This window comes from Notechis scutatus, chromosome 3 (assembly GCF_049901735.1).
Source record: "Notechis scutatus isolate UNSWTSFEM ecotype Mainland chromosome 3, rNotScu1.2, whole genome shotgun sequence".
Classification (NCBI taxonomy): domain Eukaryota; kingdom Metazoa; phylum Chordata; class Lepidosauria; order Squamata; family Elapidae; genus Notechis; species Notechis scutatus.
The window spans coordinates 41,753,153-41,897,331 of record NC_142011.1 but is presented as its reverse complement, the minus strand read 5'-3'; the positions used below and the strand labels follow the sequence as shown (position 1 = coordinate 41,897,331).

The 144,179-nt window shown below is 38.0% G+C and overlaps 1 protein-coding gene across 3 annotated transcripts; it reads left to right on the top strand.

Moving 5' to 3' along the window:
• The first annotated feature begins 56,133 nt into the window (after nt 1-56,133).
• On the top strand, nt 56,134-143,573 carry RAP1A (RAP1A, member of RAS oncogene family). Of its 3 annotated transcripts, none has more exons than XM_026675180.2 (9): nt 56,134-56,340; nt 109,432-109,502; nt 121,079-121,162; nt 126,962-127,030; nt 128,666-128,722; nt 129,608-129,748; nt 137,115-137,258; nt 141,021-141,136; nt 142,851-143,573. In XM_026675180.2, exons 3-8 carry the CDS (start codon nt 121,106-121,108, stop codon nt 141,105-141,107), a joined length of 555 nt encoding a protein of 184 aa, XP_026530965.1. In that variant the 5' UTR covers nt 56,134-56,340; nt 109,432-109,502; nt 121,079-121,105; the 3' UTR covers nt 141,108-141,136; nt 142,851-143,573. The 3 variants fall into 3 exon arrangements, with proteins under 3 accessions (XP_026530965.1, XP_026530966.1, XP_087815714.1); XM_087959588.1 differs by having other exon boundaries at nt 56,332-56,681; XM_026675181.2 differs by lacking the exon at nt 109,432-109,502.
• Nucleotides 143,574-144,179: the final 606 nt, after the last annotated feature.

The following is a 144,179-nucleotide window of genomic DNA, read 5'->3' as shown; positions in this document are numbered from 1 at the left end:
CATTATTCTGAAATGGTGACTACAAGATCAATCTTCCCATTAGATGGAAGTTAAGATATAGTCTGACACTGAATTGTTTTATTAGGATTGTATTTTTATTGGCAATGATGGGAAGAGGAATAGGTAGGTTTTTCTGCTTTATGTATCCTACAGTAAGTTGGTTCATTTTGGACAAAGTATCTTGGGCTAAGATTTTGCAAAGGAACAAGAACTTGGGAAAGATTCCATGGATGAAAATCCTAAAGGGAAAAACAACTCAAGAATCTTGAGAAATTCTAAAAAGTATGATCATAGAAGCCCAGACCAGCACAATACCACTGAGAAAGAAAAAAAAGAAATCCAAGAAGAAACCAGCATGGATACACAAAGATCTCTCTGGCAAATTGAAAGAAAAAAAGGACAAGTACAAAAAATGGAAAGAAGGACATACAAGGCAGAATATCAGCAGATAGCCAGAATCTGAAAAGACGAAGTCAGGATAGCAAAGGCTCAGAATGAACAAAGACTTGCAACAAAAGTCAAAGATAATAAAAAAAGTTTCTTCCAACATATAAATAACAAGAAAAAAATCAAGGAAACAGTCGGTCCACTAAAGAGAGAAGATGGCAAGGAAGTAACAGGCAACAGAGAGAAAGCAGAACTGCTTAACTCATTCTTGGCATCTTTCTTCACGCAAAAAGAAACTATAGCTCAACCCACCAAAAACATAACTGTAAAAGACAGACCAGAAATAAAAGTTAAAATAAGCAAAAAAAAAAAAAAAAAAATAGTAAGAGAACATCTGTCTGATCTTGATGAAAACAAATCACTGGGGCCTGATGGATTACATCCCAGAGTTTTAAAGGAGCTGGCAGAGGTAATCTCAGAACCACTGCACCATATCTTTCAAAAATCCTGGAGCACCGGGGAACTACCAGAGGACTGGAAAAGAGATGATGTGGTTCCCATCTTCAAAAAAGGGGGAAAAAACAGACCCAGGAAACTATAGACCAATCAGCCTAACATCAATACCCGGGAAGATACTGGAAAAGATAATAAAAAAACAGATCTGCCAACATCTAGAAACAAGTAAAGTAATAACTAGCAGTCAGCATGGGTTTGTTAAAAACAGATCATGCCAAACCAATCTTATTTCATTCTTCAACACAGTGACTAAATTAGTAGGCCAGCAAAATACCGTGGACATAATATATTTAGATTTCAGCAAGGCATTTGACAAAGTAGACCACAACCTACTTCTTTGTTAGCTAGAAAAAAGTGGAATAGATAGCACCACCACTAGATGGACTCGCAACTGGCTGGCAAACCGTACTCAACAAGTAGTCCTTAATGGGTCTAAGTCTACATGGAGGGAAGTAAGCAGTGGGGTGCCACAAGGTTCCATCTTAGGCCCAGTACTCTTCAATATCTTCATTAATGACTTAGATGAAGGAATAGAAGGGGAACTTACCAAATTTGCAGTTGATACTAAGCTGGCAGGAATAGCTAACACCCAAGAAGATAGACTCAAAATCCAGATAGATCTTGACAGACTAGAACACTGGGCCATATCTAACAAAATGAAATTCAGTGTAGAAAAAAGTAAAGTCCTACACTTAGGCAAAAAAAACCAAAAGTACACATATAGACTGGGTGAAACCAGGCTCAATAGCAGTAACTGTGAGAGGGATCTTGATGTCTTAGTGGACAACCAGCTAAATATGAGACAGCGGTGTGCAGCAGCAGCCAAAAAAGCTAATGCAATCCTAAATTGTATTAACAGAGGGATACAATCAAGATCAAGGGAAGTACTAATACCACTCTATAAAGCCTTAGTAAGACCACACCTACAGTACTGCATCCAGCTTTGTTCACCACATTATAAAAAAAGATATTGTGACTCTAGAAAAAGTACAGAGAAGAGCAACCAGGATGATTAGGAGACTGGAGGCTAAAACATACAATGAACAGTTACAGGAACTGGGCTTGGCTAGTCTAGTAAAGAGAAGGACCAGGGAGGACATGATAGCGGTCTTCCAATATTTGAGGGGCTGCCACAGAGAGGAAGGGGTCAAGCTATTTTCTAAAGTGCCTGTAGGCCAGAAAAGGAATAATGGATGGAAACTGAACAAGGAGAGATTTAACCTGGAAATAAGGAGAAACTTTCTGACAGAACAATCAACCAATGGAACAGCTTTCCCTCGGAAGTTGTGGGAGTGCCATCACTTGAGACTTTCAAGAACAGATTGGACTGCCATTTGTCAGAAATGGTGTAGGGTCTCTCTATCTGTTAATCTGATAAAGAACTATACATACTTACCATAGTAACTAAGAATCCCCATGAATCTGTCTCCTATATTGCTGAAATTCTGCCTCCTTAAAAGTTATCACTGCCTTCACTTCTGCCACTTTTTTATCAGCTCCTTCATATCTCAGGATAAGATTGATATTCCTCAATTCTTTTTTTTTTTTAAACCTTTTCCATAGCTTACCCAGTAGATGCTTCTGGTCTCACACAAATTATTACTGACAGAAATCTGACTGGACGCTAGATTGTGCATGTCCTTCCTCCCTCATGTAACATCTCAGAGTTCCTTGAGAATTGCATCTCTGTCAGTTTGTAATTTCGAGTTATTTCAGGTAGCATTTTTTGTTGTTTGTATCTCAGTTCATTCAATCAGCACCATCAAACTCAAAACATCCTTTGCATTATTATTACATGTCATTTGTTTCAATGAAGTTAGTCATGTTAAGAAAAAAAAAAGTAAAGAAGACCCTGTGGATTTTACTTTGCTAGTCATTGCTAGCTATAAAGGATGGTACTGATCTCTGCTTCAAGGCCATTAAGCAAGTACTGTCCAAAGACATTTCTGCAGTCATGTGGCCAACATCATGGAGTGCTGTTACCTTTCCACTGAAGTGGCACCTATTTATCTACTCACAATTTGCATGTTTTAGAACTGCTAGGTGGACACGAGCTGGGGCAAAGATGGGAGCTCACCTCATTGTATGGTGCTTAGGTCTTAAACCTGGGCTGCTGACTTTCCAGCCAACAAGCCCAGCATATTAACCACTGAACCACTGCACCACTCCTGTTTTAAGAAAAGAGTTACCCAAAATAAATTATTCTGAAGGGAAAGGGATACTCAGGGCTGATTCTTTGAAAAGACTGACATTCAGCAACAGTCATGACATATATCATAATTGATTACAGTTCTATTTCAATGGCATTTAAACATGACTAATTCTGGCCTTGAGCCAGTTCTACTTTCCAGAAATGTTTACATAATTCCTTCCAAGACTGATAAAATATATTGGAACTGAAAGTTTCTGGTTATTGTGGACTCCTCAAGTGTAGATTAAACATATATTCTCCACTCATTGATGAGCAGGTAGTATTACAGCTTGTATTTAACAACAATAGGGTGATAGAAATTCATTCTCAATCTTTGCCTATATTACTGAACTCAGCTTTAGAAACTAGCAGACATATATTCTGCTAGTCATGTGTGTAATACCTTTTTCAGTCTAATTTTGACTCATTGACTAGCTGACTTGTCATTATATTCAAAGATGCTTTTTCTTCACCCTGCAAAATCACCAGACATACACGTGATTCAAATGTTAAGTAGAAGCAACCAGATCTATTGATATACTTTACATTGTTGGCTATCAGAGGAAGTTTTAAGTATGCAAATAGTGAAAGGGACAGGTAGGTGCAAGTCCACCAAAGCTGAGCTAACAAACCCACTGAGCACTTTGATGCAGTTGTTTTATCTCAAACTACTTCACATGGGAGCTGTTGTTAAAAATGGAAAGAGGGAGGATTATACTATAGGATAGTGTTTCTCAACCTTGGCACCTTTAAGCTGCGTGGACTACAATTCCCAAGCCAGCTCCTAGAATTCTGGGAGTTGAAGTCCACACAGCTTAAGTTGCTAAGGTTGAGAAACACTGCTATAGGTATACAGAACTAAGAAATACTGTAGGAAATGGTGCAATTGATGAAGGGGTTACTCTGGCAAAAAGTTAGGATTAGGGTATGAGGTTCAGTAATGCAGCTCTGATCTTAGAACCAGCTGGTCTGTGTTTGCTCTTGACCATTCCCCAGTTACAGCAATTCATTCTTAATCCCACTCCAGAACAATTCACTCATTCTAACAAGCACAAAAGATGATCAAGTAGGAAGATTTGCCACATTAACCATTTGGTCATTAGTAATAGTGATTCATTCAGACCTGTTGTAATTCACTACATGTTTCATAGCCTCTACATTTGGAAGGCACCAAATGCGTCAGCAAAATATTGATCGTATCTATGAGAATAGAGCTCTGTATATGAAATCAAAACAACACAGATAAAAATAATAATGTTCTCCTTGAAAATAGTACATATATGTTAAGATCATATCATGGAAGAAAGTCAGAAATATTATACATATATTACTGCAATGCTGGTAGTTTTACTGGAAGTTTGGCAAGGAGGATCTGGATGCCTCTTTTCTTTAGGTGCATGGGAACTTTATCTCTAACAGTTGAGTACATATTACAGAATTAAACAAGTATTTATTTTAGACCCTGTAGGATTATATTTCAGTCAGAGTTTGTTTTATCCTGTCCTTGGAGGGGGGTTCTTGTATAGAATAGAATGATGTTTCTCATTGTTAATTCAAAAGACTTGAGAAACAGATGCTTCTTAACTTTGAGATGGTCTCATTGTCTACGGATATAAACTAATACTCCTTAACCTTGATGGTCTCATCCTTGGCAGATACCCATAACCTTGAAACAATTGGTCTCATTCCTGGCTGGACAAGGCAATGCACTCCAAGAAAAAATAAATTCATCCTCCTTGTCCTTAATGAAATCCAGTGAGATGTGGCCATCAAAAATCTCAATCATGCTATTTAAGAGCTATTTAAGCTGTCAAAACCCACCATGGGGTGGAACTTCAGTGTAGGTCTAACTAGAAGAATGCTTCATGTTTTCTGGCTTTAAGAGGTCCATTTTGCTATAAGATCCTTAGGTGTCATGATTGTCAGAAAGGGCATGACATCTTTCTTTCTTTGTCTTATTGTATTCTTGAATATTTTTTTAAATTGCTGCCTCATGTTCTGTTACTTTCCTATCTTGTATTGGAATAAAACCTTATGTACTCATTCTATGTGGCCATTGCTTCCAAAACCCAAAGAACCAATGATATCACCCTCCTGGGCTGAGGACAGAGCAATACAAGACCTGACTAAAACATGTTATGGCCGGTGTTAGATCGGAAGTGGATCGGTTCAAAGGAGACGCGAGACCATTCTAGTGAGTTCAGCTCTTTATTGGGAATAGGAACAGTCTGAAGAATACAAGCCGCGGCAGCCCTTCATATAGGGCTGGCTCACGGCTCGGTGGCCAATGGCAGCGCTTTGAATCTCCCGCGATCGGCACAGCCAATCACGGTAGATTCTTAGCGCTCCAATCACGGCCGGGGCTTCAACCAATCAGGTCGCTGTCCGTCTGGACCAATCAGTTTGCGAGGGTTTGGAGTATGCTAATACAGCACACCCCTCCCCTCTTGGTTTCGTCTGTCGGTGCGTCGTGACGTAGTTGCGCAGGTAGGCGGGGCTTCGTACCTGTCTAGTTGACCTGCGCGGCTCAGTTCTTGTTTGGTTGTCGACCGGTTCGGAGACCTTCTCTGTCGCTCTGGTTCCCAGGGATGGAACCGCCTGGAAGGTCGGGCTGGGCCTTTCTTGGTAGCTCCCTCCTGGTCTACCTGGGCTGGTTGAGCTGCCGCCTCTGTTGTTCCCACCGGATTTTTCCGGGCTGGTTGAACTGGCCTGGCTGCTCCTTCCTGGTGATGATTCCGGGGTTGCCTGTTCTCTTGGTTCTGCATTTACTGGTGAGTAGGACTGGTTTATTTACGGGTTATTTGTTCTGGGTGGGGGCTGTTCAGCTTGCGCTAGGGGTGTCCCTTTTTCTTTAACGCTTGCCGTTTCCCCCCCTCTAGTTTCTTGCTCGGTTGTATGGTTGTTGACTATTCTGGACCTCAGTTGGTTAATGTGCCGCTTCCAGTTTTTCCCGTCGCTTGTTTCTAGTCGGTATGATACGGGGCCGGTTATTTGGGTGATCGTTGCTGGTATCCAGAGTGGTTCCCCTGATAGGTTTTTCGCGTATACTGCGTCCCCTATGTTGAATTCTCTGTGTTTGCTGGAAGAGCCCGGGGGTTTGTCAGGGTTGTACGTGGGGTGCATTCTATCTAGCGTTGACCGTAGTTTTCTGCCCATCATTAGTTCTGCCGGGCTTCTATTTGTGGTTGCGCTAGGTGTGATGTGTTGAATGAGGAGCATTTTATTGATTTTGTCTTGTATGTTGGTTGCTTCTATTTTCTGGATGGCTTTTTTTGTGTATTGGACCATGCGTTCTGCCCGTCCGTTCGCCGTCGGATTTGCCGGTGCGGTTAACGCATGGCATATGCCCTGGCCTGCCAGAAATTGTTCAAACACTAGTGCGGTGAACTGGGGCCCATTGTCCGACACTATTATATCTGGCAGGCCGTGTGTGGCAAAGAGTTTGCCCAGTTTCCTTATTACCGCCTCCGTTGTGGTTGATTTCATGGTGCTTAACTCCAGCCAGTTGGAGTAAGCATCTACTGTGATGAGGTACATGTGCCCCTTGGTTGGCCCCGCAAAGTCTATGTGAATCCGAGACCATGGTCCTCTTGGTGTTTCCCACTCATGTATTGGGGCGGCGGGAGGACTGGGTCTGGATTCTTAGCATTGTCTGCATTTGGCTACCCAGGTTTCGATTTGTTTGTCCATGCCTGGCCACCATGCATAGCTTCTGGCCAGGCTTTTCATCTTAACCATCCCTGGGTGACCCTCATGCAGCATTCCCAATACCCTTTCTTGCAATGTTTCCGGAATTACCACTCTGTCCCCCCAAAGTATACAGCCCTTCTCGGTAAAGAGTTCAGTTTGTCTGTTTCTGAAGGGTCTGAATAGTTCATCCTTGTCCCCTTCCGGCCACCCTTTTCCAACCCAGCTTAGGACTCGCGCCAGCCGCTTGTCTTTATTTGTTTCTCTGGCAATGTCTGGCGCGGTCACTAGTGGGTTGGGTATTGTCTCTATTTGCAGTACCTTCGTCGTGGGTGCCGGGTCGTCTTCTAGATCGGGCAGGGGTGAGCGGCTCAGGGCGTCTGCGTGGGCGATGTCCTTTCCGGGTCGGTGAACCAGCTGGTAATTGTATGCTGACAGGAATTCAGACCACCTTGTCATTCTTGGTGATAGAATGTTCGGTGTGGCCTTATTTCCTGCCAGGATCCCTAGCAGTGGCTTGTGGTCCGTGATGATTGTAAAAGTCCTACCGTAAAGGTATTCGTGGAATTTCTTGACGCCTGCGACGACTGCTAGGGCCTCTTTGTCGAGCTGGCTGTAGTTCCGCTCCGGCTTTGAAAGTGTCCTTGATGAGAAGGCGATGGGTGCTTCCCTCCCGTCTGGTAGCTGGTGGCTGAGGATGGCGCTGATCCCAAAAGGCGATGCGTCGCATGTTACCGTTAATGGCAGGGTCTCACTGTACTGGATTAGTACCGCGTCAGATGTTAGCAGGTTCTTTGTGTTGTTGAAGGCGCTCTCCTCCCATGCTCCCCAGGTCCAGGTGGCTGTTTTATCTAACAGCCTATGCAACGGTTCCACCACGGTCGCCTTTTGAGGTAGGAAGACATTGTAAAAGTTTAACAGTCCCAAGAAAGCCTGCAGTTCCATTTTGTTTTTGGGTCGTGGTGCTTCCCTTATGGCTCTCAGTTTCTTTTCTGTGGGGTGGATCCCTTGTTTGTCTAGGAGGTACCCTAGGAACTCGACCCTTTCAGCCCGTAGCTGGCACTTCCCTTTCTTGACTTTGAGTCCTGAGTCTCTGAATTTCTTCAGTACCTCCCTCAGCCAGGCTTCTAGTTGCTTTTCATTTTTCGCGGCCACCAAGACGTCATCAAAGTAGGGCACCACCCCATCTATGCCCTGGAGGAGTCTTTCCATGAGGCTTTGGAAGACCCCGGGTGCCACGCTGACTCCGAACTGGAGCCGGTTGCAACGGAAAGACCCCCGGTGCGTTACGATGGTCTGGGCTTAGGCGGTTTCGGCGTCGACCGGCAGTTGCTGATAGGCTTGTGCCAGGTCGAGTTTTGCAAAGATGCGGCTTCCCCCCAGCGAGTGCAGAAGGTGCTGCACTACTGGGACGGGGTATGCGCTTTGCTGAAGCGCGTGGTTTAGGGTGGCCTTATAGTCCCCACTAATTCTCACGGACCCATCTGGCTTGATGGGGGTGACTATGGGGGTTTCCCACCTGGCATGATCGATTGGCTCCAGTACCCCTTGTTAGGTATAACATTGATACCAAATATGGTTTGGGTGAATAAATATATAAAACTTAGATATCATGGTTTAAGTGCTTATCACTTTAAGCACAATGCTGCAGGCAATTAGCCGATTAAGGGTGCGGTTAGAAGTTACAATATAAGGAAGCATTAGAAGCTGGAAAGCTTACTGTGACTGTGACTTACTGTGACTAACTGTGAATACTGATTGTACTGTGCCTGTGACTGAGATGATCCTGTCTGCTACTGTTTGCTGATTTACTGCGGAATTCAACTGTTCTACTGTTTGAGCGTCTTGCTGAATATCCAGCGATTGTTCCTCTGGAGAGAGGCACCGGAGGAGGAGAAGATATCTTTATCGGCTGATAAAGATATTGTAAGGACTCTTAACTTAGACTGTAATAGTGAGTCTTACTGGATGGAAATATAGTGAATGACTAATGGACTGAATGACAATGCTTTAAACTCTAAATGGATTAAAAACTATTTAAACTACAAACAGTGTTTGTGTTCAGTGTGTGTATACTCTGGGGCCCTTCCGCTCTCGTTTGGCTGCCTGGCTTGACTACTGCTGCAATACTCTGCTAGGGGTTAATCCCCAAACACTAACACCCCTTGCGCGACGAGCTTATCTAGCTGTTCATTGATCTTGGGCTTGAGTGCAAATGGCACTCGTCTGGGCTTGAGGCAGATTGGTGCGATGCCCGGGTCTATATTAAAAGAGATAGGGGACCCCCGGTACTTGCCTAGGCTGTCGTCGTAAACTTCCCGGAAGTCCTCCATGAGCGCCGCTTCCCAGTCCGACTCTGTGGTGCGGTGGATTCCGGTTACTTCAATGCCTAGGGGTGCGAACCACTGTAATCCCAACAGGCTCGGCCGATCCCGGTCGACGATGGTCAGGGGTAGCACTTCGGTGTGATTCTTGAAGGTGACTTTAAAATGGCCTCTGCCAACTACAGGGATTCGGTTTCCCTGGTAGTCCTTGAGGGTTAGTGTTTGGTCTTCTAATTCCTTGCGGCGGATGGAGGGAACCAGACGCTTGATGGTGTGCCATGAGACCATGGAGAGGAAGAACCCGGAGTCCACCTCCATGTCGCATGGCTGGTCTTCTATCCCCACCGTCACGTATACCTTTCTGGCGTCGCTTGTGGAGGAATGGCCGACGACGACGGTCTGGTGTGTTTCCTCCCTTTGTCTTGCCTCGTTGAGCCGCCTGTTCCGACCCTCTTGGCTCCAGCGGCTCTCCGTCTGGTGGTCTCGGTATCTGGTGGGGTTGTTCTCCTGCCTCCGTGGGCTGCCATCTCGTCGCCGCGGGCTGTAGTGTTTTTTATTTTTGCACACCTTGCCGATGTGGCCCCGCTTCTCGCACTGCCGGCAAACGGCATCGAGGAACCAGCAGTCCGAACGGGGGTGATCACCTCCACAGCCGGCACACTGGAACCTCGACTTACGACCTCGGGGTTCCCGTCGCCCTCGTGCTGCTTGCAGGCGGTGGATTTCCTCCTCCTCGTCCTCGGTTTCTGAGAAGGAGTCAATGTCGCCATGGTGTGTGGTTGTGTTCCGGTGGTCGATCTCGGGTCGCCTTTTGGGGTTCGTTGTCGTCTCGCCGGTCGCTGCTCGTGGCGTAATGCTCGATTGCCACATCCAAGCCGCTGATTTCTTGGCCGCTTCAGCCGCGGCTACTTCTGTGAGCGCATCGGCGAGGGAGATGTCGCTCTTTGCCATGATGCGGCTCTGGAGAATGGGGTCTCGGAGTCCCAGGACGACGCGGTCTCGCAGGGCCTTGTCCAGGTCAGCGAACTCGCACAGGCCACCCAAATCTCATAGGGCCGCTATGAAGTCACCGAGCCCCTCGCCCTCGCGCTGGTCCCGCCTGTAGAAATCGTGCCGCCAGATGAGGATGGGCACGACGGGGGCATAGTGGCTTCGTAGCAGGGGCTCGAGGTCGCCCCACTCCATGGTCTTGACATCCTCCGGCTTGGCCAAGGCCTTGGCCATTTTAAACACCGCCGGTCCGCAGTGTGTGAGGAATACGGCCCGTTTCTTGTGGCCGTTGGCATCTTTGAGATTGCTACTCTCGAGGAACATCTGGAACCTATCGGTGTAGGATTCCCAGTCCTCGGTAGCGGGATTGAAGGGTGCGGGTGGTGAGTTGATGCCGGCCATGCTGCTTGCTGCTGTGTGCCACCTCGCCACGTGCTGGGTGGTCTCTTTGTCTCACGATCCCACTCTCGTCGCCAGTGTTAGATCGGAAGTGGATCGGTTCGAAGGAGACGCGAGACCATTCTAGTGAGTTCAGCTCTTTATTGGGAATAGGAACAGTCTGAAGAATACAAGCCGCGGCAGCCTTTCATATAGGGCTGGCTCGCGGCTCGGCGGCCAATGGCAGCGCTTTGAATCTCCCGCGATCAGCACAGCCAATCGCGGTAGATTCTTAGCGCTCCAATCATGGCCGGGGCTTCGACCAATCAGGTCGCTGTCCGTCTGGACCAATCAGTTTGCGAGGGTTTGGAGTATGCTAATACAGCACAGCCGGGATGTGCAATAAACTATATAAATAAAATCAACAGTAAAAGGTAGGTCAGCCACACTGAGCGAACTCAAAATGTTGTCATTGTTTTTCTGAACCCTGAATTGGTATTTGCTCAAAATGCTGGAGTAGCAGGAAAGACTAAGCCTCTACCTTTGAGTAACAATTGTCTCTCGATAAACTAGCTCTTGGTGTGTACATATGTGCTATGTATAAAGATAGCTTCCTTCTGGCTATCATAGCAATATGTCAAGATAAGCTACTTTGATGCAATAAGAGTGAGAGCATATCCTTCCCTTTTTGGAAAATACAACTTTGCAGATTTGGCAAATATCATCCCACCCAGGAAAGATTTTGACATTGTAAACAATAGCAGTATCTTTTGCAATGCATTGCTTTTTAGGAATTTTGCAGGCTCAGGAAAGATGACTAGCATGAAAACTTGACAGCTTTGAAAAACATAGATTTATCTTTCACATTGTCAGGGGCACAAAAAGGGAATGAGAGAAACTAAATGTTATGGGAATTTTTGGGCAGAGAGCCTCCAGGAGAACTGCTGCCAGGTCAATGTATTGCCTCCACTGTTAAATGAGTTAGCTCCTTGTAAGTCCAGAGTAATTGTGCATTCATTGCTGCTTCCATTTAGGGATATGGTATTCTGTCACAGGGAAGAATTATCTCACTCCTAACCAAAGAAAGGCTGCTAGAAATCTTTCTCAGAAAGCATGAACAGATTACAGATAGCCCTTTTTTTCACTGACAAATCCAAAACTTAACATTACTAAAGCCTATTGAACTGATAGCAGCAATAACACACTGAAGCACAATGAAAAACTCTACTTTGGGTCAGTTGTTGGTTTGTTTTTTTATGTCATTTTATGGTATGAGATTTACACATTCAGCCACTACCAAATCTAAAATCCTGGTGGAAAAAAAACAGATTAACATCCATGCACTTATAAAATGCATGGCCCGGATCAACTAATATAGACCTATTTATTACACTTCTTAATAATGACTGCAATTGTTTTTGCCTATTCAAACCTGGTCTGAATAACTATCAAGCTGGAATATTGATTGCACTAGCCTGATAATCACAGCTGGAGAGAAAACAAATAAAAAATGTATCCAGTGTCCACAATGCCTTCTAGAAATGCAGCTCAATTGGCAGATAACCATAACTCACATTTTTAGAATGTAATTTTCAACATAACCAAGGACAGGCATTGATTGCTAAATGTAGTATGCTTCATGGATGTTTCTGCCTTCCTTAAAATGGTTGCTTTAAAAATCTTCAAAATTGGTTGGACAATTAAATGGGAAAGAAATATTTTAAAAAGCTTTGTTAACAGACCATTTATATGTGTTATATTTTCTATTAGAGATTGGCATTACTATCTATTTTGAGAAAAAACATTAGCATGAATTGAGCCAGAAGCTTGGAAATGAATGAATGAATGACTTGAAATTGCCCCTGTGAAATGCCTATGTAATATTCTTAATTCTTCAGTCCAGCAACATTATCCAGAAGGATGCCTTTAAATATGCTAACCTTAAATTTGGGTAGAAATTATGGTTGAATTTTAAACTGCTCTTATTCCAAGAGAGGGCTTTTTTTTTTTTTTTTGTATAATAGAAAAGAGAACATTAAATAGAAGTGAGAAAAATATATTCACTATATTTTAATATTAATTAAATCAAATATCAATTTTGCTTTCACTTAGCTTCATTCTCAGGTATGTAGTTGTCAGCATAACACTTAAAGTTCAAGTGCCATTCTTGCCTCCCCTGAACACAAATTGCATAATTGAAGTCTAAGGATAGCTTTTTGTTATAGTTGTTACACAGTATTGTGAACACTGTTCTGTAGGTAGTAAATGCTTGTAGACTGCAAGCATTATATAGAAGTTTCTAATTATCAGAAATCAGTTAGAAAATCAGATTCTTTATGTTACCCTAGAAAAAAGGTAAATATGCCATTTTATAGTATTTTATTTGCTTTGTCTTCTGATTTTTTTTTAAAGAGCAGTATTGTCTTTACTGGAGAAACAATTCTAAAACTATCTTGTCAAATTACATTGATTCTCTCTCTCTCTCTCTCTCTCTCTCTCTCCTCCCCCTCCCCCCTCTCTTTTCTTACCATCTCCTGGCAAATTTGAACAGCTTTCTTTGTATCCTGGTACATGAGGTAGACGATTTCTGTACTGCATAAATAACTCTTTTTCTCTTATGATTTGACTTTAGGTTACTTTCTCTCTTTTTGATGTAGCTCTTTGCCTGCTTGTTTGCATTACAGCGCAAAATCTGCTATGTGTGCTTCACATCTCCCTTCATTTCTGTATTCATGATGATAGGCAAACAAATGCAAATTGAAGTGCAAATGTTAGTGGAAATATACATAAAGAGAATAAATATACTATGTAGTAAGCATTTTAAAACATCCATGTGCTTCTTGTGACAAAAAGCAAGCTGTTTTTAAATTATAAGCTTTCAAATTAAATAGTTATTAATGGTTAATACTTAATCATTACTTGCAAATAATTAAGAAACAGAAACATGTATTTGTGTCTCTTTTAACATCTTCTTAACTTTATAGCTTAATAAAATGACTAATTCATTCTGTACATCTATCCATCCTTGTAATGTTATGACTTCTCTACAGCCACCACTTATGTGAATAAGATAGGAAAACCAACATGTACAGGGCTCCAGTTTGTGATTAGTGTCATAGGTTTTTTTAGGGAACAAAAGTCCTTCAAATTATACCTTGAACTTGATTCAAACTGGGAGCTTGTGTTGGAGAGGAGAGGCTATCCTTCCACTTCCAAAATGTTGGTGAAATATATTTCTATCTATAAATATATACATTAGGATTATTGCTACATCTTCAAAATGGGAATAACACTTCCATTATTAGCAGAGTATTTGCTTTGATATCAGAAAGAGTTACCAGAAGAAACTAATAGGAAGAAAAGGATAGTCCAGTCTTTAATGGATATTGGGTATCTCCTCATGAGCTGTATCTTAATCAGCTAGTATTCAAAAAGAAGAGATTTAAGACATCCTGACTAAAGAAAATAAATCTGCAAGATGTTTTCCTCCCTTCTTACATTAACAAAACAATCTGCTACAAATGAGCTACCTGCAGTTTTTCAGAGAGTATAGTAGATAGGCAACTTTAATCAACTTTGATTTTGCCTAAGGTTGGCAGCTCAATTGGCAGATTACTGAATTATTTTTGTTGTTGATCATGGGTTGTGAATTAGACCCAAGTTATTCAGTTTTTGTCAAGCTTCTTTTATTTGGTATTATTAAAATAAGGTATGCCCTTTCTTTCTACATCTAAAGAAATATCTTTCTTTCTATTTCTTTTTCAACAGTAAGAATTACCTTTTGTTTGTTGAATTCAAAGCTATCTCACCCCACAGTATGATTTGGGGAATATGCAAATATAATTGAGCAATTAGATATCTAATAAGGACAATTAATACAAATTTGAAAAAAAAAACATTTTAAGTCTACCAACAGACCAACTAGAAATCTTGTAAGAATTCAAATCATCTCTGTAGCAATTTAAAAAAAAAAAAAATCCAGAGCAAATTATCTTGTAAAGCTTGAGTCAAGGAATATTTTCTCTAAAGATTCCACATCTTATTCATTTGTGCCTGAACAATGTATAATATTCAGCAAGCAAGAATATCACATCAGTAACATATTTTCTTTCCCAATGCGTCTACTTTGACCTGAAGAGCAGAAGAGAACTAGTTCAGGAAAGCTATACACACCAATTTTGTGGTATCCCTTCACCCCCCTCCTTTCCTGCAGCTGTAATAGATTAACATAAGGGCATGTCAGTGATCAAGGATGCAGGTATTAATAGCATTGTACCAATAGTGTGACTGAATTCTGCTTGTAATTTATGATGGAATTGTTTATCTTATGCCTCACATCAGCTATATTTTGGGTGTTGTTTCCTATCTTCATAATTGTCAGACAACTGAATGTTCTGGCTATCAGTTACAGGAGCAGTAATCTTAATACTCCTGGAGACAAATAGGATGATCTGCATTCATTGTTGTTGTTTTCATGGCAAAGACTTCTGCTTCTAATCCTATTTAACAAGTACTTTTCTTTGAAAATAAAGCTTTTCTGTAGCTGTGGTAATTTTTGTGGTACATTACTAAGGAAGCATGCAAAAAATCATGGTCTGTCATTCCTTTTTTTCTACTGCATCAATAAAAACTCCAAGACTGCCATGCAAAATGCTTCTAAGATGAATATAATAGTGTTGTGTAAATTTCAATTTCAATAATTAAATAGGTCAGTGTGGCAAGGATATTAGATGCTGCCACAAAGAGTGACATCCAGTCTGGATTCTGAAGAAAATGATGTAAAGAGATTTTCCTTCTTATTGATATTTCTATCAACTCACCTATCTAGATGTGCTATTGTTTCATTTATCATTTCCCTAATCTTTCATTTCTTAAGGGTTTTTATTCTCTTTTCTACTTTGTAGCTGAAGATTTATCCCTGAGCTCTCAAATGGTGGCTAGAAGCTCCTTTTATCTGATAAATCTCAAGACTAACATTACTGTGTTACAGTGGTGACAAACAATATCAGAATCCACACCTCAAAGTAACCAACAGAAGACCTTTGTGTATCACTGTTGCTGCAATCTCTATTATATCTACATTAAAAAAAAAACCAAAGAGCTATCTTTTTACTGTATGTGTCCTCTTTTTGTATCCTCGTAGAAAGCCACCATGTAATTATGTGTAGGGAATGGAGAGGTAAATTGGAATTTAAAAATTTCTTTCTTTTTAAGTTCTTTTTTTCTAATGTTTTTGGATCAGGATACTTTGTACTGAAAGCTAACCCCTGCTATTGTTGTTTGCAGATGTATATAATATTGTACCCGTTATTACAAACTTTTTTTTTTCATTTCCCCCAAATCTTTCTACTGATTTGCTATAATGTATCTGACAAGCAACTATAATAAATACTCCATGAGGGACATCCCAGCTGCCATTCACAACACAAAATCCATTAAATATATTACTGTAGAGGCCTTCTGGTTTATATGGAATAAAAGGTAGTGAAAAATGTCAGTGGGAAGCTGATGGGATGTTTTCCTTCTTTACAGTAGTCCATGAGAACAATATCCCTGTTCTACAAGGTACCAAAGTAAAGTTCTTATCATAGTGCCAAGTATTTGTGCTAATAGGTATGTTCTATTCTCCCACTTAAAGAATCACGGACTGAAACTCTGCAGGAAAACTATTTAACCACCCAGTGCTGATAACAAAATCTGGTATTAGTTGATTCTGTCAATATTCTGGAAATTGAGCCTTCATAATACTCCCCTTCTTTAAACCTACTAAGCGACGCTGGGCGTACAGGGTTAGAGCTGGGAAATCTTTCTCACAATGCTTCCAACTAAAATCTTACAACAACTTTTTTTAAACTGATGTCCTCCAGAAGATTTGGATTTTCTTTTAATTGCATCATCCCTCAGCTAGAATAGCCAATGATTGAAATAAAGTAATGAATAGTGGGTAGAAATGTGGACTTCAGCTCTCCCAATTTTCAATGTTAGCTAGGAAATGTTTACAATTGAAGCCCACACTTTTTGATGGCATCAGATAACTAATCTCAGCATGGTAGGAATAGCTACAAGGAATTGCAGTTAGCTAGTAAACTCACCATGGCACAGAATAGACAACTTATTTTTGCTTATTTGGCTATCATTTCCTGAAACTTGGATACTACAGATAAAAAGAAGAAGGGAACCTATAATGAAAGAGCCTTGTTTGTAGATGTGTGTGCATGTAGTCACATGGCCTTGAAACAAAGAGGAGAAATCACCTTTCAAAATGTCAATATTCCTAATTCAAAGAGACGAAACATTATCAGTTAAACAGGCATCATTGGTGTCATGCTTCACATCAGGTTTGGCTATTAATGTTGGCTCTTCAGATGGCTGTTGATTTAGACTGAAATAATAGAAGACGATGCTTCAGAAACAACAAGTCCAGGAGATCATGAAGCATCCTGTACTTATAGAAACCAAACTATTTTTTTTCTTTGTGTCTAATTGACCCTTTTCTACATCAAAAGCTGGGCAAAGGTGAAACCTTTGAAAACCTGCTTATACAAAACAGTTCCTTGAACGTCAGCCAGATACCATGGTGACAGATATGGGGGCTGAGATCACCTTGATACAGGTGATGCCATGACTTTGTTCCTTTCTTTTTCTAAGCAGAAGACCGATTGAGATCTGTTTAATGCTGTTGTACTTCTTTAGAAATAGTTTTCTGGAGAATTAAATTGCTGATTAACAAATAAATGGAAACAAGTGTGCCCTATATATCAGCGCAAAAGAAAATGAAAGCAAACAGCAGAATCTATCAAGTCTGGAGCACACAAATTAACTTCAAGTAGAATTCTGCATCCAGAACAGCTAGTTCAAAATCACTGGACATTGAGCAATTCCAGACTGGCTATTTCCTTTCAGGAATGGAATTATTATGGTGGTTCGTCTTTTATTAGACTCTTTCAGAATGATAGGTTTACAGTGGGAAAATCTTTGGAAAGGAAATGAATTATCTTATTTCAGATTGGCCTTGTGTATTTTGGATCCTGTCTATACCACAGTGGAAGATGAAGTATTGTTTAGTACTTAATTAATTAATTAGTGTTTACATTCCTTTAAGCAGCAAATGGTTCAGTACCCATTGTTTTTCTTTAAGCAGGAGTGTATAATTTGTTAGGGCCAAGAATAACACTTGAAAAATTGTGAAGCTTCTCTTTACTAGTCTCTATTACTGGTAGTCATATCTGTTTCTAGATCACATAGCTATAATAGAAGCTTCTCCACTGCAGTTGTATAAGCCTAGAAAAAGATTTGACATTTAAGTAGTTTCAAAAATATGGTATATACACATTCACATGAATTCTGAAGCACCTCTTTCCAACTAAATCCCATTATTCCGCAACAATAATCTTTATTATTGCCATATTCTAGTCATATATTTAATAGTTTCTCATTTTTAAAGTTGGAAAAAAAATTTGGAGGCCACTGAGGGATACTTCTAAAGCTTTCAGAGGATGTTAGGCCTTTGGGTTTTACACTGGAATGAGGTCATTTTGGGACATTGCTTAAGTAATATGGGGCAGGAAGGTATATAACTCACTCGGTCTGCAAATCAAAATCTCACATGGATTTTTATCTTTGGCATACAGTTTGGAATATAGTTTGCAATGTGTTAGGCAACTCTGTGTACCAAAATTACTTTTGAGGTTTGCTCAAGAGAAAAGGTGAGATATATGGTGGAAAAAGTAGGTGCAACAAACATGGTGGCTGTACCTCCTTCCTCCCTGCCTTTTGGATCTGATTAGAGTCAAACTTAGCTTTCCTCTTGACTAACCCTATCAGATCCAAATGGACTCTCCTTGCCCCTGGACACTGCAATCCCACCTGCAATCCCATCTGAACTAAATAAAGTATCCACTCACTGTAATCAGAAAAATGGAATTGCAACACAGCGACAAGGTGAGAAACCTCAGTTTCCATCCTTAATCAAGGACCCACACCTGATTAACATTTCCACTACTTAGCAATAAATTTCCCCAGTTCTGCTATTGCTACTGACCTATTGCCTAATAGTAACTTAAATATCATTTAACTAGTATTAAACAGTAATTTAATAATAACCTCATGGCCACAGACAAGGATCTTCCTCAAAAGTCACAAACAAATCAGATCCCTCAGACTGCTTACCCTGTACAGTAGCCCTCAATTTTCATAAGCACCTTTACTTTCCAATTGTTTAGGGTTTTCTTTCTTATAAAGTTGGAACCTAATGATAATTGAATGAACAGTTGGTTATTTTTTTCTCAATGTTCTCTATTCTTCTGAATTTTGTATGTATTTGATGGAATTGAGAGGGAAGGAGATTATTGGATTCAAAGAATGACAGGCTTATCCTTGAATAGTAACCTTGTGGTCAATCACTCCAAACATTGCTTCAGTTTCTAGACTGTACAAGGAGACTCCTTAATGGCCCATTCCTTCTTTTCTCACTTGATGACTGGTAGATGGGGAAGGAGATGGGAAGTAGAAAATCTGCTAATACCAGTACTATCCTAAAATTGTCCTTCTGTATCTATCTTCTAAAGTGTTGGCAAATCCCTCCCTCCTCCCTCCCCCCAAGCTTGGTGTTTTATACAATTTTGATGAATCCTCTTATATCCTCTCATCTAGATCATTTATGAAGATATTGAAGAATACTGGGCCTTGAGGTACACCACTGCATGCTTCCCCTCCATGTAGATATACAGTATTTCCATTGAAGAGCAGATGGTCAACTAGTTGTGAATCCATCTGGTGGATTTTGTCTATCCCACATTTTTCTAACTTACCAAGAAATAGGCCACAATCTACTTTGTCAAGTGCCTTACTGAAATCTAAGTAAACTAAGTCCACAGTATTTCTCCAATTTAGTTACTTTATCAAAGAAAGCAATAGGGCTTCTTTGACATGACCTGTTTTTAACAAACTCATGTTCACTTTTTGTAACAGCTTTGCCTATATCTAGTTGGTTGCAAACCTGCTGCTTCATTATCTTTTCCAGAATTTTCCTACATATTGATGTCAGGCTGATTGTCCTATCTGTCTGTTACTGTTTCACCAGTAATAACAAGTGCGACTTCTTTGACTTAATGTAAGGTAAGAAATGACAATACAGCATATGCACTTGGAAGCACATCTCACCATATTTGATAGTGATTTAGTTGTTTTAGTTACCCAATTGTTATTTTAGCAGTCTACTTTACTGTATTTAGGAATGATCTGCTGATTTCAAGTAATCTTTAGGTAATTTAATTGGGCATGAGCATTCTGTAACATATCTGACTCTAAACCACCAAAATGACAATCTTTGTAATGCTTGAAATAGCCATAGAATCCTCATGAGTATCCCCTTTGTGTACTGTAGCTATAAATTTAAAGCAATCTTTCCCAAGGTTATGTCCTTCAGATTAAGACTCCAGCTAGTAGCAGGTGGAAGAAGGTTGTTCTAAAATCTTAAGATGACAACCGTGTTTCCAAAGGAAGAAGTAAGAGTGATTATACTCAATGAATGTGTGTGTGCTTTTTATGGTGTCTCTTATATATCATGCTGGTACAGCATGACTATAAAGTAAACTGTATGATAAAGGCAGAAGTCTTTAGATAAAATAGCAAAGAAAGGCTAGTAAAAAAAAACTGTAAGAAGGACACTGCAACCAATTCAGCTAGGAACAAAAATAACTGGAAAGGGCCAGAGAATTTGGCTGCCTGAGATATTTTCATCCTTAATAATAAAAACACAATAAATTAAATAACTATTTTCTGCTTATTTGCAGTATCCCAGATCTAATATCTGAGATGACAACCTCACTTTCACTAGTGGTAGAACAGTCATGAAAAGTTGAAAGGCAGCACAGAGGATCAACAACTCAATATGCATATTTGATGGGAGTCAGTTTTATGAATGAATAGCTTGCTCTATCAAAAAGTATCCAGTTCATTTTTGTTGCCTTATTGCTCTGAAACCAGAGTCATACCTAATCTTACACTTTAGGGTTTTTTTTTTAAATATTTAGTTTGCACCTAGATAGAATAAAAGGTTTTAATGACATTTACCATACTTTATCACTCTGCCTTTTATACAACTGTTTGCTGAATGCTGTCAAATGTTTGGCTTCCTTATCACATGGAAATCCAATTTATGGAATAAAGTCCCCTTCTTTTGCTTCTACTGGCATTAGTGTGACTTCACAGATTGCATGCCTATTTTACAAAAGGATGCTCAATTGATTTTTATTGTAGCAAGGAAGTAACTCCCAGCATTTCAGGTTACTAAGTGACCTAATGCAAATGTTTAAAAATAGCAGCATAGTTATATCAAATGGATATTTATAGAAAATGGAAAGTAGTCCTTAGTATCACCACCTGGTAACCATGACGTGGTAAGTGACATGAAGTAGTAATGGCTGCAATCCTGCTTTAACAATGTGTGTGAACACAGAAAGATAGCACAGTCCAGTTAGATTATACAGTAACTTCAAATAGTTTGCTAAACTGGTCAGCCAGGCGCTTGACAGTAGTTTCTCCTATACTTGGTCCCTAAGTAAGACACAATTATTACTTCTGTGGAAAACAAGTTTACATATTGGATCAAAAAATAAGCAGACTTGCTGTATCACAGCAAAACTCAGCTGACATATTATCCCAGTTCTTATGCAGCAGAGGGAATAATGGAGAGGGGATAGTTGCATTGTTTAACATTACTGAGATGGCGGTGGGGATGGAGAGAAGGACAGGTAGATGCCTTCAATTGAATTTAATTCCTGCAGATTATATGGACATAACTATCCACAATTTTGGCAACAAGAAGGAGTAGTTTTACCACTGCTTTATCCAGAATGTTTTTCAGCTTCTCGGTCTAATCTATATTATCTAGTATGTGTATCTGTCTATAAAGTTTTGTTTACTGTTTCAATAGTTTTAATAAAGGATGGCCCTGTTTCATTATAATTCTTCATATATGATCTAGATCTTTAAGTGGGTGATGCAGGAACAGTTCCTATTTATTTATATGGTTCTGAAAGCAAAATCATATCTTGCTTCTAAGGACTTTAAAATAAAAATAAAAAGCCAAGGAACTGTTTTTCTTCTGGGCCATTTTAAATAAGTAATTTAAAAAAAAAAAAAATCAGGCATTTCCTTGCATTTTCCATTTCTTTTTAATATTTGTGATATAATTTAATAATACATCAATGGAAGAAAGAAAAATTATCAAGTCCATTCCAAAAATATTCTCTGTTAGAGGCACTTCCCTCCCACTACTACCACTTTTTTCAGTCTTATTTCTCTCACAAACTCCAGGAAAGTGACTATGACCAATTTTACTTCCATCAATCTTAATAAGGATAATGAAAGAAAGAAAGGACTTGGAGGCAGAACAAGCCAGAGTTTCCATTAATGAGAAGGAGAAATTTAGCATGAGGCAAAGATAGGTAATAAGTAACTTTTCAAAACGGAAAGAAAGTCAAAAGTGTACCATCTAATTATGAGGATAGAGGGCTTAGCCACATAGTGCTTTTTGCTATCCTCTTTTTGCTATCCAGATACATTATATACTGTATCTGTTAACATAGCTACTCCATAAGAAGATGAAGCCAGAGGCTGAGGATGCTTCCATAGGGAAGATTTGTAACATTCCAAAATCAGCTCCAGAGCTGCCTTCTTACCCTCCACATCTGCAGTCTGGGAACTGAGTCAATTTCACAGTATATGTAAAATTACAGCAAAGACAGCCTTTTTCTCTTCAATCACTGCAATCTGACCAAGCTGGTAGAGAGTGCTTTCTCTTTCTGTAAGTGTTTTAGCTTTGGTGCTTTATTTAGAGTAGAATAACAAAGTTGGAAGGGACCTTGGAGGTCTTCTCGTCCAACCCCCTGCTTAGGCAGGAAACCCTACACCACTTCAGACAAATGGCTATCCAACATCTTTTTAAAAAGTTCCAGTGTTGGAGCATTCACAACTTTGGGAGGCAAGTTGTTCCACTGATTAATTGTTCTAACTGTCAGGAAATTTCTCCTTAGTTCTAAGTTGCTTTTCTCCTTGATTAGTTTCCACCCATTGCTTCTCCTCCTGCCCTCAGGTGCTTGACTCCATCTTTTTTGTGGCAGCCCCTGCGATATTGGAACACTGCTATCATGACTCCCCTAGTCCTTCTTTTCAAATTTCCTTTGTTGTGGTGGGGAAATAATCCCTCCTGAGTTTTGTATTCCTTTGGCTGCCTTGAGCATATGCTTTGCAAAGAGAAAATTAATTACAGATTCTTGCAGGAGTGACCTGGGTTGCATAATTGGCCATGAGCATGCCTAGGTTGCAAATATCTCCTGATTGAGATATGGAAAGAACTGAAATGAACACAACTGCTAAACAACAACAACAGCGAACAAAACCCTAAGCTAATGCCTCACAGTAGTATACAGAGAAGTTTTTTCCAAAATCATTTAAAATGGCAATATTTGTAACAGGATGCTACTATAAATGGGACAAAGCCTGGGGAGTTTAATGGGATTTACTTCCAAGTAAACAATCAAAGGACTGAACTATTAAATCCCTGGGCCATTATGGTTCTCTTTTCTAACAGTAGTGAGCTCCCCATATTTGTTTCAGTAATGTACAGCATTTTAAAATGTTTGCAGAGCCACAATTGTGGAAATAAAAGAACTACTGCTTTGGGGTTCGCTCTGCTCTGACTAAAAAATAAAATAAATCCATATTCTCCAGTCAGGAATAAACAGTCCCAAGGAATCCTGTCTTTTAGGAACAGCAACCTACTCAAATATTTGTTGCTTGGGGAAGGAAGTTATTCTACTTCACTCCCAAGCCATCTGTGTTATCTCTTCCAGGCATCCTAAGGGAAACAGCAGTATATTTCTGGTGAATCTTCTTGAAGCAATTTAACAACTACTACAGATCTCATGTGAGCTGTGTAGGCGAAAGGGATACCCACTGAGAATGTCAGCATAAATTCCCAGTAGTAAGCTACCAACACAAGCATCTCCTGATGTATATAGTATACACATCTACTGGTGGATGCAAAGTAGCAAATGCACTAAGCTCTTTGGTTAGGAACATGCCTGCAATAATCACAAAAAGGTTGGAGGTAGGAGGATAGGATAACAGTTGCGAAAGGTTAATGGAAGGAATGGTATGGGGACACTGGAAGGGAGGTGCATTGGTATATATCAGGGGTGTCAAACTCAAGGCCTGGGGACCAGATCTGGCCTGCGGGATACTTAGATCTGGCCTGCAGGGCTGCCCTGGAAACGGTGGACTGACCCGCGGTGGCTCTGCCAGCAAGAATGGAGCTTGGAAGGGCTGTACTCAGCCCTCACAAGCTCCATTTTTGCTGGCAAAGGGTTACAGGAGGCCGTCGCAGCTGAAAATGGAGGTTGCAAGGGCCACGGGTGGCTCTTCCAAGTTCCGTTTTCACTGACAGAGGGTTGCAGGAGGCCATCACAGCTGAAAATGAAGCTCGGAAGCCCATTTTTGCTGGCAAAGTGCTTGGGCCACCACAGGTGCCCACGACACAAGTGATGTTGAACTGGCCATGCCCATCCTGCCCACACCCACCCTAACCAAGCCTACCCTGGCTCCCAAGGTCAAACACAACCCTGATGCTGCCCTCAATGAAATTGAGTTTGACACTCCTGGTATATATTGATCTAATTCGCAACCCAAATCAGTCACAAATTTGACAGTTTCTATGCTTAACAATTAAGTGCACTGATACTCATAGTGCTCATACTAGCTTTATTCTTTAAAAAAAAAAAACCATTTGGCTAAAAGACTTTGGCAATGGCTTTCAAGATATTCAGAGATGGATAACACATCCTCCCATTTGACAATTTCCCTGGTGCTCAGCCCTTCCATTTTCAATAATACAACAACAATAATTTTCCTTCCTAGGCAATTATGAAGATACAGGTAGTCTGCAAGTTATGACCACACTTGAGCCTACAATTTCTGTTGCTAAATGAAACATTTCCTTTGCCCCATTTTATGACATTTCTTGCCACAGCTGCTGAGTAAATCATTGTGGTTGCTATGGTAGTAACATGGTAGTTAAGTGAATTGAGTTTGCTTGTCAGAATATTGCAAAAGATGATGCATGAACCTGGGACACTGCAACTGTCATACATATGAGTCACTTGCCAAGCATTTTTGATCGTGATCGTGGGAATGCTGCAATGGTTGTAAGTGTGAAAAATGGTCATTTTTTTCCAGTGCAATTGTAGCTTTTAACAGTCACTAAATGAACTATTCTAAGTTGAGAACTACCAGTAGTTGATAGGGAGCTAGCTAGCTAGCTTTCATGACCCATGGAGTTACCAATTTTAGGAACTACTTAAGAAATAAGGTGTGACTTGCAGCCATCAGTCACTCTCCTTTGCTTATTTTAGTTTTAATTTAGCCATGTAGTTTAGTTTCATCATCCTCATTTTAGCCATTGTCTGTCTGCAGGATGAAGGCCTTTTCCACCTGTTTCCAACTAATACGGTCTTGAGCTTTCTTTTGCTAATTGGGCCCACAATACTTGCTGATGTCATCAATCAATCTTGCGTTACGTGTCTTTTGTAGATGCTACTATTTTTACCTTTAGCTTTTTGATTAAGTAAAACCAACTCATTAGACAGTCGGTAAGATTTATAATACAATTGCAGGAACTGGGAATTCACGCTTTTGCTCTCCTGCTGCCAGCAAAGTTGATGGAAATGTTAAGCAAATAATATTCTCAATCCCTTTTCTGCTCTGCTTTCTTCCCATATCCACCTAGTCTGTAAAGGTCACCACCATAACATTCCCACCCACATGCTGTTCACTACTTGCAAACTCACATTTGTGAGTTGTCCAGTGAAATCCTTCTAACTTGCTGGACTAATCTTAGAAGTGAATGTTTCTTTGCTTTACAAAAAATTAGAAACAATGAGTCTTTCCTAGGGAGTGGTTAGCTACACCATTACCCAAGGGCCTGAAGCCTTCTTGTTGGCAAGCTGTTCAACCCTGACAACCCCAAAATAACATCCTTGCCCTGGATAGCTTTGCTCTAGCTATATAATGGGTGGTTCCACCTTCTCTGCAGGCTCATCACTTCCTTCCCCCACAGGAATGGAAACAGTCCTCCATCTATTTCCTGCCCAGTGCATTTCCTTAACACACCATCCAGCTCATGTATGACTAATCTTGAAGCTGAGCTGAAACAGAACATAATAGGGGCTTAAGGGGTGAGTCAGTGGTCTAAGCTGGAATCATAAGACAAAGTTTCTTTAGTTTCTGACTCAGGAAGGGAACCGGGATCAACTGCAGGATTGAGAAAGCACTTTATGACTTTTGTCTCATGGTGGAAATAACCATGAAGTGAGTCAGAGATTATCATGATTTTTACATAGAATAAAACAGGAGCATGTGTAGTTTATTTAATGAACTTGCATGTATTCAATCATTAAAAAAAAATCTGGAACTATTACAAATTTGAAAAACCAAATCATGAATTAGCTAATATTTAGGTTTTTCAAGAAAAGATCAGTGTATGAACCTGACTGAAAATCACCTCCTGCAATGAAGAAACTACTCTTGTAATCTTAGGCACATTTTAGAAAGAAAGAAATCCATGAAATCCAAAATCCTGCAAATTACGTGTTATTTAAGAGTTACCACGCAGTGGTTTGAAGGAGTGGCTCAAAAACATACAAGTGACTGAATGATTCATCCTTGGCCTCATTGGTTATCTATGGACATATGTCATAGGAGATTAAAATGCTGATAAGAATATAGAATTAGAGGATTAGTACAACAGTGTATGTATTACAATTGTTTAGGAGAAAGATGATGAGACAGATTTATTCATTAGTGCTGGGACAGTTATGAGTGGCAGCTATCTATAGAACACAGAAACTTTGTAGATTGATTTTGCATGCTGGAAATCACATGTATCAGGTAGTAGGATTACTAGCTTGAAAAATTCAGATGTAGAATAGCATGAACTCTTTACTCAACATGAATAAAAGAATGATGCTGCAATGCTGAAGTATCATACTGAAAGAAAACCTCAAGTTATTCTTGAACATACCACTTATTCTGCCCCTGGAACACAAATTGCCTATTGTGTAGTTTAAACTGCAATGACAGGCAAATATGGAAAATAGAAGCAGGTGCAACACAAAATTTAGCTGTGCCAAAAGAGTAGGAATTGAACTAATGTTTTTCAGCATTCAAAGTAAATGCACTGCTATTCAGCTGTGCTCCTATTCTTTTTCCTCTTGATTGCATTCAAGCATAGATTCTCATGTAGAACTTAGTCCAGTAGATATCATATACAAAAATGTGATGGTTCCAAATCTTAGGAAAATGGGAAGATATAGGAACAGCTTAATCTGAAATGGTGTCTGTGTGCAAATCATTAGCCATTTCTAAATGCATATGCCTATGACAGTCTGATGGCAAAACTGAAGCAAAAAACAAAGATATCTAAGGAAACTAGGTATATTTAGCCTAACCTTGGGTTGACATGATAGCCATATTCTAATATTTGAAGGACTATTACAGAGAAGACGGAGGCAATTTATTCTCTAAAGCACCAAAGCACAGGAAAAAAGTTTTTCAAGTCTGCCATATTTACAATCTTCATGAATTTAGAGAAGAAAATTGACATCACCAATGGATTTGAAGTTCATGGGTATCCTTAGGAGGGCTCTGACTTTTCAACCATGCCTAATCTATGTTTCCTGGTAAAACATGTGGGAAAATCCCATTGGGGGCAAATCCATTTAGGGTTAGGGTTAGGTCTCCATGAATTTGTAGAGCAAAATGGATATGGCCAACAGATTCGGAGTGTATGGGCATGCTTAGCAGAGTTCTGACTTTTCTGACTCTGGCTTATTTACGTTTCCTCATAAAATACTGTTGTGTCCGTCGAGAAGGAAGCTCGGAGTCAGTGACTTGGTTTCAGCTCTTTATTGGCTCCTGAAACAGCTTGGGCTTGAAGGGGAAAAACCGCGGCTTTTATTCCCGAGCCGCGGCGGCCGCGGCCAATGACACCGCTTCGAATCTCCCGCGATTAGTTTCCTCCAATCGCGGGGGATTCGCGAACGGGCCAATCAGTGCGGCTCGCTCGACCAATCCGGTTGCCGCGCGCTTTAACCAATCGCGACGCGGGGCTACGAGTATGTAAATTGACTTGTACAGAACACCCCTCCCCTCTTGGTTCGGTCCTACGTAACGTAGTCCCGTAGGTAGGCGGGGCTTCGTACTTGTCTACTTGACTTGCGCAGCTTAGTTGTTGTTTGGCTCCCGGCCGGTTCGGTCGGGACTTCTGTTTCTCTTGGCCCTGTCGATGGAACTCCCTGGAAGGTGTTGCTGGGCCTCTTGTTGCAGCTCCCTCCCGGTCTACCCGGGTTGGTCGAGCTGCGACTTTCGCCGCTCCTGCCTGGTCTTTCCGGGCTGGTTGAGCTGGCCTGGCTGTTCCTTCCTGGTGAGACTTCGGGCTGGCTGTTGACTGGTGAGTATTGCTGGTTATTTCCTATTTGATCCCCTGTATCTTCCCTCCCCTCTTGGTTTGTGTTATCGGGGTCGTCTGTGTTTGGTTGCGTGTCGGTTGTGTTCTTTGTTCTTGATCTTATTTGATCGATGTGGCGTTTCCATGTTTGTCCGTCGGTTGTCTGTAGCCGGTAGGAGTGGGGTCCTGTCAGTTGGGTTATAGTTGCCGGTACCCATAGTGGGTCTCCGGTAAGGTTTTTTGCATAGACTGCATCGCCTGGTGCAAAAACCCGGTGCTTGCTAGATGAGTCCGGGGGTTTTTCCGGGTTGTATGTGGGGTGTAGTCTGTCGAGTGGTGACCTTAGTTTTCTTCCCATTAGTAATTCTGCCGGGCTTTTGTTTGTCGTTGTGTTTGGGGTGATATGTTGTATTAGGAGCATTTTATTTATTTTTTCTTGTATGTCCCCGTGTTCGATCTTTTGGAGGGTTCTTTTTGTAAATTGAACCATCCGTTCTGCCCTACCATTGGCCGCCGGATGCGCCGTCGCTGTCAGTGCGTGTCGTATGCCTCGTTCCGCTAGGAATCTTTCAATTCCAGCGAGGTGAACTGGGGTCCGTTGTCTGACACGATAACATCCCGGAGACCGTGGGTTGCGAAAAGTTTGTTTAAGACCTTGGTTACCGCATCTGTTGTGGTGGTCTTCATGTTGCTTACCTCCAGCCAGTTGGAGTAAGCATCCACCGTGATGAGGAATGTGTTCCCTTTTGTGGGCCCGGCAAAATCTATATGGAGTCTCGACCATGGTCCCCTGGGCGTTTCCCATTCTAATATTGGTGCTGCGGGGGGATTTGGTCTGGTTTCCTGGCAGCGTGAGCACTTGGCTACCCAGGCCTCGATCTCCTTGTCCATACCTGGCCACCAAGCATAGCTTCTGGCTAAAGCTTTAGTCCTCACAATCCCCGGGTGCCCTTCGTGTAATAATTTTAATACCTTCCCTTGCAGTTTTTCCGGTATGACCACCCTGTCCCCCCATAACAAACAACCTTTCTGTAGTGACAGTTCTGTTTGCCGGTTTCGGAATGTCCTGAATGCTTCATCGTTGTCTTTCTCTGGCCATCCCTTTTCTACCCAATGTAATACCCGCGCCAGACGCTTGTCTTTATTAGTCTCTCGGGCAATGTCTGACGCGGTTATGGGTAGGTCCGGCAATGTCTCTATGCTGAGGGTGGTCGTCGTGGGAGCTGGATCGTCGTCTAGGTCGGGAAGCGGCGAGCGGCTCAACGCGTCTGCATGGGAGATCGTCTTACCGGGTCTGTGTGTGAGCCGGTAGTCGTAGGCGGCGAGGAACTCAGACCACCTTGTCATCCTGGGGGATAGGATGTTCGGGGTGGCCTTGTTCCCCGCCAGGATGCCCAGCAGCGGCTTGTGGTCCGTGATGAGGGTGAATCGGCGGCCGTAGAGGTACTCGTGGAACTTCTTTACTGCTGCGACGATGGCCAGTGCCTCCTTATCTAATTGGCTGTAGTTTCTTTCGGGTTTGCTGAGTGTTCTTGAAAAGAAAGCGATGGGTGCTTCTTTTCCGTCTGGGAGTGTATGGCTGAGGACAGCGCCGGCGCCAAATGGTGAGCGTCGCATGTGACGGCGATGGGTAGGGTCTCATTATACTGAATGAGAACGGCATCCGAGGTGAGCAGGTCTTTGGTATTCTTGAATGCGGTGTCCTCCCGTTTCCCCCAGGTCCATTTGGCCGTCCTGTCCAGGAGCCTATGCAAAGGCTCCGCCGCGGTCGCTTTTTGGGGCAAGAACACATTGTAAAAATTTAGCAGTCCCAGAAATGCCTGCAGCTCTGTTTTGTTCTTGGGTGTGGGGGCTTCCTTTATGGCTTTGACCTTGCTTCCGGTTGGGTGGATGCCATGTCGGTCTAGGAGGTACCCCAGGAACTCGACTTGCTCTGTGCATAGCTGGCATTTCTCTTTCTTCACCTTTAGCCCGGCCCCTTTGAATTTTTCTAGTACCTCCCTTAGGCGACCCTCTAGTTCCTCCTGGTTGGCTGCCGACACTAATACATCGTCAAAATAGGGAACCACCCCCTTGATTCCTCGCAGCAGTCTCTCCATGAGGCTCTGAAAAATTCCTGGGGCTACGCTGACTCCAAACTGGAGTCGGTTACAACAACGCTCCCGGTGGGTGACTATTGTTTGCGCCTCGGCGGTCTCTTCATCGACCGGCAGTTGCTGATAGGCTTGCGCCAGGTCGAGCTTCGCAAAGACCTTGCCCCCCCCCCAGCGAGTGTAATAGGTGTTGCACTACTGGGACGGGGTAGGCGCTTTGTTGCAGGCGCAATTGAGGGTGGCCTTATAGTCCCGCAGATCCTTACTGACCCATCTGGCTTGACTGGGGTGACTATAGGGGTCTCCCACCGGGCGTGGTCGATTGGCTGCAAAACCCCCTGTTTGACGAGCTTGTCAATTTGCTCGTCTATTTTCTTCCGGAGTGCAAAAGGCACCCGTCTGGGTTTTAGGCGTATGGGGGCGACATTTGGGTCTAGGCTGAAAGAGATAGGGGGCCCTTTGTACTTGCCTAGGGTGCCGTCGAATACTTCTTGGAAATCCCTCGCCAGCTGCTGCTCCCAGTCGGCCTCTGTGGTGTGGTTTATTCCCGTGACCTCGATCCCGAGTGGCGCGAACCATTGGAGTCCTAAGAGGCTGGGTCGGTTCCGGTCCACGATAGTCAGGGGAAGTTTCGCGGTGCGGTTTTTGAAAGTTACCTCGAACTGTCCGGTCCCAATGACGGGGATGCGGTTCCCCTGATAGTCCTTGATGATCAGCTTCTGGTTCTCCAGTCCTCTTTTCTGGATGTTCGGCACCAGGCGCTTGAGTTCTTTCCAGGCGACCATGGAGAGGTAGGATCCGGAGTCTACCTCCATCCGGCATGGCTCGCCCTCGATGCTCACCTCCACGTAGACCTTCCGGGCATCCGTGGTTTCGGCATGGCCGATGGTGACCGTCTGGTGGGTTTCTTCTCTCTGGCGGCCTTCCCCGCTCCGCCGTCCTCGGTTGTCTCGGTTCCAGCGATAGTCGGCTTGGCGATCTCTGGTTCTCGGGGGTGTCATCTCGTCCCGGTTGCTTGGTTCTCGCCGGCGGGGCTGTGTGTCTTTTTGAGTCGGCAGACTCGGGCGATGTGGCCCTTCTTGTTGCAGTGCCGGCAGATCGCGTCGATAAAACGGCACTCTGATCGAAGGTGATTTCCCCCGCACCCGGCGCACTGGTTCCCCGACTTACGACCTCGTTGATCTCGCCGGTCCCGTCCTGTTTGTAGTCGGTGGACGTCTTCCTCCTCGTCCGTGGTCTCGGAGGCGGAGTCCAGGTCCCCGTGGTGTGTGGTGGTTTCTCGTCGGCTTGTCTCGGGGTTTTCAGTGTGGTCCCCGTTGTCTGCCCTCCGAAGTCTGGCTGCTGACTTCCGGGTGGCTTCGGCTGCGGAAGCTTCGGCTAGGGCGTCCCCGAGGTCGATGTTGCCTTTCGCCATCAGTCGACTTTTTAGTGCCTGATCCCTGAGGCCTAGGACCACGCGGTCTCGGAGGATATCGTCCAGGTCCCTGAACTCGCACATCCCCCCTAGGTCTCTCAAGGCGGCTATAAAGTCGCTAATGCTCTCGTCCTGCCGCTGGTTTCGCCGATAGAACTCATCCCGCCGGATGAGGATGGGCACCGCGGGCGTAGTGGTTCCGAAGGAGTGGCTCGAGATCGGCCCAGTCCATCGCCTTCACGTCCTCGGGCTTCGCGAGGGCTTTGGCCATCTTAAACACTGCGGGCCCGCAGTGTGTGAGGAAGACGGCCCTTTTCTTCTGCCCGTTCGCATCCTTCAAATTGCTACTTTCGAGGAACATCAGGAATCTATCCGTGTACGATTCCCAGTCCTCGGTAGCGGGGTTGAAGGGTGCTGGTGGGGTCATGCTGGCCATCTCGTCGGTCTTTGTCTTCCTCGGGACACGTGCTCGGTGGTTATTCGCTGGATCCCATCCTCGTCGCCAGTGTTGTGTCCGTCGAGAAAGGAAGCTCGGAGTCAGTGACTTGGTTTCAGCTCTTTATTGGCTCCTGAAACAGCTTGGGCTTGAAGGGGAAAAACCGCGGCTTTTATTCCCGAGCCGCGGCGGCCGCGGCCAATGACACCGCTTCGAATCTCCCGCGATTAGTTTCCTCCAATCGCGGGGGATTCGCAACGGGCCAATCAGTGCGGCTCGCTCGACCAATCCGGTTGCCGCGCGCTTTAACCAATCGCGACGCGGGGCTACGAGTATGTAAATTGACTTGTACAGAACAAATACATAGGAAAATCCCATTGGGGACAGAATCCACTTAGGGTTAGGGACAGGTCTCCATAAATTTGGAGAGATAAATGGACATAGTGAAGGGATTCAGCATGCATATGTATGCTTAGCAGTGCAATTAATTTTGAGGCTGTCTTATCTACATTTCCTGGTAAAATACATGGGAAAATCCCACTGGGGGCAAATCCATTTAGGTTAAAAGTTAGGATTCCAAGAATTAAGAAAGCAAAATGGACATTGCCAACAGATTCGGAGCACATGAGTATGCTTAAGAGGGCTCTGACATTTTGAGCTTTCCTTATCTACTGTATACGTCTTGGTAAAATACATGGTGTCATGCCCCTGTTGGAATCTGATTCGGAGGGGGGGAGACCGACCAGCTGACAGGGAGTGTGGCTCTGGTGGCTGTGGAAGAAACTGGGGAAGGGCAAAATCCAGCTGGGCAGAGCAGGAAAGCGGTAGAACAAGGTGGAGGGAATTCAGAGGATGATCCAGGCCCACCTGCTCTTTATCCTAGGGCACACAGGGAGGAACAGAGAAGGGAGCAACGTGAGTTGCGTGGCTTATGGGGGAGGAAAGGGCCCTGATTCCCTTCATTAGCTGCAGCTGGAAACACAATGTTTAAAAAGAGAGATTGAACACAGCAACTCATGGGAAGCAAATTGTGAGTTATCTTTTATTGTCAAGGCTTATCTGGGTTCCTGGCGTCTTCCCAACTGTGTGGGTTTTGTTGGCTTTTAAAGTCTGCAATTCCTTAACCTGCCCTCTTCTAGTTAATTGCTGCAGCGTGGTTTGTGTGGATTTTTATTTACAGTTTATATGTACTTTGTTTTCGGACTGAATTTCCTCCACTTAAAGACTGTTCTTGGGAGAGTTTTTTCTCCAGCCCTTTGGGGCACAAATCCACTTAGGGTTAGGGTTAGGTCTCCATAAATTTGGAGAGATAACTTGATATCCCCAATGGATTTGGAGCAGATGGATATGTTTAGGAGGAAAATAGACATCACCATTTTCTTGAAAGCTTGGCAGGGTTTCTTCTTCTGCCTCTTGTAGTGAAGGGAATCAAAATGGGACAATCTTTTGTCATTTCCTTATTCCTCCAGGCTATTCAGGCTACACTAATGATTATATAATAGTTGAATACCTTCTTCAATGCTATCTCTATACTTCTCTTCCTTATAGCTGGATGATTGTAATATTACATTTCTTTAAATTTCCTATTTTCTATTTTTTTTTATAAGTGTCCAGTATTCATTGAACTGATTGATATAGAAATATCTCTCCATATATTTCTGGCACAATGTTATTAATGTTAGCTTAAAAATACAATATTTATAGGAAATAAAAAGTAATAAACTAAACTATGTATAAAAATTTATTAGACTACCTCACTGCTTTTCCTCCCACATTTTTTGTAAATGAAAGAAAATATGAAAAAAAAATAATATAGATATTTGGATGTAAAAAATTCTTGAAAGAAAAAATAAAACAGTTCAGATCTCCAAAACTGTTGTCTTCCAGTTGAACAATACTCTCATTTCCATTATCTGCAGCCAATACAGAATATTCAACAGCTACACAGGCTGGAATTGATGAGAGTTGCATGCAGCACATCTAGAGAATGTCTGGACAGGAAGCCTGTTATACATGCTCCTACACACATACATACACAGAGAGAGAGTGTGTATGTAATCAGCTGAACAGTAGGCTGAGAAGTCTATTAAATAGCATCCAGAACAATCTGATAGAGAATGTGGACAGATTCAGCATGATTCTTGGTATTTGATTACATTAAAGACAAATGGAAAGGTTCTGTGGAAGGTTTTGAAGACAGAAGTGTGAAAGCAGGGAAAAATAGAAGAACTGTGGGTAGGAAGAACAAAATTTCGGCCACCAGACCTGACTCTGAGACATTGTGACAAAGGTTTATTCTCTAAAAAGTTTTTATCCCCCCCCGCCCCAGGCTTTCACATTTCTACTTGAGTAAGATGTTTAACTTTATTTTTAGCATTAGCATCTTGGTGTGAACTGATGATAGTCGGATAGTCTAGGGTATCAGATCAGGGCTGAAAAAAAGTTATTTATTTTAACAGTTTATACAGTTATCCATATTATAATATAATGACTGTAGGTAGTGAACAAAAAGATTGAAACAAAAACACAGTATAAAAAAACAACAACCAGAACCAACATTAAACATTAATGTATACAAGATTGAAAAATACATTTCACTTCTAATCCAAGGATTGGAACAAAATAAATTAATCAACAAATCTTCCTTCAGCTCTGGATCCAAAAGGCGTTAAAGACATAGGGGAACAACCAGGTCTTTACAATAATTTCTTTATGAAAGACTAAAGGGGTTAAGGATATCTGATGCTGTTCCAGGAGACAACTTTATCAAGGATAAGATATAACTACTTTTGTTATGAACTAATAAAATACGCCTTATTAAAAGTTAACAAAGCTAGCTAGAAAAGCAGGCTCGAAATCCTGTTTTTCTGATTGGCCCATCAGAGCAAGTTGGGATTGGTCCATTCCGGCCATCCTGATTGGCTTACAACGGGCCGTTCCCATTGGACAGAAACCAAAGGTATTAAACGTAGTTCATTGGTTAATGGGACAGCAGCCAGCCCTATAAAAGGGCTGCTGCTGTCCAAGGGTTTTCGCTCTGTTCTGAAGTCACTTAATAAAGAGTTGAGTCACTACCGATGCCTCGTCTCCGTTCTTGAGTCCACGCCTCCGAACATAACAACTTTATTCCTATTTTATCCCTACTTAACAGAGAAAACCTGGAATATGCCCATCTTTCTTGCAAAGACAATCAAAGACAGGCAGTCCCACAGATACCCTGGCTTTATGCAATGACTGCTAGTTGGCAGTAAAATAATGCTAAAAAAAATCTAATTATTTAGATTTTTTTCCACCCCAGGTAAAGTACTATTGGAGCCCCAATCAAACAAAAAGTACAAGGGAGTTCTAAGGTCAGAATAGCAAGGAAGAATGGGTAGAGTACTTGCCAATTCTGGCTAAATCAGCAAACAATGGCTAGACATGCTATTATTTAAGAAGTGTAAGTTCAGTCACTATTTGTTCATAAAAATGAAGGCTATTGTTTCTTGCACTAAGAGACTTAACACACGGACATATGGACAAAAAACTTGTGGTTGGTCTGTTACCTTACAAAAGCATGCTGTAATGTCTTCTTTGCTCTTGTTGAATACTTAATAATCATTTTTCCTAGGCTTCGCCAACACATCATCAGAAGATTGCACAATTTTCTTGCCTAGAATAATCTATTTTCCTTCTTTATGTGGTGAGTAGATTATCATTTTTGTTAGAACTCATTGTCAGGAATGGTTGGCTACCTTTGCCTCTTGTCTCTCCCCACCAAAGTTTAATGCAGACTACCGTGTTCTGACTATTTTTTCTTTTACTGAAAAACATGTTGTATTAATATAGTAATTCCTTTGCCAATCTACTTAATATGCTGTTCTTTCTGCCAAAGGTTCCCAGAACTGTGTACATATGCACACACACAAATGCACACACACAAATCAAATCAAAATCTTAGTTACAGCCATAGATCAGCATAGACACCTATCACATATGGACACACAATATATATAAATAATATAAATTTTAAAAAAATCTAATCACAAATATAAAGTTCATTTTAAAAGGGAAATCTAAAAGGTACTCTGGTTCTGTGGCAGGTGGTGTCTCACAAAACCCTGGGTGAAGAAGCATATTTTAGTTGTTATTATCACACACACATACACACACACAAACACACACACATTCTACATGGGGATCAGCTGTACTTTCTTTGGGAAAATTTCCTAACTGAGGATTGACCTCAAGGAAGCCTTAGTCCTGACCATTATAGCCAGGGGTGGGATTCAACCAGTGTTACTACCGGTTTGGTGACTACGTTTTGCATAAACATACATTGCTGTATACAACACAATAAAATGTACATTATATTTGTAGAGTGAACTATTTGTTCATAAAAGTGAAGTCTGCAGTATTGTAATGTACGGTTCCTTACACCTGAGGGCCATTGCCTCATCTGTCTCACATGGGAAACATCATTTATGGTGAGAACCACATGATGGTTCTGAAGTTTTTCTGAAGTTATCTTTTTCCATATGATGCATAAGATGGATTTTTCAAGAGTAAACCTTTCTGTCTCTGGACCTGGTTTCTTAAGTCTCACATATCCTATCTTTAGAACATTTCTTTTTTGTTTTTACATTTGTAAGACAGAGGACTTTATATCTCTTGGGATGTAAGGATATCTGCACTAGATCACGGAGATTCTCCTTCTGGGTAGTTATGTATCTAGAGTCAGAAATTGGTGATTTATTAGGGATTGTTGTTCACAGGGCAGTGGCTCACCTGTGTCAGTTTTGTGAAGAGCTAGTTTGATATTGAAAGGTATGGAAAGAATGTAAGATGAAAATTTTTTCAGTGATTTGCAGAGATTTGAGGAGGGTCTGTTATTAGAAGTGCGCCGCGGAATGTGCTGCTTTCTAGAACCTAAAATGACTGGGGCTGCATCATCATGTATATTTTGCAGAGCTTGTTTTAAAACCTCAAATATTTTATCATAATGGCTTTTTCCTTCCTTGGTAGTTGAATAAAGATTTTTGTTCAATGTTTAAATTATAGTTTCTTCTGGCACTATATCTGGCACTTAGAGAGTTAAAACTTATATAGTTAATATTCACTGTCATTGTTCAAGACGGACTTATCTGGCACTAGGTAGCATTTGTTTTACTCTGGGTTTGGGGTCTTAGCTGCACACCTCTGATTTATATTAGGTAGTGATGGCTTAATGCAGCTATCACAAAAAACACAACTGAGAACATTTGAAAGAATTCCAAGTCACTTTTCATTTCAAGAAGAATGAACAGGATAATTAAAGTTTTAAAATTAATTATTCTGCTGTCATCAGAGGAACTAGAAAGCCATTCTTTTGTCTCTGGGTCAATTTGAGGAACTGGAAATCAAAGTAATTAGCTGAGAATAAAAAAGTCTTACGGGAAGTCCATTTGTTTTTCTTGGTGGGGTTTCTGATAGTTGTCTCCCCAGCAGCTAAGGATTACCTTCAGCAGACAAACAGGCAGACAGATAATTTAGAAAATGATGTCTGTCAAGTTTGTCATTAATGAGGGCAAAATGTAGATGGATCAAGGATGTGATGTCCTTGAAAAAAATAAAAGCATTGACTTGAGATCAGAAAAGGAAGAGGCAGCAGTGGGAATTCATATGTGGCTCATCTTGACTGGGCTGTTATTATATTTTGTTAATATATAAAACACTCAGAAAGGGAAGAAGGCTCATTGCTTTGTTTATTACAATAGCTTCAATTTTAGTTTCAGTTAGATTTAAGCAATCAGATTGATTGTTTAATATGAATAAATTATCTTCATTTACCAAGGATATGTAGTCCACCACTGGAATTAATTCATCAATCTTCACTTGTTTTGAAGCTTTCTTGGGCTTGGAAGTCTGTAATTTGTTTATCCCTTCTTTCTCTCTGCCTATATTGCAGCTGATAGTAAAGAAAGAGCAAGTAATTAAAAATGAAATGAAAGTAAAATAAAATTAAACATGCTAAAGTCTACAGAGAAATGTCATGAATAAAGCAGAGGCACATCCTCGCCTTGACTACATTTTCAAACCAAAAACATGGCATAAAACTACATATTTTCACTATACTACTTTAGTATAGTATAGTGTAGTATACAACAAAGTTGGCATTACATGCTAGTAATCATATACTTGCACTAACAGTCTTTCCTTCCTACTTTCCGCTGTCCACATAAAGCCTCCAGAATGGATCCAGTCAACTTTCTGATAGTCAATCACACAGAAGATAGAGCAGATTTCTTATCTTTGTTTTCATTGCAGAAATGGGTAGAAATGGCAGAGAAACATATTCTGATGAAATGTTAGATGAACCACCTGAATTGTCTTAGTGACAATTATGTAATGTCTGATCTTTTTGGAATACTACTCTGCATAGTACAATGAGAAGTTGAGGTTGTATTTATGGCCATTTGCATAGTGTGCACAATGTATACTCTACTATTAAACTTCCATCTTTCCTGAAAAGAAGGATATCACTGGTTCCCGCTAAAACTTCCACAGTCGAATACAGTTAAAGGGAAGGAGACTAATGGTTCAAAAATGTCAAAAACAAATAAATAAATAAAGGGCAATATTAATGCATCAAATACATGCTCAGCTGCTCAAAGCAAAGCTAGATTCAATCACTTAATATAACAATATTTCAGTGAGTAATGTTTCAGGTTAGCATTCAAATTATGCAATCAGTTAAGTCCTTTCCAAGTACTCTCAAGTCCAGCTGCACCCTCTCCCCACCCTATCCCATTTTTCATTCCAACTCTTCAGCTATTGCTACTTAGCATTCGATAAAAACTTAGCATATTTGGTCCTCACTGAGCTCTATTTCCCCTACAGATGTTCCACTATTCTGTATTCTCTTACAGAATTCATCCCGATGACAGTTTTGTTTGCATAAGGTTGCATTCAGGCTGGCATACGCTATTCTGAGAATCATCGGTTTGGATTCCGATGTTCAAAATCTTCTGTGGTCCAAAGTGGGAATCTGCTATTTCAGCTTCTTCGGTCTGTCAAGTCAGAAAAATAGTCAGGTTTGTATTTAAATTAGCAGAAGGTGGAGATTGAGGATACAGAGGAAAGGATGTCTCTCAAGGTTTCTCTGCTTACTGAAATGCATTTTAGCTATTTCCAAGTTCACAGGAAGGTATCTGTGTTGTTCAAATCAATGTCTTGCACAGCCTACAGTACATTCTAGCTGTAGAGAAGCTTGTGCTTTTGGTGCATTGCATCTAACTGCTGCATTGCCCTGCAACATTAGCTTTCAGAAATTAATGATGCCTGCACTCACTTGCCATGTATGAGAAGCCATTACAGTATTAGACCTTTTTAATATGAATGAACCTGATTCATACAGCAAGCATATGGAGTTTGGATGAACATCTGTAATTCCTGATAGTGATGACCTATACATAGCAATAGCACTGAATACATTTTCATTGAAACAGAGGACTGATCTGTTTTGAACTTGACCTCCTCTACTCTCCAGGGACATGATCCTATCATACAAGAATCTGTGTTCATTATGAACGTGCAACTTGTTTCTGAATGCCATTACATTGCCAAATGTGTATTAATGAGTCATTTGTGCTATTGAACAATATATTCAATTGGGCAATAGCAATTCTGAATCAGAGAAAGTTTTGATAGGGGTTGGGGATTATTATTTTTTTGCATGCAGAGACACACATACTATATGAGATCCCATATTTCAAGAAATTCAAAGTGCTTTGATGTATGTTTCAATGGCTTACATTTGTCCCTGATGTCATACAGTGAAAATAACTACCCTTATAATATTAAGAAAAATAGATCAATAGAACTGATCCTATATCCTATACTAAGGGTTGCTTCACATATTTCTCTGGAGCACTGCATCTACCATTACAGGCCCACATGTTGAATTCATGATATCAGAAGTGAGCAACAAGTTCATCTCCCAACAGCTGTGGTAATTTCACTCCATGGCATATGGCCACCATATTTTAGCTCATGGATTTCATAGTTAAACAGGAACTGAAGACTGAGGCTATTATATTCCATTTTATTGGTCAATTTCCTCATGCTATTATCTATTAAGCAAATACAGGTACTCCTTGACTTAAAGCAGTTCATTTAGTGACCATTCAGTTACAATGGCACTGAAAAAAGTGACCTATGACCATTTTTCACACATATGACCATTGCAGCATGCCCCTGGGCCTGGTCACATGATTTGCATTTGGATGCTTAACAACTGACTCACATTTACGATGGTTCCAGTGTCCTGGAGTCCCTGCGACCCACTTTTGCGACCTTCTGACAAGCCAGGTCAATGAGGAAACCGGATTCACTTAACAACCGTGCTACTAATTTAACAACTGCAGTGATTCACTTCACAAATGTGGCAAGAAAAGTCATAAAATGGGACAAAACTCACTTAAGAAATGTCTCACTAAGCAACATCAATGTTGGGCTCCACTGTGGTCATAAGTCTAGGACTAGCTATACTGTACATTATATGTATGTATGTATGTATGTATGTATGTATGGTATTCAGCTTTGTTCGGGTATTTTCCCACGTCATTGTAGTTGTGCTTTTAAAGTTGTAGCAACGTTTTGGCAACGTTGCACGCATCGCAGAACACAAGAACGCAGCCAGAAAAGAAGAAAATACTTCCTCCCTTTTCCAGCTCCTTAAAGCCACAGGACATGAAATTAATTTTGAGGGAACCAAATTAATCTCCAATACTGAACACTTCAGCAAGAGAATAATCAGGGAAGCCATCGAAATAGAGAAACACCCCCATAACATGAATAAATGGGATGATACGTCCCACCTACCAGACATCTGGAAACTAGCCCTTATCAACAAATGAGTCCCAGCCACAAAAACCAACACCGGACCCAAAACAAGACATGACGCCACCACCAATCTCCCTCACCAGACTCAAACCCAAACCCACCCCATAGACGAAAGACAACCACCGTCCAGAAACCAGACCACGGCTGCATCACCAGCTGCCACACCCCAACCCCCAAACCAAGCAAACAGACACACACCATGAACACATAGCCAGGCCTCAAACTCAGAGCCAAACCAAAACCCAGAACGTCACATCACCGCCACCTGCTCAGGATATCACATCACGGAACTCAGGAGGCTACACCAAAAAACCTCAGGATGTTACAACACAGTCAACGACCCAGGAGATTACAGCACAAGACCCAGGATGTCACAACAATAGAACTCAGAAGGTCATCACACAGCCCATGACCCAGGTCATTACAACCCAGGAGATTACAACACCCAGGATGTCAAAACAATAGAACTCAGAAGGTCATCACACAGCCCATTATCCAGGTTGTTACAACACAGGAGGCTGATAGACACAAAGCCAATACCTCAGCCACACGTTCTCACGAAAAAGCCAGCCAATCTGCAAAGATCAACTCCATCTACCAATCAAGAAATGACAACACACCCAAACTCCTCACCAGTATTTATAGAGATGGCAGCTCAGATCACGCTTTGCTCGCACAAACACGAAGCCGAAAGCACCAGCCTGAAGATAGCGAGTGGGACCTCGTTGAAACATCACCAAGATACTCTCAATCTTACACGGGAAAAGACCCGAACATGCCAAACCTGCATACCTGTACCCGTGAAAATCATTGGAAGTATCTAGGCGACGTTTTGATGAAGTCTCATTCATCATCTTCAGGCTTGTGTCTTTGGCTTTGTGCTTCTCAGAGTAATGTGAGCTTGCAGCTGCTTCTTCCTTTTAACTGCTAGTGTGATTTGATTGGGTGGGGGCTTGGCTGTGTTCTGATTGGGTGGGGGGGTGTTCTCATTGGTTGGGGTTTTGGCTGTGTTCTGATTGGCTGGGGGTGTGTTCTGTTCAGGTGGGGGCTTGGTTGTGCTCAGGTTAGTCTTATTTGCTGGGGGATTTGAGCTGGTGAGCTGTGATCCTGCTGTTTGGCTTCGCGTTCGTGGTCATGCCACATCTTCATGGTAGGCGTCAGTTCGCTTCATGTATGGGTGGGAGGGGTTTGAAGCGGGTAGTGATGCAGCTGCGGCATGGCTTCTGGTCTGTGGTCGTGTCTCAAGCCCCCACCCAATCAAGTCACACCCCCACTAGCAGTTAAAAGGAAGAAGCAGCTGCAAGGTCACATTACTCTGAGAAGCACAAAGCCAAAGACACAAGCCTGAAGATGATGAATGAGACTTCATCGAAACGTCGCCTAGATACTTCCAATTTTACGCGGGAGAAAACCCGAATAACCAAAGATCCACATACAAATACCCGCGAAAACCTCAGAAAACACACACACACACACACACACACACACACACACATATGGATCTTCTGGTCCGTGGTCGTGTCTCATCATCTGTGTGGGTGTGAATCTGCTTTCTACGTGGAAGTGTGGTAGTAGCATCTTGTGTGGCCCTTGTGGGTGTGGGTCTGGTGTCATTCTTCATATTAGGCACTCGTTTGTTAATGAGGGCGGGTTTCCAAATGGCTGGTAGGCGGGAGGTATCATCTCGTTTATTCATGCTGTGTGGGCGTTTTTCTATCTCTATGGCTTCTCTGATTATTCTGTTGTTGAAGTGTTCGGTTTTGGCGATAGTTCTGGTATTTTTAAAGTCAATCTCATGTCCTGTAGCTTTGAGGTGTTGGACCAGGGAAGAGGTCGGTTCTTCTTTTTTGATTGAGTTCTTGTGTTCTTCAATGCGTGCACTTATTCTTCTGTTAGTTTGTCCGATGTACCGTATTTGCCGGCGTATAAGACGACTTTTGCCCAACATGCCCAAGTGGGGGTCGTCTTACCCGTTCCACCTCGGGGCTTGTTGGCCAGCCGCCCTGCTCCTGGATCCCCTGCGCGCTTCGCTTCATCGCCTGCCCGCCCGAGGCTGCAGCCTTCTGCTCTTCCCGCCCTGGCCTCTGCCTTGCAGCCGGGATTCGGGCTCCGGTGGTGGTGGGGGTCCCTTCCCGGTCATCGCCAGTATATGGTGGGACAGGCTGTGCAAGGGATTTCATATACTCCTTGGTTTTCTAACTCGATTTTGTCTTTAGGGTTTCTTAGGATGGTGGATATTTTTCTGTTTGTGCAGAATTCATTGAAACATCGCCTAGATACTTCCAATTTTATGCGGGAGAAAACCCGAATAACCAAAGTTCCACATACAAATACCCGCAAAAACCTCAGAAAACACACACACACACACACACACCCCAAGGCATATATGAAGTCCCCTGTGCATCATGCCCTGCCACATACATTGGACAGACCAATAGAAAAATAAGTACCTGCATGGATGAACACAAAAATGCAGTAAAAAAGCTGGAACACACTTCCTCACTAGTCCAACACATGAAAGCAACAGGTCAAAGCACTGACTTCAATGGCACCAAAACCCTAATCACTATAGAAAACCCCAGCCACAGAATTATCAGAGAAGCCATAGAGATTGAAAAAAGACCTGAAAGCATGAATAGAAGAGATGATTCCACCAGACTGTCAATTATTTGGAAGCCTGCACTCACAAACAAAAAAATCTCCACACCACAAGCCAGGCAAACACCTGAGCACAAACAGATCCCCCCTGATACCTCCAGCTCAAACACACCCCAACCAGGCACCCAGATGAAACCTAGCTTCCTAATAAATGATAGCCGTCCATTTACTCAGAGCCAAGCTGCACTAAAAGCCTCCAATACAGGAACACAATGTTGCCAGCCAATCAAGACAAAAAAAGCCACAAAACAGACAGAAGATATTAGAAACACCAATCAAGCAGAACACAGCAAACTCCAAGACCAATAAACACAGACCAAGACTCCCAACCAATCAGGATGAAGAAAAAACCATTCTGGCACAGCAGTAGGCTAGCACCAAATTTAAAACTGAAATGGCTGTGAAAGTCTGACTCACAGACGAACACAATACAGAAGCCTGATGATGGCAGATGAGATTCTGCTGAAACGTTGCTACAACTTTAAAAGCACAATTATAATGATGTGGGAAAATACCCAAACAAAGCTGAATACCATACATACAAACATACACACACACACACACAAACACACACACACACACATATATATTTCATTATGTAAAAAGGTCACAAACAATATTTCATTACAACTTTATATTTTCATTCCCGCTTGCACAACACAACTAAGTTCTGAATTGAGTCTTAGGAATATCCTTACTAATTGCTTCTTTTCTAAATCCATATTTTCAATTAATCAATCATTAATTTTTATTTGGCCGTAGACCAGCAAATAAAACAAAGATCACACTTAAGATAAAAAGAGAATGATATAAAGTTCTACAATATTTAAGAAAATTGGAGGAGACATTACAGGGTACTACATAAATGATACAGCACTACTTAATTGTGGTCAGCAAAACAAAATTGGAATGGTAATTTGAGTTAGTAATTTGAGATAAAAAGCATCAGAATGACCAAAATGCTTAGTTTAAAATGAAGATAGTAATTCCTGGTGAGCATCGGCATAGAGGGAGCAATAAAAAATAACTTGTTCCATCATTTCAATTGCCAGTCTTGATTCAAAAGGGATATTTTGGTATCTTCCTTCAATAACAGCTGTTGAGACGGCATTAAATCTAGCCAAGGATAAAGCTCTTCTAAATTTCAGAGTTGTTATGGAACTTAGGTATGTCTAATTGGAGAGAATATGTAGAATGGCCCAAAAAGATGTTTCTAGGTAGGACTGATAAATCAGATCTAGATTGATGATCCATTGTTAATGCATATTTCTAGCCTATAAAGGTGATGGCTGTCCATGTAAAGCCATAGGATCTATTTAGCATGCATTGCACTAGGACTAGGAAGGGGTCAAGGCAAGTTGGAAAAAAGGAGCTTAGGCCAACAGGGGAAGATATAAATCCAAGAATAAGTTTTTGTTTTAAGAAAAGACAGGATAACTGCTTTGTAAAGAATATCATCAGAAAGGTCATCTGAGTTAATGTTTTACTCAATACTAACATTTCCCATGGTTTGTCCTAGTATTCTTTATGGTAACTTTCTAACAAAAAAAGTTTGGCCAGGGATTATCCCATATTTGGACTTCTACACCTTTGTAGGCTGTATGTAACTCATTATGACTTAAGACTGATGAAACAAAGGAGGAACAAGTGAAGCTAAAACAAAGCACTAAATAAAACATTTCAGAGTAATCTTATCAGAACGTCACTAGAGACACTAGTCAGCTCTCGGGGTTTTCCCTCCATAGATAGTTAAAATGGTATATAAAAAGTGATCTGAGCAATGTCAGATTCAGGGCTGCACACAAACTAGAAATCTGATCCAAGAAGTTTTCACTAGTTGTCAATCAGTAGTGGGATTCACATTTTTTTTTACTACCGGTTTTGTGAGCGTGGCTTGGTGGGCGTGGCAGGGGAAAGATACTGTAAAATTTCCAGTCAGAGATGGTATTTGCCGGTTCTCCAAACTACTCAAAATTTCCACTACCAGTTCTCCAGAACTGGTCAGAACCTGCTGAATACCACGTCTGTTGTCAATGCAGCATTCTACCAATACCACTTTTACTCTGTTTTTATCTGAACTAAGTTTTGATTTACTTACCCTCAGCTATCTATAGCAGTCATTAATGGAGGTCATATTCTACCAGGATCTGATGGAAGGAGAAACAGAGCTGAGTTTACTGCTTTGTCAACTCCCCATATCAATTCTTCATTCAATAGATCAACCTGGGCTTTAAAAGGCACGCTTGCCAGGTCAGGACGAGGTGAGATTAGAAGACAACTCCAGCTTGCTACTATTTTATTAGTCTTCAGTCTTCTTCTTTGCTATAATAGAACCTTTCTTAGCTCATCAAAATGAACTGCTTGTCAAATAACAGAGTTAGCTCTCGATTTTCTCATTTCATTTAAGAAATATTTCATCTAGTTACTTATAGTGAAACATCTGATTCAGCAATTATTTAAGTCTGTTTTTGCATCTTTCTCAGAAAAGCTTGCTCTCAAATGTAACAAGATATAATATGGGTTTCCATGCTAAATCAAATACACAGCCCCTATCTACAGATGGATATGATCTTCACAACTGTTAGGTATGGAAGAAATAACAGATAAGTATATCATGAGTCATTGGTTACAAAGGTCAAAGTACTAAATAGGAAACAAGAGATAAATAGATAATAGAACAAAGGTTTAGTTTCAAATGCTGGCTCACATTCAAATCTATACTGAGAAGGAACAAAAAAAAATCTATGCCAAGCCACCTGTAGCTCTCCTGGAAAAAATGCAGATTTCAAAATTGTAGAGGCTGTAAAATATCAGCTGGTCCCTATAATTACAAACATTCCTCTCATTCACAGTTCACCCCTACCCATTCTTAGTGAAGACAGGACAAGAAACATGAACTCCACCTCAACTGAGGTGTAATGGATGTAAGTAGTAAGCATACTTGCAGCTGTGCCAGCATTTCCCCCCTGCATTGATCATACAGAGGGTATCAGCCATCTGCATGATAGCATTTGTCAGATCTGATGACTTTGGAGCATCTGCTAGATGTTGCCTGATAGCTGCTTCCACTATTGTGCAGATATCCTGCTGCACTCAAGAGCTGATGCTCTGCTGCTGGACAGCATCATGGGCTGCGTGGTGTTGCCAAAGGTGGGAAGGACACCTGGATGCCTAAGTAACTGTAACTGCTGTAACAACCACAAGAGCAAAAGACACCTTGTGTTTTTTTTCCCCTTGTTCAGCCATGTCCTACAACAGTTGGGGTTTTCAAGCAGAACCTTGATGGGGTTCCATATTATGTTACCTTCTAAATTGCTGTCCCACTGCCCACTGTCATCATGTGCATGGATTCAAATTTGAAAGGACCATTCCTCCTGCTCTTGACCTTCATTTTCACTCCTAGTTGCTAATTGAGAAGAGCAGGCTTGTTGCCTGAAGTGTTAATCTCATCACATTTTCTGGTTTAATTTCAACCATTTCCAATCAAAATAATTGTATGTTGATTCATATTCAAAAGTAATCCTTGTTTTAATTTGTACTTGTATATGTTTGATTTCATTTCTGAATGTTATATTCAATGTTCTAGGCTTGAAATGGGTAATTTTCAGGCTGTTTTGCATATCCCTAACCATTGCTTGTGGGATGGTTGTTATTCATCCTAGCAATATTAGAATTTGAGATGAAGTCTGGAACATCACTGAATCATTATTACAATCTGCTTCTACATTTCCTGTAACAGACTTGATGTTGGAGATGACTGAGCTGCTGAACCCAAGGGAGGGTTCAAATGCATCATCAGTTTTGAGTCTCTTTGTGCCCACAAGAAATCTAAGTCCAGTCCACCTTAAATTTCATTGGCTCTTATCTACCACCAATTTGCTTTGACCATTAGTAGTTCAGATTCTTGTAGAGAGCTTAAGCTTCAATAAACCTTTTATTTGAAGTGGCTGGATTTCCTGATTTCCCCATGCTTCATACTTGAAGCATCAACACCAGCTATTTCCCTCCTTCACCATCACCCCACTCATGCATAGTTCTGAAGAACTTAAAAGATTTCTGTTGGCTCAGAGCCGTGTACCGAGTCTCTTCCCTATTTACTTATAGAACTTTGTCAGATATAACTATCTGACAAAGCGCAAGAGCTTTTGAGGTCTTTTAAAAAATTATTCTCTCTCAAATCTCAAACACTCACAATGTATCTGAAGCAAGTGGGATAATCTCAAAATGAACTAAGAAAAATAATCATCAACACTGAACCTGGAAAGTGATGAGTTGTTGCTTCTTGTCCAATTATGTTGAGTTAGGGAGAAGACCAATTTCAGCAGTAATTGCTGCTACTTAATTAACACCAGTTGTCAATGATGTGCAGAGTTGGCTTTTCCCTCTCCACACTGAGCTCTGAAAACAAATTGGTTATACTTATATACACCAACTAAGACTAAGGCCCATTTTTCCATTGACAGGTAAGTAGGCAATGATTACAGATGACTTAGTCATTTCAGCTATAAAGAGTAGCACAGTCTTCTTAGTAAGAAGTAAGAATAGAACAGTTGATCATTACTAGAGACTGGGAGTTGCCCTGAAAAACCCAGAGATGGAGAACAGAGAGATTTTTATGAAATCTGTGCTTTGATAATAACATGTCTAATCTGGGCCTTCTGAATGAATGTTTTGTGAATGGAAACACAATTAAACTTTCATGTTTGCTTTCTTCTGAATTTTTAAATGTAGTGCTTCCATTTTTTAAAACTGCATGGTTTATGGAAAGGTTTGAAAAACACACATGCATATTTTCAAAAATAATGTATAAAAGTTCATTCAACTAGGGAATATTGTTCTGTAAAAATAGAGAATTATGCAAAGGTGCATAAGATGACAAATATATATGAAAACTGTACCATAGGAACAATGCAGCTTTTTTTTAAAAAAAAAATAGATGTGCAAATAGGATGCAATAAATATAAGATTGAAAAAATACCTCAGGCAAATTGATATAGATTAGTTTGGCCTTATCTAGAGAATTTCCTGATGCTGGAGTTATTTTTTGTACTGTGGTTTTGATTGCTTTATTTCCTGCCTTCTCTCCTTGCCTGGATGAACTCTTTGTCAGAAGTAAGTTTAGAAGAAAACATGTTGATGTCATAATAACTCTAAGCCATCATGTGGTTTGTTTGGAATTTTTTTTGTTCAATATTTTGTTTAAATTCAGCCTTTGTGGTATATATGCCATGTTTTATTGCTTAAAACCAAGTACAAATTCCCACTTCTGGCTCATTCAACAAACCATATTTAAAGAATACATGGCTTAGTGCAATGTGGGAAATCTGTCCTTAATTGATGCAGTCTGATGTCTTCAGCATTTAAGTTGCATATAAGGGAACTACTACTTGCGTACAACTGCAGCCCTAACCAAGTGTTAATCAAGACAGAGACTGCACAGCATCAAATCTGAGGATGTTCACTAATATAATACTGTAGCATTAAAATATTCTGCAAAGTATCATTATTAATCTGTAAAAACAACAATATATTTTCATTTTATTGATATTAATAGGATGCAAATATAAATATATTGTAAAACATGTATGATTCTATTCCATCCTGTTGTAAAGGTTTGATACTCTTGCCATATCCCAAGTCTAATTTGTGCAGTATAACTGTAACTATCCCTACAGATATACCATTGTGGTCCTTGCTATATCCCTTCGTGCTTGATTATGGCAGCTTACAAACAAATGCCAATGCTCTTCTAAGTGCAGCAAAGCAGCATTCGGGAATTATAAATCATGTCAGCTAATTCATTGTGTCAAGTTATATGAGGGGACATATATTTATTTAATAATTTTCCTAGCTGTTTCTCAATACTGAAATTTTCAGTATACCTCAGGACATATAAATAATATAACTCAATACCAATTTAAACTCAGGCAATTTAAAAGTTAAAATGAAATCCCATTTCAAATATCTAACAGCTATAGATTACTGCAAAATCGGAGTGCTGAACTGATGGGCACATCACGCCGTCTCCCTGCTGCCTCAAGGTTTCTTTTAAAAGCAATAGCCAAGTTGTAATTTTCAACAGATTGGAAGGTGGAATTTATTAAATATTTAGTAAATTGGAAAATGGTCATTGTAAACTAAAATAACTGAATTTCAAGTAAGCAATCATTAAATCTTTTTTTGTCTCATACATTTTTGGGTGGGGAAAGAATGTTGGCTGGAAGGGAGCTCAGGAGAAGAATAGGACTTGGAAAATGGTTAATCAAAGAACCACATGCCTAGTACTAGGATGATGGAATTAAATAAAATGATACAGAGCCCAAGGAGGATAGTAGAGCAAATACAGATGAGAACTAGAGAAATGAAGTATCTTAAAATAGAGCTCTCTGAACTTGGCAGCTTTAAGATTTGTGGACCTCAACTCCCAGAATTACTTAGCTGGCTGAGGAATTCTGGAAGTTGAAGTCCACAAGTCTTAAACTTGCCAAGGTTGGACACCCCAGTCTAAAAGAATGGTCTTGAATCTTGCTTGGTTCACATCTTGGGTTAAGTATGTTACACTTTATGTTTTCTTGTATAGGTCAATGTGGCTGGACTTATGCAACATGGACATGGACTAAAGCAAAACCCTTGATAATTTAGCAGAACTCACAAAATCAGGGTAGGCATTATTATAGAAAAAAGTCACATAAAAATTAAAATTCCTGATGAGGGAGGTGAAATCTGGATCATGGGATCAAGGAGATAATGTAGCAGCAGGAATGGTCTGTGTTTTACTATATTTGGCATGTATAAACATGGTTTGTTCAACAAACCAAATCTCACTAGATTTCTATAACATACTTAAGCCAAAAAAAGCTAAACCTCATTACCCACCCATAGAAAGATGTATTCACACATATACCATCATTTTGGCAGAAGCTATTTTATATTCTGATTCCCCAAAAGACATGTTAGAAGACATGAACATTCAATTTAGGGTTGAATTTATGGCACACATTGAACATGTAGCCTTCCTTCTATACCTCAATTCACTTTCCAATACTCTTTAAATTTGTCCCTGAAAGAACTGGTATCTCAAAAAAGATACAACATAATCAGCGGAACTCAATGAACCTCTGTTTCTAAGTATTTAGAGTAAACATTTATGACAATTCACTCCATAGTGAAAAATTAAAAACGATTCTTGTTCTTGAATAATTTATTGTTCCAATCCAAAATAAGTGATACACAAGAGCTAGTGGGCTACAAATGGCAGATCCTATTAATTCACATTTGTATAGTTGCCCTGATCTCCAGGGGTGGGATTCAAATTTTTTAACAACCGGTTCTATGGCTGTGGCTAGGTGGGCATGGCCATGTGTCTGGGTGGGAATGGCTTCTTTTTTTGCAGCAACCCCCCCCCCCTCCCGTTATTTTGTCTCCTGGGCCTCAGGGAAACTTCCTGGGGTACATTTTTGCCCCAGAAGGCTTCCCTGGGGCCCAGGAAGGCAAAAAATGGAGCCTGGAGAGGTAGGCATTCCCCCCCCCCCCATGCTCTGTTTTTAGGCGTCCTGGGGGGTGTTTTTGCTCCCAGGAAGCTTCCCTGGGTCTCAAGAAGGCAAAAAACTGGAGCATGGTGGGGGCACAGCTCTCCCTGCACCCGCTGTACCTCCCCGTGACCTTTTTGCCTCCTGGGCCTCAGGGAAGCCTCCTGGCCAAAGCAGACATTGAGGGGGATCCCGGCACAGCTGATCATCAGAAAGTTAATAGTTGGGAGGGGGGGAAAAGAAATGCCTTAAGGAGTGACTGGGTGGGGGAGAATTCAGTCAGTGATGTTGGGCATGCACACGATGTTGCATATGCGCGATAAGGACTGACTGGGTGGGGAGGAAAGGAGAAGGGTGAGTGGAGAGGGGCGGAGCCAGCCAGGGGCTGCCGGATTTCCGAACTGTCCAGAATCATAACAACCGGCTCTATAGAACCGGTCGAACTGGTAGAATCCCACCCCTACTTATCTCATAGTGACCCTTGGTACAATGGGCAGCATACATAATAAATCAAAATATATACAAACCATTGAAACAACCAAACTGAATTAATAAGAAAAACAAAATAAAATTTTGTTTTAAGATAAAAAACAAAATGAGGGCAAAACATAGACAGTGCATTCCTTAGCAGACTCCAGATTAGTTGAAAGTCAGGAAGTAAACAAGTTAAATAAATTATTATTGATGAAACAAGAATAAAAGCAATAGGCCCTAGATGATTAAAACTTTCTGCTTAAATTATAACAAGTTGCAGCAACAATTTCTTTCCTGAAATTGAGGAAAATCCATAAGCCACAATAAATGAGCATATTGGAAACCAGATTTCTTTTTGTTAATCATTTAGACATAGATGAAATAGTACAGCCACATTTACATTAATCCAACTTGTTCTTTAAAACTGCATTACATTGCTCTTTTCTCCTGTCAACGCAAACTGAGCAAGAGCAATGACTGCTAAATCCCTACTGTAGACAACAGCTGGGAAGCATTCACACCTCAGTTGGTACTGCTGATTTGACTTAAGAATTTCCATGTGGCACCTCAAGGTTTCTGTGTCCATTGAAATCTTTCTTGGAACCTCTGATGTTTAGATTAAGAGATTTTAATTTTTAATAAATACGATGCTAGTGTTGCAGAGCAAACATCACCCACTATTATTATTCTTGATTTACAAGTCTCAGATGAATTCCATAGGGTTCCTTAAAGATACTTGTGGCAGAAGTATTTTGGGAAGTCTGCCTGCCTTTCCCAAAAAATAACTAAGAAAGCAGAAACAAGAAATGTCCAAAGGGCAGGAAAGTCATGGCAGAAGAGATGGCAAATTACATTCATATCAATTTATACTTTGCAACAGATTACTAACCTGGGCAGGCATTTTGTGAGAGCAAGTGTTCAAAAAAAGGTTAGAGATCTTTGGTCATGAGTGCCACTTTTGGCCTTTGAGTGGCATGCTAGAGTCTAAAACGTGGATAAGTGCCAGGTGAAAAACTAAGAGGTAGCAAATAATTTGAGAAAGAAAAGTTGCTTGGGAAACATGTGCCTATTTTTTAACGTGTGCATTCCTCACATAAGAGTCAACATAACACCCAATTATAATTTCCCCAAAACCCCAGACTGTTCAAGGTGTATTTCCTCTTTTTCCTCCTGGACAACTCCAATAAGCATCATTTTAAATCCTGACGTTTTAGGAGGTTGCATAACTGTATTTGAACTCTACAGGCTTCCTCTCTGTTTATTTTGGGCCTAAAATAGAAGGCCTAGTATATTGCTGGCAATAAGGACATCATTCTAAGCATTTTTGGGAGTTGTGTTCAGAGAACTCTAATCAAGACCAAATATCACATGTCAGTATGTACAACTTGACCACTGGGGGCAAACTCCCACATGCTCATATTGAAAAAATATTCCTGATAGGGATGGGTGCCTCATTTCAGGCTTTTTTTTTTTTTTTTTTTTGCTGAAAATCATCTCAGTTTTCTCTTGTGGTTTTGAAAGGACTGGTAGAGAGAGGGACTTTTTCTTTTTTCAAGCAGGAAGCAAGCAACCTAGATTGGGGGTCCTCGGTGGGCTTCCCCCCCCCCCCCAGAATAAAAGTAGTTTAACTCATAGTTGGTTTTAAAATGACTCTTGAGTGATATAACATCTTTAATAAACAAACAGATGTGAAGTGCTACAAATATTACTAAATCTGAGTTTAAGTCAGAGCTCAAGAGTTCATTGAAAGTTCATTAGCATAGGACAAAGTGACTTAAAAAAAAAAAAGAAATAGTGGGAAATGAATGTAGAGAAAAGTGCTTTATTCATTGGCCTCCCTTACAATTCTTTTAGAATTTCCTCACCTGCACTCTACTTGGTTTTCACAATTAAAGCATCCATTGCTGTCAAAAAAAGAAAATATCCATTATGAGTAGCACATACCTATTTGATGTATTTTGCTACAAGGAAAAGATTAGTCTAACTGAATCTGTTTTTTTTTAAACTCCAATAAGCATCATTTTAAGTTGAAATGGATGCAATAACTGATCTACATTGAAACTGGCATATATTGACTGGCAGCATTTCATGTGACAGGTTCAACCTCGAATTGGCCTCAAATGGTTGTGTAAAATGAATTTGAGGACTTCTAAGACCTCTCTGCAAATAACATCTAAATGGACTATCAAAACTAGATATACATAGAAGCTGAATTACTGTTGTGGAACCAGATTTATTTTTGCAGCATCATGCAGTGTAAAAAGGTACTGTGATATTTTGATCCTTTGTGGAATGCTCCATAAAAATTATTATTTTACGCAGAAAAGCATATGGAAACAAAGATTCTAAGCTAGATGTTTCCCTACTGTGAAAATGTTTTCACTCCAGAAATTGACATTTATACACACAGTACATACAAGAACATTATACTTCTATTTGCACTTTGCAATGATCAAGTAACCCTCCACTGCAGGCATAGTCCTGCTTGTTGTTGTGGACTGGGGCCAAAAAACCCTCACATTCTCCATCATGTTATCTGAAGAGGGAAAGTGCAGGTAAAGCTGGTTATTGTTCATCTAGGAAATAACAGATTGCTTTTGCTTATCTTCCTTTGATGAGGGCCCAATTTTCTCCATTGCCAGGAGAAGGTAAGTGAGCAATTAAAAGCATGGAATGTTCCTTCCTCTTTTTATTTTTTGCTGGGCAATCTTCTCCAACTCAATGGGCTCCAGACGTGTTGGACTTCTCTCAAAAACTATGCTGGCTAGCATTACAAGAATTAAAATCCAACCTATCTTAATGTCATCAGGTTGGGGAAAGCGCAAAGCATTTTGTGGGATACAAATCACATAGATCTAAAACATGGGGAATGCTGGGAGTTGAAGTCCATACATTTTAAAGTTGCCAAGTTTGAAAAACATTCCTTTAGTTAAGATGATGTGTTAGGTTCGATTCACACTCACAGTCAGGACAAAGACCAAACTAATTCATTAAAACTGAATTTTTAATTAAAATTTTGTTGAAATAATGCAGGAAGGTCAACCCATTGAATGACTGCAAGTCATTGCAAAAATCACGGGATAGGAAAAATTGTTTTCTTATTCTGTAGTTGACAATACTTGAAAGTGACAGGTCTACTATTTAACATTTAAATAAGACATTTGTATTATTAAATGTTTTTTTTTCTTGGTTGGGCATCTTAACGGACAGGTGGTTAAATAAAAGAAATATTTCACGAGAAGAGTTCTCCATTCCTCTACTCGTAGCAGAATACCTTAGAATACCTAGACAACCTAGAACTACGCCGCCTTCAGTCCGACCTAAGTGTAGTACATAAAATTATCTATTGCAATGTCCTACTGTCACAACAATACACGAGCACACAATAGATACAAACTCAAGGTAAACGGTACCAAACTCGATTGCAGGAAATACGACTTCAGCAACAGGCTGAAAAATAGTTTCTATCCCAGGGCAGTAGCTCTTTTGAATTCTGCTGTATAGTGCAGTGTTGGTGCGGTGTCAGGGATTTTCGGTTCAATGTGTGGAGGGTGAAGGATGTGTGTTTGTGTTTATTTTCATGGTCATGATGTGCACTGAAGATGTTTGATTTCATTGTACAAGCTGCAATGACAATAAAGTAAACTAACAGAGTGGTCAATGTCTGGAATACTCTACCTGACTCTGTGGTTTCTTCCCCAAACCCCAAAAACCTTAACCTTAGACCAGTGGTAGTCAACCTGGTCCCTAGAGCCCACTAGTGGGCGTTCCAGCTTTCATGGTGGACAGTAGGGGTTTTGTCCTCTACTTTATAAATCACCATTACTGTGGAACTGGTGGGCGGTTAGAGAAAACTTTACTACTAACAGAGATACAAAAGTGGGCAGTAAGTATATAAAAGGTTGACTACCCCGCCTTAGACTGTCTACTATTGACCTTACCCCTTTCCTAAGAGGACTGTAGGGGGCGTGCATAAGTGCACCAATGTGCCTACCGTCCCTGTCCTATTGTTTCTTTTTATTCATATCCATTTCATGCATTCAAAACCATGTTTATACTTATACCTGTTATCGAATACTTGCTTGACAAATAAATAAAAATAAACCACCACTTCCAAGAGTGGAAGTTGCAATTGCGCTGCCCACCGAGAGAGGGCGTTCAAGTGCACCCCGAAAACTCTGCGTCAGCACTTTTCGCTACTCTACTGCAGTGCGATTCTGTTAATAGAGCAAATCGCCCGGACGGCCATCAGGAGGGAGCAAAGAGACAAAGCCAATTGTAACTTTTTGCTGCTAGCAAGCTCAGAAGTCAGAAGTGACAGCAGCAGGAGATAGGGACAACTGGATGCCTCCCGCCCCCCCTAAAGGGAAGGAGAAAAGGTTGCAGGGGTCGGACGCGCTGCTTCCATGGGTGAGGAGGATCGTTCCAGCACGACTTCCAACCCGAGAGCGGATCCGGGCCCCGCTCGGGTGGAGGAGAGACGAATTAAAAGTGCCGGTCGGACGTCATCCATGCAAACAGCGAGGAGCGACGCACCCTTGGGGAAAAAAAAAAAAAAAACAGCCTCGCTGCTGCTCCGTCGGGCCGCCCCGGACTTGCCGCGCTGCTCCTCCGCCTTCCGTGCGCCCGTCGCTCTCGCTCCTCCCTCGCCGGCTCCAGAGCCACGCCCCAATCCCAGGGAGGAAAGGGGGGGGGCGGGAGGCGGGCGGAGCGCAAGAGCTGCCGCCGCCGCCGCCACCACCGCCGCACACTGGAGCCACCGAGCCTGGAGCGAAGGCCAAAAGAAAAAGAAAAAAGAAAAAAGCAAGCAGGCAGGCAGGTAGCGAGAAACCGGAGGAAGGAAAGCAGCAAAGCAGCGGGCGGCTGGGCTCGCCCTGGCAGGCAGCGGCAACGGGGTGAGCCGGGGCGGCAGGAGACGGGAAGCGGGTGGCGGGTTTGCTCGGGCTTCTCCTCCTGTGCGGGGCCCGCTCGCCTCCCTCTCGCAGCCAGGCCGAGGGGCCCTGCAGCTTTTCGTGTTGGCTCGGAGCCCGAGAGGGAAAGAAGCGGGCGCGGGGAGGGGGTGGTGCTGGTGGGGAAAATGCCTCCCTCCGGAGAAAAGGAAGAGGACCTTCTCCCTCCCGCCCCCTCCCCGAAGCGAGGCAGCGGCGGCGGCGGCGGCGTTACTGCACCCCGGTAGCCAAAAAGGGGGGCTCCGGAGGGAAAGGCTCTGACAGCCAGGCTGGAGCCTGGCCAGAGAGTGAATTGCCCCTGAGTGCACGTAACGTGTGCGTGTTTGCGGTCGGGGGAGGGGGTGGGGTGGGGGAGTCGTGGGGGATCGCGGGGTTAAAGTGGCGAAGTTCTCCGACGTTTCTTTTGAGGAAGGAAAAAAAGGGTAGGAGGGCTGGGTTGTTGGAGGAGGAGGAGGAGGGGAAGGTTATTTTGATCGATTTGACAGCACAGATACCTTTCCCCATTAGTTAGAGAAGGTCGCTGCCTCTCTTCTCTCTCCTGCTTGTTAGTTCTGCTGCTTCAGGGCAGGATGGAGATTTCTGCCTTTTTTCTGGGGTGCCCGGAGATGGTGGTGCTGCTGCTGCCCACACAGTGCATGGTTGAAGGGTGGTCCCTCCCTCTAAAAGGGCTATATTGCTGTGATGTGATTTTTCTCTATGGGACTGAGAAACCCAGGGACGAAAGGGAGCTGCTCCTTTTTTGGAGACCACTCTGTGGGTACCAAGCATGTTCAGGCTAGTTTTTGGAGCAATTCATACAGTATGGCTGACATTGGCATTGGTCTTCTGAACATAAGGGTATGAATAGCAACAGAACTTTAATGCTTATTAGTTGTATTGTAGTCTCCTTTCTAGCTAAAGATGTTCTGCTTTTATTTGTATTTCCAGTAGCCACTCATGACAACTTGTTTTGATGTGCTAGTGGATCCAAAGTTATTATATTGAAGTCATTGGCATGCTGGGTTCTTAATGCCAAATACTTGAATTACTGCCAGAAAGACTCTGCTTCCTTGCATCCCCTTCCCTTGAATTTCTGCTTCTGGTTGGTTTCCATTAATGAGGAAGTAAAATACAAAATTTCCCCACGTCTCCCATGTAACATGTAAGGAAAAGAAACTGGACTCTTGACTTCTCTGTTTTGAACTTTTGTGGTTGGGGGAACATTGCTGGCACTTTGCTGCCATCCTGTTTCAGGTTTAGCACAGCTTTAGGTCTTTTGCAATAGCAGTTTTGCTAAGGATCCCCATTTGGGTCAAAAGACATTCCTTAACTTCAGATGCTTTTGTCTGCCTTAGATGAATAGCTCACTCCTTGAAAGAACCAATAACTTCCTGCCAGCTGTAAACTTTGTACCAAGCCGCTTTTTGAATATTGCAGTGGCTGAAAGCAGTACTAAACTGAATTCTGTGTAAACCAGGGATGTTCTGCTACCGTTATTATATATACCATCCAGTATGGGGTTGGTGCACATGTTCATTCTCTGTATTGAATTGTCCATAGAATGAATTATAAATTATTCAGGTTATAGTAATTTCTGGCTTGGGGAATCTGAGCAGCTGCTTGCATTTCTAGTGAATGGTCATTTTTCTCCTAGAAAAAATATTTGATACAATATCACCTGACTAGTTCAGCCATGACTGTACGGTATCATAAAAGGTCCATAGCCTTGAATTTCAAGTGCATATTAGACTCATTTGATGGGTTTGTACAGCCTCTTAATTTATTCTCCCTAAAGCATGGGAATAAAAAAAAAAGAGCAGTTCATAAAAGCAAGGATGCCTTAGGTCTCCTGAAAGCTAGTTATTTTACCAAATAAATTAGGTATCCAGGAAAGTGGTTGTTGTTTTTTTTAATTCTTGGAGTGGGAAAATTGGAAGGTAAAAATTCAGTGGAAATCCACTCAAATGAATATTTAGCACTTTAAGTTATTATTGTTTAATGCCTTCAAGTCTATATTAACTGCTAGGAACTGCCTGGAAAGTCCCTGCAGTTTTCTTGGCTGGATTTCAAAGATGTTTTGCCATTGCCTTCTCAGGACTGAGAGAATAAAACTGGCCCAAAGTGATCCAACTGGCTTTGAGCCCAAGGCTGGTCTAAATCTCACAGTTTTGAGGTTACTGGTTTGATACCTTAACTGCCAAATTTGCTTAATGGAAACTAGAATTATTACTGATTTTTCAAGCTGATAATATTTGAACGTATTCAATTTGGAATTTTCTTTTTTGGGGTGATGAGGAGCGACTGGGTTTTCAATGTGAAAAATGAGCTTATCTGATAATTAAGTTTCCTAGCTATAGGATTTCCTATTTTGAAATACTAACATCATCTCCAAAAAGGAAAATTCAGTATACTATTTGCAATGTCACAAGACAGGGCAGTCACATTGTCTACACTTCATGCCAGTCTTCTATTTTAATATGATGTGGGAAGTATAATTCTTCTCCATGACATCATTTCCTTGCTGAGTAGCACCCCATGTCAGTCCATTATGTGTGTACTTAAACATCCTTGGGATGGAGAAATCTTGTTTGTATAAATTTTAAAGTTTAGATAAACACAGATTTTTAGATTGCTTCATATAGATCATATTGAAGATCCAAAGCATCTTAACAAGCTGCATGTATTGACCAATGGCAAGATGATATTCTCTCTCATTGTAAAACTTTCAGAATAATTGAGTGTTTATAGTAATAATCCATGGGATATTTTTGTGGGCCAATATTTGTTATTTGTAGAAAGACTGGAAATAGTCAAGTTATCTGAGATGCTTAAAATCAGAACAAAACTGTCAATTAAAACTAAATGTTATGAATAAAGTAAAATGTATTGGGTTTTTTTAAAAAATGAACAATTCATGTTTACAAAACTGTAGTTATATGTTTACAACATTTTAAGATTTCAGAACATAACAGTGTTCTGTCAGGAACTGGAAGTTTTCATGGCATTTACTTGTCACCTTAGTATTTGTAGTTGAGCTTAACAGTAGCAGCAGTTTAAATGTCAGAATTCAGTACACAATATCTTTGTTTTAATTATTCTATGTTACTTAATGAAACAGTTTAAAATAGCATGGGTGGGAAATTGATTTTTAGCTTCCTTAGCCTTTTACTTAAACCAAACCCACTGAAGTGCTATTTTTCAAATCAGTGAACTACCTCGATATGTTGAACCCTGATACTGTGTATATACCAAAAAACATTCCAGGGAGAGTTTCAGCAGTGCAAGTTCCACTGAAATAAAGTAGTGTAAAAACAGTTACAATACTTGTATAAACCAGTTTGAGAGCCATTTTGGTCTGGTGATTAAAACACAGGACTAGAAAGCTGGAGACTGAGTTCTAGTCCCTCCTTATCCATAAAAGCCAGCTGGGTGACCTGGAGTTAGACGCTTTCTCTCAGCCCATCTTACCTCACAGTGTTGTTGTGGGGAAAATCAGATGAGAAAGTATTAGATATGTTTGCTGCTTGAGTTCTTTATAAAAAATAATAAAAGCAGGATATAATAAATAAATCAATTAATTAAAAAAACTTTGAGAGAATACACGCATTAGTTTTAAGGTGGTATGAGATGCTTTGTGTTTCTGCCACAAAAGCTGAATGATTTGTAAGATTCCAAAAGATGTCTCTCTTTTGGAATTTTACTTTAGAGAGATACCCGAAAATGCTGGTTGCATTGTGCATATTAGTGTTCAAACTTTGCAAAAGCAGTATAAAATAATGTACTGTAACTCCTATGTCTATAGTTCTATTAGAACAGTCATTGTATTCTATTGCCATGGATTCCCCCCCCCCATTGTAAATCCTCACATATGATTTGGAAATTACTAATACTAATACTTTCTTTTGTTTTTGGACAATTTGATTATTCTACTGCAGATTTGAAGAGTGTTTTCTTTACAGTTGGTGAAAAAAATTATTTATTTCATTAGAACATGTGTAGTTTTTAAGGTGGAGCTGAATTAAAACAGGAAGTCCTGTGTTCAACTAATTCTGTAAACAGATCTATTTTCATACATGTTATTTTCTCCAAAGCTTGACACTTCAACAGAACAGTGGTTGCTGTTTCAGAAAGTCATAATGTTGATCCCTGCTATTTAGTATAGGTTATAATTTAGGAACAAAACAAAACAAAAAATTACATTATATTCAATAAATATGTAACTCACAAAGGCTCCCTTCTCCAGATAAATTGGAGGAATAATTAAGGGAATACTATTTCTGCATGGTGATGAAAATGATAAGTGAAAAGTTAATTGCAGTTACTTAAGTTTGAAAAAGTGTTCTTTGGAGCCTTGCATTGGCAATATTTTAAGGGTTGAAGATAAAACTAAATAATTCTCACATTAGAATTTACAGGATAAATGCATGTCTATGGTCATGATGAGATGCATATTTGTATATATTTTCTCCAACTTTTTGCTTTGTAGAAGGCAGCTATATTATAGTACTGGATTTTTGCAGAAAAGTTGGTGTTAATTCTTAGTTCTATTAATATTAATATGATTGCAATGTAATAATCTAAGTATTTTTACTAGAATGAATTCAGGGTGTCTATTTTCACACACACACACACACACACACACACACACACTTTTTAATTTGCATTTCAATGCAATTATTGGAGTGGCTAATTTATTTGTACATGTTGTGTTTACAGTTTTGCATGCTACTTTGTATAAAGAGTGTCAAAACTGTAGCCATGCACTGAAAAAGTTTATGCTCTCATATGCCAAATGGTACAAATTTCATGCCTCACCCATACCAAGAAGGTTATTGCTGGCACAAGTAGAACTGAATTTGGTAGCTATAGTATCTGAACAACATTTTTTTCTTTGAATATTTAGAAATGTGGATTTATATATCATTATTTCTAATTGCAGAAATTTTGTATTGAACTGAAATGTATGACTGTACTTCCTAGTTCTATCAGTGTCCTATTGCAGGAAAATATTAAAATTAAATATACTTCATAAGTACAAACATGATTTCAGGAAATTTTGGAACAAATAATTGTTTGCTGATAAGCCATCTTTGCTTAAAGAATCTAGTGACCTATACGTCCAACAGATATTTCTTCAATTTTGATAAGAACTTAATAAAACATAAATGAATGCTCAGAATTTCAATGTGAGAAATTTTCAATATCTATGGAGTGGTGGTATTCTGTGGATGTTTTACTTTCTCCATGATTACTTTTTCATTCCATTTATGAAGAATAGCATTAAGACTTTTATACAGCCCCATAGTGCTTTACCACACTCTGAATGATATACAAATGTCAGCATATTGCCCCCAACAATCTGGTTCCTTATTTTACCGACCTCGGAAAGATAGAAAGCTGAATCAACCATGACCAGGTGTGTGGTCAGGATCGACTCCTGGCTGTGGGCAGAGTTAGCCTGCAATACTGCATTCTAACCACTGCGCCATCACTGTTATAATTTTGCTTATTAAGAACAGGAAAAATGAAATCCTCCCAAATTTAATAGATAAACTTATTCATTCATTGTTTGTATAGCCACCTCTCTCAACAAAGCCCTTTGAGTGGCAATGAATTATTTTCCTATGTTGGAAATATGTATTGAATGTGCCATGTAGTTTTGAAAGATGATATCAAAAAATAGAAAGGATTATAAATGCAAGGTTAATCAAGGTTAAAATTGCATGCATTCATGCCAAGACTGAAGAGATAAGCACACATTTCATATAAAGATCTGAAGTTGATTTAATCAGAATCAGTTGTAAATTCTATTTGAAAAAACAAATATATGTGAGTCCATCTAGAATTTAGATAGGAAGTGGATAGAGTTCTCTGCTTACTGAATTCTGTCGCTTCTCGACTGGATTTGGAAGGTAATTAATACATATCTGAGGAAGACAAAAGTGTATGCGCTCTTGAGGAAATCATTTTTGATCAGCTGTATTGGACAACATCTACTCTGCAGTCCTTTTTAGGGAAGATTTTTGAATTTCTTCTAGTTATGATTCAGGCTTGGGTATAGGAGAGAAATAGTGTTAGTTTCTCTGGTGAATGATTTATGTAAGGACCTGGATGGAGACAATGCTTTCCTCTGGTTGCATTAGATCTCTGAGTAATGTTTAAAATGATTAATGATAGTATTCTGTATCTTTAACCCCTGCAGTCCCTGGTGGAAATGGGAAACACCTTAACAGAATGATCCTGCATCTTCCAGGATCAGGTCATTCCAGTTGGTGTACATGGGAGAGGAAGTTTTGAGCCCTTGATTACATCAGTGAAGGTATCACAAGACCTGGCTGTCTCCCTATGTTATTTAATATATACCAGAAACTGAAACTCTTTGAATAAATACATTTCAATTTGCACATCCCTGAATTAAAGAATTTATGTATTTGTTTCGATTGTCTATTTATCAGATGGATAAGCAGTTCTGTCACAACTGCTTCTCATTCCATAAGTGTGATGATTTGATTATTTAAGTAGTACAGATTTGATCTGTTTGGGATACCTTGTGGATTGCCCACTACTAAGATAGGCAATTAATTATGCCATCCAGATGGGTGTGCTTTTGGAATCTTAAATGGTTAAATAGCCTCAAAAAGCGCGTGCACGCACACACACACACACACACACATCAGTGGTGGGATTAATTTTTTTTTTTACTACCGGTTCTGTGGACGTGGCTTGGTGGGCGTGGCAGGGGAAGGATACTATAAAATCTCTAGTGAGAGGTATTTGCCAGTTCTGCGAACTACTCAAATTTCCGCTACTGGTTCTCCAGAACTGGTCAGAACCTGCTGAATATCACCTCTGACACACACACACACCTGGGGGGGGGAGGTGTGTGTGGGGGGGAGAGAAAGAATCGTAATTTGTTTTTCAAATATAGTTTTTTAAAAAAAACCCTTGTGGTGCAGTGGTTAGAATTACAGATTAACTTTTCCCACAGTCTGGTATTCAATTGTGATGGTATTTGAGATTGATTCAGGCTGCCATCTTTCCAAGGTGGATAAAATGAGGACCGAGATTGTTGGGGGCAATAGGTTGACGTAATATGATCAGAGAGTGTATAAAGCACTATGGAACGGTATGTAGTCTTAAGTACTATTGCTATGACTATTGTCATATATATACAATTAATTTCAATACATGTCGTTGATAGGAATTTTAAGTTATCTTTCATAAGGGGTGTATATGAGATAGCCACCTTGATTTAATCACTGCAGAAGAAAGAGATGTTATTGATTTCTCTTAGAAAATTCATGCAGTAATTTTGTCAAATGCTAATGACTAACCTGGCTTGAAGATCAGAATTTTGACTGGAATAAACTTCATTGTTGATAGCCCCTGTTTTCTGTATTCATGAAACGATGATTAATGATATTTATTTGGTATTACACGATATAATAAAAAGGAAGTAGATTGTGATTTAATAGGATGCAAAATAATTTTTATATTATTCCTTGGAAGTATTTCTTATTTATTGAAAAGCAACACTATTTACATTTACTCTTTGTATAACTTTTAATCTCTATACTTTTTTTCAAATTATTTTGAACTATTTTCAACCATTTTTCAAATTATACGTATGTACTTTTACAACAATTCCTAGATTTGATAAATCCCTGTGGATTGCAGACAAATCTAGAACTGAATCTATCCAGTTTCCTTGTTTGGAAACTTGATATATCATTAAAATACATAAAAGAAAAAAATCTTCCTTCTCTGAGTGGATCTTAGCAATTTAGAGTTATTGTTAATGTTTGGGAATTAACCCCTAGAAGAGTATTGCAGCAGTAGTCAAGCCAGGCAACCAAAGGAGAGCGGAAGGGCCCCAGAGTATACACACACTGAACACAAACACTGTTTGTAGTTTAAATAGTTTTTAATCCAGTTAGAGTTTAAGCATTGTCATTCAGTCCATTAATTCATTCACAGTATTTCCATCCAGTAAGACTCACTAGTATAGTCCAAGTTAAGAGTCCTTGCAATATCTTTATCAGCCGATAAAGATATCTTCTCCTCCTCCGGTTTCACTCTCCAGAGAAACAAACGCTGGATATTCAGTAGAATTACGCAGTAAATCAGCAAACAGTAGCAAACAAGAACAGTTCAGTCACAGGCACTCACAGTCAGTAATCTCAGTTAGTCACAGTAAGACACAGTTAGTCGCAGCAGCACACAGTTAGTCGCAGCAGCACACAGTTACAGTTTTCCAGCTGTTAATGCTTCCTTATATTATAACTTCTAACCGCACCCTTAATCGGCTAATTGCCTGCTGCATTGTGCTTAAAGTGATAAGCACTTAAACCATGATATCTAAGTTTTATATATTTATTTACCCAAACCATATTTGGTATCAATGTTATACCTAACATACTCCCCTTTTGGGTGAAATAAATATATAATACCTTTACAATCTAATCCCATATTTTTCACAACTCTCCTGGTGCTTACTGGCACCTTGGGCTTTAGTAAAATTATCAGCTAAATTGTCCTCCGACATACAGTACTCTAGCTGAATCATCTTACTTCTTACAGATTGTCTCACGTTTAGGTATCTTAGATCTGTATGCTTGCTCCTTGTTTTTACTCCAATATTTGTGGCCATTTGAATTGCTGCCTGATTATCTTCATGTATAATTATAGGATAATCTACAGTTATACCTATATCAATTAACATTTGTTTATACATTATTAACTCTGTACATAACAATGATAAACAGGAGAATTCTGCCTCCATAGTAGACAAACTTATATGCTGTTGTCTTATTGACTTCCAGCCTATTAATGTATTACCCAGCATTATGGCTGTTCCTGAAGTCGACTTTCTAATGTCTCTTTCTGATGCAAAGCTAGCATCTGCATATGCACACAGAATTAAATCACCCTTTGGTTCTAAATACAATGAATAATTCATTGTCTTTTTAAGATATCTTAATATCCTCTTAGCTGCAATCCAGTGTCTTTCACATGGTGCAGAATTGAATCTAGCCAACTGATTCACGCAGTACGATATATCTGGTCTAGACCAATTACTAATATAACTCAAACTACCAATTAAAGATTGATAAATCACCTTATCAAACTCAGGGCTTTGTTCATCAGTGTTGCTAAACTCCTGACTCATTGGAGTCTTAGCTGGCTTACAAAGCTCCATCTTGTAATCTTTTAGCAATTTGCTTATCTTATCTTCCTGAGATATCTTAAAACCTTTCCGTGTTTTCTTTATATTCAAACCGAGATACTTCTTTATCTCCCTAATTGCTTGATCTTTATTTTCTTTCCTAATGATGCTATTATTTTATTTGCTTCATCATTAGTTTCAGTTATCAATGCAATGTCATCTGTGAATAGTAATAATAATGATACTTTCCCATTTGTCTCCCTCTTAAACAGACATGGATCGGCTAAACCAGCTTTAAATCCTATATTGTCTAGTTCCTTTACAATATACTGGTTCCATTCATAGCCTGATTGTTTTAGACCATAGATGCTTTTCTTTAACAACCAACAATCATTATTATCCTTATTTTCACTTTTAATACCAACAGGTTTTTCATATAAATAATATGTTTTAATGGGGCGTGCAAGTAAGCAGTTTCCACATCTAAATGGTTAACTATATAGTTTTTACTAGCTGCCCACACTAAAGCTGCCCTCAAGGTTGCTGCCTTAAGACTAGGTGCAAACACCTCATCGTAGTCATTAGCATTCTGCCTAAAACCTTGAGCTACTAACCTTGCCTTATGGATTAAATTACCATCTTTATCTATTTTTACCTTAAATATCCATTTGCAGCCAATGGATTTCTTTCCTACAGGTAATTTGGCATTTTCATACACTTTCATATCTCTTAATGAATTCAGTTCCTTATTCATTGCTGCATACCATCTTTCTTTTTCCTTAGTAGGATACTTTTTAATTTCTTCAACAGAATTAGGAACTTGATTAATCTGGCACACTGTGTTAGCCTGGTACCTATCAGGCGGTCTAGATATACGTGTAGTTCTTCTGGGAATTACAGGGCTTACAGGAGGACTTTGTTGAACTACTACCTGTTCATCTTCCTCATCCTGTTCAGCTATTGAATCTGTTTCTTCCTTTATGGGCACTATTTCATCCTGTATTTGTCTCTTTATCTTTATTTTTAAAGTTACAGGGATAACTAATGGGATTTCTATAGGATTCAATAATTACATCTTTATTGGCATCCTGTTCTAATTTCTCCCATCCTTCATGTTCTAGAAATTGGGCACTAGCACTACATAACACTTTAGATGTGCCTTTCTCCCAAAATCTATATGCCCTATGGTTTGCCTGATAACCAACAAAGAAAAATCTTTTAGCTCTATGTTGCCCTTTTTTTCTGAGTTGTGCAGGAATATGCACCCATGCTGGTGCACCAAATGTGTGCAGGTAACTTAGGTCAGGTTTCCTGCCATGCCACCTGGTGAATGGAATTTCACCTGTTGTTGTATTAACAACGTTGTTCAATATGTTATTAGCACACATTGTAGCCTCCCCCACAAAGAATCAGGTAACCCAGAATCATTTAACATTGTTCTAACCATTGCCTGTAGTGTTTGGCCTCTTCTTTCAATAAAAGCGTTATGTTCTGGCCTGTATGGAGCAGACTTCTTATGCTCTATTCCAGCTACCTTAAGTCTGTTCTGGAATTTGTTATTAACAAATTCCGTGCCATTATCTGTCACCAGGGTTATCAGTTGTCGTTTAGACTTTCTTTCAGCAAACCTAAGCCAATTGAAAAATGTTGATATGTTTCAGTTTTGCTTTTCATTAAATAGCAAAACCCATATCTAGAATAATGGTCCATAATGCTCAGTATATATCTAGCACCCCCATACTGGGTTTCTTTGGACCTATTATGTCTGCAAATACTACTTCTAAAGGTTCTTTTGTTTTGAAACCATTTAGCCTATTTGCAGGCAATACTTTGCTCTTATCTTCACAGCAAACATTACAACATAAATATTTATCACAAGGTTTTAACCTTATTCCTTCAGATAACTCAACTGTACGTTTTAGCATTTTAAAATTTACATGCCCCAAACGCCTATGCAATAAATGGATACATTCTTCATGAGGCTTTATATTATTAAATACAGTTTGAGCCTCCCTTTCTTACTATTATCTAATACATATAATGTTCCATTTAAAGCTGCAGTTACCCTTTTGTTATCTTTTCAATTATGCAATTATTATCCTTAAAAGTAATTACATAACCTAATTTATCTAATACCCTTACTGAAAGCAAATTAAACTTTAGTTGCGGTACATACAACATTTTTATATCCTGGTTTATGTACGGACAACGTGCAAAACCTTGACCTTTCGCTTTCAGGTTCCAGCCATTGGCAAGTGATATATGTTGAGAACTTTTAGACATTTTTATAAATTTTGTCTTATCTCTTGTGATGCAGTGGGATGCGCCACTGTCAACCACCCATAAATTATTCTTCACATCAGAGTTGCTTAACGTGGCTAGTTCAAATGCTTTCTTTGGCTTTTTTACATTCTGGCTTTTTCTATTTTTGCAGAATCTTGCCAAATGTCCTCTGCCTCCACAATTAAAACACTTTTTAATTGTGTATGCCGTTGAAGATAAATTCTCTTCTTCCGGTGCTTTACTTTGCTTTGCTGGTTTCTTTCAAACTTTGAAGATAATTTCTCTTCTTTCTTATCTTCTCTCAGCTCGATACGCTCACGCCTTCTTCTGGCTTCTTCTAATAGCCTGCCTGTAATCTCGGTTAATGAGAGACTTTCTTTTGGCAATACTTCTAACGAAGTCACATAGTCATCATAGCTTTGATCTAATGAAGATAATATTATGTAGACTTGTTGCAGTTCATTAAATATAAGCTCTTTTTCTTGCAAATCTTGAAAAATGCTCTTCATACAGTTTAAATGAACTAACATATCTCCATTCCTCTGAAGATGCGTTCGAAAAGCTTCCGTGTAAGATTTATATGTGCTCCTACACTGTCCCGAACATAAATCTTCCTGAGGTTCTCCCAGCAGTTTGCAGCATTTTCTTCTCCACGAATATGGACAAGCTGCTGATCACAGAGAGTCAGTCCTATGATGCATAAAGCCTGCTCATTCTTCAGTTTAAAGTCTTGTAACTTTTCTTTATCATCATCATTAGCAGGATCCCAGCTACTCACATCTGGTGGGTTTGCTATAATGTCCCACAAACCTTCTCTGCGTAGAAGTAAACTACATTTCATTGACCATGAAACATAGTTTGTTCCATCCAGCCTGGATATCATGGACAGTTGTGACAAATTTACTTGTGCCATTACTCTGCAGATATTTTGACTATTTTAAACTAATTAAAACAGTTTGTTTTTACAGTAATGTGCAACTCACACCAACTCTCTCTGCTATATCCTGGTTAGTTAGACTATGCTGCTGGGCCCATAACCAATGTTAGGGTTTGGGGATTAACCCCTAGAAGAGTATTGCAGCAGTAGTCAAGCCAGGCAACCAAAGGAGAGCGGAAGGGCCCCAGAGTATACACACACTGAACACAAACACTGTTTGTAGTTTAAATAGTTTTTAATCCAGTTAGAGTTTAAGCATTGTCATTCAGTCCATTAATTCATTCACAGTATTTCCATCCAGTAAGACTCACTAGTATAGTCCAAGTTAAGAGTCCTTGCAATATCTTTATCAGCCGATAAAGATATCTTCTCCTCCTCGGTTTCACTCTCCAGAGAAACAAACGCTGGATATTCAGTAGAATTACGCAGTAAATCAGCAAACAGTAGCAAACAAGAACAGTTCAGTCACAGGCACTCACAGTCAGTAATCTCAGTTAGTCACAGTAAGACACAGTTAGTCGCAGCAGCACACAGTTAGTCGCAGCAGCACACAGTTACAGTTTTCCAGCTGTTAATGCTTCCTTATATTATAACTTCTAACCGCACCCTTAATCGGCTAATTGCCTGCTGCATTGTGCTTAAAGTGATAAGCACTTAAACCATGATATCTAAGTTTTATATATTTATTTACCCAAACCATATTTGGTATCAATGTTATACCTAACAGTTATAATTGTTCCAGTCAAGTTTAAAGTATTAAAGTTAACATCTGAAGTGATTGTTCAATAGAGTACAATATTCTAAAATGAAGCTGGTTCTGTCAATCACATTGTAAATATACTAATGCCAAAATCACCATGACTTTGGACTGGACTGGCTGACATGTTAATATAAACTTACACATTATTGTTTCTTTTTTAAACTTGGTGGCACTTACATCACATGAATGAGAAATTTTCATAGTTTCAAAGGCTAATTGTAGATTGAGATCAAAGATAAAGTCTCCTTCAAGCCAAATTCACACCTGGTGACTTCTTGGATTTCTTTATATTGTTTTCTTAGGAATATACGTAGTCCTTGACTTACAACCATTCATTTAGCAACTGTTCAAGCTTACAGTGGCACTGAAAAAAGTAAGTTATGATCTGTCCTTACCCTCATGACTGTCACAGCCTCCTTTCTGTCACATGATCAAAATTCTGGCACTTTGCAACTGGTATGTATTTATAATGGCTTCAGCTTTCCAGGTCATCATCACCATATGTGAAAGATCTTAAATCGGGTATTCCTCACTTAACAGCTACCTTCCTTAGCAATGGAAATTTTGTTCCCAATTAAGATTGTAGGTCAAGGACTATCTGTAATATGGAAATTATTAACCAACATGTTCTACCAAGTTTTATTGATTTTCTTTCTTGATTCTTGATTTTTATTATTCTATATCCAACTATGCTTAGCTTTTCAAAAGTAGTTAAAAAAAGACTGTACTGCCCCACTGGGCAGATTAGGAAGACAAAGAGTGGAACATTTAGTTACAGTCTATTTTAGTTTCCCTTTGAGTTCACATTCCTAAGAAATGTTGAGTCCCATATCACATACTAGAATGACTGAAATGTCCACAGATTTCTCCAAATATACAAGTAGAAGTAAAAAACAACAACAACCCCTTCTGTATCAAGGTTATAGTACAACTTCTGCTTTTCTGCTCTGTTTTATTATGAATAAAGATTAGGTAAACAAAAGCTAAAGAGATAACTGTTTTTGAACATTACAACTGTTTTCATTCTTTTTAAAAAAGTTGTAGAATACAGATAGTCCTTGTTTAGCGGCTATTTTAGTGACTAATTGCAGTTACAGTAATGATAAAAATATTAACTTTGTGACCAGTTTTCATATATATGAGGTTCACGGGTCTGTAAAGCTGAAGTAAGTTCATAGGCACCATTGTGGTTTCACCTAGCGACCAGCTCATTTAACAACTGGGTTGCTGGTCCCAATTGTGCTTGCTAAATGGGAAGTATTTGTACAGAAGAAATAAGCAATGGAGTTCCTTCTCTGCATTATTGGAGACAGCTGTTTTCCCTCCAGCATTTACAGTAGTATCGTCGTTGTTTTTTGCTTGATCTAGTTTTGTGATTTTTCTCATTTCAGTGTTTTAAAAGTAAAGTAGTTGCATTCCTTAAGTAGCACTTTAAAGTGGGTGAGATTTCAAATTTTCTTCTGTGCTAATAAGGAAGTTCTGAATGTTTCGGGGTCTCTGACACCTCTTCTGTCAAACCCTTTACTTCCTAAGTAGGCCTAGCACAACAAGAGCAAATTTTAAAAAAAAATAAGAGGAAAAAGAACCACTCTGAAATTCAGCCATGAGAGGAAACGTCCTGTGTTATTAGTTATACAATACTGTTAAGATCTTATTTTGGATCCTTTTAAAGAAACCTTTTTCTACGGTTTCTAGATCTGGCATGGTATGTACTTTTGAGCTAAAATGAGGTCTAATCAGTGTGTTAGCAGTACAGTGATTTTATTTTCCTCCGAAATCATTTGGCATATAGGTTGGATGGTATAAATATGGTTTCATTTTTGGTTTTATTTTTATTGCCCATCAAATGGTCCAAAGCAAAGGACAAAGTATTCCATAGATGTATTTAATTTTCATAGTGCTGCCTCCTTGCCTCATTTCAGCAGTCATTTTTTACACTTTGTTATATTCTCTTTAACACAATTACAGCCCTGGAGATTTTCATGCCATTGATGTTTACCAACCAGGCTATTTTGGGAAGTCCTGCAATTTGGATTTGTGTGCATATCCAGAGAACCAGAGCAGGCAGACTGTCCCATATAAACAAAAAAGGTCCCAGTTCCCAAAATAATAACTTAGTACATAAAGAAAATGGAATGAATCTAAGGCTATTTTTTAAAAAATCTGTCCCTTTCTCCAGTAGCATTTAATAGATCTAGTTCTATATGCAGTGTTTGGGAAAAGCATGGAGCTTTTTGTAATTTTAGTTAGTTTACTTTATTGTCATTGCACCTCATACAATGAAATTAAATGCCATCTTCAGTGTACATTATACATAAAAACCCCTCACACATCCTTTACATTCTATACAATTGAATTGAAAACCCCTGATATTGCAATATACAATAGAATTCAAGAGGGACTTGCTCTTCTTGCAGTTCTCTTTTGATATGCTATCACAGATAACTAATGAACTAATTAATATCTTTGGATTGATAATTCTGGTAGAGGATCTTGCATATCTACTCTAGTCCAAAGGTGTTAGCTTTGTTTTATTATTTTTAAAAAGACTAATAAAAAAAAGAAAAAAAGACCCAGTATAGACAATCTTCTGAATATAAAGGTGATGGATTCCTTTTTTAAAAATTACTTTCAACAACTGAAAACCTTTTAGTTTCAGTGAAACAATTGGGACACTATATTTTTAACAAATGAAATTGCATTATTTTCTATAGTGATTACTTAGTGGAATAATTATATCATTTCAATATATGTAATAATATATTGACAAATAAGGGAGGGAAAATGTAAATTCACAAAGTGCTGCAATTTGAATTTATAGAAACTAATAAAAAATGGTCTAGTTCAGTGGGCCAGATGCGTCACGTGCTGGCCACACCCTCGCCTGGTTTAGCGAATGGGAAAAAGTCCCAATACGTCACGTGTAACCACCATGATGATGCGAATTTGACACCCTGGTCTAGTTGTTTTGAACTAGTGAAAATATTGCTTTAACTGAGGTGACAACTGAAAAAGACCTATGCTAGGAAGCACTACAGAATGAAAACTGCCTTTCCAAGGACATTTTTTGAATTGTAATTCTTAATGTGACAGAAGAGGAGAAATATGTGAGAAATATATTCTGTATTTAATTACATTTATTTTTTAACAGATTTAAATTAAACTTTGCTCTTATTTTACCATGTTTTCTCTTGTCCTGGCTCTCTTGCTTTTTAAAATGTGATGTTCAGCACACCATTAATATCTAAGCCTCAAATCCCTTGGCCTCAAAATTTTATTAAAAGTAGATCCTTACAGGAAGATGAGTTGGAATGTTCTATATTTATTATTATTATATTTTTTATCCCACCTTTATTTTGGTTAACCCAGAAATATAGCTAGTGTTCCTAAATCAATTTTCTCTCCAACAATAATTCTGTGAAATAGTTTGGGCTTAGAGCAGGGGTCTTCAAACTTGACAGCTTTGAGACTTGTTGACTTCAACTCCCAGAATTCCTGCTCCAGTCATGTTAGCTCAGGAATTCTGGGAGTTGAAGTCCACAAGTATTAAACTTGCCAAGTTTGAAGACCCTTGGCTTAGAGAAAGAGACTGGCGTAGAGTTACCTAGCCAGCTTTTGTGCCTAAGGGAGGCCTGGATCTTAAAGGTTCCCAACTGCTAGCCTAGCACTTAGCCAGTGCACCAAACTGGTTCTCCTTTTCTTTGTGCCTGGCTTTCTATCTTTCTTTCATAATGGAAAAAACCTGGTTCACACAATGAAATGTACTGGCAAGTGATTCATAATGGAAAAGAAAGATCTTTTTCACAAAGCACATTCAGGGTTTTGTGGCTTCAGTGAGATTTCCTCCCAATTTCTTGGTAGTTGCTGATCTGTGCTGATCTAAAAACAGATGATATGGCCCCAGTTCTGCATCTGTGCTATATCATTTCTTAATGTGAAATCTTGAAATACATATCCATTAACTCTACTAAAATAACCTACTGTATGGCTCAGGATGCTTGGTAGTAGTATTTTCATCAAGTTTACTCTTTTCTAAGTGTCAAAGTGTCAAAATGTTAACTAGCAAAGTCTTAGCAAGCTGTTTTAGCAAATCAGTTAAACATGCCATTAGGATTGCTTTATTGATGAATGTGTAATTTTAATTCATTTTCCTCTCTAGTGACTTTTAAGTCCATATTTTGTTTGCTTATTTAATATATTTAATGTATAGTTTCCCATGCAATCACATTCCCCGATGGTTTATAAAAAGTATTAAAGTACAGCTAAATAATATAAAATATACCAATAATTACTTGAGGCACTTCTGTATATTATGCTGCTTGTTGCTGATTGGTGTAATAGTACTGTACTTTGTCTGCTTTGCTGCTTTGGTAATGCCTGATGTTTAGACTTGAGATAAGTGAGGTCTAAACTTTATCTACTCAAAATGATCTTGAGATGCAAATTATATAAATAGGCAGGGTATCTGAATGTATTCATGCACGCACACAGGGTTGGTTTGGAACTCAGCAGAATTTAAATTCCCTTCACAAATAGATCTATTTTAATAGCCTTTGGGTTATTGTTGTTATGTAATTTATTAATATTACATTTAAAAAGTCCTTTACTTGAGGTATATAATGGTCATATTTTTACCAAGTTTCATATTCTGCCACTATTATGAAAATTTGTAATAAATGAATGTAATCTTCCTTTAGCCAATGTATTTTTATAGAAGTATTGATTCTAAAAATCACATGTTTAGTTTAGTTTACTTTGTCATTGCACCTTGTACAACGAAATCAAACACCATCTTCAGTGCACATCATGACCATGACCATGAAAATAAATACAAACACACATCCTTCACCCTTCACACATTGAACCGGAAACCCCCGACACCGCACCAACACTACACTATACAGCAGAATTCAAAAGAGCTACTGCCCTGGGATAGAAGCTGTTTTTCAGCCTATTTGTCCTTGTTTTTATTATTCTGTACCATCTGCCAGATGGTAATAGTTCAAAAAAAGTGTTCCCAGGATGAGATGGATTTTTGAGAATGTTTTGAACTTTCTTAAGGTAGCGGGAGCTAGAAAGCTCTTCCAAAGAGGGGAGAGGGCAACCAATGATCTTCATTAACCCTCTGGAGTGCTTTCCTATCTGCCACTGTGCAATTGGCAAACCGTACAGAGATGTAGTATGTGAAAATGCTCTCTATGGTGCAGCGGTAGAAGGTCACCAGCAGTTTTTCATTCAGTTGTTTTCTGAGACATCTCAGGTAGTATAATCTCTGCTGGGCCCTTTTGACCAGGGTTGCAATGTGAGCACCCAGGTCAGGTTCTCTTTTAGGGTAACACCCAGAAACTTAAAACTGGCCACTTGCTCCACCCAGTCTCCATTGCTAAGCAAGGGCTGGACTTCTGGTTTGAGCTTCTTCGGCGACAGAGTGAAATCCGCAACCATGCATGGTTTCGATCTGTGCTTGCCACCGGAGCGGTCCGAGCTGGCTGGATTTAGGGCAAAAGCCGCTCCATAGAGGTGGTAAAGTGGGGGGAGACCACCAGCAGGGTCGAGGAGAGCCGCATCTCTCCTCCTAAGCTGGCTATTACTCCCTTTCCCGAAGGCGGTTGCAGCAGTGGTCAGAAATGGCCACCTCAAAGAAGAACTCAACCAAAAAAGATTGTGCAGGAGGAAGATAAGAAGAGAAAGTTTTGATTGACCGGGTTGAACTGAAAAAGCAACAATATAAGGTACCCTTGAATTTGAACTATAAAGAAGCCTCTTCCTTCTTGTGCATCTTCTTTCTGTTTTTTAAGTTCCATTTTCAGTTCTTCCAAGAGTGATGCCATTTTAAACACTTTTAAACAACCAATAACTGTTCCGAAAGAAGATTTTTGCAGCGGCGAAGGAGTGAGGGAAGGGGAAACATTTGGGTTTTTTTCCCTTTCCTTCCCCATATTGACAGTTAAGAGTCTTAAGCAAGAAATTGATAAAAATTCACTTTGACATTAATAGGCATTTAAGCTGAAAATAAAATGTCAAAGTGATAATAAAGATTTTTGGATATTTAAAAATTTTTAAAAGAAAGAAAGGAGAGAAAAGGAAAAAAAATAAAAGGGTGGGATCTGGAAAAATGGAGGAGACCACTGGAAGTAAAAGGAATTAATAGTGGTAACAAGATTCCTAAAAGATACATTCTAACTGAAACTTTGTAACAAGATAAATAGAACCCCAGGAAGAGAAAGTGGAAAAAAAGAAGCAAGAAGAAACAGCTTTGAATTATTTGGATTATTTGTTGATTTTTGGATTTTTCGTTATTGGACTTAAATGACTAAAATCAATCGGGTGGTTGTTTAAAAGTGTTTAAAATGGCATCACTCTTGGAAGAACTGAAAATGGAACTTAAAAAACAGAAAGAAGATGCACAAGAAGGAAGAGGCTTTTTTGGCTTCGTATTTCAATTCTTAGAAATGGAGATCTTGAACTATGAGAAACAACAATAAATATGTCTAGAACAAGAAGGGCGGGACAAAGAAGAAGCCATCTTAAATGACCAAGTAATTCTATGTGGGGGGGAAAAGGAAAGGGGAAAAAGAGAGTGAAAAATTTACGATTTGAAAAAACAACCAAAAAAAGAGAACAGTTTGAAAAGCAATTACAATATTAGGAAGAAACAGAAGCGAGGATTAGAATTAGAATTAGAGAGACAAGGGGTCAAAAGCGGGAGGAAGAAGAAGAGGGGGAAGAAGGAAAGGAGAAGAAGTTACAAAGGACAGAAACAGGATATAGAGAAACAGGGAAAATGTACAAGGATTAAAGGTATAAGCCTATTTAGAAGACAGAGACAATGGGTGAAAATTTAATTGAAAGAGAGGATTCTGCAAGGGTACATAAGATAGCATTGTAATATTAGAAATAGAAATGAATATAGAAACAAGTGTGATTAAAGTGATAGATAAAATACTTATTGTAGTGTAATGGAATGTTTGTTAATAAATGAAATAAAGAGAATGAGAGAATAAAATTAGGAAAGGATGGGAACATTTTAATTGTTATTAAGATTTATAAAAATTTAAGTGAAGAGAAATATGAAAAAAATATGGAAATATTATAAGTGTTCCTAAGGAAGTATGATATTTAATTGAAAAGAAATGTTAAAGATGTTAATTAATATTAATGGAAGATTGTAACTAACATTAATGGTGGAGCTGAATTGGAATAAGTATTTTATGTACTATTGTTATATATATAATTTTTCTTTAAGAACTTAGTGTGTTTTTTAAGAATGTACCAAGCAGAATTCGATTGGCAAAATTTATGTGTTATAAAACAGAGGTTGAATGTTATAATTGTAAAGGTATAAATTGAAGTTTAAATAAGATTTGAATGGACAAAAACTAAAAGATACAAAGGTGTCATACTCCAATCAGTAACTACAGGGGAAAATTTGTTTAAATAGAAAAGAAAATATGAAATTGAAACAGGACAGACAAAAATATAAATATAATGATTTGAAAGATATTGAAACTTAGAAAAAGATATATAATTGAATTTAGAAAGGATTGAGATGATTAAAAACAAGGTTGAGAAAACTTAGGGAAGAGAAAAATCACTGAGAAAATGCTAAAATAGTATTAAGATATGGAATAGAATACAAAGATGAATATGAAATTGAGTTTGTGTCTGTATGGAGAAGTGATAACCTGGGATCATGCTATTCTCAAAAAAAGATATTTTATTTGTATTATGTTTTGTGAAAACCCAAATAAAATTTTTACCCCCTGCCCCCAAAAAAAAAAAAAAAAAAAGGGATGGATGTCTGATCTGTTCCTTCTATAATCCATATAAGCTCCTTGGTCTTATTGGTGTTGAGGACCAAGTTATTGTCTCCACACCACGAAAGCAACCAGTAGAGAAAACATATTAATAGAACAACTAGGTAATAGAAATATTTAAATTACTTTTCAATGTTATTAAAGAACCTTGATTTCTCAGAGACCAAATATCTAGACGTATCAAGTTATTTAAAAAAACTGTTTTATACCAAATGGAAAGCTTTATTTCATAATCTTTTTAAACTGTTCCTAACAGCAGCTGCTAAAGATACATTGTTTTGTTATTAACATTTACTATTCCTCTTGCTTAGAATAACATTGGTTGGCTGATGGTGCTAAATGTTAAAATTAGACAAAAACACTGGAAGGTAGGAAATATAATTTAAGAGAGGGAAACTTTTTATATATGTACTAAACAGTAATGACTTTTGAAGAAAGGGAAGATACTGAAATAAAATACCTACCTAAATTAGTCATGTGAATACATTCAAGAAAATGCTGGTTTATGGGATTTCATCTGTAGGTTTTCAGGCTGATACTTAAATACAAGACTGGTTGTAGCTGTGTAACAGGCTGCAATATTTAGCATTAGATAATTGCAGTTGTTCAGTATTCTTATTTCAATCACTTGCAAGTAAGAAACTTGCCTAATTTAATTGACTTGAATAGTGCTGTCTCTCATAACTTACCAGGAAAAATGCAGTATACAATTCTTGATTATTCATTTATATAATGATGTAAAAAACCAGGTAAATTACCAATGTTACTGCAGAAGGAATAGGAAGGGTAGACCTTAAGGTCTTCCTGGAAGAGCAAAAAAGTGGCCAAGCATGAAATTTCAGAGGTTACCTCATTTTAAGATGAAGATTTCTAGGTGATTGGTCATTAAGCTGTATAGAGAGGTAATGGAGATTTGAGTTGCTGAACAGAATCTCTAGAGCAGGGGTGTCCAACCTTGGCAACTTTAAGACTTGTGGACTTCAACTTTGCTGGCTGAGGAATTCTGGGAGTTGAAGTCCACAAGTCTTAAAGTTGCCAAGGTTGGACACCCCTGCTCTAGAGACATAGTAGTGGTGATATGGTTGCCTAATCGTTTTGACCTTCTAAGGCTCAATAATATAGGAATTTCTATTATTGTAATTATTTTGGGGAAAAAACTGGTGCCCCATATTTTGTCTATCTTGTAACTTTAACATGACACATAGTCCAATTCTTTACTTTCATCCCTGTAGGATATAGCCTGGCAGAGCAAGGGGGAGGCAGGGCATCAGTTTAGAGTTTCTACATAGTCACAAGAGAATGAAGTTCAACCTCCCCTTGAATGCTGTTGACCCTTATCTAGTTTTACCTAGGTACAAACTGTTAGTCTAAGAAAATTCCTGTGCATGTATGGACCTGGTTGTTTGTGCTTAATAATCCCATTGTAACTGAACTATAATTTGTGTAATCTTTTCTGTTCCTAATCTTTGTGCCTTAATTCATGCCTGTGACCCTTCTGAAACTAAACATGCCATGTGGATCTGGAATGGCCTGTTTTTTGCATAAATTGAAGTTGAAAATCAACCTGCATATCAGAATAGTAAAAAAACAGGTTTTTCAGGGAGAATATCTTGCACACTGTAAGATGGCAACAAAAACCAAAATTTCCCTTACAATAAATTCATTCTTCTAATATTTAAACAGAAAGTATATATGTAAACATCATCTATAAGCACCTCTGTCCCTTGGAATTCAGTTACTTGTGAAGTGATTAAGACTGCTTTCTAATAGTAAAGTAGTTTTATGTCTGCACAAAAAAAGCTTGATTCTTCATTACAGATTAACTCCTTTGTGTCCTGTGATGCTAAACTATAAGAAGCCTTTCTAATTTCTCCCCATGCCCAACCTTTCTTCTCTGAGGATAGGTGCCAAATTAATTTTCCTAAGAGGTTTATGGGTGGCCTGCCAGAATTTCCATCCATTTACAACAGGCAGTTTCAGAAAGACCCTGGTCTTTGAGAAACTTTGGCAAATGTTATAAACAGTAAAAAAAAAGTTGGTGCCCTTCTTTGACTACTGAGGCCTAGTTTGGCATCTCCACTACAGTGGGATGCCACACAGCTGACTCAGAAATGAAGAAAACAGCTACCAGGTTAAGTATGCCAGAGGGAAGTTCTTATCCTCCATTATTTCAAGCCGAGTTTGCATGAGTTGGATAAATTCTTGGATTTGTTTTCACTGTTAAAGCTGATCTCATACTGGGATATTTTAACTATTTATGCTAGATGTCATTGCAACACAAGATTCTTGATGGTTAATAAGGTACAAAAATACAATAAATATTAGAAAAATAAGAACTATAAAACCCAAAGAAAATATATGGTATCAGATCCCTAAAGCCTTCAGGAAAGTTTTGTCTTTTTTAGACTTTTCTAAAAGGCAAATAGTTTTCGAAACAAGTAGACTATGATTGGGATAAACTATGATTAGCTAGTTTTGTACATTGATTACAGAGCAGAAAATAGAGAATATATAAATAACTGGCAGTAGCCTAAATGAAAGGATGTAATTAAGATGCCTCATAAGACCTGTAGTGATGATTTCTAACTGACTTGTAAATAATCAAAAGTTAGAGATAAGCAGTGAGATGTGAAATCTATATAGAAATGTTAACTAAAATATATAATTGTAATTTCACCATTTGTTGATTAGACCATAGTAGACCTAGTTCAATCAGGTCTATTTTGTTTTTCATTCTGCTTTTAGGAACAGGTTTCTGATCTATCAAATTTGGAGTAGACATGGGTTGCACTTAGGATAATATAGAGCAAGGCTGTCAAACTCCTGTCCCACGAGCTGGATGCGTCATGCACTGGCCACACCCATACCCAGTTTAGCGAAGGGGAAAAAAGTCTTGATACATCATGTGATGTTGCCATGATGACGAGTTTGACATCCATGGTATAGAGCTTACAAAAAGAAAGAAAGAACAAGCCATTAATCTCAAGTGATTATATTTGGTGGGAGGGATGTTGTAGAACATGAAGAGACTAGATAGAGAAATGTTTTCATCCTTGGCTTCTTCTGTTGAAATTAAGATGGTGGCAAATTCAGGATTAATAAATGCAGCACTTCATCACAATTTTAATAATTTTTTTAGGAATTGTTTTGAGTTCATGGATTGAATACTCATTTGGATGGCCCAAGTGGTCTTTTCCAATTCAGTAGGCTTTTTTTTTTTTTTTGGTACCACAAGTCATATCGGGTTTCCCTGAAAATAAGACCCTGACTTATTTTTTTGGCCACCAAAAAGGCACCAGGTATTATTTTTGGCAGATGTCATCCACTGACTAACCTCACTTGCATGCGTCGCCCCCGGCCTCCTTTTCGCTGTCAGAGGCCTTCAAGAACTACTACTTCTGCGGCCAGCAAGGCTTTTCTGAAGGCTTCTGGATCGATACGAAGCTATGTTATCAGCTACAGAGGCCTTCAGGAAAGCCTTGCAGGCTGCAGAAGAAATGGGCTGGCAAGGCACGTGTTGGGGTGTGTGAGGTCTGGTTACAACTGTCCAAAGGTAGTGGCCATCCCTATCCTAGCTTAATTTTTATCTGTCCACTCTGGAGTGGCCTTAATTAGGACTTATTTTGGGGGGTAGGACTTATATTGGCTGCACGTGTAAAAATCAAACTAAGACTTACTTTCAGGGTAGATCGTATTTTTGGGAAACAGGGTAGTAATAGTCCCAAATTTAGATGGCTTCAAAAGGGAGTTAGACAAATTCCAATAGCTATAGTGTTTGTGTGTTGCAGATTCTGGGGAGAGGAATGTGTTACATCTACTTCTGGGATATGGTTGGGTAGTACTACTGCTGAACTAAACAGTTGTTGGACAAGTCCAGTATATCTTTTAGATACAAATTGAAATGGTAGAATAGACTTTAGCAAGATAGTCATATTTGTATATGCTGACTATGGAAATGAAAACCAGCCCAGCAAGCAAATGAAAAAGCTTTTCTCCCATTTACTAATTTAATATGGCCAGGGTCTTGTAGTGTGTATTTTTCTTGTTTGTTCTTAATCCAACTATGTCCTGAAATTTAAAAAAAATTAAGAAGTGGGCTTCTTTTATTATAGTTTTAAGTGGTACATTCCATTCTGCTCACTCATTCTACTGCATGAGTACACTCTCCTCACTTTGTGCAAAAGGCAGAACCAAGATATTGCAATTGTTCCTGAAGTCCTCTAAAAGCCACATGTGGGTGGCGATTATGGGAGCTTGCTGTGCAAAATAGGGACCAACTTGCTTAGATGCAAGAAATACAATTTAACGTAAAAAAAAAGGCTCATGTTGAATTAGAATAAAATCCAACTTTTATTTTCAAATGCTTTTTGATTTTTGAGTAGCATTAAGGATTGTGTGCTTGATAAAATGAACATCCTCATTCCTCCTGCCTTATTTTTAAAATCTTGCTAATATTAAATAGTTGCATGTTTTGAATTCGGAAATATTGCCATAAAAGAATGCCAGGTACCTTTGATTCCCTTCCTTAGGAACTTATGCACAGTGGATAGATTGGAAACTAAGAGAGCTAGAGATATTTCCATTTACATGGTGCCTCAAACATGGGAAATTAATCAAGAATTTTGAAAGAATATGTATAAAAGGAGTAGAAAACTACTTGCGTATTGTGCGATCATTAAATATGCATCCATCTAGTATAAGTGATATGTTTAAAAAATGTGCTCTTTGCAGCCTCGAAGAATTTGCTGAAGGTAAACAAATAATTTTAGGGCACGGAAGAAAAGCTTTGTGTTGGGAAACAAATTGCTACCTTTTGGCATAATCAAGAATGTTATTCTCACTGCATTTCATTTGCATCTGATCCAGCCTGGAGTGTGCCAAATAAAATTGGTGATGTGGTTTGTGAAAAAGCAGGTTTTTGATGAACCTCCCAAAGTGTTGTGATTTAAAATATAGATTGAATTCAAAACTGGGTTCTTTTTAATGTCAGTACAATTATTGCCTATTGACAGTCTCTACTTGGACTGTAGTTTGGGAATTGGCCCATGCAAAAGCTAGAGCTGAGCTCCACAGGCAGACCAACCTATTGTAACTGAGTTGCCCTTAGCAGTGGTTCCATTCAGTTTATTCTTAGCAATATAATACTGCCCCCAATTAAATTTAAAAAGATACCAAGAAAAAATCAAAGAGCAAATATTTCTCCTATGTAGAAAGAAAAAGTTTTATATTTTAAATTATATTGCTTACTTACCCAGCTATATTTAAATATTCATTTAAAATAAATACTTTAAATATTTACTTTAAATATAGACCTAGCTTGGCATGAGTAACCTGTCAAATCATAAAGATACAGATGTGACTGGTTCTCAACATTTTTGTGGTGGGGAAAAATAAAGTTGCTTATTTTTCAACTGAAATATTTTTTTGTCCCAGTTTGCTTACTTTTATGGATGCAGAGCCACTTGGTGAGATGGGCAGATACAGAAATAAAATGATCAAATATCATTTTGTAGGATTTAGCCCAAAGGCACTCCCTATGGATGTATTGGAAGCCCTGAAGCAGAAAAGTACCAGTATGAAAAAACCTGTAACGATTTTCTCAGAAGTGACATCCTCTAAAAATGCTCAACTACATCTCTCATCTCCAGCCAGCATGCTCATCTGAAAGGCCCTGGATAGAAAAAGAAAAAGAAAAAAGAAAATTCTGTCATACATGATTTTGACCATCCCAGAATACCTGAAGCTACTAGAACTGCATTTGTGCAGTGAAACTCAAGAACCAAAGTGCTTAAAGCCAGACTTGTGCAATATTGCCTTTAACATTTAATCATTTAATGATTATGTGGATGACAAGAAACACTTTTACATTTATTTAAAGTGTTCCATGTTTTGGCTAAAATAATTTCAACAAGTCTTGATTGTACAACCATACAGTTGTATGGTTTATGAGATTTGAATATATAATCAATGAAAATTGATTTTCCCAAAGTGGTGAAATGGCATAATTCGAAATTAACAATTATATGTATCATTGGTATCTGCTTTAGTACATCTTAGGAGATACCTTTAAATCTCACAAGAAAGCAAAGCTATATGGCAGGCTTTTTTATTCCCAGTACTGTACCTGGGTGGTATCAGACGAGGTTAAATAGACACTGGAGGCCAAAGAAAAGGATGTACTATTTTATACATTCTTTTTTATTATGCAAGAAAGTTATACAGTAGAGGAAAACTGAATTTAAGTTGCATGATTATTGTACTAGGTGTGACATAAGGTGAAATTTTCATGTGTGCCATTTTGACCCATAAGGGAAAAGGCAATGTATTATAATAAAAAGCCACTATTTCCCATCCACATACCTGAAGGACACTTACTTAGGGAAGGTTGAATTGCTTGTATCCTTATCCTTCATTACTGAAGTTCCAATTTATAGGGAAATTGCTTCTACTATCCTTAGATTGTACCCCATTGGATAGTCATATAATACAAATGTCATTTAAGCTGCTCCATTCTTTATTTCAGTAATATCATACTTGGCTATCATAAAGTCTCACTGTAGCTCTTTAGGTAGTATCAACATGTTATGAATTTCTTTTGTTTTTATAACACTTTTCTAAAAATCCTAGGTGTTAAAGAGGTGTCTTGAAGGAGGCATGTTTGAAGTTCTTTTCATTTTAAATTTTAGGAATAGTGGAGAGAATATGTTGGAATATATGAACTGATCTTTATAAATGTAAAATCTAATTACTATTGCATGCCCCCTGACTTATTTATTTCAACCCAGTCTATTTCATATTTCTATCTTAGATAGTATTGAATTTTACAAAGTATGTAATCTGTCAGTTTCCAGTGAGATTTAAATTGGAAGTGAACTGGGACAGCTCACTTTATAGAGATGGCTAGAAAGTTTGGAAAACAAATGTCAGACCCTTTTGGTAAATAAATTAAAGGTCATTTAGTATTATTTATTTATTCTTGTCTGTATATGATCTGCATAGGTCTAACACTCAGCTGTGTATATCTTAGTATTTTTTTTAGTTTATATACTCAAAATAGAGATGATACCTACAATGCATAATTCTGTAATATTTTGTTATGTATATGTATATGTTATGCTCTTCCTTTTTGATAACTTCCTCTGTGTTCATTGGTGATGTTAGTTTAGACTATCATTGTTGAGGAAGATACAGACATAGTAGTATTTCATATGTATTACATACACACATGTAAAAAATTCAGATAGGAAGAGTTGGACATCATTTGTAAAATATGGTCATACTTCTATTTTTCTAGACCATCAGTGAGGAACTTAGCCTTTTTCAGATATTAACTACAGCTCCAAGCATCTCTTTCAACTGGCAATTGATTTAATGTGCAGCAATCTCTGGAGGGCCAAAATATCCACATAATGCACTAAATACATTGTTCTTAGGCAAGGATGACTAAGACTAAAGGAACAATACAATTGGGAGGATTGAAGACAGTGATACTTTGAGTTTGAACAAATTATTGTAAAATTGTCATGCTGGATCAAATCAAATATGTATTTAGTTTAATATTCTCTTTCCACAATGGACAATCCAGTATCAAAATAAGTAAATAAGCATGAATAAGAATACATTCCTTTCTAAATGGTACTTTTAATTTTGGAGGCAGTATAATATTGCCTATTTCTTGTGTGTTCTAGTCTTTTAAAAACTGCCCAAGTTAGAGGCCATTACAAGCCAGGGTTTACACGTTGAGAGAGCAGCATGCTAGGGTATGTTGTTTAGATAGTATGTCACCATTCCTTCCATTATCAGATACAAATAAGAAACAATGGGTGATTTTACCCATTGTTTATTTATCATATATTCTGAGAATCAATTGATTGACGTACTTAGAAGAAAAACATTGCCTCAGGAGTACCCAAGTTGGTTTGAGGTGAAAGTGCTTCAAGATTGAATCATATTTCCTATTGGTTTTTTTTTAAGTATCCTTTAGGAGTCCTCTAATGTTGCTTGGTTGCCATGAAGGCATTTACTGTAACGCCTACTGTATGCGAAGCTAGATTGCAGGCAGAACACAACTTTTTGTTTCCTAAGGTGGCTGTTCTTCCAAAGATGTGTATATGACTTGTTTATACTTTTTAAATAGGGAAACATAGATGCTAAAAATAATTCTGTGCTTTTAGAAAGCAATTCTTTTAACCATATATGGGCAAAGTTTTGATTTCCACATTTGCTTGTTTTGAGTTAGTTAAATTGTTAGTTTTCTGGTGTGGGTCACAAATATTTATTTGCACTTTAGTTTAAATATATAATTATAATCAGTGTTTGGAAAGTTACACAAATGTGAGAGCTAATGACATGATATATCTCCAGAGACAAATAGATTCAAATGCGTTTCCAAAAGATTCTCAGAGTTTTCCCAACTTGTGTGATTGTTATAATGGCTTGACATTGGCTAGGTTCACCCATCAGACTAAGCTTCAGTGCACAATAATTGTAGTTTACATGTGAACCAAGCTATATCACTAGTTCACTACTTTTGCTATAGATGACATCATTACTAGTCATAATTTCTCTTCAAAGCCTGCTCAGGAGAACTGGATCTTGAAATAATATGCCTCAAATAAAAATTATGGGTTGATTTGTTTGATAGTCCATTCCTTTCATTTCTTGGCTGTCCATGATATTCTCTCATAGTTTTCTCTAATGCCAAATTTCAGAAGTGTCAATATAAGCAGTCTTCGATTTATGACTAACTGAAGTTGGAATTACAGTTGTAAGTTATGGAAATCACCTGGTAACAGTGCCTGATGTTACATCCATTTTTGCAGCAGCCATTAAGCGAACGCTGCACTGGGCTCTTTTGGCGGGACATCAGAAGTAAATGCAGGAAACTGGTAAAAAAAACCGTGATCACATGACTGTGGGTTGCTGCAAACGGCCATGTATGTGAGCCAGTTGCAAAATGCAATCGTGATCATGAATGAGTGCTGCATTTCAACCTTCAAAAATGGGTCACAAGTAGCTCTGATGACTACATTATAACTTTGAACAGTTGCTAAGTGACCAGTCATTAAGCGAGGACTAACTATAGTCTTTTTATCCTGCTTTTTCAAAGTCCAGATCTCAGTGCTTAAATTATGCAAGCACACTAATCTGATCTTGTGGTACGTTCAAGCAATGTGTAATGGGAGGCTTTCCGAAAAAATGTTCGTTGATTGAAAAGGCAGTTTTAAAAATACAGAATCCTTCAGCTTTATTTTTCTATGCTTGTTTTCTTTTTTTTAAGAATCTTCATTATAGTGCATATTAGGTAAGTGTGTGTGTGTGTGTATTTGTATTCTTGGAAGGATGTTTTTGAAGAAGAAAAAAAAGAATACTTGTTTTATTTCAAGACATGGTTTCTATAGCAAATATTGTCCCACTGCAAATTTTTAAGTAGTACACAATATATTTAGGCACATAAATAGTTTTGAATATTCATTCTAGTTGTAGTACAGGTATAGTTGTGCTCATCTTCTTGTGGAATGTCCATTCTTAAATCAATTAAAAGGATTTACTGAAAAATGAATAATACTCGTGGATTATGGAATTTGGAAACTATGAAACATTTATCAAATCTTTAAAAAAAAATACTATATACAGTATATTTGCAGATAAGATGACATTTTTAACTTCCAAGAAGCACTGCCAGAATTGGACTCAGCCAGTCTGCAAATGGGCTTTATCTGATCATTTGTATGATATACTACATGAGGCGTGTTCCCTTATACTGTAGCAATTAGAATTGAAATGGTGTCAAAGGAAATTGGTTGCACAATATTTATACTCTTTTAAATCCAGAGTTTTATTTTTATTAGAAGGACTGTGGCCAAACTCATGTTTGTTTGAAGGTACGGAAAGATCCATGACCCTCCTTTGTCTGCTACAAATGGAAGAGGAAAAGCCGATTGGGTATTTTTTTGCCACCTTAGGATGCATCCTGTGTGGAAAATGCTCTGCAATGATATACTATGAGAGGCCCTATGCTAACTATGGCACGCACACGCACGCACACACACACACACACAAAAATCTCTCTCTCTCTCTCTCTCTCTCTCTCTCTCTCTCTCTCACACACACACACACACAGTTTTCTGTTTTCAGTGTTAATATACAATTGTTTCTGTGTGTCAGTGTAGCTTATTATATCTCTCTTTTTCATCAGCATAAGAATAGAACCCAACATCCTTATTTGCAAAAATAACAAAATATTACCCAGCTTAGATAAGTCCTATCCTTCCTGTCCCACAGACACATTCACTGCTGTGAAATTCATGCCAGTACTGCAGTTCATTTAGAGAAGTCTCTGCTGCCAATAAAGTCGTGTTTTGTTCTAAGTAAAGGGTGTGACATGCTATTTTCAAGCTCTGGCTTTCCTTTTGTCTGCTTTGCATCCCCTTTAATGTTTCTGCAAATATCAGTTAGACAAATTAAAACTAAAGTTTCCCAATAGAATGGTAGAAGTCTTAGGTCCTATGTATATGTATGTATGCGCTTGCATGAGAGAGAGAGAGGGTGGGAAGGAGGGAGGGAGAGAGAACTAAAATTTAAAGCATGATTTACAAGGGAATCTGCTTGACTTGTTTTGATTTTTGTCTAGGAGTTGATAGAATTTAAAATTTGAATCTTTCAAGGTGATGGCTTTGGAAAATATAAATCATAAAGATAGTCTTAGTAGTACAAATGTAGCAATTCTGAAAGATAAATGGTGTATATTGAGAGTAGTAAATAGTACTCTACCCATACCCAATCTGTCCAAAGAGTCAGGAATAACAAATGGAAGGTTCTCTATGAGGCCAGCATGGCTGGGCTGCTCCCCCCCCCCCCGCCTCCCCCCCCCCCCCCCCCCCCCCCCCCCCCCCCCCCCCCCCCCCCCCCCCCCCCCCCCCCCCCCCCCCCCCCCCCCCCCCCCCCCCCCCCCCCCCCCCCCCCCCCCCCCCCCCCCCCCCCCCCCCCCCCCCCCCCCCCCCCCCCCCCCCCCCCCCCCCCCCCCCCCCCCCCCCCCCCCCCCCCCCCCCCCCCCCCCCCCCCCCCCCCCCCCCCCCCCCCCCCCCCCCCCCCCCCCCCCCCCCCCCCCCCCCCCCCCCCCCCCCCCCCCCCCCCCCCCCCCCCCCCCCCCCCCCCCCCCCCCCCCCCCCCCCCCCCCCCCCCCCCCCCCCCCCCCCCCCCCCCCCCCCCCCCCCCCCCCCCCCCCCCCCCCCCCCCCCCCCCCCCCCCCCCCCCCCCCCCCCCCCCCCCCCCCCCCCCCCCCCCCCCCCCCCCCCCCCCCCCCCCCCCCCCCCCCCCCCCCCCCCCCCCCCCCCCCCCCCCCCCCCCCCCCCCCCCCCCCCCCCCCCCCCCCCCCCCCCCCCCCCCCCCCCCCCCCCCCCCCCCCCCCCCCCCCCCCCCCCCCCCCCCCCCCCCCCCCCCCCCCCCCCCCCCCCCCCCCCCCCCCCCCCCCCCCCCCCCCCCCCCCCCCCCCCCCCCCCCCCCCCCCCCCCCCCCCCCCCCCCCCCCCCCCCCCCCCCCCCCCCCCCCCCCCCCCCCCCCCCCCCCCCCCCCCCCCCCCCCCCCCCCCCCCCCCCCCCCCCCCCCCCCCCCCCCCCCCCCCCCCCCCCCCCCCCCCCCCCCCCCCCCCCCCCCCCCCCCCCCCCCCCCCCCCCCCCCCTATGTAATACAAAGATTTTAGATTTGGGGGGGAGCGGGGAGAAAAATAATTTTTTTCTTCCCCCCCCCCCTCCCGTCCTTCTCTCCTGTTTCCTCTTCCCTCTTTGTTTTTCCCCTTCCCCCCCCCCAAAAAATCTCAGATGGGTAAGATACCAGATTTACTGGCCTGAAATATTATCTGCCAATGCTCTTCGAGGGATTGATACATCTCTTGAGAGACAGTATGGAAACCCAATCCCCCTACTTCGTTAATCTTCTGCTAGGGTTGCACAACCTGTACAATAAGGGTTTACCTACACCGAATTCCTTGACTTAGCTCCAAGATGACCCATTTACAGTTTGTTGAGGACATGTCTTCACGACAGAGCTTCCATCTTGTTGCTAACCTGCTGTTCAGGTTGAAGTTCAATCAAGATAATCCTTGATGAGAACATTCTGTGTTGCATGAATGAGGAGCCTTCAGAAGATTGACACCTGCTGGTTTATATTAGGAATGATAAGGCCCCTTCCAATCCAGTTATGGGTTCTGTGCCTCTGGGACCATCTCTACTCTGTCTGCTACTGAGATCCAATACTTCTCTTGTGCAGCTGTCCCCTTTTCATACTTGGTGAGGGGAATTTCAAGCTTGTGGAACTCTAAAACTTGAATCTTCACAAGGTCAGTATTCCCAATGAGATGCAAAGAGCTGAACCTCTTCAGAAACTTTCTTAACCTAAAGTTTAATGGTTTATTATGTCATTATTAGCAACTTGCTTAGATTTCATTTCCTGTCAGTTTCATCCACTTATACACATAAAAAAATAAAGATACCTACATTAACTGTAAGAAAAATGCCTGAATCTATATTAGGACATTTTTATTAAGCAAATCTAAGTCACTAAAATAGTGTAGTAGAGAATGAGAGCAGTCCAATATCAAAACATATCCAACTATCAGAACAATTTGAGGGCCTGGCATGGAATTCCCCTCTTCGCTCTCTGGCATGGATGGAAAATGAAAAGAAACCGTAGGAAACTATACCATACAGGGGAAGAGAATCTGGGTTTGGCAAGCAGAATTGAAGAGGAACTGAGAAAATTTTTTGTCCATACTGCTCTTACTGCAGCAATGACTCAAACACAGAGTTACAGTTGAATCTGTACCATCGTCACTTCCTCTTTTGTTCTTCACCCTGATGGCATGTTGGAGACCATTACTCCTGTACCTGACAGCAGCAGAAAATGTCAATCTTTTGTGCAACTCTACCTTCCTGAACCTTGTAGAAGTTCATGGTGGAGTAGTGATTTTCAAACAGCACACATTTCTCTCCTGTCAGTAATAGGAAAAATGCATCAATGGAACTGTGTCAATGTCCCCTAAGGTGTGCCTATTGGAGATACAACAATTGACTTTAATGTGGCCTCGTATGGCCAATATATAATTTAATACCAAGGCTTTTATATGATGGAACTGTGTTAGTAAAAATTGGGCTGCACGGTAGTTCAATTTCACTTTTTAGTTAGTATCGTAGTACTCTATACTGCCATTGCAAGGTGATGTGGAAATTGATAAAATAAAATTATTTTGGATTTTGTGAATACCTATCAATTTCAAAATAATCTGGGACTGTTCTGTGGGTTCTTGGTTTTCTATCTTCTATAACTTTCTCAAACAGATCTCACTTGGTGGGATGAATATAAATAAGTCAAGTACATATATTTGCCAAGCCAGGGAAAGATGCTGAACCTTCTAATGATGTTGGTTGGATTATTATCTGTTTGTGGCAGTTTTCCAACCATTTAGGAAGTCTCCAAATAGGAAAAATTATACTTAAGAATGAAAAATGTGTTAGACATAGCTATAAAAAAACATTCTTAGATAAGCTGCTCTGGTGTTGATTTCTTTCTTTTTCACAAGTGTTTGCTAAGTCACAACTTTCTGTGCAGTTTTATTCATTATATCTGTTGACTGAATTTTGATAGCTAAGAGGTGATATATTAATAAGTATAATGGTAGATTTGAAGAATTTGAAAACATACATTTAATATCATTGATTTACTGAATCTTTTTAGATAGTGCTAGTGTTCATTTTTAGTCTGCCGTGCCTTTTAATGTAGGTTTTTTCATACATTTCCATACTACAGAGCACATTGATTAGCCAAAGCTTGAAAAGGAATTTTCTTTTAGCTTAGTACTGCATAAAAATATCAGTTATAATAATAGCATTTCCTTAATTGACTATATATTTGACTAAGCATTAATTAATGTAATACACCAATTAATTATACTTATTAAAATAATTGACAGTTACTTGTCTATATGTATTTGAACTTGTAATTGCAATACTGCATTCACAATAAAATGAGAATAATAGACAATTTAAAAAACCTTCCATTAGGTTCTGTTGGGAACAGACAAAACAGCCTGTTTATTAATAAAGCAAGAATTCATAAAATTGATAAGCTACAATGGTTTTAAATAATGTTCATGAGCTTGTGGTACTTTACAATTTAATTATAAGAAATTATTTAAACACACCATGAGGAAGATAGCATGTCTCCCTAATAGCTACTTTGAGCTTAAATTAATTGCATGTGTTTGGGTAATTAACCCAGCATGAATTTTAGAATCTGTCCATTTCCTGATGAAAATAAAAATAAAAATTTCAAATTGTTGCAAGAGCTTATTTGTTGACATTTCAAATCATGTTAGAAATCAACTGAACGATTGTATTCATGCCTGCAAAGGATAAAGATACTGTCAGTGGGGGGAATCTGAGGCCAGAGGTTCTGTACTACCTTATCCAAGGGCCAGCTGGACTCCCATTTGGTAGGGTGAATAGTAGTATTTTGGCTTTTTCTGGCCTCTTCTTTACTTCCTTCTCTCCCTTTGGTTTCAGACATAGATGTTTAGAAGTAGCTTGGAGGAGGTACAGATCCACTATCTCCTAGCACATCACATAAAATACATTTCCCCCAGCAGCACTGGTTTACTAGTGGATGGGTAGGAGCATAAGGAAGTTTCAGGGACCAAGATCATTGTCCTTAGGGAGTGAAGGGAATGGGTGAGTGGAGGGAATGGTAGATGGGGACATCTTGTATAGTACCCAGTATCATGATGCCCAAGTCTCTCAGTTTAGATGGTATGTGTATATGTATGTATCTCTAAGCTGAAAATGTCCAAAAGCTAAAAGGAGAAGCCATAATCCAATGGAAAAGTCATGCTTTACATGTAGAATAATCCATTGCATCTCCTTGTAAAATTTGCAAAGGAGAACTTTAAAAAAAACAAAAACATTTCCCAGATGCCCTGTGTTAGATAGATCAATGGTTATCTGACCAAGTCAATGCATATTGCATTATTTTAAATATAATTGGATTGAAGATTTTATTTATGTATCATGCTTTGATTAAATTGTTCAAGTGGTTCCATACTGATGCCAGTTCTTGATTTAAATGATATTAAGGAGATAAGGATATTAATTTCCTTTTGTGCGGCTGCCAATCAGCTTCTTCTTTCACCAATGATTTTAAGCTCTGCTTAATCTTGCTGCTGCTTTTCATGACAGCTTTACTTCCACCTCATCCACCTTCCTGCTGTCTTTTCAGGCAAATGCCAACACTTTAACTCAACCTTCCTGAGCAGTCAGTCATGTGCCAGCAGTCAGTCATGTGCCACCCTCCAGATATATAGACTCCGGTTCCAAGAATTTTCCAGCTTAAATAGCTATTGAGAATTTTGGGAGTTGAAGTCCACACAAACCTCCCTGGTTAGGAAAGGCTGAGGAAATGATGTTTTAACTTTTCCATTGATGCTGACTATGTTGCCAGTATTTCCCCAACATTTCCAGTGCTCTAGTTGAAGTCTGGCTTTTGGTGCCACCGTTTTTTGTTTTTGTTTTTTTGCTGTTCCAGTTGCAATTGCTCTTTCTATCTGCCATTGGTCTTGCACCTAAAGATTATTCCTAAGATATCATTATTAGGGTTTATCAATTGTTTTGACATTCAATTATAACCCATTTTTGAAGCCTAGAAGCAATAGCAACTGAAAATAAAAGTTAATGATGGCTTGAGGTCAGAAACTGATGTCCCTTCTAATCATATTTCTTTAAGCCAGTGGGGATGGTAACAGTTGCCTAATGTGACTTCACACATAGCAGCATGGGCTATCAAAATAGACAGTGCTCACTGTCGAATCCTCAGTTCCGGTAATTGAAATGCAGCCTTTTATCCAGAGCAGTCAGTCATGTGCCAGCCTCTGTCTCTTCACCCAGGAGTCACTTTGATCCTTGAATCTCAATGGGTATAGAATGAACCTGAAATCTTTTAATCCTCAACACAGTCTGTTCCTCTTTATGGCTTTACTCTCAGCTCATCTGTGCATAAGCCATTATAGGGAAGTTACTGAATTCTTGCCATTTACTGACTCTAGAAAAGTTGCATGTCTTAACTTAGCAGTGTCAATCTTTTTCTCTCTTCTTCTTTTTTTTTTAAAGAAACACTGCAGGTTGCTTTGAACTGTGATTTCATTTTTGGTCAATTGAATACGTGTGGCTTCTAAATACAATATGTTTAAATATATTGAGAAGGTATGCCTACTTACATATCGGTTTCTTAAACTTGGAGGAGTGTTGCAAAAATGAAACAGCTTTCCATTCTGTTTCTGAATACTGTCAGATTTCAGTTGGTGGTTTTGGTAGATAATATTTCAAGCTGAATATATATTTATTTTCTTTAAAAAATGCTATATAGAACAATTTAGAGCTTTGCGTGGTTCTCTTTGACTGATGGGAAGGCAGTCTGATGCCTATGAAGCCCTGAAATGTTTGTGAGCATTTCTCTTACTTCCTGCCAGATTCTGTATCACCTGACTTAATTTAAAAAATTCAAAATTGATCTGTTAGTCCAAAAACACTACTAACACCTTCTATGTTTACCTATACCACAGACACATACTACATGTATGACTTTTTTTTGCATACTTTTGTGACAAATATTATCCAGCAATCTCCATATTAATTGAATAATTCTCACTGATATTATTTATTTCTTCATCTCTAAACTGTACATTCAGGCCTGAGGAAGTGCTCTGTGGTCTCCTGAGTTGTTGTTTGTTCTGTGTGGATTATCTTATCTGGATAATACTAAAAATAATTGAAAAGGCTCATTCATGAGTTTTGGTATGAGCCATTTCTTCCAATTCTTGACTGATTTTTGTTGTTTTTGCATTTTTAAAAATTTGCTTCTTTTGTATTTGCATATGACTTACAGTTACTGGGTATAATCTTGCTGACTAAACCTTTTGCAGTTCTTCTTTGGGGTTAGGGCTTTCTGTGAACAGAAAAAAAGTAAAAAGTAAACTATAGAATGTTTCACTTAGGCTTTCCATATTTTTTAAAACCATATCTTTATGAATTTACATTTATAATCAGCCTTATCAATAAAAAAACCTTGTTTTTTGAAAAGGTAGGGAAACCTAAGTTTGAAAATTCTTATTTACATCATTTTTCTGATTTTTTTTCCTTCCTTGGGTTTTCTTTTGAAAGCTGTTGAACTGTTGAATTTCAGACTCCCACCTGCATCCTGATAACATTTGACAAAACAGCTTTCTATCTTTACTATTTACAAAACCGGTGGAGAAATTCTGATGCAATTATTGTAGGAGAAAAGACATGATAGCACAAAGTCAGAAGGACTACATCTGATGAATTGAGCTGCAACTCAAGAAAGCTTATGACTGCTGATAACATTTATTAGTTGGAAAAGCTGATTTCATACAATTATGTATTTACTTTGATCAATTTTCTAAAATACATGGATATACATTTTTTATTTCCCAGATTGCATCACTCAACTTCCCAAAATGTGTGGTAAAAGGTTGAATTTTGAATTTTTGGATGACTTTATGTAATAAAGTACATAATTGTTTATCTTGCATGTTGTATCTGTGAGTTGCTTGATAAGCTTACACAATCTACTGTCTTCTGTCTGTAGAAGGCAATGGTATGAAATGAGAAAATTATTATACTATCACTACAAAGGGCTTCTTATTTGAGATAATAAGAGATAATAGTTTGTCCAGAATTTTGAGGGATGAGAGCAATGAATGAATAATTCTTTGCCTTTCAAAATATTGCAAATATGTTATGAACGAGCTCAGCTTTTACTTGATGCAAGGTATTCATGGAAAGTTACAGAGGGTAGATATAATTATTTTTCATTTTCCCTATCACTTAGTGGAATTGTCTCAGACAGCTGATTGGATTTCAAGTATGAGAAGGATTCTGAGCCCTGACTTTCTGCAATGTGTCATGATTAGACCTTGCCTCACCACTGTGGCTCATGGAATGATTGCATAAAATCTATTTCCACCAAGTAGAATTATATTTCACCACCAAGAACAGAATAACAATATTGGTCCTTCTCCCCAATTAAATTGAAATGTCTTTAATAGTTCATTGTTGCAATGAAATGCAGTGGATAAGCTTCAGTTGATAGGAAAAAAGTAGTGGATATCTTGGCTTGTTTAGCATAGGTTGCCATAGGCTCCGACTCAGTCTTCCTTGCTTTTTAATATCTATGTGTATCTTTATTACACTTAAACTATTCAGTTATACATCACAATATCAGGCTGGGGTGGAGATGATGACTAGGTGCCTGGAGGCTGTAAGGGACTAGGTTGGTCAGAATAATTTTAAATTAAATCGTGGCAAGATGGAGTTGCAGTTTATGGCTTGATCCAGATTCCCAGGTTGGCTGTGGATGGAGTTGCATTTCCCTTCAAAATATTAGTTCACCATAAAAAGAGCCTCTGAGCTCATGGCTGTTGCTTGTGGAACAGGCTGAGACTATGAGAACATTTATCCAGCTTCAGCTGGTGTTCTAGTTGCAGGTTTCTTTTGGGTCAAGATATCCATGCAACAGTATAATAACTTATCCCCTCATCATCTCCCTGGTAGACTACTACAAAGCATATTACCAAGTGCAGCCCTTGAAGACGATTCAGAAATTGCAATTGATCCAGAATGCAGTAAACCAACTACTGCTAATATTAAAAGGAAGATAGGGCACTGTTAAATTTACGTTGAGGGTGCTGTATTTGGGCAGCTTTTGAATCCAATTGAATAAGTTGATTTAACCTTATAAGCCTTATGTGGCTTGCATTTGCAAGATTATCTTTCCCGGCCAAAATCAGCTTGCTCTGTGTGTTCCCTAAAAGGAGTTCTCGAGGTTCTCACCCAATGTGTGGTTACAGGGGTAGAAACCTGGAGAGGTCCCTTCTTGATGGCAGCCCTCACATCCTGTTCTCTGAAAAACAGGTAGCCTCCACCTTACTTGCATTTTCTTTAAAACTGCAGGGTTTATGGCAGGCCCATTAAACTGGCAGCCTGCAGGTGCTGGCCATGCAAAGGCAAAAGACAATATGATATGACACGATATGGCCTGTGATTGGATTTGACATCCCTGGTTTACGTATCATGTTGAGTTGTGTTGTTTTATTTTTCTGTTGTGTAAAATACTTTGTATTATTTGGATAGTATAATACAGGGGTGTCAAAGTGGTGGCCTGCAGGCCGGATGTGCCTACTCCAGCATCACAAAAGGTCATGTGATGGCAGCGTGACATGGTGAGTTTGACACCTGTGATATAAAATGTTTAACAAAATTGCTGAACTTGTGTGCATTGTTGAAATCTGATTGGTCAAGAATTTGAGTTGAAAGGAGAAGTCCCATATCTAATTAATTACAAATTAATTACAAATATGATTTTAAAAATGTAGGATTTAGTACATAATATTTTATTATTATTAATAATAATAATAATAATTATTATTATTATTATAGTTATTAAATCTTCCACCAGGGAATAATATGAGGGTACTGGGTACACAGGAACACTATAAAATGGACAGACATTTCATATCCAAGAAGGCAGTAAAATAAAAAAATAAAAATAAAAAATGCTTTCTTAAAATGTCATGCTGACAAAATAAATTAAAATAGTTGGGTCAGTGCCCATTTCATTTTTGTTATGCCTGCTCTTTTCATGTAACTTTTCCATATTGGGGAGCTGTTAAGTATCTTGACATAATATTGTAATTGAATTTATGCACATTGCTAGGCTTAAAGATTTTGTAGCCATGATCTCTTAAATAGGCTGTAGTGACTTAATTAACTCATAAAACTAAAACATAATATTGGGTTCATATACCGCAATAGACTGGAAAGGGATAAGCCACGTTATGACTTAGATTGTCTATAAATCAGGCCAGTGAGTTCTTCAGAGTTACAGAATAAGCATACTTTACTGTCATGTTTGTAGTTTGTCCAACAGCATCCATATATGGCTCGGTGTGTGTGTGTGTGTGTGTGTGTGTGTCAAAATAGGAAGGATGGTAGTTGCAGCAGTGGATTGAAGCCCTGATCTTTTTGTACGTGTACGGATGTCACATGTATGTACAAAGGGGAGGGGTTTGATTGTGCATACTCCCTCTTGTCTGTTTTGACCCCTCTTCCTGTGGACTTTGGTAAGTAATATTACCCACTTTGATTCATTCCTAGTATGCAAAACAGTACCTCCCAATGTCTGAAGGACTGTTATGTAAAAGAAAGGGCAGAATGATTCAAAGTTGCTCCAGAACACAGGTTAAAAAACAGTGGGCTTATATTACAATGAAGCAGATTTTGTGTGGATACCAGTATAGCAACCTGATGAATGGGGAGTAGTGGACTCCCCTTCATTGGAGGTGTTTAAATTGATGTTGGATTTCATCAGATGATGCAGTAGTGAATTTCTGCCACTAATAGAGATGATGGCTTTGACTTGTTCAGTCTTATACTTATGCTTCTATCCCTGACTAGGTAATATTAGCATAGTCTAAAGCTAGCCAACAAAGGATGTAATTGGCTTCTTCAAGTTTCAATCTTACTTTCCTAAAATGACCAAAATTTATTTCTAGTTTTAAAACTCCTTTGAAGTTTTTTTTTTAATAGGCATACTATAAATAGCCTTTATTGAAGCAGATATTTTATACAGGGGATCTTTGAAAGTATTTAACTCTAAATCAGGAAGGTCATAAAACACTGCCAGGTTTTTTTTTTCTGATTCACCGTAATAATTACTGGGTACTGGGGGCTGACTTTTACAATAGTACTTGTTTTGCCTTATCTTGGGTACATTTGGGAACTAATTGTGGAAGCTGCTTTCTATTCAACCTTGAGCTATTCTGGTTGATTGGTTAAGACATTTATATATAACCTTGAACAATGAATCAAGCGAGGTTTCTACTTGACCTGTCCTTAATAAGCAATGAGAACCCATTCTTGGATAATATCTTCTTGTGCCACTAATCCTCAATGTTTAGCAGGCTGGTGAACACAGCCACCTGCATCTGGCTTCTTCCAAATAGAGTGAACTGAAGCTCCTATTGTCCTTCTTTTAACATGTTTTCTGGAAATGAGTATCCCTGTGATCCCAACAGACCTGAAGAAGGGCAGGCTAGGAAGCACTGGGTGAAACTACAGTATCAGGCATATATTTCTATATTGACTCTATTATGTATTCTCTGAGGGAGATTTTATGTGAGTCCAGGGATGGGATTCTACCGGTTCGGACCGGTTCTATAGATCTGTGCAGTCCAGAGTACCGGCAAATCATGCCCCTGGCTCGCCCCTCCCCTCTCTGTCTGCCCCTTCCCTCTCCACCCAGTCAGTCCTTATTGTGCATGCACAACATTGCGTGCATGCCCGACATCGCTGACTGCGTTCTTTACTGCCCAGTCACTCCTTAAGGTATTTTTCCCCCTCCTGACAATTAGCTGTTCCTATGATCAGCTAGCTGTGCCGGGATTCCCCTCACTGTCTTACTGCTTCGCCCAGGAGGCTTCCCTGAGGCCCAGGAAGGCAAAAAATGGGGAGGGGGCACAGCAGCACCACCCTGCACTCCACTTTTTGCCTTCTTGGGCCTCGGGGAAGCTTCCTGGAAGCAAAAAAATAAACCCCAGGAGGCTTCCCTGAGGCCTAGAAGCTCCCAAAACAGAGCATTGGGGGTGCTGCACAGCCCCTCCAGGTTCCATCTTTTTCCTTCCTGAGCCACAGGGAAGCCTTCTGTGAGCAAAAGAGCCCTCCAGGAGGCTTCCCTGAGGTCCAGAAGGCCCCAAAATGGAGTGTGGGGAGGTGCTGCACACCCCCTCCAGGCTCCATTTTGTTTCTTCTGAGCCCTAGGGAAGCCTTCTGGGAGCAGAATGCCCTCCCCCCCAGGAGGCTTCCCTGAGGCCCAGAAGACCCAAAAATTGGGGGGGGGGGGTTGCTGCAAAAAGAAAAAAAGAAAAGAAGCCACACCCACCTCACATGGCCACACCCACCTAGCCATGCCCACAGAACCAGTTATTAAAAAATTTGAATCCCACCCTGTGTGAATCTGTAGCTAGATCACATTTATCGTATGTATAAAATAGATGAAAATATTTTGGATTATAAAAAGAAACCAAAATAAACTGTGATTGTTTGGCTTGCAGAATTTCCTTATTTTTCTTCTGAGGAACAAAAAATAGAAAAAATATATGTTGACAGAGGTCAGCAGGTTCTGACCAGTTCTGGAGAACCGGTCATGGAAATTTTGAGTAGTTCGGAAAACCGGCAAATACCACATCTGACTGGTCCCGCCATTCTCTGCCACCTGAGTCCCAGCTGATCAGCTGGATCTTCTTTTGTTGCCCTGCACAGGAGAAAGGAGCTGGAAAGCAGGTTAGTGGAATGGGGAGGGAATGGGATTTTGCAATAACCTTCCTCCAGGAGTGGAGAGGGAATGGGGATTTTACAGTATCCTTCTCCTGCCATGCCCACCAAGCCACGCTACGCCCACAGAACTGGTAGTAAAAAAAAATTGAATCCCACCACTGTATGTTGATAATTTGTTTGTAGAAGGTTGGTGCTACTCAGTGTTCAGTACAAAATTGGATGTGTGAATGACATGGAATAAGGTATTTTCTTGTGTCCTTTCTAATAAGAATAGTGCAATTCAGAATTCCTTGCTCCCCCCCCTTTTTTTTGCATTCTGCTTGTTAAATTGGTTTCATGGCACACACACACACACACACACACACACACACACACACACACCCCTCATAAGAGCCTTAGTGTGTTTTACAAATCTGAGAAATATATAAATGGAATTGCAACCTGGAGTATCTGAATTATTAAACTAGAAGAACTGATAGGTTTTGTAATTGTCAGAGGCCTTAGTTTTAAAAGATCAAACAGCTGGATAATAATGTAGACTGATCTCAGCCAAGCTTTGTTTTCTCTTGATAGAGTTAAGGACGGGCGTTCTCATTTTTTGCCTTGCACTGAGTACAGCATGACCTCATGCTTGCACATATGTTAACTGATTTTGCCACTGCCCCTTTCTTGTTTGTGTTTCTGCATAATTAGCCGGAATCACAAGGCCTGATTTTTGAGAACTGTTATATATTCAACAGATCCTTCAACAATGAGTCTCTTTTCTTGCACAAGTGTTGATCATCACTGACTGATTACTGACTTTTTTTATTCTCTCCATCTGTGATCATTGCCTTGTTGATCTGCAAGTCCTAATCCTACTCCTAACAGATAGATATACACATACATGCACCCTACACTTCCTTTCTTGATTTCTGTTCATGAGCACATTGAAGTTGTGATTGTCAGCACAGGATGCCTTTACTTTCTTTCATCTTTGCTCCCTTTCTTTCTTTTTAAAATAATATTTTTAAATAATCCCATAAAGAACTCCAAGCTTGGTGATACGTAGAACTGCATATAGCAAAGTGACAGGAAAGCAGAAGAGAACGGAAGCTAGTTGTAAAAGCACTGCTTATAAAAAAGCATGATTCAGGAAGGCCTCTAGTTACCCTTGAGCTGAGCAAACACCTCTTAGCTATTAAGGCCTTTTGATGAGGACATTTTAAAGTAATTGATAATTGAGCAGGCTCTTTATCTTAGCCACTTGTACATTGTTTTTGCTAACTGATCATAATTAACCTTGAAATTTGAACTCCAGTTTAACAGACGTGCAATTTCATTGGTTTGTTTGTTTTGATAAGAAGTGTGGGCAGCATTTTTCTTGATGAAAAGTATCTTATTGGCCAATTATCTGACTGTACTTTTCCCTTATCCCTTCCAAATGTTCTGCACTACTTGAGGCTGGCCAAATTTTTTAAATTTGGGACTGACCATTTCCTTTGCACTAAACATTCTGTATCCGGGAAATCCCTATTCAGAAGATCAGCCTGCAGGCAGGAATCCAGCATAGTGTTCAGAGGGCCAGAGCTACATGTGCTAAACCACCCCTTGACCTTGGGCATTTGTTATGAAGATCTGAATGGTGATTTTTAGTGCGTTTAACAGACTGTGGTTAGAAGCTTCCCTGAAATGTGGAATTCTATATTAGCGCAGGTTGCAATTACGCCACCTCCCCCAATACACACACAGAGACATATACAGAAACATACAAATATCTTAATATTTCTCACTAAACAAAATTGTCAGAAAATAATCTAAATTTATGGGGTTTTGTTTGCATACCTCTGCCTCCAGGTTTTTAAGGGCCATGCACACTCAGTTTGAATAAGATTAGTCCTAGGACTTTGTGATCATAAAGTCATTAAGTGGGAATTATTTAAGTGATGATAACATTTAAAAACGAATCTGCAAAACAGTGGATCTGGCTGAAATCCTTGTGATGCTTAAGACATCTTCTCTAGAAATAGATGTTTCTGCAGTTGTGAGTGAAAAGCCTTTTCACGATGGTCCATGATGTAGTCTAAATATGTTTCCTTTGATTCTAAAACACAGATCCTTTTTTAAAAATAAAAATATGTGGATGAGGTTCATAAACAGAAGGGAGTGGTGCTAGCACCACTGCTTTTTTTTAAGCACTGTCCATAATTTTTGAAAAATCTGTTTTCACATCTGAGCAAAACACATCCTAATGAATTTTTCTAGTTGAATCAAGCAGACTTTAATCATTAGATGTTTATAAATTGCTGAGTTCAAGATAATATAAATGCATGATTTATTATTTTTATGTGATGGTAAATCCAGATGTAAGGTTCAACTCATAGAAAGTTACATATGAATTATTTCTGCATTGCATATTGTACATTGTTTAAATACCCACGTTTTCTGAATTAATTCTGATTTTAATTTTAACCATTAAAGGATAGAGAAAAATTGCACTTTATAAAACAATCAGAAAGAGCAGCAATATATAATAAAACTCTGAATTTCATGTAGACAGATGTCTTGATCTATCTATCTAACTACAGGAATCAAATAACGTAAATTGTACCATATTTTCTCATTGCCAACATAAATTTCTGAAAGTTTACAAATGTGTTGTTTTTAATTGTTTACATAAACATTACTCAACAAAGAAAAATCCTAGCCTTATTTTATCAGCAGTAGAGTAACCTGTGGAGATTATGTTGATCTGATATATCTCTTTGCACAAATTAAAGATTATTAAAGGTTATAACTTGGGATACTATTTCATGCACATTTACCTAGAAGTAAATCTTACTGAATTAAATGGGACCTGCGGTGATTCTCACTTGAAAAATGTATGTAAACAGTGGGGAAGCTGGTAAAACCCGATTATCTACCTGCAAAACAGAGTTGGCAAAATTGAAAACAAATTCTGCATCACTTAAAAAGAAGGCTTGGGATAATGGCCTTGCACAGATAAAAAACTGGGAGTGAACAAATTATTATTTAAAGAGCACCAGTTTTAGGTTTTAAAAAACAAAATGTACTTAAATTAAGAACTGATGACACAAATTTTGTTAGTGGAAATATGTCATAAACAGTAAACAAATAATATTCTAAGTTAGGGTCTGTTTTGAGCTTACCCTTTTTCCATTTGTGGCACAATTACAAAGAATTAACAACATAGTTCCTCACAAAGTTGAGGTAGAAATTACATAAAGACTTAACCTTCTGCCTTCGGCTAGGCACAGCATATGGTAGACTAGAATAGACCAGAATAGAGTAGTAGACTAGACTAGACTAGACTAGACTAGACTAGACTAGAATAGAATAGAATAGAATAGAATAGAATAGAATAGAATAGAATAGAATAGAATAGAATAGAATAGAATAGAATTCTTTATTGACCAAGTGTGATTGGACACACAAGGAATTTGTTTTGGTGCATATGCTCCCAGTGTACATAAAAGAAAAGATACATTCGTTAAGAGTCAAGAATCATAAGGTACAACACTTAATAGTCATAGGATATTATTAAAATAATAGATGTATTAAATATATTTAAATAATAAGATTCCTAGCATAATTCGCTTGGTTAGTGAAAAAAGGAGTTGCATTGCTTAGGCCACCCAGCTCATGTTGGTTTTTCTGCTTCATGTTGCTCTTTTGTAGTCTCTGTGGAGGGTGCTTTTGGTTTCTCTGCTGGAAGCTAATACTACCTACAAATGGCTTCAGTAAATTTTTGGAATATTCTTTTTTTTGGGGGGGTGGGGGGGTGTAGGTAAACAAATTAGTTTTTTAAATTTTTCATAAGAAATCTGTTGAGGTAACTATAGAAGAATGCACAAACAATATTCTTACACAGTCCTTTGTAGATAATTTTCAGATAAATATTTGCAGGTTAATTTGGTGTAGTAAATTTTCTGAAGTTTTGCAGCATTGTTCCTAGATAATATAGTAAACAGAGAATTGTATTTTATTTAAAGGCATGAAAACATTTTTAAAAAACCACAAAACTGGTCCTTTCTGGAAATTAAGGAAAGATGAAAGAAATGATGTTTCCGGTAGAAGGAAATGAAGGAAGTTGAGGGCTTCTTATCAAGAGCTGCTTGATTAGAAGAAAGAGTTAAGTATCAGCAAGTAGAGGCATCCCCCACTCTGGGCCCAGAATAACTGAATAGCAGAGGAGGAACTAGCAATCTATTAGGCATTAATCTTGGAATGATGCGTAGGCAGGGAGAATAGTAACTGTTTCCCCTTAATTCCTAATTCTTTTGCTGACTATTGTTTGCCGGTGTCTTTAAAGGGAAAGCTGATCTGCTATACTTCTACTATGACAAAATAGCAACATAAAATACTTTGTAAAGGATGTACCTTTACAAAATGTGACATTAAACAGGAACTACTAAATGTACCTGTTTTTCATTTTTTCCCAAGCATAATAAAATATTTAGGAAGCAGTATTGAAAAACAACATTGTATGTTGGTTAGGAAAGTCTGGGAGTTGAAGTCTACACATCTTAAAGTGGTGAAGGTTGAAAAACACTGATATAGACCAGGCCTGCATAAAGTATGAACTATGGAGTATATGCGCTCTGCCTTCATTTAAAAAAACAACAACTATTCATTACCAAGTATTGTGGGATGATACTATAGACTCCTGTTCACCAGTCTTTGCTTTCAGAAAGTCTACCATCTGATACTTTACACAGATCAAACCTTAGTCTTCAGGGAAAAGTAAAACTCCCAAGTGACCAGTAAATCTAATATCTGGCCATGATGACTCCTGACCAGGTGATTGGGCAGGGAATTGGTTAAGCATGAGCTGATCAGATGAATTGTATCTCCTCTGCTGTTGTCAGTGTCTTCCACTTCAAGGTTGCTGAGGATTCTGCAAGAAAACACAATTGAAAAAAAAAGTTGTTTGTTTTTTTCTTTTCTTTTATGCTGTACAATGCTAGTGCTTGCATGCTGGAAATTTTTATATGCTGTATTTCAGCTGCCAGCCTTATGCTTTTTTGTTATAAATGTTGTATAATATGAGGTAAATTAAAAGTAAGTTTTATTTTAAAGTTTTCATATTCTTTTGCAAATTTTATGAGAATTTCCCTGAGATTATTTCAAGAGTTCCTCCAGGATAAAAGTTGAGAAAGCGTGGTCTACATCAGAGGGCTCCAACCTTGACAACTTTAAGCCTGGAGGACTTCAACTCCCAGAATTCTGGGAGTTGAAGTCCTCCAGGCTTAAAGTTGCCATGGTTGGAGATTCCTGGTCTACGTCACTAAGTAGAGTTCCATGATTCCCTGTGGTGTCTGTTGTCTGGCCTGACCCATGTCAAAAAGTTGACAATACTGGGGTTGAATAGGTTGGATATTTTGTGGTCCAATGGATTGCTTCTTTGCAGGAAAGGAATTAGATACTTTCTGCATTAAGCCACTGAATTGAGCCACTTCCAGTACTGTTCTAGAGGATTTCCCAAATCTTCATAGGAAATTTTCATGGATGAAGAATAAAAGAATAGTTAAATCCAGAACTGTTATGAAGTAGATCTTTGTGACCTGGAGAGTTTAGAAGACAAAGCAAAACAGATAACTTAGTTTTGTTAATTATTAGATTTATTTATTTATTTAGGTATGGCATTATTACATTAGCTAAATTATTACTCTGACCTTGATGGCAAATGTTCAAATACCATGAGCCAAACTAGATGCAGTTAACAGGTAGGTCCTATTCTGATTATGAATTCAGACAAAGGAGGTGCCAGTTAGGATGTATGGAAGAGCATCATGGAAGAAAGAATTTTTTTTTTTTGATGTCTCTCCCTCCGTACCAAATTTGCCGTATCTGTTACTTCACCAGAAACACACTTTGGTAAAGATAATAAAGCAGGTCATTTTCTATACAAGTATTTGGGAGAGTTAGGGTGGAAAGTTATATATTTTCTATAAATGCAGAACTAGAGAATTGAGTTCTTAGTATGTATCTACCAGCACTGTTCCTGCCAATATTGGCAAACATTAGTTTCAGCAAAGCAATTTTTGCTGAATTTCTATTATAATCTAGTATTGATGCAATGAAAAGTCTTTGTTAATTTCAGTGCTATTGTGCATGGTTCCAATGGGCATTTTGCTTAAATATAACCGTAGCTATGTGCATGAATGCAATTCTGTTTCTCAGCAGCCCTTGAAAATATGTCCAAGAGGGATACTGTTAAATTTCATGAATTTTGGACATGTATTCTGTCTAGTTAAAATTTTCTTTTTGACAATGATACCTGAAGTCTATAAGAAAAAGAATGCATGTATGTTTTAAAGTTTTAAATTGAAGGCTGCTTTATTTTACCCTAAAAAAGCTGGATTGAATTTGGTCTTTAACTTTGTTGCATTGTCTGTCTGTGATTCCTTCCCTCTCCCACATTCTACATTTGTAGAGAAGTTAGAAGCTCACTGATGCTGAGGTATACAGTTGTTTCATACCTTAATCAATTGCTAGGATAAACATTTGTTACATATTATATACCTGAAGGGAATGAATGGTTCATTGTGTTGAACTGGCATGCACTGCTGGAATTGCTTAGCAGAATGAAAGCAAAGTATTTAAGTGAGGTGCCTTGCTTTTAAGAAGCACTTGTTTTACTAAATAAAGGATAAGGAGACTGGATGAAAAAAGGAGTGGGCACCATTCTTGCCCTATAAGTTGTTTGCTTAATCAGTGATAATGAACATGAAGGATGAACTTCAAGAAGCCTTGAGATTGCAAGGTTGGAAGGAAGCCCCCTCTATCACTACTTGTTGGTGGGAGATGAAAGATCACTAGTTTATTGTGTAGATGTGAATTATTATATCATAAATCACCTAAAGGATTGTTCAACTGAATTTAGAATATTTAGCATATAATATATGCATTAAAATATTATTGCAGAGTGAAAGAAAATGGCAAGGCTAAAACAATAACTACATCAATTGCATATTATAAGAGAAATATCTGAAACAAATCAAAACCTTTTTATGCTTATGTGAATTAGCCAACAGAGAAAGTGCACTCGGAGTATATGACTTTCTAATATACACCCAATGCCTTAAAAAATCTTTTATCATATCTTGAATGGAATCTGTTAACAAAGGAAGTTCTTGACCTTGTATTTATTAGCTTTGTGATCTCAGCTGGAAAAGATTATAACTATGCTTGTCATAGTGTTACCTTTTCCCTATTCACTCAATGGTTGTCTTAATGCCACTTATGTTGAAGGAAAACATAATCTTTCCATCATCATTTTTCATTGTCTGTCTCTAATCCAATGCAAAAGAATGGCAAACTTTGTAAATCAAGAAATGCATAACCAAAGTTTTGCACAGACTTTTAACCTGCATTCCCAGGCAGTAACTTTTTGAAGTGCCGTATTCAATCTCAGGAATAGCCCAATGAAAAATCCAAACAATACATTCTAAGAAATGGTTTCTAGCCTTGCTGATTGCCCAAGGTCAAGCCAGCTGGTCTATGGCTGCTTAAGACAAAGCCTACTCAGGATGAACTCTCTCCTCAGTAACCTTGTCCCTGAAAGACTCCTTTGGGCCTTGAGCCAGGTCTCTCACAGTTCCTCTAATGGGCTGTCATCTCTCAATGGAGACATTCTGTTCTGCTTTTCAGGCTGTGAGTAAAACTTGCTAATTTTAGCTCATAAGTATTTCTGTGATATTGTGGAGTAAAGAATGCTGAAATATTAGTTGTCTCACAAGTTGGCACAGCAAAGTAAAATGTGTGGCATTTGAAACAAGGAGAATCTCTTTGGAAATAAAGGCAAAGGGGGAATATCTTTGTCTAAATTCATTGTGCAGGTCTTCAGAATGAAAATAGAAGACCGAAGGGTAAAAGTATTTGAATCTTAGGAGATCTCCTTATATGGGGGACCAATGAAAGTGTATGTATGTGTTACTGACACTCCCTTAACTAGTGTTTAGTATTGCCAAAAAATGAGGTATAAAGGATTTATTTTAAGAACTTGTGAGCAAGCTTGCTTTCTTTGTTTCTCATGAACTGCTAAATGTAATACCCACTTTTATCTTGTTATACCAGCAAGATCTCAAGTTAATGTGCATCTATTCTGACTCCAATAACATTACTTGCAGTTTTACATCTGTTTGTGTCCATTACTAAGATAATTTCCTCTGGTTTCCCACTGAGAATCCTCTACCATATTCTGCCTGAGGAGAAAAACTGTAGAACTGCTAGCAAATTACAGGGAGTGTTCGGGATGCACATGTATTTTGAAAGAAGTTCTTCAAATCATCAGGAATATTTATGAAGTACCTCTCTTTAAATGTTAAAGCAACTGCATTTTTTCAGATTCCTGTATTTGCTTTAGAAGTTGCCCCAGCTGTGTCCACTAAGCAACTATGTATCAACATGCATGTGGAAACAGCCAGTAGCATTTACCAAAGTAACCTTGTGAGTCTGTAAAACAACATGGCAGCTTTAGTGATTTGCTCTGAATATGCATTGCATGTTTTTGAACAATCTGTTTTAGAGGGAAATTTTTTGAAGATAGTATTTGCATAATAGGAACAACTTGGAGACTTCTACACTTCAACAGAAAAAAACAGAAATACAAACTAGTTAGTATTTTGTGTAAAAAGCATACTTGTGTTTAAAATACAATTTAATGCAAAGTACTGGTGGTGGTAGGGATGTGGTCTTTCAAGAAAATACAACTTCTTAAAATACTTCAAAGGTAGATTTCTTAGAAAATTAATATAAACGTGCCAAAAAAATTAATGCATAGATTTTACCTGGTTTTTTGCATTAGGTATCCAGTAGAATGTGATGTTAATAGGACATGATCATGTTGTCCTGTTTAGCAACCAGCATAATATAAGAATGTAATAGTGGGAAGAGAAAGGGCCTGTAAAGCCTTTCTGTAAATTGTTTATGCTGACTTTGGTATTACTTTGCCTCATAATTTAGAGAAATGTAATGCATTTGGAAGAAGCAAAAGAAAACTTTTCATTTTGGAATTTGTGTACCATTTTATTGGTTGGTATAATATCAAATATGTGGCTATTTTAACAGCAATAATGTATGTTCAGGTTTATTGGAGTTACACAATCATACTGCTCTTTTAAATCTTACTTCAACAATATGATTTCCAGTTTCCAAATAGTTGTTGTATTGAGTCAACTCTGAGCGACTATAGGGAGACTCCTGTAATCTACATTCATGTAATTTTCTTGGCAACAATTTGAAAGTGATTTGCTATTGCCTTACCTGTTTCTTCTGTTCACAGATTTTCAATCTAGCGTTCAAACCTGATAATTCCTGGTGGTCTTCCATCCAAGTACTAACAAAATCCGAGCTTTTTTTATTTTTCAGAATTACCCATCATCCACAAGGTGCTCACATTTACTGAGGCACTAAGTTTAATAAATACAGCAGCCAAAATGTAAGGTTGTTTTTAATTTTCTGTTGCCTAAATTCAGTTACCTGAAATTGCATATATTTTATATTGTGATACGTAGTGTATCTTTATTGGTGCACAGAATGGGAAGGAGGGTTTTTTGAATGAGTATCTGCGGTCACGATCCTTAAAGCAGCCATTCTACTACCTTGAAATGTGTACTTTTCAGTATCTATAAATATAAGTTTTATGTTAACATTTACATTTTTGAAAATGAATTCCATTTTTTTTTTCGTTTCAGTCCCTTAACGGGAGTTTGGGAAGACCTCTAGCAGGTGCTGTTCACACGGATGAAATATCTTATATTCCAAGGTTTGAACTATTTGTTATATTTGCATTTTTCCTTATATTGAGACAGGCTCTTGATTCATCTATACATATCACAGTAGTTCTGTCCATCTTCTTATTCTTAATTGTGGCAGACTTTCAGATATTTTCCTCTTAATCTACCTGGATATACCAGGGATGAACTAGGACTATTTGCATTCAAAACTATATGCTCTCCCACTGTGTTATGTTCCTTCTCTAGTCCAGTGGTGCTGATTGTGATTGGTAGTAGACCTGGCTGAGTCAGCCAAAGATCTTTCCTGACCCTAGGACCAGAAAATACCTAACTATAAATGGCCTAGGCCTTGATCTGTATGTCTTCTATTTATATATGAAACTGCCCTTAAACTCTCATTTCTGATGAATTGTCAAATATTCTCTGATTAAAATTTAAGAATTAAACTGAATTTTGTTTAAAGAATAAGTCTTACTCATATCCCATTCCATTGTTTCTTGTCTTAAATGAATAGATATATCTTGCTGGCAATAAAAAAGTGTCTTGTTACATCTTGGGATGCTTTAGCAGTTTAGATACTATTATATTTACTAAAATGCTATTTGTCAGGCTCCAGAGAAATCAGGAAATTCAAGCAATTCAAATGAGTATAAAGATTCATTGCAAGCTTAAGCCCTCTGCAAGAATCTGAACTACTAACTGCCAAAGGAAATTGATGGTAGATAACGGTGGAAGCAATTCAAGGTGGATTGGACTTAGATTTCTTGTGAGCATGAAGGGACTCATGACTTATGACACATTTGACACCTTCCACAGGCTCGGGGCTGGTCATCTCCTACACTATCTACAGACTTACTGAGAGATAAGACCATAGATAAGACCACCTGATCAGGGTACTGCTGTTTATAAAACTCTATATTCTTAGAACAGAAATATCTGGACATATTGTTTCACTATTGGAACTTTTCTACAAGTTACGAGTAATATTTTTCTGAGATAATTTTGAATGTTCCACCATGGAAGTAATTCAGGTCAAAGGAACTAGTAGTATTGCTTCAGCAGAGCCTAATTTAATGGAATTCCTTCAGAAGGAATTGGATCTGCTTCTGATAACGTACAGCTGTCCAACAAAACATTTGGATTCCACCTGGACTTTCATGGTACAGGGTTTCAAATTAAATCTGCCTGAAGATGGTGGTGGTGGCATATTTTGTTTTGCAATTTATTTTGGGGACCCATGAGGATGACAGTATCTATAAATCAATAGAATATCTTCCTATTTTAAATATGAAATGTTCATATTTAAATGTTAATGTTCATGCATCCATGAATTCCCCCAGTCATTGACTTACAACCAACTAAACTCTGTTTAGTGATCATTCAAATCGCAGTGGCACTGAAAAAAGTAACAATTGATCCCTGCACATATGCCTGTTACAGCATCCCCATAGTCACATGATCAGAGTTCTGGTGCTTGGCAACTGGCATGTATGGTTGCAACATCCCAGGGTCATGGGATGAAAATTGCAACCTTCCTAGCCAACTTCCAAAAAGCAAAGTCAATAAGGGAAGCTGGGTTCATTTAATGACAGCATGATTCACTTAGCTGCAGTGATTGGCTTAAATATTGCAAAAAAGAGTGTAAAATCTGGCCTGACTCATTTAACTTGCTTAGCAATGGAAATTCTGGTCCCAATTTTTGGTTGTAAGTTGAGGACCACCTCTACCAACTTACGTTATATTTCACAAGTAAAGAATAGTTCACTAGAGGAAAGATGCTGATTGGGAAGGATTGTTCATATAAGATAGAACTACATTACATGGAAGGCAAAGGCAAAGGACAACCTAAGTTCCTGATAAGACAGGGTTGGTTTTTTTTTAACATGGTTGAATATGTACAGCTTTAAAACAACAGCATGATCTGTAGAGTAATTCTGTTGTGTAAGATGTTCCTGTCAGTCATTCAATATCCATATGCAAAATCAGCAGCATATTTTACCATGTTAGCAATATAGAGAAAGCCTTAAATGAATGTATCGAAGTATGATGGACTGAAGTGTTATATTTTCAAAAAAGTAAGCTATTTCTCATTTGTTTAAAAAAAAAAACCTACCCTAAAGCATTTTTTTCTCTTTCTTTTTTGTTCTTGGCTTTAATCATGCAGTGTACTAATTAAAGTTTATAGAGTACTTTGCAAACTGTCTTCATTTATAGCTTCTAAATTGGGAATTTAGCTGAATTTTGTAAAGCCACATTTATACAAAACTTATTCTTCAGATGGGTTTTTCATACAAATGAGTCTGATCAGTGAAATGACTCTGTTCAATCAACATGTCTTTGTAAATGGCAAAGATTATCAATAAAATAAAGCAATTATATAAGATATATTAAAACCGCAAAACATAATGTAAATCGTTGATTAACAGTAGTCAACAATGCATGATTGTGTATTGTGTTACATATTAATTTTCTTTTCTAATCCCTAAATTAATCAATTTAGTAATAAAATCAAATTAAGCTTCCTTTTGATTAATATACAATATACCTGAAGCTTCAGTATAAGCTCTAGTAGTATGCCTTTAAACGGCCACTTAAACAATCACTTTTTGTGCATTTATTTAATTAAAAATTGGCACCTTAAAGTCCAAATAAATAATTCTGTAAATGCTCTAAAGACATGTGGAGTTAACACGATTGTGTTGAAACTGAATATGGGGATTTTGTTATATCAAAATGAGTTTTAGTATAATAAGGTATCATATACTTTGATTGGTTTTTCTATTCTGCATTTCTATCTTGCGTGTTGCTGCATTTAGCAAGAGTATTAAATCCACTTGTTGGTCCTCATTAAAAATATCACATTATTTAAGCTAAGCAGTAAATCATCTATTTGAGGGGTCCTTGGTATTCTCTGAGCTTGCTAGCATTGATAATGTTAGCTAGTTTGGGTAATGAAACGTCTGCAAGAAAGCAAGCAAGCTAAGAGAACACTCAGTCCTGAGCTACAAATATTCTCCTTTATTGGTATCTTCTTCTGTTAGGATTTTTGAGCTGTAAATAGTATTGTTTTATGGATTGTACACTTCATCCAAAATAAGTCTGTTTAAAACTGATGTACACACTGAAACTGGCATCTGCCTTCCAATCAAAATTTATTGTACACAAGACAACCTATGACCCATTAGGTCATCATTTCAGAGATATTTCCTAACCTAACAAACAGAACAGCCACGGGAGGGGAAAAATTCAGTGGGAACTTCATGTCAAGTTGTCCACTGAGTTTCCTTGTGGGAAGCTGGCAATGAGCATCTGAAATCAACCCTTCCTTCCTTCCTCCCTCCCTCCCTCCCTCCCCTCCTCCCTCCCTCTACAATAATGTAGTCTTCTTAGGTATGAAATTAACAGTTAAATGGCAATGACAATCCCAATAGCAATGGATCTTTGGGTACTCAAATTTCTTTCCCATGCTACCTTTAATTCAGTATTGGTGCCTGGCACGTGGTATACCAAATCTGGCCATTCTATATATCAAGCAGAATTTTTTTTGCTGGAACTAAAATAGTAGACATAATAATTTGTGATGAACTAATAATAAACTTGTGTTTTGAACTGTTCTCCGTTATGCTTATTCTTATGCTTCCTTATTCTACTTACCTGAAGATGATAAAAATGTATTTTATTGGGCAGTTGTTTTTGAACAAACAAGGGCTGAGCATGTCAAAACCCCATTTATAGCATGAAACTCATGCCTTCAATTAACATAGTTAGAGCCTATTTTTCTTCTGTTGCATTAACTTTAGTGAATATTTATATTGGAACCCTAGGTTGCTACATTTAATCTACACAAATTAAGTACTAAGACCTTTTATTTTTTAAAAAAGTTTGAGGAATAAAAATCAGCTTTGATGAAGGAGAATCAACTGGTATCCAATGACCCATTCTATATTTTATCACAAAAGTTATACCAGTTAACAATTAAACAGTTAAGAATTGAATAGTACTACTTTATAAAGCCTTAGTAAGACCACATTTAGAATACTGCATTTAGTTTTGGTCACCATAGTATAGCAATAGCACTTAGACTTATATACTGCTTCACAGTACTTTACAGCCCTCTTTGTTTACAGAGTCAGGCTATTGCCCACAACAATCTGGGTTCTCATTTTACCAACTTCAGAAGGATGGAAGTCTCTGTCAACCTTGAGCCAATGAGAATCAAAATACTGATAGTCAGCAGAATTAGCCCGTAATTCTGCATTCTGAGCACTGTGCCACCACCACTCTATCTTATAAAACACATGTTGAGACTCTGAAAAGAGTGCAGAAAAGAGCACTAAGATGATTAGGAGGAGGCTAAAACATATGAAGAACAGTTTCAGGAATTGGGTATGTCTAGTCTAGTGAAAAGAAGGATAGGGGTGATATATAGCGTGTTCCAATATTTAAGGAGGTGTCACAAAAAAGAGGGGTGTCAGCTGTTCGTCCGAGATTGAGGGGGTGAACGATAAGATATCAACTCACTCCTGTAGCTTTAGTGAAGTTTTTTTTTTTTTCCGTCTTCCATACCACAACAACAGGTAACAGCGATCAAATTATGTTTAAAGTCAGCTCTGGGTTGCAACGAAACCCAGAGCTGTATTTATACATGTTATACTTTGGATAACAATATATTTTCTATAACCACCTTCCGTCTGGCTTCACTGCCTAACATCCGTAATCCTTAAATTAAAGAAACATGGTAACTGCACCTTTCCCCTGCTCCACGAATCCATGTACCCTCATTTATTTCTTATCATTATTACAACATCACCCCCTTGACATCCAGCCATGAATCATTACACCACCATCAGGAAGCCGATGTTAGTTATTTGACGAATATTCATTATAGCGTCCACATGGCAACACTAGGTAAGTGAAAGAATATGGTCGTATCATATCCTGGCTGTCTCGGCTCCAGCCTGTTCTTTATTGGAGTCGTGACAGGGGGGATCTATTTTCCAAATCACTAGAAGGCAAGACAAGAAACAATGGATAGAAACTAATCAAGGAGAGAAGCAACCTATAAGGAGAAATTTCCTAATGGTAAGAACAATTAACCAGTGGAAAGGCTTGCCTTCAGAAGTTATGGATGCTCCATCACGGGAGACTTTTAGCAGAGAGTGAACAGCCACTTGTCTAGAATGATATAGGGTGTCCTGCTTGAGCAGGGAGTTGGACAACAAGACCTCCAAGGCAGAGGTGGTATTCAGCAGGTTCTGACCAGTTCTGGAGAACCGGTAGCGGAAATTTTGAGTAGTTCAGAAAACTGGCAAATGCCACCTCTGACTGGAGATTTTACAGTATCCTTCCCCTGCCACAACCACCAAACCATGCCCATAGAACCAGTAGTAAAAAAAAAAAAAAAAACACTGCTCCAAGGTCCTTTACAACTCTGTGATTCTATTATATTACAGTTGTAAGTAATGTATTTTGGCTTTATATGTTAAAGCAGATATTCCACCATTTAGGTTAGGTTAACCTAAGAACATGTCATCACATAACAGACTTAGATTTTGCTAGGATTTGCTAGGATTTGGCTTAGACTTTGCAAACCCAACCTTGGCATTTTATTTGTTTAGCTTTAGAATTTTCTTTCCACATGTAAGATGCAAACATTTTAGTTTAGGGCTATTTCCCCAGAAAAAAATAAAATTGAAATTTATTTTATTTTATTTTGGCTGTCATGAACACAATGTATCTTTGCCCCCAACAGTCTTTTCTTTCCGATGTTGGACTACAACTTTATTTATTTATTTATTTTTGTCAATTGCTTACAAGATAATAGGTATAAGTACAAAACTAGTTATGAATACATGGATACATATAGGAAAAATTAAAATAAAAGTAACAATAGGACAGGGACGGTAGGCACATTGGTGCGCTTATGCACGCCCCCTACAGACCTCTTAGGAAAGGGGTGAGGTCAATATAGACAGTCTAAGGTTAAAGTTTTTGGGGTTTGGGGAACAAACCACAGAGTCTTGCATTGTTTCAGGCAACATGGCAGAGAATGGATAAAATAACCCTATTATGTGAGTGAAGAAGAAGCTTTTCCAAAAAATATTCCCAAAACAAAATTCAAATAACTTTTCTGAGCTCTAGTCTCATAAAAGTTTGTACCAACCATATATTGGTTGCAGTGTAGCACAAGTTTCCAAAAAAGCTGCTATTTAGAATGTTTTGTGCCATTGCTTTAGTTTCAGTTTCAGAAAAGGCACTTGTTTTGCTATTCTTGCTTATTTTTCTCTCTCTTTGAATTACCAAGCCCTTTGACCTTTTGTTCACATAACTGTAGTATTTCCTGTTTAGATAGATATATACACAGATTTTATGGGAACTATTCTGAACTTTATGAGCGTTAATAAGGTGCAGATTCGGTAGCATGGCTTTCCCTAAATGTGCTATTTTCAAGTATATGATGTTATTGAGGAAAGGAAATCCCAACCGTGCTCTGTTCAAATCAAACAAGAACTTGGTTTTATTGCTTCCTCATAATCCCATCTAAAATCCCACAGGCAAAATGGCACTTTTTGTTTTTGTTTTCCTATCAGACTTGATACAAGTTGTTGGGTGTTCTGGCTTTGTAGGACAAAGCAATGTGTGTTCATTCACTAGATGTGTTCTCACTAGTCTGATGAGCACTGCTAGGGTTGGGTGGGTGAAAAAGCCTTTGCACTTCTCTTTAAAGTAAAATAATGAAGAAGAAAGCCAAGCTTAGAGAACTTAAGAAGACTTCCAAAACAAGTGAGTTGATGCTGTGAAATTCTTCTGGCAGGCTCCTGGCAGTTCTGCTAAAATGTTGTTGGGATGGGGGAGAGCTTTATCATTTTGCACCTGCTCTTTTAATTATGTTTGTCATGTCTGCCAAAAGGGTTATAGCAATTGCCTAATTAAACTGTCCAATGTGGCTGTGAGGAAATGAGACTAGGTGGAATTATTCCACTCATAGGGAAACCCGAATCAAGAACTGCAATTCAGTGGTAAAAAGGTGTCTCTCAGATCAAAGGAAAGTTTAGATGTTTTGGGGAAGAATTTGTGTAGGACAAATATGAATATATGAAGGACCTACCTTGGTATTTTGTTGTTTGCTTTATAGTCATATTCCCTCTTAAATAAAAGGGATTGTAAAATACTATTTTTATTTTAAGTTGTTATGACTTAAAATAATAATATAGACTCTGGGCAGCTTACAAAATTTAAGTAAACAGTTAAAATAGTTACAAACACAAAATGGTTAAACAGTTTATTTGTAAAAAGCATGCCTCCCAACTGCTGATTTTATAGTTGATCCTGTCTTTAATACCTTGGTGCTCAAGACACAATATTGAATGTCCAACTCAAATCCATGCTGACATTTAAAATATTTTAACAAGGCCCATATTTTAAGGCAGAGTTGTGATAAGAGACTTATGCCCTGCCCTGTATAACTACCAGCTGTTAAAAGTCTCCCTGTTTCAAAAACAAGTTTTTGTCCAATGTGGAGTTCATGGAGGATGGATGACTAATGAAAAACACAATTTGTTTGAATTCTGTATTTGAATTCGTTCTGTTATTAACTGTCAGAAATATTATGTCTGGAAGTGCCTTTTAGGTAGAAAGTTTTTTTAAGTGTTTGTCACTTCTTATTTCCATAAATAGGTTTTGTTGCATAGATCAGAGTAATAAAACTTGGATTTAAACTCTATTCATGGACTTTTTCAGTCTTGCAAAGCAATAGAAATAATACCTAACAGCTGAACATTTTTCAATTTGCTTTGGCATTGTCTTTTTTTAAAAAAAACCTCAAGATCAGATTCCTTTAATAATTACATGACACACTTTCACCCAAGTTATTTTGCTGGCTAGGAATGGGCCTCCTAATGTATACCACAATGTCACATTAGACAGACAGCTATTCAGAAGATTCTTTTGCAAACCATTCTTTCAAGAAGAACCAATGTAGTCATTGTTCAGAACTTCACTGCTCTTTCCATAGCTGCCAGCCAGCAGAATAATAGGCAGAACAGTTGACTTGATGCCTGCACAAGCAAATAATTGTTATCTTCTTCATGACCCACTAACTAAATGACACACATATAAAAACCAGTGAAACATTTGAAGAATTGTATTTTCTGGCCAATTCCATCTACAGTATATGCCTCTATTTGCAACTCAAAGAATCTGCGACCACAAATTAGTTTTGACCAGTTACATAATGGTATTAAATTTGTCTCACTTTTCCCATATGTGGCAATTTAGTCCCCCTTTCCTGTGGCATTTCTCAAGGTTATATTCTCTCCCCACTCCTATTTAACATCAACATGAAGCTGCTGGTGAAGTCCTTTGTCAGGCCTTATCAATACATTAATGACACCTAACTCTGTCTTAAGCTGATCAAGTGATTATATCCATGTTCTTAGTATCTGGAAGCTGTGGTAATCTGGGATGAACAAGCTTCAGCTCAGCTCAAGCAAAACCCAAGTTACTATCTTGATTCTTCCAGTGCTGATGATTCTCATCAGTTGTTAGAACCCAGGTACAGGGAATGACACTTTTTTGTGTAGTCATTCTATCTTGTTGGCCTCCAGGAATTTGCAGTTCCTTTGAAAGAGGTGCTTATGAAGCACTTTCTTGATCATTCAATTCATTAAAACAGCTGCCTTTATTCAGGCTTAGATAGCTATTTTGCAAGTTGTTCTTACAGAGGGCGTAGGGAATGTCCTGAGGAACAAGAAAAAGAGCTGCTACTAAGGCAAAGATCAGACAAGTGGGACTTGAGTTCTTTCAAAAAAACTAGTTTGAGAATCCCAGACACTTTCATTCCTAATTCAAATGAAGATAAAGTGCAAGATTTTGTCACTAGTTGATCTAATAAAAGTAGTTTTAAAGCTACAGAAGAGCGGCAGTTCCTAGCTGATGCCACGTATATGTGCATGTACAGCAATTTTGCTTTTGTGTTTGCACCCAGTGATATGCGGTGGCTGATGCGGATCCATGCACAGCCAGCCAGGAAAAGCCAATGAAGTAGGTACATGAATGTAAGAAAAGACAGAATGCTTTCATCTTTCAAAGAGTCATATTCAGATGTTCTTCCCTACGTTGGAAAGTACTTTACGGTATTTGCAGATGTTCTTCCCTACGCCGGAAAGTACTTTACGGGATTTGCACAGTCTTACTGGAAACTCTGGAAATAGAATGCTAGACTATATTGGTGTTCAGATTGATCAGGACAGTTTATTTTATCCGGTGTTCTTAGCAAAGTTGGATTATGGTGTGTGTGATGAGGCTTTTGCTGTTTCTGAATCCTTACTTGGGAGGGCTGAAGAGGTAATTAGTAAATGATGTCATGACTTGGCTGGGATCATTTGGGGCAGCGAAGGCTGGTTTATAATATAAACACTTTTAAAATGTTTATCATAGGTTTTGCCGTTTTCCATATTTGTCAAGTAATCTTGAAGAGAATGAAAGGTTTTTCTGGTACAGCATAGTAACTCGAGAGATTTCCATAAAAAGGCACAGAGAATGCTTTGAGGAACAGAAAGATTTCTGAGTTGGCAGTGGCAAGTGAGGCCTGACCTTGTACAGAGAAAAAAGCTTAAATCACTCCCTGTTGGGAATATGAAAGCAATCCTAGCTGCTTGCAGCTCGCTACTATAATTTTATTGCTCAATGGCACATACTTCTGTGCAACTGAGGGTGGAAACATAAATTATGTAAGTGAATATTAATGCATTTGAAAGTAAAATGTTAATGTCTTGGAATTCACATCTAGCTGTTTTACTTATTTCTACAAAATTTTAATGTGCCAGAGCTGTATTCATACTATTTCACTTCAAATAACAGAGAATATAATATCTCTATCAATGCATAGACATTTTTAGGGGAAAACATATATAATTCATTTTTATCATAGTTATATATTGCATTTTAATCTGAAGTCTGTTCAAATCTATAAGGAGCTCCACCTTGCTGCATGTACCTGTGATTTTTTTTTTAACCCAATAGTCTTTCAGTGTTCTTACTCATATAGAAAGCAGTGCCAGGTACGTTTTGAAAATGTCAGCCCTATACAGATGGGTGCCTGCTAAACTACTGATGTGAAGTTCATGGAGAATGTAATATATCCTGATGCCCTTTCATTGCTTGCATATTGCTTTATACATGCCTTAAGTTACTGATTAGGCCTACTGTCACCAGAACTTTTACTACGGGGGTATCAAACTCATGTTGTCACGGTGGCATCATGTGTATCAGGACTTTTTTCTCCTTTGCTAAACTGAGCTTGGGCGTGGCCAGAGCGTGATGCATCCGGCCTGTGGGCCAGGAGTTTGACAGCCCTGTTTTACTAGTTGTTTCTACCTTCCTCAGTTTTTTCCCCTTCCCTTTCCTTCCCTTCCCCTCCCCCTTTTTTTTTTTGGGGGAGGGGGACACAGATCTCTTTCTTTATCAATATCACCCTATCCAAATTTTAGGGCCTGGAAGTAAATAGATACTTGAAAGTTGGAACTTGAAAGTTGGACTCAGTAGTGATGGTAAAGTGGGTTTACTTTGTTTTGTTCATTTTATTTCCATTACTTTAACTGTCTGTTATTTAACTGCATTACAACAGCTGCATGTTCACAATCTGTCAAGTGCGATAAGGCTAAAAAGCTCAGGAAAGAAGAAACACTTGAATTTTTAAAAATATCTTTATTGCTGGTAGAGTATTTTAACAGAACCTTGAAAGCCTATCAAAGTGACTCTCCCACTCAACATATACCCAGCAACATTATTAAGGCAGGGTTGCTTTGCATCTCTTTGTCACATTTATTCCTTTATAAGTTTAAGGAATATTTTTTGAACTGATTTCAGTTATCTTGTTTAACTGTTTATTTCCATACTCCATGCTCCTAGAGTCTGGCAGGCAGTCCATCATGTAAATGTAACTGGTTGCACACCTAGATTCTCCTGTTTTTTTTTTTTAACACTAGTGTACTTTTTAAATACTAGTGTATTTTTTTAATACTAGTGTACTTTTTTAAATACTAGTGTAAATTGCAACAAAACTATTCAAAACAAATAGAGAGAAATGTTGAATATACAGTGAGTTTTTCAGTTTATAAAAGTTACATAAATGAACTTCTTTTTAAATATATGTTTTATGTTATTGAAAACAAAATTAAAATATGTTGCCTTGCTTTCCATATGCAAGGGACAGAGGTTATCCAAAACAACATAGATCAAAAGAAAAAAAGCAATTAGAGTCCAGCAAGAAGTTGAAATAAACCAGCATTTAATCAGCTAATCAACTTTCTAAAATAAAACTTTAAAAAAAAAAGTAAATATGTTAATCAAAATATCTTGGTCTTTACAGACCGTAAATGAATCCATTCTTCTATTGTGCATTTTAGAAGATTTGGATGAAAAGTAGGAACAGTGCTTACTGTCAATTATAAGTCTTTTCAAATGTCTTAGAAAACCTTATATATTTTTGTTTATAACCAAACAAATTAATATATCTCAGTAACTGGCTGTCTTTACAAAATATGCTGAAGTATATCAGCATAGCAAAATTTTGTTTTATTAATTACTAATTTCTCTTTTACAGCTTCTCAGTATTTGAATAGACCACATCATGCGTGAGTACAAGCTAGTGGTCCTTGGCTCAGGTGGTGTAGGCAAGTCTGCTTTGGTAAGTTTAATGCTCAGTAAAAAGCAAAGTTTCTCTCTTCAAGATTTTGATTTTTCAAAAAAAAGTGTATTTGAAATCTTGTAAGTTTGACCCGTAATTCAATAGTTAATAGTCAAGATGTTTGCATTTAAAATATTCAGAAAAGAAATAAATATCTCTTAAGTAGTTGCTTCTATAGTATTCAAATGGCAAAATTCTGAATTAACCTGAACCAGAAAACTTATACTATTATATCAAGGTTATCCAATTTCCATTTTCATGGGAGCTTCTGTATCCTCTATAATGCCTGGGAATTGAAATGTGCTTAGTAAACACATTGCCTCCATAAAGTTTGTGCTAATAATTGTTTTCTAAATGATTATGTATGTATGCTCAGCAGCAGCATTTTATATATGTACAAATATTGTAATATATATAACCTCATTAGATTTAACATCTTTAAACGTATATGAAGTCAAAACATTTTTTCCTTGATAAATGAACCTTGGACCAAACTTTGTAGTATATTTTAATTAAATTTGAAAGGAGTACCAGCAACCAAATACAATAAAACAAATGATCACAACAAATCTAGAGAAACAATTTGCAACCCTTAATTTAGGCCAATGGCATGTCTGCATTTTGACTGAAACAGGTGTTTTTCACAAAATGCTAAGCTTGGGAATAAGAACAATACAGTAGGTTATAACTAGTTGCTCTCTGAGCACTTAATTGCATCTCTTGGACCACCTTTGATTTGTAATATAATACAAGGTAGATAATTAAGTGCCAATCTCCAGCATTGTAAAGGGTTTAAGAGTGTTTTGAAAAGTTTACTGTACAATATGGTTAAAACCCCATATTGTACTTTTAGTTAATAGAACCTGAATTGATGGAGCTGAATATTGTTAGAAGCTTAAAATACCACCGTTTCGATGCTGATAAACACTGGTGCTTACTTTAAATTCTAAGCCTTAAATTACTATGCTTCCATGTTTACTTTATTGCTCTTTTAAGTATCATATTTTTAGCCTTGAATAAAAAAATAATGTTTGGTGTTGGCCTACTAAAGGGAGTGAATTACATAGTGTAGGCTTTTGTAACATTTTGTGACTAATGATTTGTAATGCTGAAATAATTATGGAGACTAAAAATTGCACTGGTAAACTAAGGAATCTCTTTTTAGTGGTTGTCCTCATTATCACTGAAAGTAATAAAATTAGAAAGAATTCGTTCCCAAATCTTTTCCCTAAGAGATTGTGATCACAAAGCAAGTGAATTTAAATTGATGTGTTATATAGTAGATAAATATATTTAAAATTGAATCAGTTTGAATCATGATAGGAATAATTAATTTAAGAAGACTGAGTTTCATTATATGGATTCTATTTATTCACTAGCCTGAAAGTTTCTAAAATTCACTAAGATGGATTCTTGATTGTGTGTGTGTTTGTGTTTTCAGTACTTTTATATTTCCACTATACTTTGAAAAAAGATGTATGTGAAAAATGCCTTTTAAAGATTCTTTTTATTAGAAATAACAATAACTGAGCACAGAGTTCTCTTTTAAAAACACAGGGAAATTATGTGCAATACATTTTTATAATAAATCTTACACTTTGGCCAGGTAGATTTTTTCATTTCTCCTTGGCATTCTTTATTGTTCTTTTTATCTTAGCATTCCAAAAAAGTCCCTCCTGGATTGATCTGTTTTTATTATATTTTATTTAGTGGTAACAAAGTCAGTCAATATTAATATTGTTAAAGCTGGCCTTGCTGGATGACCCTGGGAAAAGAAGCTCTATTTCATTATTAGGGAATAGCATTGACTTACTTAATTTTGATAAGATGATAGAAAGAAAATATCATTAACCCACAACTTTTTTGTGCACTCTATTGAAAGCTATACTTGCTTGGTCTGAGTACTTCCAAATGTGTACCTTTAAAAGTAGAATATTAGAACTCACATAGTCATTGCTAAGAAATCTGGGACTTGAAGGTTGTTATCTGGAGGATATCCTGATTGAAGAAGGCTGTTGAAAATGAAGATAATATAGTCTACTTTTCTGATGTACTTAGCTTATTCTATGTAGTTCTGCTCAATATTCAGTAGAGTCCCACATTCTGGATTTAAAAAGTGGAATTTAGTCTTCTGGCCTCACAAATGGTAATACGTATCTCATTTTATGTTGCAATGAATCCATTTGACATTTTGTAAAGTTGTAAATTCAGTTCATGTTTCTTACATGTTTAAGAAGACTCATCAAGCAGACAGTATTTAAAGAGATAGCAAAAGAGATCCAGAAATAAACTGAGCCAGAATTTTTTTCTGCCAGTTACCTTAATGACCTGTTGTGGCCCCAATTTCCGAGCCTATGCTGTCAGAGGAAGAGGACCTGGAAGATGAGGAGGAGGAACTGGGAATGCCTTCCTTCCCAGGACCTTCCTCTCTGGCAATGCCTTCCTCCCCAGGACCTTCCTCCCTGATAATGCCTCAGGTTCCATCAGACAACCGAGAGGAACAGCCTGAGATTAATCAGGAGGAAGGCATATCAGAGCACCCTCTGACAGGGAGTAAAGAGGAAGAGTGTTGGCTCGATCCTAAGCAGCGTCGTAGGGAGAAACGTGAGCAGCAACATAGGAGGTGTGGGAGGGTCAGAGAGTGAGCTGAGTCATTGAGCCACACCCCACAGGGGATAAAAGTGGGTGTGTTTTCTCCTGAAACTTTGTATGGGACAAAGTTTAACCTTACTTCAGATTTTCTTCGTGAATGACTATTTTTGTGGACTGCCTTGTGATTTTCTGTGAGTAAAACTTTATCAGTCTGGACTTGGCAGGCAGGACATGTGGGAATGCCAAGAATATTATCAGTTCCAAAGAATTAACTCTGTGAAGTCCGAACCAGCTTGCCTGCCTGTGTTGGTGTGAGTTTGTACTCTTTCATATTTTGGGAAAGAGGAAAGGCGAGACAGAACAATGACCTATGATTGTTCCCTATTTACCAGTAGCCTTTGACTCCACCCAGACATACTCACACTTAGAGGACTGCTTCCTCTCATATATTCCATTTTGGATTTTGAGATTATCTTGAAGAGTTATTTTTTAGTTGTTAAGGTAATAAAAAGAAGAATAACTACTCCTCTTCTATTTTGATTGCATCTTCTTTGAGAAGAGGATACTGAATAGAATAGAATAGAATAGAATAGAATAGAATAGAATAGAATAGAATAGAATAGAATAGAATAGAATTCTTTATTGGCCAAGTGTGATTGGACACACAAGGAATTTGTCTTGGTGCAAATGCTCCCAGTATACATAAAAGAAAAGATACATTCATCAAAAGTCAAGAATCATAATGATAGTCAGAGGGTACAATAAGTAATCACTGTATGTATTCTTCTAATAATTATGACGAGGATGAATAGGCAGGATTGAAATGGTGAACATGATATATCTTGATTTCACCAAAAAAATTAATAATGTTTATCATAGGATTCTGATTAGCAAATTAGTTGAATCAGGATTGGGTATCCACAATTAAGTGGATACATAAAATATTCAGTATCTACCTGTGCAATTTAAGAGTTGCATAACCTGAAAACAAACTGCAGGAGAAAATTGCACTTGATTTCATATTGATTTCTTACTACCCCAGATTCTTACATATGAACATCTGAAGGCATGTATAGCTGAAATAAATAAGTTATTCCTATTGCTACTCTTACTCTTACCCCTCAAGTTTTAGATTACACTCTCCTCTAGGAAGGATTAGATTTCCTATATTCTACATAACACTAAATGTGCTAATAGTGATAAATAATAATAAGCAATTGCTTACAAAAAATATTCTACCTTTGGCTAAATTTAAGCCACAGTACCATAAGTCTTTACCTTTCCTATTGTGCAATTATGCCTTTGATAAAAATATAAAAATCTGATATAATTAATAAAATGCATATTCTAAATAATTAAAATAACACTGATGTATACTCTTCTTTTGCTATTTGAAGGAAAGCTATTACAACATACGTATTTACAGAGTAGCTGCACTCCTGTTTTTAGAACACTGGCTCTTTTGCAAATGGCTTAGGCAAGTGAGAATTTTCTATAATTCTGTGTTTCTTTGGCAAAAAATAACTATGTTCGAATCATTTACCTTATGTCCACATTGTACTTCAATATAATTATTTGGGTCATCTTCCCCATTTAAGTTTTTTAATAGGATGAGTTACATAAAAAGAACTTAAACTGGTATTTCATTTTGATTACATATTGAGAGACCTTTTTATAGGAGAAAGTGTAGGTTGAGCTAGACCGGCAGTATGTCTGTAGTCAACCCTCCCTAAACACAATTGCAAGAAAGCAACTATGAGCATGAAAGGTATAACATTGGCTTTCTGAAGCATTCATAAATTTCTTGAATACAATATTTTCTGCAGATAATTATTAGACTTTCAAATCTGAAACCATTTATAGCGCTTGTATTCCTTGTTGTCAAGCAAAATTTTGCAGCAAAACAACATGGGGTTTTTAAGGATGTAGTAGTGGCCAGAAAAACTTATTTTTCAGTCACTGCAGGAAAGGTTCATTATGTATAAAGGGGAAACACTCAAATCCTATGCTTTTGAATTATTTTCATTTAATTCTGGAAAGCAGAGGATTTCATTTTTAGAGTTAATGCTTGTTCAAAAGAGAGAGGCCTATTTTGAAAGCTTGCTGGTTGGCTTTAAATGAATGTGTAAAGTGTTGGTGTTGGTGTTGATAGTACAGCTCATAGAGAGTAGTAAAGTTGCTGAAAAATAGGAAGACTCTAACAAAGGGTAGCTTGAGTCCATTGGAATCTAGTTCCAAATTTCTCATTGTTTAAATTTTTATTTATGGATCCAGAAGCACATATTGCTTCAGTAATGAACTCTAATTCCAGTTACTTTGCTTATGCACAGCTGTCATACTGTAGCTTCATATAGTATTTTCTTTGACTGAAAAAATGAGAGAACAACTAAATACTGTAGATTTTGGTATATTGAACCTTTTTGGCCCTACTTCTGGTTTATCTTTTCATGCCCACTTATCTATGAGCTATGATTGTCAACATAGTGCCTTGTTTCTGATTCCTCACATCTTTAATATATTTAATATATTATCATTCATATATACATCCATATTGAACCATATTTCTATGTCAGCATATATTTTATTCCTATGAGGTACATTCAGAATATATGTCCTTTATTGCTAGCACTATTTCTCTGTGTGTGTGTGAGCGGGTGGGAACGAGAGAAATTGCACTTATATAGAAATATGGAGATGCTCTATGGAATTAATCCATGAGCAAGTCACAAGATAACCTTGGACATTGGATATCAACTGCTATCATTCCCGATCAATCCATGAAGGCTTTTGAATTAAGAAAAAATAGTCCAATTGATCAGTATTGGAATAGTTTATGAACCAGTATAGGAGGAGTATAACATATCCTAAAGGAATTCAAGCTGGCTGCTATAATTTCTTACTTGGAAACAAACTAGTTAAACTTTATAATTGGACTAGTGTCATACATGCTTGGAAAAATAAACCCATTCATATGTTTTGTTGAACTCATGAAAGGTTGAAAATAAGTTTTCAGTAAAGAACCTGTTCTAAATCACATAGGTAAATATATATTATAAATATATATATTTATTCCTTTAGACCTTGGAGCATGGAAATGAAAGTCAAATAACCAAACTTAAAACTGTATTATCAGTTGAATATTCTGTTGTAGATTTTTGGCTTCAGGCAACTAACCGAATATATGTTTCCCATTTCCTTCTTTTCCAGACTGTGCAGTTTGTTCAGGGAATTTTTGTTGAAAAATATGACCCCACAATAGAAGACTCTTACAGAAAGGTAAAATACAAGTTATGTCAAATCATACCCTTTATTTCAATCAATGAACAGATATACATTTTATGCCTTACCTGAGATAAAATTACCTTACAAATATCAAGTTTCCATGCAATAAATCTTCTTATTGTGGGTGATTGGTTCTTTATACTGTACTGTACTTGTACTATACTATACTATGATATGCTATACACTATAAACTATACATATGCTTATACTTAGATTTCTTTTTTTCTGTAAAATGATAAAGATATGATCTAAACTGGAATCATGACCCTCAGGGAAAAAAAACCTTGATTCTTCTCCCATTTCATTTCACTGCCAACAATTAAACAAAAACAGATATTTGCTCCAAAGGTGGTGTTGGAGCAAGTTATATTCACAAGATAAATTGTTTTAGCAGTAATTTGTTGGTAGAGGGTAGGGAGTGGCCTTTGAAAGAAGTTCAAAGCTCTATCTAGTTTTACAGTTCTGTGTGAATTGGTTTTTCCCACTTTTGTATTTTCTGAAATAATCAGCCATCTCTCCAAAGCCAGGAGAGTTCATTATTAAAAGCCTGTTGCAGCCACATATCTTCATACCAACAATTACATGGAATGAAATTACAGTTAATGCAGGCTTGTTTTACAATATCAGATAAAATAAATTAATCAGAATTTGTCAAAGTTATTTACTTGCAGCATATAAATACATCACGTTTATGTGAAATGAAGATGCAATTTAAGATGGCTCCACCATAATAGTTAGAGGTTTTTTTAGAAAAATCTATATGCTTATAGAATTAGTATATTCTCAGCTAATATAAAACTTTTCAATTTAAAGTTAAGTTATTTGGGGAAAATATTGTTTTTTTCAGTATGTCAATTTTCTATTTATTGTAAAAGTAACACAAGCTAACTAATGAAAGATTTTTTAAATGAAGTAGGCAACTTATATTCCCCAATTATTTTTGGAGTAATTTGTAATTATAAGCCACAACATTTATACAATCCACAAGGTAGATAAAGTCATTTATAATTTCATTTCAGATATTTTTACTCTTGATTATAATACATGTCAACACTATCTAATAAAAACTTCTAAAAATAAGTGCTATTGTCCATTTGGATAACAGTTCCAGTCTACCAAGCTTGGCATATGAATAGTCAAAGACATGCTTTAATATGTTCAATTTCAAATTGGCAACCTATGGTAGAGCTAGAAAAACAACCTTCTTTGTTTTACAAACATTAGATATTACTGAATGAAACGATCTGAATAAATTCCTGCCAAGACCTATAGAAGTTTAGCAAAGATTGGGTTCATCCAATGCATTAAACCATAATATGGCTTTTTTTGTTTTGTTTCAGCTTAGCATAATTGTCCCCTTAGTAGTTGGGATGCTATGGCTAATAGTGTACTGTGCAAAACCTTATATTCAGCATAACATACCTAAGCAAACTGGTTTAGAGTGATATGCAAAGCACACTACTGAAAACTTTTCTGTTTTTCTACAAGTTAGAGAATTTGTAGAATAATAAATTATATTGATTAATCTGTGTATTTGTAAATGCCTGTGATCATGTCTCATCATAGTTGTGTGCTAAAGCACTGAATTTTTAATGCTTCAGTTGCGTGTCTTGTTTCTTTGCTTTTCAGCAAGTGGAAGTAGATTGCCAACAATGTATGCTTGAAATCCTCGATACAGCAGGGACAGTAAGTACAGATCTATAATAATTTTGAAATGCTTCCATTTGAAGACGGAAGCAAGAACATGAGATCCAGTGTTTTGGAGAAGGGATCTATCTTCCTTGGTCTAATTTTGCTTATAATATATCCAGGAATAGCTCAAGTCATACAGTTACATATTTAAGATTGCTTTTATGAGAAGTAAATAGAAATTTCATGATCTTGGGTTCCAAGTACAGAATTCCAATAGTATTTGTAAAAATATTTACATAATTCTGGAATAATTTAGTTTTGCTTAACTATGGCTTAACTGGCTGTTCCTTATTAGACTCATACCAGACCAACCTGTTATACCAACCTGTTACTGTCATTAGCTAGGGCTATTGTCAATTGCAAAGCAGGTAAATATGGAGCTAATTCTCCATATTAATATTAATCTTCCTGAATTTTAATACTGCTTTGCTCTTTACAGCAGAAGTGAATAGATTTGAAGTGATGTATTCCCACAATATATGGTCTGACTACAGTTTTCTAAAGCTAGCCGCTTATTTCATCTGTGCTGTTTGAATGTGTACAAAAGAGAAGAAAGAAGAGTCTAGTTGGACTATTACACAGTTGTCCTTCACTAAAAAAAATAGAGGCACCCTCATGTACTGTATGTAAAATATAAGATAACTCCTAAATTAACTTTAGCTTTAGAACATTGTTTGGGATACTTTTTTCATTTCTAAATTTTCAAAAGTTACATTGAAATAATTGATATAATTAAAAATACATCCGCATGCTTCATTGGTTTTCTGGAAGAGCAGAGTGATAATTTCAACATTAACAATGGCACTTTTGTCTCTGGTTTAAGATGAGATAACTCTGTTGAATAATTAATTTTTAAATATATGTACATATTCATTGCAGGAGCAATTTACCGCAATGAGGGATCTGTATATGAAAAATGGTCAAGGATTTGCACTAGTTTATTCTATTACAGCACAGTCCACGTTCAATGACTTACAGGACCTGAGGGAACAGATCTTAAGGGTCAAGGACACTGAAGATGTAAGTAAATAGGATTTTTGTCTTGTGATCCATTGCATTTTTAAACAAGGCAGCATCTGTTTTTGTGCAGTGTCTATGTGACTGAAAAACTGTTCTAAATATTTTGTATGAGGCAATAACATTCTTGATTGAACATTTCATTTATTTATGTGGTTATTACTGGAGAATTAGTCACCAAAGTTGAATGGGCACTGAACTCTGGAAAAATTCAAATCATGTAATAAAGGGTCACTGCATACCTTTTGCTCGAGACAAGTAACCCTTAAGCTAGATGCCCCGTCCTGTCCTCCCATCAGCTTCCACTGAACTATGTTGCTACTGTTCTCAAAGACTCATGTAGTTCTATTATTATTATTACTATTATTTTTACCTAGAGATGCATTTTCATTCTCAATAGGAAATGTTGTTTCTAATTACACTCACAACTATTTAGTCTTCAAAATTTGTGGCTTTTTTAAAAACTGTATGAAATTATTGGTAACAATACAGTAAATAATCCTTCAATAATTTATAGCAACACAGATTTTTTTTTTCTTTCTTATACTCTTAATTTGGAGAAAGTGACTCTTCCAGAATGTAGCTTAATGACAGAGCATTCAATTCCATTTGATGAGAATGAAATTCATAGATCATAGAATAACAAGGTTGAAAAAGACCTTAGTGGTCTTCTCCTCCAACCCCCTTGTTCAAGCAGGACACCCTATACTATTCTGGACAAGCAGTAATCCAATCTCTTCTTGAAAACTTCTAGTGTTGGAGGACCCACATTTTCTGGAGGCAAGGCATTCCACTGGTTAATTGTTTTCACTGTCAGGAAATTTCTCCTTAATTCTAGGTTTAATGTGTCTGTGATAATCTTCCACCCGTTACTTCTTGTCTTGCCCTCAGATGCTTTGGAGAATAGATTGACTTCCCTCTTCTCTGTAATAGCCCACTGAACATTGGAAGACTGTAATCATGTCACTCTTAGTTCTTCTCTTTATTAAACTAGACTTACCTAGTTCTCACAACCATTCATATGGTTTAGCTTCCAGACCCTGTATCATTGTTGATCTTTTCTGCACTCTTTGTAGCTCCTCAGCATCTTTTTTTGTATCATAGAACCAGAACAGTATTCTGAATATGATGCAGTATTCCAGTGCTGTGTGGTGTTACCAATGCAGTATAAAGTGGTACTATCACTTCATGTGATCTTGAAACTATCCCTCTGTTGATGTAGCCTAGAATTGCAGGGTTTTTTGTTTTTTTTTGGCAGTTGCAGCACACTGCTAGTTCATACTGAAGTAGTTGTCCAGTAGGACACCCAGATCCCTATTACAGTCATTTGTGTTGAGCCAGGTACTACGTATTTTTTATCTCTGTGTTTGGTTTTTCTTGCCTAAGTCTAAAACCTTTTCTTAGCACCGAATTGCATTTTGTTAGATAGGCCCAGTGTTCAAGTTTATTAAGATCCTTCTGTATCTTGAGTCTATCTTCTAAAGTGTTGGCTATTCCCCCCAGATTGGTTTTATCTGCAAATTTAATGGGTTCTCTATCTATCCCCTCATCTAAATCATTTGTGAAGATGTTGAAGAATACTGGGATAAGCCTGGGGTATTCCACTGCATGATTTCCTCCATGTAGATGTAGTTCTATTGAAGACTACACATTGAATCTAGTTAGTCAGTCAGTTGCAATCCATCTTTTGGTGATGCTATCTATCCCACATTTTTCTATCTGACTAAGAAATAGGCTGTGTCGATTGTCTTACTGAAGCCTAAGAAAATTATGTCACAGTATTTCCCCTATCTATTAATTAGACACTTTGTCAATTGCCTTACTGAAGTCTAAATAAATTATGTCCACAGTATTTCCCCAATCCACTAATTTAGCCATTTTGTAAAGAAAAAAAGCAATAAGATTTGTCTCGCATGATCTGTTTGTATCAAACCCATATGGACTTTTAGTAATAGCTTTGGTCATTTTTTAGGTGTTTGCAGGCTCTTAGTTATTTTTTCCAGGATTTGTCCAGATATTGATTCAAGCTGATTGATCTGTAATTTCCTGAATCCATTTTCCCCCTTTTTGAAGATTGTAACTACATCAGCTCTTTTCCAGTTCTCTGGTATTTCACTAGTACTCCAAGAGTTTGGAAATATTATATTCAGTGGTTCCGAGATCACGTCTGCCAGTTCTTTCAGAACTCTGGGATATAATCCATCTGATCCTGGCAGTCTTAATTCATTCTTCAAAGAATTACCTAATCCTTTCTAAATGAATTTCTTCACATACTTAATGCATGTAATATGTGATGTTGTCAGTTTGTCTGGCCATTTTGCTGAATTTGCTTTATAACCAATTTAGGAAACAGTTCTATGACTTTTGGCAATACTTTGCGTTAAGACGGATTTGGCTATACTGCTGAATCCAAATTGTGCTTTTTTCTACATATGTTTTTCTGTATTATTTCTTAAGTTGCTACTTAAATAAAAATATTGATGTACATTTTCATTATTAATAATAATTATCAAGAATTCTGAACTTGTTAAGTGCTTATCAAAGACATACATGCATAATGGAGCCTTGGTGGCACAGTGGTTAGAGTGCAATACTTCAAGTTCTCCAACTTCAATTTGGCAGATCAAATCCCACCAGACTCAAGGTTGACTCAGCCTTCCATCCTTCCGAGGTGGGTAAAATGAGGACCCAAATTGTTGGGAGCAATATGTTGATTCTGTAAACTGCTTTGAGAGGGCTGTAAAGCACTATAAAGCAGTATATAAGTCTTAAGTGCTATTGCTATTATCTCAGGCTTCAGAAAACGGCATTGACCCAATATATTTCATAAAACTGCTTACTACTATATCTTTTATTTATGTGTTTATTTTATTGGATTTTCTATATACTATTCTAGGCAGAAAAATCTGAGCAGTTTACAGTTCTGTGTTAAATTGTAGCATTACAATCAATAGTTCACCACACCTCTGCCCACAACAGACAATAGAACTAAACTGCTCTAATTCCATCCGTTTAGAACACTTACTTTCTGGATGTTGTTTCACCTTCCACTTGTCTCAAAAGGCCCACTGAAAAAGCCTGGTCTTTAGAAACTTAGTACATAAGTCTTGTAGCAAGGTAGGGAAGGCTATTCCAGAGACAAAGGATTGGCCCTGAGAAGGCACAGCAGCAGAGTTCTTAATAATGATGTTCTTTCTGTGACTGGACCTATGATAAACCTTCTCTCCCTGAGTTCACAAGACAGGCAGATTCCAGCTGGAGTGAATATTGTGTTATAAAGAATCCCAAAAAAACAATGTATTTGTTTACTGCAGGTTTTTTCATTGACCTAAATCTATCCTTATTTCCTCAAGAGTATTTTATGATGGAAGTTGTGATTCTGACAAAAAGGCATCCAGTCTTTTGCGTCTTGGGAAAAGAAAGTTGGAGAAAAGGCATGTTTAACTTTTGTGCTTAGAGTGGTTGTACAAAATTTTATGTTCAGAAGTAATGTTTCTGTTACTTAGTTTGGCCCAGCATCATTTAGTATTTGAGCTTTTTTTCTGTCATATTTGTAAACATTTGCTACTGTTCCATCCAAAGTCTAGTGATATGAATGCTAGTGTTTATGTGTGTGTGAATATAAATATCTTAATGAAATAACTCATTTTCCAGCCAAAATAACTGACCTTCTTTCTTTTCTTTTTCTCTTTATGGTGAACTATTTACTTACTTATAGCATTAAGCTTTGGTAGAAGCATGAACACGTTGCCAATTATTACTGTAGACAGGGAAAAGACATCACTATATTTGTTTCATAATATGAGCATCTCCCTGCCTTCCTATGAGGTGAAATGCTATTTAGTATTTTATTTACTAAATGGGATAACAAGTAATGATAACAAAAATATATTGTTGTACTGTACCCTTTTCCAACACAGCTATTATACTATAGTCACTACTGTTCACTGTATAATCCAAGTTGAATGTGGTTTGGAATACACTATATTATGACCTGATAATAGCATTCCATTATGAACAGCCGTTCTAGATTAGATTAAATGCCCACTTTATTTAGTGTTCTGCTTCTATTAGTATGCCTAAAGCTAGAATACTGTGTATTTTTCCCTTTCCCAAAAATTGAAATAACTAAGGCTGCAGCTGAAAGTGAAGACTACATAATTCCATTGCAAATGGAAATATTTTTAATAGGAAAAATATCAAGAATTCAGTAGTAGATCCTAGAAATATCAATTTACCCAAGATATCCATTATTTTGGCAGTACATTTTACTATGAATGTGATAGCATTGATCTAATCTGGTCTTTCCCAGGCATTCTACAGTTGAACCTCAAATGAGAAATTGGGATCTAACTTTACTTTGTCTGAAATGGAACCATAATTTTGTTTTTATGAAAACTTCCCTGCTACGAAGATGAATAAAATTAATGAATGAGTGAAGTTTTCCTTCAAATTTTCTCTGTCAGAGTAGGGAAGTTAAAATGGAGAAGTGGAACTGGATAACATCTGTCTAACAAATTAGATCTGACAAGGCAGAAGATGGCTTTATTTTGAAATCAGAAAATACTGTATTTAAATTGTTATTGAAGAAAACCTATTAAAATTCATGAGTAGAGGGATTTTAGTTGCGTATTTCTGCATTGTTTCATTTTCTTTTCTATAAGCCTTTGCTACCTATTCTGATTTAAGTAGATATATAAAAAAGTACACGTAAAACTAATCTTCCTTAAAATAGGGATGATTTTTCATGTAGACCTTTTGAAATCCAATTCTTTTCTAAGCATTTAAAGTCATATAGCTCGTGAAGCTGTTTTCACCCATGAAGTGAGACACTTATCAGATGATACATCAAATGAATTAGATTGAAGACTAGTTCCATAATTCTGCTTGTTTCTGATTTTCCTTTTTTACTAACACATTACTTGTCAGGCTTTAATACGCTAAAATGTTCTCATTTATACTGTTGTGAATGGTATTGCCAAGGGACATGAATGACTACCTTAAAAATATAGGATAACTTCTTTTAATCAAAATGCTTTCTCTTCTATTCGGACTATTTACATTTTCAAAACAATGTAAATAGTCAATTTGAAATAAATACTATCAGTGTGTAGTAGTTGAGAATATGTAGCACTGCAATCTTCATACTTAAATTCAGAATCTATTCAATATTCACTATTAGTTTGTAATTTGAAGCACAGGTATACAAGCTAAAATGACAGATTTGCACAAAGTATAAAAAGCTTGCCGAGAGGCAGGTCCTATTCATGTTCATCACTTACTTATCTGTCTCCTACAAAAAAGCAAATTTTGGCAATGTGTGGAAGTTCTCTCTATATCTGATTGTCACCCACAATTGGAAAGTCCATTATCATTCTTCATAGATAAACATGGATTTTCCCATACCCTGTCCAGTTAGCCAGGCTTAAAACATGCTGTTAGGACCAATATTTCTAGAGTAATCTCCTTTTTTCTTTCCATTCTCTCATTCTGTGGGTCAGGTTTTAATTGTAATAGTCAGTCCAGCCTCATGTACTGAATGTTGGTTCTCACTAAAAAATTCAGTGACAGCAGTTTTTGTATTTGTTTCTTAATATAATGGAGAAAACAACTCCTTTAGATGTTCATTTTATAGACTTGCTAGTAAGTACAGAATTGTGCTTGCTCTCAGATTCATTATTTACATTTTTGTTTATAATCTTAAATTGTCTGTGCTCATGCCAAGCCTTAGAGATAATTTCTTTTGTAAAATCCTTCAGCTTTTTACCTCAGCTCCAATTCTTTATGAAGTGCCATCCTTTTCTAGAGTAAATAAATGTTTAGGGTATTGTATATTTTATAGATTGCATTCTCATCAAACTCTAGGAACTAATGTGGAGGAAAGTAGTCCTCTGTAATTTCCTCCTTTGTAATTTCCCACCTCAAAGATCCATAATTTGGCAGGCCTTTATCAAGGGAAGCTCAATGTCTATTATTCAAATATATGAATGGTATATGAAACTGGGGTTGAAGTTCAAAACTTGTGTCAAAGATTCTCCTATTTTCATGAACTCATTGGGATTTATACATCTTCTTTTGATGTTTGGATTGAACAGCAGAGCATGCAAATGTAATCTAATTAAAATAAAATGTAATTCAATTTTCAATTCAATTCAGTTTGAAATAGAATGCAAAATCAGAACATTAAGGGACGGACTGCAGACTCTGACAGACTGCATTTCCTCAGAAATTCATAATGTTCTTGCAAATTTCAGTCTATTGTATATTTCATTGAATCTGTGGGATATTTTGGAGGAAGGGAGAAGCAATATTTGTTTTGCTTTTTTGAACTAATGGGCATTTACAGTTTGCTTACTGTAATTAATATTTTCAGAACTGAAAATAGCTTGATTTTGATTGGTCAATATTTCAGCGCTTTTTAAAAAATACATTATTTGCTTGTGTAAAATTTTCCTTTTAGTCTTCACTCCGGCAGTGGTCAAAGAGAGGAACAAGAGATCTCTGTTGATGAAAATAATTAATAATAATGCATTTTAATATATTCTGTTCCACATTTTGTTTCTGCAAACATAACGTGTCAATAATGGTGATTATATTATAGAATTGGTTGCAAAACAAATAGCTAGAGATGTCTACCCATTATACAATCTCTTGGGGGGAAATATGGGTGTATTAATATCTACTAGCTTTCCCCCTGGGAATCAAAGCAGTGTATGGTGCAGTATTTTAATTTTATGCCCACAACAGCAATTCTGTGTGGAAAACTTGACTGAGAGAGCATGATTAGCCCCAATCACTTAGATGGATTCAGAGGGAACTAGAATATCCCTTGTCACAAGTTCAGCATCTCAGTTAATGTGCTATCAGACTTCACAAACTCCTTTGGGGGATTATATCTCAATTTAATGAAGATTAAAATTGAGGGTCTTGTCTGTCTATCTGTCTACCTGTCTTTTTTGTTTTAACTGAATTTTTCACCTTCACCCACCTTGGGGTGGTGGGAGGAAAGCTTATAATAGTAATAATAATGTATAGCTGAACAAACACAAAACCCCTGTATTCCTTAGGAATTAAATGAAGTAGATCTGTAAACTAAAGATGGGATTGTGCATTAAACACCAGCAAGGAATCAGAAAGCAAAACCTTTTTATCTTTTGATATTATCCTGATTACACTGCCCTGATAATTATGAATTGTTTTGGCAACTATTAAATAGAAGGTATAAACGTTTGGAAAGTTCATTGACATGCTTACTTTCTCATGACAGGAGACTAGCCAGCAATTTTTTTTCAGGCCAGCCCAAAGTAAGGAACTTAAAAGCATTTATTTTATCGTCAGTTACACATATATTTCTTTTCTCTTTGGACAGGTTCCCATGATTCTGGTTGGCAATAAATGTGATCTGGAAGATGAACGAGTAGTTGGCAAAGAACAGGGACAGAATTTAGCAAGACAGTGGTGTAACTGTGCCTTTCTAGAGTCATCTGCAAAGTCTAAAATCAATGTTAATGAGGTAATATTGGTTGATTTTTCAGAAGGCATTGTATTAACTGGCTTGTAAGCATGAATATATTTTCTATTTGTATAGTTCTATTGCATTTTGCCAGTAGAATCTCTCAGAAATGTTCCCTTTAATGTGCCAGTCTGAAAGAAGCTTTTCAGATAATTACCATTGATATTTTTGTTTCAAAAAGTGAGAATTGCACCATCAAAGCATATAAGTCTACATTGCTACCTGTTAATATTTTCTTCTCTAATGCATAAGTGATAATAAATTCTATGATTTCATAAACAAGCAAAACAAATAACTTAGGATCTTTGACTCCTGATGAGCAGATAGAAGTATTCTTATTAAATTATCATTACCCAGGTATTTTGAAAGCAGTAGCATTGTTTTTTATTTATAACTTTACAGTATTGATAGAAACTGTTTGGTGCCTTCAGTGAATGGTTAATTATACAGGGCTTCTTCCTTTCATATATGTATGTATTGTTACATATGTATATATTAAATGATATGCTGTATTTTTTTACATTCTTTGACTTGGATTGTTAGGTAACAAATTTATAATGCCACCTAATTCCACTGGCTCTAGATAGCAAAATAATAATTCAACATGCCTACACACATCTCATGAATATCCATGAGCATAGTTTTAACATTTTAAAAATGTTTAAGGTATATGGCACACTCTTTCTTGTCATCCATGCTGTTGCATTCTGGGTCAAATGTGGTTTTTCATCTATTATTAATAACCATCCTGCAAGAGGAGATTTGTAGTAATCCAACTTTGAAATTACTATAGCCTGAGTTCACTCTGCTAAATATAATAAACGTACTGTCTAACATTGATGCCACATCAAGGAGGACCCACAAGTTGTGAACCTGGTCCTTAAAATTGAGTGTAGCCCTGTCCAAGTAAAGTGGGCCGTTTTCACAACAGGATCAGCAAGATGTTAAATAAGTGCCTGAATCATAAGACATACAGGGCAATTTTGCCTAAGTTGCCATCCTGGCTATAATAATGAATGTTATGCAAGATTGGTAGTAATGTGTCTTGATAAGACTAAAAAGCACTCCAAAAGTTAACAAAAGTTATCCCAGGAGAGTATAAGTATTGCCTATTGATTAATAAGCTCAGCACAGACATCATTAAATTAAATAGACATTCTCATCTAGTGAATGAGATTTTTAATGTCGGATAGCATTTATTTTGAAGATGAAAATATGTACTCCGTCATTTTTCTTGTCGCTCTTCTCTTTCTCATCTCTTGCTCTGATTTATTTTTCTTTTTGAGAAGACTAGTCAAGTTTCTGTACTGACCTTTAATATTCTTTGGACTCTGCCAAGACTGTGGAACTGCTAAAGATTGCATTATTATTTTATGTTTTGGAAAGAAGTGACTTCCTCTTGTAATTTCCATTTTTCAGAATCCAAAAGAGCTGTTGTCGTACTTGCTTTGATTTTCTTAAACAAGAGCCACTATGGAAAGCATACTTTGTCAATCTAGTTCTGAACAGTAGAATAAAAGAGGACTCAGCCTTCCTTCCTTAGGAAAAGAAAATTGGACTCTGGTTCCCATCCTTCACAAGTAGAATAGTAAAAAAAAAAAAAATCAAATCTAAGTGTGAATTATAAACTTAAAGTCTAACATATCTGATGGATAGCATTTCTAGGAGCTCATTTTTTTCTTGCAATCAATATTTTTTAACAAATTAAATACCTTATTCTATCGTTTGAGAGTATGAAGTTAAGGCTTAAATATGCTACCTGCTTTTGCTTATAGTATCAGAGCATTTCAACCTCCCAGGATACATTATTTCAAGTCTCACTTTTCATAGTACTATTGAATGAGTGATTACCAAAATCATATAAAATATTTCACACAATCTTAAAAGGTCTCAACAAACCCAACTGGTTTTAACACATTGCAGTTAATTGATAAAGTGTTTGTAATCTGTGTCACATCTAAATTGAATCTGCATAACTAACCCATCTCCCCCCCCCCACATCTAATCCCAATTTAAATCTTCCAGTACATCAGTGTAACCACTTTGTGCATTTGTTGAAGTGAGTTGCAGCTCACAAAAGTTTATATTTTTTAATAAAACGTATTAAGGGAAGGATTATTTTTTCTTTTTTGGGGGAGGGGGGATTTGGAAATACTACATTATATAGGGCTTTCGGGATTTAATATTCCTCTCATTTACTAGAAAAATGGATTGTGTTGCACAAACCATGAAGCAAATGATGATTTCAAAGGAACCTTTTAACTCTGAAGTTCATGTTACCAGATTCTACATTTTTGTAAAAGGTGGATTTTTTTGAGTGAAGGTGAAAGACATGGAAACAAAATAGGAGGATCCTTGAAACAGCCAGATGTAAGAGGATTGTACTAATTCACTTCCTTACGTCTGGTTCAAATATTTTGAATGTGTTAATAAATGATTAGTAGTAAAGATAGAATGTCTTTGAGGCAGCATTATCAGAAAATATAGTAGGTGCTGTCTGCTTATTCCTCCAAAATCTTTTCTCAAATCTGTTCATTGCAGTCTTTGACCTCTAAGCTTTATGAACATCTAGCAAGAAGCAGTCAGATTGACCTTATTAGACTGCTGATATGTTTTGCTTGGCTGATTGCAGAAACTCATATAACTGTTTATAGAATGCTATTGTATTGAGTAAAAGAGATGCTGGTTTTATCATGCTTTTAGAAAATGCTTGGTTATACCTTAGGGCTTTTAAAGATAATATTATTATTTAAAGATAATATCAAGGCACTAATTTCTGGATTTTGCAGTTCACAAAATACTAAAGCTTGCTGGAATCTTCAGAGCATTCAGGGTTGGAAGAGAAAAATGAGTTAAATTAGGTTTTAATTGGATATATATAGCGTCCTTGGTGTTCTCTGAGCTTAGATTACTTATACTGATGACGTTACCCAGTTGGGTAATGAAACATCTACAAGCAAATCACCAAGTTAAGAGAGCACAGATAACTTTGCCTTAAGTGAAGTGAAGGTTGCATTACTACAGAGTTGACTTTTATAAGAACTGTGTCTGCAGTCTCTGAGAAAGGAAAGTGCTTTTATCCCCCAGACTATACCCACACCAATAAAATGTGACATTTGTGTTTATATGATAGGTAGTTGCATATACAAGATGATCTATCTCCAAGAGCAGTGCTTTGCACGTGAAACACTTTGGCATTAATGATTTGATAGGTTTATCTCAAAATGTCTTAGAACAGCTTTTGTTGTGAAAGATTGACTATTCTCAGAAAGTATTCATATGTCCTGCAAAATTAACTTTCTTATAAGAGAGAGAGAGAGAGAGAGAGAATGAGAAGGGGAGACAAATAATAGTATCATGGTGTTCTGTATACAGAATTTACACATGGACGCATATCACGTTTACAATTGCCAGTAAAACGGTATTAATTTTATAAGGATTTTTAGGATATGATGCTGTCTTTGTTGAAGCAATACCCATTTAAAGTAATGGGAATATTTTTAAGAGCACTTTTTGTTTTGTATTGCATGTGCATAGTTTCCATGGTTAGGAAAGTCCCAGTAGGAAATCAACTAAATCTTTGTTTTAACTGAATGCGTTTTTGTGACAAACTCTTCTTTCTGACATCAGATTTCTTTCCATTTCTTTCTCACTTGATAACAGCACAAAGCTTATTAGACGAATTTTTGTAAGAAATTTTCATTCTATAAAACCTATTTCTCTAATTGCTCTCGGTGCTTTTTCCCCCTCTTTCTTTTGTAGATCTTTTATGATCTTGTCAGACAGATAAATAGAAAAACACCAGTGGAAAAGAAGAAGCCTAAAAAGAAGTCATGTCTGCTGCTTTAGACCGACAGCATGCAGCAGCTCTGAGCCAGGTAAGCAAACACATTCCCTTCAGGTTTGTCAAAACTTGGGAACTTCTAGACGGGTTAGACTTTTGAAGTTCTCTGTCAGCATGGCTGAACAGTCAAATCCAATTATTCTTTTCCTGAGACATGTTTCCACTGACTTTACCCTGAAGCTACTCTGTTATGTAAGGGCAACTGTGGACTGTGGAAAAGAAGCTGCAGTGGAACTGAAAGCTGTTTTCTGTAAAATTTTGGCAAGCATTCTTTCTTATTCAGTACTTTAGATAAAGATCATCTTTTAGTTGCAGAAGATCTCGATGCAAAACTTTCACACTGTAAACATGACACGCACAACGTTTGGTATAGTGTTTTCTTCTGATAAACTATTCTTCGTTTATATACTGTACCTTCTTTAGCCAGTATCCTGCCACAAATGCTTTTTTTCTATTATAGATAAGTGTTTCAGGATTACAGTAAATCCTAGGATGTTCTTTTCCTCCCTATTCCTTGTTTTATTTGTCATTAGTTTTCTATCTCAGTGTTCTGTCCATCTCTTCACACATTTCTTAGAAGGCTTGATTACAGTTTTAATCTACAATCTCTAAAAGGATTAGCATAGTATATAGATGGCAGGCCAATAATTTGTAAACAGATTTAGTAGTTGAGTAGTTTAAAATGCTTTTTGCCTGCTTTGTAAGGGAGGGAAATTAATATTGTTATATTAATCAGCATTCAACCAGTGAGGATGTAATGCATATATTATTACATTTTTTTCTGAGGCATTTTTTTCTTAATGTTGTGTTACTTTTTTTAAAAAAATATTTTGGTATTTTGTATTTTAACTTTCCTTGAATAAACTAAATACAAGCTCTAGAAGGTGTTTCTGCTCATGTGATTTATCTTTCCTGCTTAGTGCAAGAACTGAAACTTAGGGATGGGGGTATACGCAGTTAAGGTCAACATCTATTGTCCAAGTTCCATCTCTGGTACTCTTGTGCATTCGGAGGAAAATGGGGTCTTGAATTGAGGTCTTTTGAGAAGTCAGAAATTTGCATAATTATTTGTAACATTTTAGTTGATTCAGTGAAAATAGATTTATTGAATTAAAATATTTATATCCCAACCTTGATGAAAAATGTTTTATGATGAATATGTATCATTATTAGCAAAAGATGCAGTTAATAACATAAAGGTAAAGCAGCAGCTGCAGAAATCATATACCATCCTCTTCATACCCATCTCTCAACTGCTGTCTCATATCCCATACCATTCCAGAAGGCCCATCACCCTCAGGACTGACAGTTGGGAATCCCCCTTATGTGTATGTCTGCTTGTACTCAAGTTTACAGTGATTAATCCATTAACAAATATGAGAAAACTATTTTAATCAGTGCTAAGTCTATATCAATGAAACATCTTTATGGAGGAAGTTTCCAATTTTTGGAGTATTGATACAGAAAGGACAGGTTCTTCTGTAGATATCTGTCCTTCTTTCTGAAACTTGAGTCATGGGGTGTAATCTGGAAAGTAAAAAAAAAAAAAAGATACTTTTTCCAGTTTAATTAACTTGAGATGTATTGGACAACAAGTCCAAGAATTCCCTGCCACTGGTGCTGATTGAAGATGACTGGTAGAAGGCTCAATGCTCTTTCATGCTGCTACAGTGAACAAGACTCTTGGTAGCTCACATTACACTATTTTGACTTGAATGTTAATTTTTCCCTTTGACTTCTTTACCTAGGATCGCAGGAATGAAGAACTGTTGCCTAATTTGGAAAGTGCCAGCATTCCAGAAGTTCAAAAAAGCTATATCACAAATTGACATCATATCTGAAGAGGCTTCTGTTTTTATATATTATGTGAAGAAATTAGATCTTACAATGGTTTGCACAAAAGCCCCTGAGGAAAAAAATAAGAAAATAAAATTGCTCTGTATATCTCTTGGAATTAAAGACAATAGTACTTCTCTTTTGCAATAGTTAACAAATGTGATAATAAATATAATTGACTCTAGTTGTATGATTATACAAGAGCATGGATGCATTTCAAATGTTAGATATTGCTACTATAATTTCATATTGACCTCTTCCCATAATCCTGTGCCCATCAAGCACTAAAAATGATCAGTCATTAATACTTGATATCTATCATGATAGATATAACTATACAAATTTTACTGTTCATACTCACTGCAGCGATAATTTTCCAAGTCATTGACTTCATTTTATATTTAAAAAGTTATGGACTATCATTTTCATTCTGCCCTATATTCTAATTAAAATTGTGCATTATGCTTTGGAAACAAATGGGTCTTTTATAGGAAAATAAACTGGGATAACTGATTTCTATGGCTTTGAAAGCTAAAATATATAATATACTAAACCAATTCTAATATTGCTTCTTGTGTTTTACTCTCACGGATTAAATTACAGCTTTTATGATTGATTAAATTTTAGTACATTTCCACTTTGTTTGTGTGTTACTCTTTTAGGTTGCAAGTCTCGATTTTTAATTGAAAAAGTGAAAAATGTTTGTAATAATAAATACAAGTACACTAGTAACTCCTATTTTGGTTGTACCAGAACCAGCATATGATGAAAGCAGAAGTGGTTTGAAAATGCAGTTAAGAGTGTTTGTATAAGTAAACAATCATTAAAGAATGCCCACCATTGTATTAGACAAACACAGAAACTAAAAAGTAATAGTAGATACAAATAGACAGGATGGACCAGTAGATTATGAATGTAGGTACCTTTTAAGTTTTAATTCTGGAAACTATAATACATTCTTGAATTCTATAATACAAATCTGTTGAAAAACTGTGGTTTTGAATAATGAATAATGGCTACAATGCAGTAGGAATGGGAAGGACATTTAACATCATCAGACTTGTATTTTTGCCTACAATTCAGGTTCATATGTGTCGTCCATAATGAGACTTGTCCTTAAAAGTTCCAATAAACAGTATTCATGTGCCACCTAGTGGATATAAAAACAGAGTAAGCTTTTCACCATTGGAGAAACTTTGACTGTAATATTGAAAAATATTGGTAATTTGTGGAAATATTGC

Coding starts and splice junctions, on each gene's coding strand:
- RAP1A (XM_026675181.2), top strand. CDS start 121,106: ATGCGTGAGTACAAGCTAGTGGTCCTTGGCTCAGGTGGTGTAGGCAAG. Junction 121,163..126,961: donor GTGTAGGCAAGTCTGCTTTG/GTAAGTTTAATG, acceptor CTTCTTTTCCAG/ACTGTGCAGTTTGTTCAGGG. Junction 127,031..128,665: donor TAGAAGACTCTTACAGAAAG/GTAAAATACAAG, acceptor TTTGCTTTTCAG/CAAGTGGAAGTAGATTGCCA.